General features: G+C 38.0%; 1 protein-coding gene and 1 long non-coding RNA gene across 2 annotated transcripts; one reads left to right on the top strand and one right to left on the bottom strand.

The window, feature by feature from the left end:
• Positions 1–43366: 43366 nt before the first annotated feature.
• Positions 43367–123396, bottom strand: TRPC6 (transient receptor potential cation channel subfamily C member 6). The gene is made up of 12 exons (XM_068181446.1): positions 122932–123396; positions 74191–74965; positions 66161–66346; positions 64104–64268; positions 62108–62321; positions 60112–60339; positions 58089–58353; positions 57071–57266; positions 55539–55742; positions 49457–49540; positions 46961–47036; positions 43367–46189 (listed from the first exon to the last, which is right to left on the bottom strand). The coding sequence occupies exons 1-12, from the start codon at positions 123072–123074 to the stop codon at positions 46038–46040; spliced, it is 2688 nt and encodes an 895-aa protein (XP_068037547.1). The 5' UTR covers positions 123075–123396; the 3' UTR covers positions 43367–46037.
• Positions 52816–62322, top strand: LOC137469075 (uncharacterized). Its single transcript, XR_010996332.1, has 2 exons — positions 52816–53040; positions 62201–62322. It is a non-coding gene; the product is annotated as an uncharacterized lncRNA (long non-coding RNA).
• Positions 123397–144179: the final 20783 nt, after the last annotated feature.

The following is a 144179-nucleotide window of genomic DNA, read 5'->3' as shown; positions in this document are numbered from 1 at the left end:
GGAGAAAAGTAACTCTGTGTTCAGTGTCAGAAGAAGAGAGAGGCACCTGGGGGAGGCTATCCAAGTTGTCCACTGCAGTGGACTTTCCTGGATGTGACTCTACCTGACACAAAATTTTGGCTGCTTCTTCATATTAGAATAGACCAACCAACCAAGCATTTGAATGCAACTGGGACAAAGAAACACTCAGGACAGAATACATGAGACTAAATAGGCAGAAGAAGAAGAAAAACTGAGTGATATTACAGTTTTCTCTTGTCTGTTTAAATTTCTTTTTTCTTTTTCATAAATATATGTTTTTCTTAAACATAAAAAATTTATCACAAATCAATTGTGCTCTGTTAATCTGATCTTCTTAGCATGGTGATAGTGAAAGAACCACTTTGTCCAAATTAATAATGATTGGGCAGAAAAAATCAGACTACTTCCTTCTAAATTAATCATTAAATTAGAGTTTAATAAATCATCACCTTCTTTTTAGAATAAATTCGCTTTTTATGTGACCCTTGTGTAGTCTGAGTTTGTATGGTAACCAAAAAGGAAAGTTTCATTTTATTTAGGCTATCGAGGCATTAATGTAATAAAATGAAAGAAATATAGTCAATGTTAAATGATTTTGACATATTTACATAGGAGTAAGAAAATACAAAGGTAGTGGGTACTAATACTGTACTACTTTGGGGATGATTCATCAGTGTAAATGTGTACTCACCTGCCTTGGTAGCAGTCAGAACCAATGGACGTAACACAGTTTTTATTTTCCAGCAATATAACCCTATATTTTAAAAGAGAATGCAGGAGATTTTAGCCAGTATACCAGCTTGTTCATTGTCAGTCAGTTTTTCTGTGCACAAGCAGTTCAACTATAACATGCAGCAAATTTCAAAAGCACAAAGGTTTTACTTTCAGCTGCTAGTTCCAGAGCCTAGCAAGGCTGTTTGTCAGGACTGCAGTGTGGTTGCAGCTTTGTGCAGCAGGATGATTGTGATCCTTCATTGAATCCTTAATTGGGTAGACCAGCTATATAGAGTATTGATTGCTGGTTACATGACTTCCAGCATTTTATGTGTGTATTGTAGGCTGCTGAGGTCTTAGCCAAATTAAATTACTTTCTGCCAAGTTGCCCTTATCCTAGTCAGAAATCTGGGGTTTTGCCATTCTCTCTTTGCAACAAAAAACAGTGAACTCGATCTGAATCTCTTCTAAACATTCACCTGAATCACAGACATGTTCCAGCAGTCTGCAGTGGCAGTATTTGCTACATCATCTACTGGGAATCATAATCCAAAACTAAACATTTATCTACACCATATATCAATGGTGCAGCTGATCTTCTACATACAAAACTCATACACACTACTGATTATTTTTGTTCTGCATGGCAGCAAAAACAATGAGATGTATAAATGGTTGCTCTTAACCAGTCACAAACACTTTTTTTCCCCTGTGATTTTTAATTGCATATCGTTTCTGCAGGAAATGGAATATTTTTGATTTCTTGGTGCAGGCGCAAACACAGGGATGGGGATCTTTGCTTCATGTTACTTCTAGGTAAAAAAGGATGAGTAAATCAGATACAATGAAAAATCTGAATTCTGAGCAAAATATAATTTATTTTTCATCAAAATTTTACATAATTCAGACACTTTCTGTTTGAGTTTTACAGGAGATATTTGATAACTGTGGACAAAAATGGTAGACTGCATGCTTGGTAGAAAAGATAGGAATCGGGCATGGTCTTCTGAAGTCATGAAATGTAAGTGCCTTCCTTGCTGCAGTCCACAACTGATCTCCATGCTGTACTGCCTGTTTCCTACCAACCCTACAACTTTGGAGAGGGTTTGACTTAAAATATTTTATAGGGGAGTCTGCAATTTAAAATACAAAGAAAATTGATGGCTCCAATCTTTCCTGGTCTGAGTCAAGGTAAAGGGAAAACTGATTACTTTTATTATTTTGAAATTTGATTATTCTATATCAGTCTATACAAGATTGAAGTCTATCTTCAAAGGCATTTTCACTTCAAAATTCGATTACTGCGATCCGAAGCCTGTCACCCAAATTTGAGTGAGGATTAGAAATTTAAATCAAGGTCTTTTTTTTACTCTTTTACTTAGCTCAGAGGAAATTAATAGCATATTATGTATATTTCCTATATGAAACACATCCTGAATTCCCAAATAATTTTACAAAATAACAACACTTTGATAATGATATTTAAATATATGTGTCAGTATGCCTCAGAAAAGAGGCATATTTTGACTATAAATCCAGCTCACTGCTGTCACCAGTAATCATCAGCAATACCAGACAGCCCATTTTTTTTGTTCAAACAATTACTGTAAGTAAAGAATATATTCTACAGAGGCAGACACAGGCCAAAGGGAAGAAAATATGTCTGTCTGTCTGTCTGTTCCAATGTACAACTGTAGCTTTAGTGGCCAAAAGTTGCTCAGGCCATCAGTCTTACAATTTCTCTCCTTATCTATTTCTCAGGCATTTAATTGTATTCTGGGATTAGATCACAAGCACAGGTTCCCTTTCCTCCCATCTCAAGCCCTTACTCATATCTCAGCATTACCAGGATTATTGCCTTTTAACAAAATTTTCTTCCTTAAAAGGCATTTAAAGCACTTTTTGTCATGTACTGCAGGTTTGTGAGATGAGCTCACTTTCCCTCACAGTGATGATGTGTGCAAAGAGGCAAACAATTCTGAAGACCATTTATTTTCTTCCTGTCCATTATAAGACTCTAAGATTCAGTCAGTATAAGTTTTGCTGGCAGATGTCTCTAGAAACTTTAGACCTATAGCCTCTCTTTTCTTTGATGGCATTTTCCAAGTACTGAAAATGTAAGATTAGGATTATTCATCAAAATTTTAAAAGTATTTTTGGAGGTAATTTTATAGACTTCACCACTATGTGCTAAAGACTCTACAAGGCAGAGAAAAAAGACAAATTCTGCTTCAAAGAGCTCAAGTGTACAAGTGTACAAGTCAGAGTGAAAAATCTCAAAAAAGCCTGGAAACCTCCTCATTTTTATTTTGTATGTTAACTGTCCAACCACAATGCCTTGGAAACCTGAAGTGAGGCTGGAGTTACCCTGCAAGCATATGTAGAGTTCACCTGCTCAGATTTGAATTGTAGGCAATTTTATCTGATCTGCTGAAACATAAGGTGAGTAATAACTACTTTTAGGGCACAACACTCCTAATACTCCTAATGATGAGAGGACTTGTCCTAATCTGAAACAGCATAACCAAATTACCCCCGAAGATGCCAACTTCTCTCCTTTGAGTATGGAGGGAGGCTGGGGGGCTGTTGCTCAGGTGTCAGCTTTTCCACTGGTGCCATTTGTAGTTAACTGAGATGAATCCCACCCCAAACTAAAAGCTGACCCTTCCACAGAAAGTGTGGGGAGGCACACAAAGGCATGGAAGAGTGAGGTTGGGGCCAAAGCCTGGTGGAAAACCAAGCTTTGCTGACCTTCTGTTTAACCCTCTGGTAAGCAGCCAATCTATTTATTTCTCATTACTTCCAAGTGCTTTTTAAGATGTAGTTGGTGATAGTGAATAAAGCCATTGAAACAGCTCATGATCACGATTCATTTCTTATTGTTCATATTGCACGGATTTTGACCTACCAATCTACAGACATATTATTTTTATTTTGATTTGTGATGTTTTAAGTAAGGAATTGTTTTAGAAAAACATTCTGTGAGGATATTAAATTATTTGTCCTAAACTAGCTTCTCTTTTTTGCTCATACAATACCCAGCAATGACTTCAACACCCATTTTTCATTTTCATCCTTATCAGATACTGTTAAAAGTATCTTTGTTCTGCCTTTTTTATTGGTTTGTCACTATCTAAAAGTAACGTAACACCTTAAAACTTACAGTCATACTCAGTTCTTTGAGAGAGGGAGATCACGATTTGGAGGAAGAGTACAAAGGTAAGAGAAGACAGGAATCATAACATCATAATATTATAGAATTATAGAGCAATTTGGTTTGGGAGCAGCCTTTAGAGGGGAACAGTCCTTGCCTGGTTTTGCTACTCTCAAAGGTTCCAGTGCATATTCCTCATCTGAGACAAAGCAAGATGGCCCAGCTATCAGCCACTGCAAACAGACAATGGAAAATATTTTTCTTTTTCTGCAGTCCTTTCTTATCTTGCCCCAGTGTGAGGAGCACTGAGGACTGCTCCGGCACTGGAGCCCATGGTAAGTTAGGAGTGGGTTTATGAGAGGTTTTCCCCATATTCCATCTATTTCTACAGGTAGGGGCTGATTTAATGGTGAGATGGGTTTTGTTCTGTACCACTCATCCAAAGAGATGTGACTTCCTCAGGGTGGTGACATGCATTGTCTCTTAGAGATGGAGCTCATGGGAAAGGAAAAATCTTCTGGGCAGAATATTCTTGCATTAGCTTACTGTCACAGGTGTCACATATAAAGTTCCATGGAGATGGGGAGGAAACATAATGATGTTGTGGAGCATTTCACAGGGGGATGAAACAGCTGGCAATGCCCAGTTCCACTGCTTTGCCAGCTGCTTGCTTTTACAGGCAGCTGCTTATATTACAGGCAGCCTGAGATGTAATTATATGCAAATAATTACTCATTTTCCAACCCTCGCACCACTTCCTGAAGGATATTAATATAATCCATTTCACTCTTGTCTATATTAATAATAGTCCGTAAATACAAATGGGAAAATTCAATTTTGAAAGGGCAACAGGTTTTTTCACACAGCCCATCTTTATAAGATTATTGTTCATCTCGAGTGGTCAATTTCACACTGCCATCAGCTTCAGAGCTCATAAACCTGCCAGAGCTATTGAATAATTATCTAAAAATGCACCATCCAGATTTTCTTCTTGTGTTCTGACACCTCCATACAGGCACAATCACTGCAGCTGCCTGAGCATCCCAGGCAGCTGGTCCAGGAGGGCACCTGAGATCGGAGGGGACCCTACCGGGTGTCCTGCTGCCTGGCGACAGCCACGCTGACTTCCTCATGGTTGTCATGGTGACACTTGCAACACAAAGTGTCACCTAATGAGGACTCTGAAACCATTTGCTCTTGAGAAACAAAGTTGTGGTAATGCTGCCCTCAAGAAATGGGTCATATTATTGCTGTCATCAAGGAACTGTGCTTTTTAGAGACAAACAAGCAGGCTGCGTTTCTTGGTTAGAAGTTGTAAGTTTTTTTAATAAATTCAGATCCAGGAGTATCTGTGCTCTGCCACAGTCCCTCAGGGATATCCTTGCCTGGCCTCTCTCATGGGTCAGCACAGGCAGAGCCCCCTGCCCCCTTGGCCTGTTTTGTGCCCAGAATTGTGTCTGCAGCCCTTCAAGACTGATCATTTCTCTCAAAGTCAGTGTGAGCTGGGGCACCATGTACATTTCTGATAAGCTGAAGTTCAGGATCTGGTGGATTTTGTTTGTGTAGGGTGCAGACCTGGCTGAAGCAACTCCTGACTGGCAACCTGGTGGACCAAGATTTCTCAACCCACATCAGAATGGCCACTCCTGTCTGCATTTTTCCATCTTTGCACATTACAAGTGCAGGGCTCTGTGTCCCTTCTCCTCCTAAGCCTATCACTAGGCCTTTACCTTGACCTTGGCTGAGCCTTCTCCATGTTCCCAACCATGAGAATCTTCAAGAAGTTCTCAGGGAAGATTTCATCTTGTAGTTCAACCCTTGGTCATCCCCTTTGCAATCTCACTTCAGCTGGAGCCATAGGATTTGTCAGTGACAACTGTGACCCTAACACTTATCCAAATCTGATTCTAACCCGAACATAAGTGCACAAAACTGCACAAGAAGAAGGTGGACTGTGAAAAGTCTCCTCCCATAAGAGCTAGTTAATGAGGGCTTTGGCTGGAGGATTGGTGCTAAGACTCTGCTGTTGTCAAACGTTAGGTTTACAAACAAGGTTCAGCAACAGAAGCTTCAAAGAGGCTGAAAAGGAAGGAGGGGTCTACAGCAAGGTCTCAGAAAATCTCCCTTGAGACCTCAGTCAAGAGGGTTATGACTAAGGATCAGCCCAGTCCAAGACCTAGGGTGATATTTATTGTCAGGTTTCTGAGAGAAAACATATGTCAGGCTCTAGGAGTGTCAGTGCAAAAGGGATGCTGGGCTGCAAAAGGGCAGTGAAAAAAAAACAAACAAACAACTCCCCTTAGAACTTTGTTAAACCAACAAATTCAAGGGGTCTTGTGCTAAACCTCAGCCCAGCCCAAGTTTGGGCTCATTTGTAGGGGGCTATGAATGGAGTAGGGCCTTAAAAGGCTGCCAGAGTAGAGGCTGGACTTCAAAAAGAAATCACTCTCAGAAATTTGACTGAGGGTCAGTCACTGACATTTCATAGATTAATGTTTAGGACTTAGGGTTTAGGTTAGGCATAGGATTTAGGTTAAGGTTATGTTTAGTACAGAGACAGAGCGCATAACTCTTGCTGGTGCAAGGTTGCAGCAGGCTTGCCAGAGAAAGGGGTGGGCTAAACACTTGCCTCTTGTTCAACTCTTGACCACCTTGAGTTAAAGATACAGCTAGCACCAAGAGGCCTCTGGTCTCAACTCTGCACTTCTCCATAACCCATTCTAAACTGATCTTGAAAAAGTTCCCAGAAATTATTCCCCTCCTCTGCCTTTGGCAACCTTACCCCCACTGAAGCCTCAGGCTCTGTCTCTTACTGGCTGTAACCTTAACTCATCCTTGGTTGGGCCTAGTCCAAAGATGCTCAGCCATGGCTCTGCTTAAGAAAGTTTTGGAGGATACTGCAATGCTGTGCCGGCAGTATTTCCATTTTCTAAAGACTGTATTCAGGGTATTTATGGTATTTTCATGGTGTATGTCTCGCCATGGTGAGTACAAATGAAGTGTGTCTGAACATGTCTGTGACCCCTGCATTCCAGTGGTTTTAAGATGTAGTTTTTGGTGAATTTTTGTCTAATTCAGAAATAAAATACATAACTAACTACAGAATAATACTAACTTCTAAATACTAACTACAGAAATAAAATGCATAACAAAACTGCCTTTCCATGGCAGTTGACAGCTTCACAGAGTGCCATAAAGTTAAATCAATGGATATCTCTTGTGCTAATTTTCCTTAATGAGATATATTTAAATGTTTAATCTTACCAGCACTTTCACCACCTGTGTGCTTATTTTGAAGAATGTGAGCAAAACTCAGCCATCCCTCTTGTATGCCAGTGCTCTCTTCAAGGTGCTGCTGCTGCTCTGAACACTCAATCTGCATGAATCTGTGGTGGCAGACAGAGTACACAGTATTAGCTGGACCAAGCCTAGGAAAATGAGAAGCAGTTGGAAGGGGAGGGAGAAAAATTCTTGGATGAAAGGAGCTTGAGAGTTTGCATGGGAGAGATCTGTGAATGTCATGGACTCTGAACTATTTCACTGAGCAGTCATATTAGATGTTTCTTGATTAGTATATAACATTCTTAAGAATTCAGTTAAATTTCTTTTTTTTTCATTCTTTTTTGTTTGCTTTCTGATTTCTTCAAATGAACAGTGAAATATTTCTCTATGTCTGCATGGTTCAGTAGTTTGCTTTGCCTTGAAAACAAATGATCACTTATGGGGGCAGTGTGCTCCTGTTCACACTTCTGGGGCTAATGCCTTACTTCTGCCATATATTTCAGAAAAATTGCCAGTGAAATATCTTCAAGAAGAATAGTCAAGGTGTAAACGAGTCTGCTGAGTTTAAAAAGTATATGAGCCAAGGCAGCAAAAGGAAAAAATAATAGTGAGGCAGAAAAACAAAGTGGTAAATGAACTAAAAGAAATGGTTTCATTCTCTGAAAAATGAAAAAAAAGAGAAGACGGGGAAAGAACAATGTGAAAAGTCAGAGGTGGAATAGAGAGTGACTAGGTAGTAAAGGAGTGGGTAGCAAGGCAGTAGGCAGGTGACAGAATAATCTAACTACACAGGATCAAGTAATGATTAAGAAATAGAAGAAATAGGGATAGGAATGGTGATGACATTGCCAGGAAGAAATTATTTAAGTGGAAAAAGAGATCAGAGAGAGAAGGTGGGTTGGTTATTATATTACCAAACACAATTTCCCTGGACTTGGACATTTGCTTCATCATCTTTGATATATTTCCATAAGAACTGGTCTTATTTTAACTTTTATGCACAGTTGGAAAACACAGTTCTTATGTGGAAGTCCTTATGCTAGATTTTTTTATATTTGTAGTGAAGTTATAAGAGAACTAGATGGACCCTCAAGAATCAATGCTTACAGCAGTCTATTGTTTATGTAAAGGATTTTAATTCCCAGGAGTACATACTGGCATATACTAGATACTACATAATGAATCTACATTTTATTTCTGGAAAGTGATTCATGAAACAAGAATATTCTTCACAGACATTGACTTCCTCTTCCATTTAAAATGATAGATAGAATAAAAAAATATAACACTTTCCATTTCAAAGGCCTTTCCTGAGAAATTATTGTTGCCCCTGTTTAGATCAGAGGCTGCCATTTTTAAGTACCTGTGCCCAGACCATGCAGATTTAAGTCAATGAAATACAAAAACACTAATAGTTCTGAAAATCTCATCATTTATTGAGGCTGCTAACCATAGTCAGTAAATTTAGAAACATAAATTTTATTATTTTTCTGTTTGTAATAATATTGTGTGCAATGCTGTGGCATTTCCCTGTGTAAAACTAATTTAAATTGAAGCAAATACTTGTACACTGATCTGTGTTTTGTCGAGGTTGCTGCATAACAAAATAATTGACACATATGTGCATACTGTATTTTAGAGACAGACAACAAACACATAATAATACTTATCATGTCTCAAACCAAATTAATTTTAAATTGAACTTACGAATTCGTCCTATTATAGAATTATTATTTTAATGAAACTGAATTCCTGTAGTTAGAATACTTTCTATTCTGATGATCAATATTCTCTCTTATGTCTTTCTATCAAGTCAAGCTCAAGCAGCAACTAAGCCCAATACATATTTCAAGTCCAATGGAAGATCTTAAGTTCCTGCGTGACTGTAGAAATTTTGTCATGAGCTATACCCACAACACTAGCTCTGCTTATCAAATTCTGCAAACCAGAGTTTTCAAAGTGTATGTAATGTTTGTCTCAAATACTTGTACATGGTTTGACATTTTCAGGAAGCAGTGAAGTGTTTTCTATTGGCTGTCGGGGACAATTCTGTCAGGCTTTCCACTGAGAACTACAAAGCTAAATCAAACTGTGCACAGTTCAGTGCTGCTGTAGCAAGAATGCTTCCAGTACATCAGCTGGTTTATTCAGAACTACCTCACACATCTCTGCTCTGCCCTGTGACCTGCAGGATTAGCACTTTCCTGATTTCATGTGGTAGAGGAAAAGAAAAGGAAACAGGGAATATGTGTAACTTCCTGATTATGTGACACTGTGGGCATTGAAAGCCTGGGAACAGTCCTAGCAGGGATGAGGTTTGAATTAATCTCTTCTGTTTTCTGTATATGATTTATTAACAAGTACGAATGAAAGTTAAAGAACAAATGTAAGGAAGTGAACTAGTTTGACTTCAACTTAACTTGTGGTCTGTGCTTTCAGGTTTGGAAAAGTGCTTGAGTTATTGTTTCTGGACAATTCCAAATTTGGCTTTTAATACGTGAAGTAGAGAAGAACCTGACATGCGCCATGAAACTGCAACAAAAATTTAGCGAAAATTATAAAGCAGCTGCAAATGTTGGCTTCAGTCCTGTGGAAACAGTAGAAATTGTTCCAGCAACAGATGGTTGAGGGGCCTCCATTTATTTGGGGACTATTGGTATGTACCTGCTCAGTTCTGTCTGCAGTCAAAGGATGTCACGAGGACACAAAAACAATTGTACTGGGTCAAAGATACATCCAGCCCTCTATTCTGTCTCTGACAATGGTCTATGCTATCTCAGAAGTAATGTAGAAAAAGCAGTTCCAGGGGAAAAATCTTTACTTAATAACCTTGCAATTTGCTCTGCCTGGTCCAGAAGTTTGCTTTAAATATATGCTGTCAGTTCACTCCACCATCTACATTAATCCAATTCTTAAAGCAGTCTTGTGTGGACAAGCATATAACATTTCAGTGGAAAGCAAAATTGGTCTGTACATTAACAGTTCTTCTACAGCAGTGGAGACAACAGTCCTAAATCCACCTGTGACCCCTGGGCTTTGCAAATGTCCACTTGGTAAAAACATGTGGATCTTTAGTTCTCAGGAAATGCTGTAAGTATTCTGGGATACTCTATCCATCTTAGCTATCACCCCAGCCAGCTTCCTGGGAAATGTGACTCTCACAAGCAAGGATTCAGATCTTACCAAGCCCATACATCTGCTCCTGAATTATACTCCGCTAAGGATGAGCCGACATCATTTTGGTTGGTCTGACCCTATAAGTATTACTCTGAAAGAATGAGAAATGGAGAATCAGATATGTAAGCTCCCATTTAGCTAAGCCTTTAGGTTATGTTGACTTACGTGAGAAATAAGTGTGGGTTTGAGAGTATTGCTGAACAATATATTTTGTTACCAGTAAGTCATATTCAGACTTTTCAGAGGTGACATCCATTGACCTGAATGGGAATAAGAGTATGGGTTGAGCCTACACAGAATAGATTTGATCACCACTCTGAAAAAGCATGAAGAATAATCTACTGTTCTTCAAAGTGATTTGTGTATCTCTACCATACTCAGTATCTCTCTACAGGGTTGTGTTTCATAATCATATGGCATCACTGGCCCCACTTTGGGCTTCTCCATGGGGGGTCCCCTGGCAGGGGAGACCTTCCTGGAGCAGTTCTGTGTCAGGAATGAGAGACACATTGGACTTTTTCAGTCTTCAGCTTCTGTTATCGAATCTTATTATCTAATCGAAACTTCAGCACACCATCTGCACCAGACTCTGCATGCAGAAAAATCAGCACAAAAATGGCCCCAGGTGTACAGTTTCAAAGTCTTTTAAGGCTGTACTAAAACTAAGCTACTCAATTAAGAAATGACACCTAGATTATTTTCCTTTTTAACCAAATAACTGGTCCCTCAAGGCCTGCAATGCGGACTTTGTCCAATTGCAAGATACCACCCAAACCCATGCAGAAAGAAGAAGGTGAAAAATAACAACTTTCCTCCACCCTAAAACCTCCATCTTGCTTCATATCCATTACTATAGTCTAAAAACCTAAACTCTAAGTTTTCCACCCTGTGATGTTACACACTTCTAACCAACTACATACCCATAATCCCAGTGCTATTAATCAATTTTGGAAGTCTTCTCCACAGCTTCAGGTAAAATGCAGTGTTCTCTTGTGGGTCTGTGCCTTTCAGCACAGAAAGTTTAAAATTCTCAGCATCCAGGATTCCAACATAATCATATGTATTGAAAAATTTTCAGCAGCTTTAACTGACGTTTTTAATTGACTATTTTTTTTTCTTTCAAATCACAAAAGTACTTGGCATGACACTATCCTGATATAGATTTAAGATTTTTCTTTAGATGACAATTATTTGCTGCCTTGCTAAATTGTAACCCAAAAAAACATTAGCACTTGAGCCACTGAGACTCCTGAGTCTGATGGCTGGCCATAGACCCATTACCAAAAAGACAATGTGTAGGCAATACTGAAAGATGCTCAAAATAAGATGTGTGTATGGCTTCAAAACCTGCTCATTATTTTAGACACAAATATAAGAAAATCTGCATAGCATCTAAGAAGTTTTCAAACAGGAGGAAATAAAGGAGTGAATTATAGATAAGAGTTCATTAAAACTACATTAAAGTCATCTCACTGTGTTGGCTCACATTGTTGTATCTCTGCAGAAAGCCCCATTCTTCTGACTGTGATAAATGTAAACATGTAGGGCTGATTCATTACATCCTTGATAAAATTAAAATTGTTGATTGCATCATTTATATTCAGTCTTATTAATATTATTAATTCTTTAGACCAGTTGGACAAGCTATTCTCTCCAATTCTTCCTAAAATCAATAGTTATAAAAATGACAAGGCGGGCAGATTAGGATCAGTGTTAAATAGTATAAGTGAACAAAGATTGCAGTTTAATTGCAACCATATCAAACCAACATTACATAATGGAGGATTTGATTGTTTTGCTTGACATATAATCCTTATTTGTTGGATTTTCAGCACAAAAGCATCCTGTGAAATGTTTTTAACAGAAGTCCTCCAAAAACTTGAAAGATGTTTCATTAAATTGAAGAAGAAAACCAGGAAAAACTTTTGTCATGTTTCAGCTCAAAGTGGGTGAACCAACGTATAAAAAGCCATGTTGCTTTGTGTTAGTGAGAGAATACCTGCACTCATAGACAGCAGCTGGAGAAAGGGAAAGGTTAGGAGCACTCAGGAGCTCAGCAAGTTTCAGAAGCCATGCCTTTCATGCAGGACAGGCAGGACAGCAGTCCACCTTCAGGGACTGAGAGTTACTGCACAGACAGAAGTGATGTAGACACCTCAGTTCACTCACAGGTGGGATGTTGGTGTTGTCAGAGAAACACCCTGGCAGCTTCTGGGGTTGCCTGCAACTTCTGCCCAGTGAGGTTCACTACATCAGCTGGGGAGATGCTGCCTGGAATTTAGGGACATCTTTTCTGCAACTCACAAGCCAAAGCTGTCCTGCTGATCCCATGTTCAGGCCATTAATTCTGTGTCTTCCTATCTGCTTTGTCTGAGGAGCAGGGCAAAGATCCCTTGATGGACTGTGGTTCAGCTGCAAAATATTTTAAATGCTGGGCAAAGTGCCATGTGTTTGTACTTAGCATTGAACAATCACCAGGAAAACACATAGTGAATTAGCACTAACAGCTATTCTCAGTGTGGGAGCTAAACAGAAGGAGAGCTTGGCAAGTGACTGAACATGTGAGCAAAGCTGGTAATTTATCATGCTGTACCAAGAGTCAAACACAGGGTAAAACCAATGGTCAAAAGACAAATTCCTATAAACTCAGAGCTATGTTGTCCAGGTGAGCTGTACTGGACACTGTACTGAATAATCTGGGCTAGTGTAGTAGACAGAGAAAAACTAAAGAGAACAGTTCTTGTCCCTGTGCTAATGAGATTTCTAAATTACTATGATGAGGATAACCCAAATGGTGATGTAATCCTCCCCCTGGTGTCAAGATGGTGAAAGAAAACAGAAATTATGGAGTTGTAAAAGGCTGAGACTGTGGAAAGCTAAGTGGCTTCTTAATTAAAATGTCCCTACATTATTATTACTATAGTATTAAAATCAGCAGGAGGTTTATTTGTCAGACTTCTTATTAGAGGAGCTGAGCAGCTCACAAACCAGCCTGAAACTGTCAGCTCTGTGCAGGGCCCAACTCAAACTGCTGGTACTGCTGAAGGTAGAATTTCATTTCTCTTCCTCCAGATGAATAGTCTACTCCCAGTTCAATCAATTCCAAACAGCTGCAGGATAGTGGTAACTGCTTATTTTTCCTTTGAATTATTGGAGCCTGACAGTTTAATACATTCACCAACTTGTTAATTCTTCCCTGTCCTTGCCTGAGTCACACCTTGTTCATCCTCTTTTACCCTTCAGAAACCTAATGGCATTAGACAACTTCTATCTTGTCTATTTAGCCAAACCTGTTTTGGTGCCTTTTCATGTTACAGGAAGATTGTTTCTGCTTTAACTGAGCTGCTTGGCTGTGGTTCATTCCACTCTCAAAATATCATGGTGTGGGTGTATGCAGGTAGATGGCTGCAGATGAATTAGGTGACTAAGCTCCCCAAAAAGGTGGTGATAGAGTTAAAAAGTCAGTGTAACATGGACAAAAATCAGTTTGCCAAAAATCTTGTACATTGGGTGTTTCTACAGTAGAGACATTTAGTCTGGGCAGATAACTCCTGTTCTCTCAGAAGAAAAAATTAGCAGAAAGTTAATCCATTAGTTAGGTATCATCCCTAGTTAATGCTAAGTCTGAATAGGACCATGACAGATTCTTAAACTTTCCTGTCTTTTTTTTTCAACAAGGATTATGTCAAGCACGTAATCACTCTGAGGGGGTTCTGTCAGCCTCATTTTGGACAGCGGTTTCAGTTACAGCACCATCCCCAGTTCCTGCTGGTGTTACATTGCTTCTCAGATCTTTGGTGTTTGCTGCATAACATGCTATTTCTGCCAGATGGGCTCAGCAGATTCAATGCTTAGATGATTCTAGACAAGGATATTTTTCCTGTGTTAATACGAAACTCTACAAGTGGAATGCTGAATGCTGTTTTCAGCCATACACAAATACTTTGTCTGTTTTAAAAGTGCTTTAAACAAATCACATCCTTTAGAATAAGAAAAGATTTAAAAAACTTTCTCATCTGTCCTATTATTTCTAGTTTATTCCTTTGTACTGAGAGCAAGGACTCTTGATTAGTGATTAGACAAGATTGTGAAGATGTTTGGGGAAATAATAATGTGCTGGGAGTAGATGATGCCTAAATGTGCTTTACTAGAGCCAGGGCACAATTACAAATACTATACTTTGAGGATAAGAAGTGGTCATTGATTATTTATACCTACTTATTTTAGGATATATCTTGTGTATGGGTATTGTTGGTTTCATAAATCTTCCTGTTCTTTTTCAAGGCAGCCCATTCAATGAAAATAGCAGCATGTGGTGGGGTCAGTACACCCTCATCTATTTTTGTATTTTCTCTTAATGTACATCAAATTAAAAATTTTTTTTTTCTGGTTTTCATTAACTACAAATGTCATGCTGCCCCTTAAAAATATGCCATAACCCATTTCTTAACCTTTTTACTCAAATCTACAAACTACTTGTTCAGTACAACACACAGAGACATTTCACTACACGCAGTTTACATCCGTGAGGGAGTACTGCCTCTTCTACTTTGACATGTACCATTGTAAGTCATTTGTTTTTGTACAAATATTCTTTTGCAAAGGCTTGCACATGGTAAAATTGCAGTCACTAGGATGTAGAATTGTGTGCTACTGGCATAGGGTGATCTGGGGACACCAGATAAACTCTGCCTGGCTCCTGACAGATGAAAAACAGAGGAAAACAAAAGTACCTCAATATCTCTCAGAGGAAGAAATTTTCCCAACCCTCAAACCTAAGAACTAATTTAAGTGTCATACTGATGACCAAGGCTTAAAAACATGTTTTTAACAAGAGTTTAATAGGCATCATTATACCTCAGGTAGTCTGTGCAGACACTTGTGTGGAAACATATTAGACACAGAATTTCCTTCAGAAGAAGAGTTTCCTAGGAAAATCTCATCTTATTTTAAAGGTTAAGTGGTGGTTAATTCATCAACCTGGACTTATTCTGTATTTCTAGACTGAATTTTCTATCTTTGACATCTAAAACTGGCTTTTCATTATGCTCTATTAATTACGTTGAAAAATCCTACATAATCCATGGAAAAATAATAATAGAGTAGGATCCAAACTATTTCTTGAATAGTTTTTGAATAGAATTTTTTGAATAGAATAGTTTGAATAGTTTCTTGAATAGAATTTGAAAAGTCAAATAGTATTATATTTTTCAGCCCCTACCCTGGTTTTATGGCCTTCCACTGAAGTCCCTAAAGCATGTGGACATTGTTTATATGATCTTCCTCAGTTTGAAAAGCTTTCCTGCACCTGCTAGAAAGTAAAAAAGATAAGAATTTATTTTCAAAACCTAATTTAGTGAAAACAAATCAAGGGTTACAGATAATCTATACACCTTATCTGTACAACTAGAGAATGGAGTTTCCACATGCACTCGGTTTGATCTGACAGTTAAGGGGGATTTTCAAACATTCTCCTATAATCGTTTGTGTAGTTTCTTGCATTCACAATAAAGCAATAATAGAAAAGTACAATTTAAACTTAGTTTGTTCTTTGAGTTTCTTAAGTAATTAGCTGTAAATAGTTTTCTTTTTTTTGTAATGTGAAATGTGTATTGCTTCGATTGGGAAGATAGAACAAGGTAGCTTATCTTATTTCTCTCCCTAAATCACCAAGTTTAAAAACTAAAAAGTGGACTTTAGAAATCTTCCTCCTCTTGCAGACTACTGACTAACTTAGACTAATTATAGCAAGACATACATACATCACATTACTCATGGCAGCTATCAGCAGCGTGTTTTGAGAAGAGTCAGACTTTAGCATGAAGCCCTGCTGTGAGACCTTCTAGTCTGATTGCAACATCATCTAGTGATGGTTTCACTGACACTACATACAGCTTTCCCCCAAAATTTCTGCCTTCCAAAACCAATTCTTTTAAATCTTGGAGATATATGTGGTTTTTTGCTAACATTTTATCCGACCTCTCACACTGAAATACAATTTTTTTGCATTGTAAACTGTAGACAGTGGCATAATAGTGTTAGCAGCTCTCTTGTGTAGTCATTCCCAGGCTATCAACCATTCTGACAGCTGCTGAGCAGATATCTAGTACAATAATATAATTATCGATTTCCTGTGTAGTTTCTCCTTTCAACATTTGGATATATCAATATGTGTGGCTGTTGTTGCGTATGCCTTGGTACATTTGCACAATGAATTTTTGGAGGTGGTAAATCTTATCCCTTTTCATATAAAGGGCTCCTTCATGAATCTCTAAAGCTGATCTCTATTGAGATGGGCCCAAAGTCTTGGATTCTGATGAGTTCAGAAGCCAGCAAGTGCTGAAGGATGACCATAGGGAAAGAGAATAGCCCAAGTAATTACAAAATACAAAAGCCTTGATGTTAAGAGCGGTAGAAGTCAAGAAAAAAATGTTTATTCACTTCTGAGGTACAACAGTCTACAAATCTAAATTACATTAAAGCACTGTCATCTTAGGTGTAGCTGTGATATCCCTCCTTAACTTCCCAATTTCCCCAGTAAGAGATAAGAGACCTGTATTGTCTCAGATTATGGTGGTGTATACAAAGCTGCTTCATTTGTGGAGAAGTGACTCACTGATTTTCCAATTGCTGAAACATCAAAATAAATACAAGCAGCAACTAAGGACAAAGTGATTTCAGAGACCTTCACTGTGTAGAGTGAACACAAACAGGATGTTTGTGCTTAAACTCAGTGTTGGTAATCTCAAAGATTTTTCAAGGATCTGCAAGAGACAATGAAAAGTATTAAAAAGGTAAACGATGAATGAATATTTTTCCTTTGTTGGAGGTTGCTTTATTCCTAATAAAAATTAAATTGGGCTATTTATCTATTCTGAAACTAATCTAGAAATAGAAAAAATATATAAAGAATCAGAAAACTAAGTTTCTCCTTCCAAATCTTTATAAATTTGTTTTTTTTTTTTTCATTTTTTACAAAGTTTTTAAATTCTCAAAAGTACTAAAAATTTAATACAAAATTGGAGGTTAGGTATTCCTCCTAGAGGAGAAATCCCTATGAATCCTGTGTTGCTGATACAGTTAACTACCCATGCAGTAGCATCTAATGAGCAGTCATTTAGAAATTAGATTTAGATCCCCTAAAGGTCATTAGCCTAGCAAATCTGATAGCTACATGAAAGGTAGTGAAGACACGAGTACATATCAGTAACCCAGGAGCTGATGAGTCAAGGCTGACATTAAGGTTTTACAGGGGAAACAAAAACTGTAATAGAAGTATGTAAGTAATATCCATTTAAAGTATATCAGCACTTAGATGAAAAGTTTTCAAAATGATGTGCTTTTCATAGATCATGTGGTTAGAAAGGCAGTAGGAAAGGGGACCAGGAATGGGTCTTAGCTCTCTGTGCAAACTGGCAGACTTCTGTCAAAATGCAAGCATTGCACTCTGCTTGTAACACATCAAAGTACTTGACTCTTTGGGCGTCCTGACTTTGCATTTACAACCACTTCTACTTTCACAGTATAGACGGTTATAGCTGTATAATTAAAAATAACACATTAAACCAATGAATTACAGTGGCAGCTCTGTTTTCAGAGACCATATAAATTAATCACTTTCTCATCCTTCTCTGACCTTGCTTCGGTAAGTAGGTAAAATAAATTCATTTGACATTTGCTCTTTGCCAACTTTACTTCCTGTACATCCTCTGCAAAGCAGGAGATTAATCCTTCAGGGTTAAAGCATGATGTACACAACACAGCTGTACCAGAGACCAAGAGGATGAGAAAATTCTCTGCAGATGCTCTACCAAAAAATTAGCAACTATATCCACATTAGTGATTATATTCTTCCTGCTGGACTTGATCATAAGGGAAAGGGATGGCAGCTGATTTCCATTTGGTCCCTGAGGTATCACGGCTTAACCAGTGGGTACACAACAACACTGCTGCTTTCCTCCTCCATGTTTGGGGGTGAGGACAGGATGGCAGGGGAGGGCAGTGCCCTTGAAGGGTTGCACAGTTATGCACAGGCAGTTGTGCAGTGCTTGCCCCAACTCCCGAAAAAACACATGCATGTGACCTGAACACAACTTTTAACAAGAAAAAAAAAAAAAAAGAAAAAGAGGATTAATAAAAACTGTTGTAAAATAAACAGCAATTGGGTGCCACTTCAAAATTGCTGAGACTTGTAATTTTTGTCTCTCTGTTATTGCTTGGGAAAAGAACTGCAAGAGGTAATAAAATACTATCAATACAGAGGTAACAAACAACACCCACTCTGTCTAATGTTTTGACATGAGAATCTACTGGCTACCAACACAAAGCTTTACAGGTCACTGTGTTCCATATTTCCTTGTGAAATGTACTGCACTTCAGTCAGTTGGGATTATGGCAAATCACCTGGATGTACAATTTAAAACTTCAAATAGATCATTGGCTTTAAGGCATAGCTACAGCATGTGCCAGAAAATATAGATGAACAAAGGGCAAATTTCATGGCTTGAAGGGGTTCCATTCAATTGAAGGGGTTACATTTTTGCAGGGTCCCTCACTTTTGACTCACCATGTTGATGTCACATGGCTCACTAGGCAGACACAATAATGAACTCTTGCTGGAAAATCAGTCATGTAAGCAACACTGGATTTGTTTTTCTGAGGGCAAGTCATTTTACAGCACCTGGACATGGCATCTTGTTCTGCTTGATTCCTTGAACAGGAATTCTTCAGGCCTTTTCTATTTCATGTTCACCATTTCAAGTTTCCTGGGTTAGAAGAATAATTTCATAAGTAGACTCTAAACTCTAACCATGTCAGGCTGAACAACTTGAGTCTTTTTAAAGTTATAATCCCCAGGAGATGTTTGTGTTGGCACTTTATGTGTGAGACTGAGCAAGCTTGTTTAGCAACAGCTCCTACAGGCATGAAGCATAGCACAGCTGAGTGAGAAGGCACAAGCGAATCCAGCACTGGTGACATCTTGCATTACATTTATGAGAGTGGTGCAATTCTTCTGGGTCTTCAAAAAAGGCATTTATCACAACTCATTGTGAGGTTGTGGGTCTCGCCTATGCACCATGTTTGGGCCCAATACTGTTTTTGTAGCTTGGGTTGCTCTTATTTGAAGGGAGGAAGGTGGGCACTGCTCTAAATGGCAAGGAATAATAGCAGGGACTTTCTAAATACCTTTAGAGCCTTGGGAGGTGGGAGTAAGAAGAACAACCAGCCAACTGTTTTAGGCAGTGATAATTTAAGTACTAATTCCTGTCTGGTTTTTTTGCATAGTCACCCAGAAGTGTGTTTGTGCTCCTTTTAGCTGCCTTCTCATTCCTAAGGCTTTTATGGACAGCTTTAAGGAAGACCAGGCTTATAGAGAGAGGTAATACTTGTACTAAGCAATTCTCACAGTCAGTAAATACAGACAAGCTGTCACTCAAGGACTCCATCTGGCCTGAAACAGAAGGGGTGACTTTGACACCAGCACAGTTTGGAAAAAGTTATTCTGACTTGAGATGAGTTACGGTAATTTCCTGAGTGCTTGGGCAGGCATCGTGATTTGCTGTAAAGTGGTAGGCAAAGGGGAGACAGTTTGCTGCCTTTATTCATCTCCATGGCACAGGAGAGAAAAATCATGGTGAAAGCAACCAATATCCACAAATATTTTTACAACATGCAAAGTGATGTCAGTAGCAGGAACTCCAGTCTGTGGATGCTTGCTCCTCCTCCTGACCCCACTTTTACAGTTTTGCTGGTCTATTTTTTTAGGAGGTAAATTTATTTACAAAACAGGTTTAGGGATCCTTCTTTCAGCCAAGTACAAAGGAAAAGGAGAACCCAGTTCATAAAATATAAGGACACAATAAAAATGTCATAATTGTTCTAAATTAGAAATTATGAAGGGGAACAAGACATCAGGTAGAAAAATGTGCTGGCTGAGCCGAGTACAACTTAAGATCATTTTTTAAATGTGTGAGGCACAGAAGAAATGATAAAGCTAATGTTTGACAGAAAAAGGCAGTAATGAATAATGATTAATGCCAAAAAGAGGAAACACTCAGTGATTAATCTTGCTGTGGTCCTGGGAAGAAGCAGATGTATGCCATTCTAGATGAAAAGGTACTTTCACTTAGTGAAGGTGATTCCAGACAATGTCTATTAAAATAGCATTCAGATCGTTAGGTGTGTATATTTTGTTGTCTCCACTACTCCAAATGGCAGGTTATTCCAGATTCACACTGGTCTCATGATCAGAAACCTTGTTTTAATTTGAAAACTTTTTTTTTTTTTTGTGAAGTCATACATATACATTCTTGTGTCAATATTGCCATTTAGCTTTGTTTGTTTCCAAACTATAAATGTAAAACACAATGACGTGTTCTCTCAGTCCTTATGTAATTGCATTAATAAATTAGTCCAAGTTCTGATCTGTGAAAGACTTTCCATTGTCTAAATAAACTTTGTGTTTTTTTCCAGTCAATAAAGATTCAATTTTCCTCAGCTATGACTTTTAGACTGGCGCACACATTTTAACAGATATTGACAATTTCAATTTTTCATATGTTCTAGAATACCCTTTGATTTCTATGTCAGCAAAGCACACTAATGTTTCAGTAAAATGAATATGCGTAATATTCTAAATTCCCTTCTATTTTACTCAACATATTCCCAATTTTCAGCAAATTTTTGTGTGCTTGACTTTTTCATGCCCAAGTTTGTATTTTTCTTCTGGTAAATTTTCTTCCTCTTCTCAGAGAATTTCTTCCTGTCCTTCATATATTTTTCTTCCTGTATATTAAAAAATAATTCAGGCTTTTGATAAAAAAGATCCTAAAATAACTCCTTCAAGGATTTAATCTTTAGCCCCTTCTAATCTTGCAATCAAACCATGATACTCAGTCCACAAAATCTCCACTTCAGTTAGTTCCTGATAATTTTATAACCAGTGATCTGATCTATATCTTTTCCAGAGTAGTCTGTCTTTGTGGCATATTATCATCTTGATTTTGAATAAAATCAGCAGGCTAGCAGATTTTGATGAAGAGAAGATTGCAACATTCTTCTCCTTTCCAGAATTTCCTTTTCAGTGATGGCAGAAATAATAAAAAACTTAAAGAGAGATGTAGTTGCAAATTTATTTTATTTAAGTCACTGTAAAACACTAACTTGTGCTCTTTTAGCCCATGAGGATTAATCAGTCAGGATTCCTCCAGAACAGAATGGGATCAGGAAATTTTGGAGAAATACAAACTAACAAAGCATGATTTGATAAGAAATGTATTGCATATACATGGTCATGGGCATAAGTTTACCCTCTCTCTGATGCTCATGTGTCCATATTTGTTTAATTAAACATAGGATGACACAGTGTGAAGTTATTTTTAAAAAAATTATAAATGAAACCATTTTTTTGAAAAGGGAACAGCACTAACTCACCTCCTTAGGGTAGTCATAGACATGTGCAGTATACTTTATTCAGTGACAGAAGATTACTTGAGAAATACTTTATCAATTGACTAAACTTCTGAGACAACCAGCTTCAACTGGTTTGCAGAACTTTTAAACGTGAAAGCCTACAAATTAAGAGAACCAGGAGGGACTGACTTTGAAGCATTTTTTAAAATAATATATCACACAAACTCTGCAGTCCACATACTTTCAGCCCATGATGAAATTGTTCCTTTTTGAGCACTTGAGCAGGCCAAGGTCAGAACAAACTCCCCGCCCAGCAGCAGGATATGTGGGGAATCCCACCCTTCTCTCCACGGGAGTCGGACTGAAGGTGTACGTGTGAACAGTGGGAAAGGGCCCAGGTTTAAGCGACTGCTCAGCTCAGTTTGCAGGAGCTGATGCTGGAAAGAGCCATCTGTGGCCACTGTTGGTCTGTGAGGTACCTGTGCTGCCCCAAAACAGCTGAGTTCAGGCTGCAGGGCAGGGATCGGCAAGTCAGGGTGACCCTGGTGAGTGGGGGCTGGAGGAAAGCTGGCCTCACACAGGGCAAAACTTAGAAAAGACTCATTTGCTTTTGCTCCTACTTCTTCAGCATGATGCAGGGCTAGCTGGGGGTCTGTCTCCAGCCATTCTTCTGTATCTGTTTGTTCCACATCTGCTGTGCAGAAATTATGATGTGGGTAGGCTCTGCTCTCACAACAAAACACAATGTCCCTTTGTGCTCCTATAAAACTATTCTCTCTTTAAGCCTAGAATCTTCAATTACAGATCCACATGGTCTTTAAAGTCCCTTTTATTAGGCAATAAAATAAAAAATTTATTAGGACTATGCCACTGAGGTAGGATTCCCAGAAGATATGTTGTAAGAAGCAGTTAATAACCAAAGCAATTCCAGCAGTTTCTGGAGGCCAGCAGGCTATCCTTTACCAAGAATTGCTCAAACTGGTACTGGCCTGCACACACTTGCAGCTGTGCTCACAAGGGTGCCTCTTGCAATTTCAGCAGGTAGGAACATGGCCAGCTGCACACAGGGACAAAGCCAGGATGCTGTGATAACAAACTTTCCAGTGAATTTTAGTTTGTCAGAGACATTCTCTTTGTTTCACCTCCAGAGGAAGCATATTTTGAAGGTTAAGAAAAAATGCTTGAAATCGTTATGAGACATAAGAGGGAGAACGTGGAAATCAAACTAGATTTGTGGCTCGTTAAATGCCACTGCCTTTAAAATGCACATGTTCCTCTCATTCTGAATTTTCTGCCTGACTGTGACTCTCTGCATCACTGTCAGCCAGAGAATGAGCTTTCTGAAGTATCCACTGGGCACTGTCTTTGATCACTTGGCAATAAGTTCAGAGATGATTGCCCAGCAAAAATTTATATTACTAAAAGAAAATAAGCTAAGAAGCAATGAATTACTTTCTTATAAGGTAGTTTTTCATTTTCCATTTGTATTCTCTGGTCAATTATGCATTTGGACAGCAAACATTTACCCTTAATTATGTTTGTCATCTTGAGCTGCCACAGGTTTATGAAATCCTAAAAATGCTGCAACGAAAGCTGAGAGGTACCTAAATTATCCTTATTTATACTCAACTTAATCCTTCTGCAGTGATGGAGACAGATATTGTTCAATGAAAGCCAGCAAGACATGGTTTATCACAGTCTATCACATTGAGGTACGTGTAATTTACACATCTGTGCTCTTTTTTTGCTTTTTCCTGCTTGTTTTCTGCTTGGAAATTATAAAATTATTATTTTTATATATAATATAAATATAAACTATATAAATTTATAAATTATAAAGCTCTGTCTTAGGTGACTAAACATATGTTTTGTTCTTTGGGTTCTCAGTGATCAAGACACCCTCTGGGACCCACGAGCCCCAGCTGCTACTTTGTGTTGTCTTCCTTGAGAGTGGGAAGTAAATAAAAAATTCTCAGGTGGAAGAAGGGCTGCATTAACCTGCTGGAGTCTTATCTCCCACTGTAGATTTAAGGCTTACAATCTGGACCCTTCACCCACATGCACAGAGAGGTGAAAACAGGAGGCATCTTTTCTAGAAGGCAAGTCTCCTGATCAGTCTCATCTGTGAGGAAATATTTATGGTTGGGAGGGATTATAGTGTCATGCCTGGGCCCAAACCAGTTAGTCTGTGGAGCAGATTTACTCTTCTGCATTTCGTCAAGGTCCTGTAACGACATGAGGAATGAAAATAGAGTCATTCCAATTTCCAGGGAATTTTTTAGAATGTTTTTAATCGGTCTCAGACACTGATCTCAAAGCAAGTAATATAAAGCTGGTTAATTTTTGTTACTTGGCTGTCTATTGCTCTAATGTCAAGAATGAAGTCACTTTTGGACCACTGTTTTGTAGATTCAGCTCTGTAAGGCACAAGATATGTCACATTTACCTTTACCTAAAGATACTTATAGCCTGAAGCTTAATTTTTTTAATCCTGTGCCTCTATTCAGAGACTCAGAAAAAGTTATATTTTTTCTGAGGCTGATCCATGCCAAAGTCACACTTTTGACACTTTTGTATTCATTAAAATCAGAAAACCTTTCAATTTTTTTCCTAGCATTATTTAAAACATTGCAGATTACTAACTGAAGTTTGCAGTCATGACAGGAGTAATGCTTCACAGTCCACTTCTGAGATTTCAAGCACCTTTCTGCTGTTTTTGTCAGTCTAACTTTCCTCTAAGTGCTTCTTTAGTAACTTTTATTGTAGCTGTTCAGTATGTATTTTTTTCTGGTTTCTAGAAGGCATGTCAAGCTAACCTGATCAGATATGAAACTGGATGCTCTGGAATAGTTAGGGAAGTGTGCTAGAATTTTCAGTAGGTATGGTTTCAGCCTCTTTTGCCCTCAGATAAACTAAAGTGCTTTTTAACATGTCCATGGTGCCCTGTGCCATTGGAGCAAATGGTTATGCAATATCTGCTGGTCTGTGCACTGTTATTATCTCTGTTATTACAATAGCTGAGCTCTTCGCAAGCATAGAAGAATCCATTGTTCCTCAGAACACCCTGGGGCTTTGAAGCAGGAAATCCATCATGTCTGTGGGGAATGAATGGTGAAGACAAATTAAGGGCTAAACCTCCTTAAAGGTCCTTCAGGCTTGCAACACTGAGAGGAACAACATTTAGAGGGAGACTGAGCCTGGGGTATTCTCATCTCCAGGTCAGCCAGCCCTGAGGAGTTACACACTCGTGCAATTGATCCTGAAAAATCCCTGAAGCCATCAAAGTCTTGATTTCAGATGGAGGAGATGCAATTTAAATGCTTCTGCAGGTTCCTGCTCTGGTGAGTACCGATGCTTGATGTGATGAAAATAAGTTATTGGACTGCATTCATCTCAAATACCTGAAAAGTTATTCTATACTTACAGCATAGGAGGGGGAAACCTGGGTTGAAAGCACTCAATTAGACAGAAGAGGGATCAAAACCAGGTTTCCTACATACCACACACATATCTACCCTAGCTACAAGAAGGCCCTTGTTCTCCCCCATGATTGTCTACTAGCTCTACTTCGTGTTATTTCTGGTTGTTTCTGAAGGCCCATAGCAGCTCATGGGCTGTAGGATTGCATCACTGCTCCTAGCACAGAATCTTAGATGCTCAGATACCTCAGGGGTTTGGGTGCTAACCAGTTCTTCCTCAGATCGTCTAACTCAGATCATGGCTCCTAACTGAACTGTTGCATAAAAAGAGGTAACAGGTGTCCCTTGTCTACAGGCACAAGGTCTTCTTAGTGTCACATTATTCTTTGACCTTATTCCTGAGCATTTACTACACACTAACTGTGCCAGTAGAGGTCATGAGAAGGAGAATACCATTTTGATTGAATTTGTGACTATCTTTCTCAGTATTTATTAGTGTGAACTGGTGGAGCCATGCTCTCCAGATGGGTCTTTCTTCATTAAAGCATGTGACAGAAATCTGAGAATAGTATTGATACCTCTGTAGAAGCCACATGTTTCTATGTGCTTCATAGCCTTAAACCAAAAATACTTTGTCCTAATAATGAAAGAAGATGACTTTAGAGACCTAGTTTTTAAAAAATAACCATTCATTTTCACCAATATCTTTGATATTGTGAATTATCTGCAAGTTATTCACAAGGCTTCTGGTGACATATTTACAGGTTTTCAGTATTCATGAAATTAATTCATTCTATGCAACTCAAGTCAAATTATTTCATATCCACTCAATGAAAGGATGGCTTCCATAGCAGTCTTTGCCTTACTAAACACTTCTGAACATATCATCCTTACCATGTCATATGCCCAAGAAAACAGTAGTAGAGAGAGACATTTTCAGTTTTCTCTTCCTGGTTAAAGTATCTCTAGATTGCTGTACTGGAGATAATCTGTTGACACTAAGAAATCTGAAGTAGATTATCTGGAGTAGAACTGTGTACAATCTAGTATCCAACTGGCCAAGAAGGAACAACAGCTGGAAGGGCTGTGGGTGCAGGCCTTTGCAACCTAATGGAATCCCATAGATTCCTAATGACTTGTTATTGTTCTGCCTTAGAGAAATCTGTTGTGTACTAGGAGACACTGCTAAACCTGGGCTCAGGGACCTTAAGCAGATAGAGTGATGGTAGGACTTAGTATTTCTCCCTAAGATGGCCAAGCTGATTCACTTCCACAGAATCATATATTCATATAAATAATTTAGGTAGGAAAAGACTTTTAAAATAATGACATCCAAACATCAACTCAGAACTGCCAAGTCCACTACTAAACCTTGTGCCCGAGCAACTTAACTATACATCTTTTAAATACCTTCAGGGATGGTGACTCAGCCACTTCCTTGGGCAATTTGTTCTAATGCTTCACAACTCTTCCCACAAATATTTTTTCCTAATGCCCTACCTAAATCTCCTCTGGCACAACTTGAGGCCATTACCTCTTGTCCTATCACTTGTTACCTGCAAGAAGCCACAAACCCCCACCTGGCCACGCTCTCCTATCAGGCAATTGTAGAGAGTGATAAGGTCCCTCTGACCCTCCTTTTCTCCAGGCTGAACACCCCCAGCTCCCTCAGCTGCTCCTCACAGGACTTGTGCTCCAGACCCTTCCCCAGCTCCGTTGCCCTTCTCTGGACACGCTCCAGCCCCTCAATGTCTTTCTTGCAGTGAGGGGCCCAGAACTGCACACAGGATTGGAGCTGTGGCCTCACCAGTGCTGAGTACAGGGGGATGGTCACTGCCCTGCTCCTGCTGGCCACACCAGTGCTGATCCAGGCCAGGATGCCATCGGCCTTCTTGGCCACCTGGGCACACCCTGGATCATGTTCAGCCACTGTCAATCAGCACAGGTCCTTTTCCACTAGTCAGTTTCCAGTTAGTGGGTACATGATTTCTAGGAGGTACTTGATATCACAATCAACATTCCAAGAGCAGAATTATGCTTTCTTTCACTGCACTTGTACAATTAGCTTTTTTCTAGTTTCTTTGAAGTCAGACAAGGTATAAACATGTAGAAACATAGACAGTTATGTCAGATTTCCTCTTCTTTAAGTAATAAAACTCTTACATGACAATAGACATTTACATCTGTGTACATGACATTTCACTTGATAGCTCTCAGGTATGTGGCTGAAGAGGAAACCATGAGAGTACCACCCTTCACATTTCAAGACAACTCCAAAATTATACTTCTCTCCTCTATAGTTTTACCTGGTGTCAGCAACAAACATTTTAACTGTCTGGTTTGTTTATAAGAAAATTAAACTAACCCTAAAACTCAAAGAGAAATATGATTTGTTGAAGCAATCAACCCCCTTGAACAAATAATTGATTAACAGTTAGGACTTGTTATACCCTGTCAAGAGTTATGGAAAATTTAGAAATAAGCTTGCAACAAGAACATTTCCCAAAGGCTTTGAAAACAGGGAGTCAGTTGAAGTTCAATTAGTTCTCATTCATAAAATTAAGTGGAGAAAACCTGTAGAATATGCAGAGCTCACATCTAACTAGCATACAACACCATGCAAAGCCTACACCAAAACCAACATACAGATCTGGTGAGAGACCCAGCCAAGTCAACCAACTAAAGCAGAAGGCCACAGAGGTCACATGGTATCCACACCAATAACATGGTCAGCTCCCAAAACAACAAAAGATGGAAGTCCTGAAATATTTCTGAGACACTGCTCTATGTTTCACTTGGATAAAGATAACTAATAAAACAGCATGCATCTATCACAGAATATCTGTGCAACCAGATAAGGGAAACTGTGAGCTATGGAAGTAGTTTTGCTCCTTTTATTTTCCCCACAAAACATGAGGGCTTATGCGAAAAACACTTCCCCAAGTCCTCAGAAAGATTATTAAAAAATTTAGCAAGAAATCAGTGCATGATGATTAGAGAAAGACAAAAAGACAATAGACCACAGTCTGCTGCCAAATTAAGAATCCTCAGTGCTGGGCTGTAGGGGACAAAATCACTGGATTTGCTGCAAAGATTATTTTTTCAAGACTTTGCTATATTTAGCTCTTCTTGAGTGATCTCATGCCTAAATTACATGTTATTTTCTGTGGCCCTACTTCTATAGTCTGTTCTGCCACGGAATTATCTGGATTTGTAAAAAGTTAACTGGGCTAGAGTTGTATCAGCTTAATAGGGCTATTGGCCTCAATTCGGCGAGCACAGAAGGGCAAAGCTATTGAAAAGTACTGGTAGAGACAAGTGTCTTGTGTTGGTTCCTTTCAGGTCAAGTTGAATGGAGAGCACAGGGAAAAAGTGTGGAACACAATGGAGTAATGACTCTAAATATAGCTTCAAGGAGAGGCTAGGCCATACTGCAGAAGATTACAAAATGTATTTGAAGGAAATAATCTGTACCAGTACCTGCAGGAATATTGAGAAAGACAACAAATGAAGTTAACTGGTGACATCAGTGCTAGGGAAATCTCCCGCAGTCCTTCTCATGGTCACCAATAGTGTCTGGGAGGAGGCTCAGTGGCAGCTGGTTTGGCTCCCACACTGTTTCTGCATCCTCATCTTCCTTATCACCCAAAGCAGAAGGCAAACACAGAAGATTGTCTGCACTTCACCACTAAATTTGTGGAGTGGAGACAGTCTTTCTTCTCTTTACCTGGGCAGAAAATACTCCAATCTAAACAGGAAACTCCATGAAATGCTTCACTGCTGTTACTGTCAAGTGTGAATTTCACAGGTATGCTCAGCTGCTGACAGAAAAGCAAAGTTGATCTGGTGATTTTAGGCACCTGGAGATCTCAAGCATTGGCTGAGCAAAGGTTTATAATAAGAGTTTGAGTTGTCTAAGAAGGAGACTTGTAGATCAGCAAATTCTTTCAGGAAGGGAATAGAGCTAGATCAGTTTTACAAATGAGAAAAGTTGACTTGGAGAGTTTTTATAATATGGTATTTATGTACATACAAAAAATTGTATCTAATCATAAATGTTGTAAGTTTACCCCTCCATTTCCACTGTGCTGCTGGAAATGTGAATTCAAGCTGCTTTTTAAAAAGAAGCCTTGAAAGATTTCAAAATTCATGATGCATTCCTCCAACGATGCAGCTAAAAAAACTCCACTTTGATTTTAGTGAAGTTATTCCATGTGTAGATAGCTACACCTCAATGATATAAGTGGTCCACAATCCTGCCCATGTCTTCAGTTGGGTTCCCCAGGAGCTGTTGAGCATTTCCAACACAGAAACAAAGGCAGGAGTACATTCCCTTTAAAGCCAGGCAGAAGTAGTGAGAGCCTCAAGCAGCAGGTGCCAGTGTTCACCACCGTGCAAAACCAGTATGTAAATGTGTGCAAACAGCTGCCATCCCTTTAACTTTGCACAAAACTTTGGACATCTCAGGTGCTGGAACAGGAGCATGGCCAGCAGCAGATCCTCCTTCAGGAAGCCAGAGCAGTATTAGATCACTGCAGCCTTGTAAGGGAATAGAGGAGTTCCTTGGGCAAGCTGGGCAGCAGCATGATCAGATCCCTCACAAAACCTGATTTATGTGCAGCAAGCTCCAAGCCTGACAACGTGAGGAACAGCAGGCCCCAGCTGAAGTTAATGGTCTTATACCAGGGAATAGATTTCCTTGGACTCAGGAATGTCCTCAGGCATCAATTCTGAAAAAGAGCAGAGTATTCATTTCAGGATAGTCCTCTGGCAGGCACAGCAGAGCCCCTGGAAGGCAAGCTAAATACAGAATCATATATGTACAAATTAGAGGAGTTGTCTGGGGAAAACTCCAAAGAGAATATAATTCAGTTACTTTGCGAACAGAAATCTACATTTGTCTGCAGAATACTTCTGGAAGCAACTGAATAGATAGGGATTCTGCCCAAAAAATTGTATCCAAGGGTTACAGTAGATCAGGAATGAAATGAATGCCACCTGTGACACTCTCACAAGAAAAAGATTAGCACAATCTAAAGGTGAGCTGGTAAGACAAAGTCATATTACAGCTCTGTTTTGTGTTGGAAGGGCCTTAGCTGTACAGCCACAACTACTATGAGACATAAAGCAATTCAGAAGAAATTATCTTAAATGAGAAGTGTCTAAAAAGCATAACTTTTGAGGAAAAGAAATGTGGTTCAGCTTGAAAGAATAGACTAAAATGACAGTTTTCCTCAAATGCATGGAGAGTGCAGCAAAGAGGAAGAGAATGATGTGCTCTGATCTCTGCTGGGACAGTATGGCCTGACAATGTAGCAAGAAAGTTTCAGATACCTTTACAGACTTCCAGTCTATGGGTTTTTAAAAGACCAGGCTGAATCCTGACTGCTTTTGTTGACTCATCAATGCTGACAATATTTTAAAATACTTTCAAGTTTTGTCTTTCCTAATACGCAGTTTTAAGACAAAGCTGATGAGCAACACATCACATAACAAATGTGTGGGAGTCTGACCCCACTGGAGCCAATTTTTAGTAGATATCAGAGATTTTTTCCAGTCATATTCCTGCTGAACTCTTCAGAAAATTGTGATTGTCCTTATAGATTTCAGAGAAAAAATAATGACTATATTCACCCAGAGAGAAACAAGAGCTGGTAAGGATTCTAGAGGAGGTCTGGAAACTGGAAATCAACATTTTATTTTAAATTCTTGCATTCACACCTCTTCCAATAAAGCCCAAAGGAAATACATTAACAGAAAACAAATTAGACAGAGGAAATATACCTCCCTCTTTCTGGCTTATGAATTCTCTAACCAGGTCTTGAGAGGGATTTCTGGTGTAGGTGCCAGCAATTCCCTCATCCTAGTCCGAGCAATTAGCTTTATTTTTAAGATAGTTTAGATATTTTAAGAAATTACAAGATTTGAACTTCAGATGAGAAGAAACATGCTCCCACTTGAATTTTCAGTTGCGACATATCTATCATATCAGTTATCAGATATCATATCAGTTCTTTTAGAGTGAGCTCAAAGTGTAACCTATTCACTACCCAGTCTGTTTTTGAATAGTTAACAACATTTTTTCTTACCATACCAATCATTTTATATCCTGTGGAATGTGTCATTTTATATCCCAGTCAGTTTTAATAAATCTCTAATCACAAAACAAAAAAGACCAAAAAAACCAAAAGAGGATTTAACAGTTGATTTATTTTGCTCCTGGAATTTGGACCTTCATTTCTGATTTATAGTGGAAAAAAGAGAACTGTTCCTGAGATTTAACCTATGTTAAAAGCACATCACCATTTCAAATGGTCTTTCTAGACCATTTCAAGTCTAGAAGACATATGTTTTGCCAAACCCTTTCCTCACAGAAGACTAAATTTATAGTTAATTTAGTTCACGTTATAGAGGACAAATGACTTCTTTTCCTGGTCTGGATTTACCACAAAGTGAAAATTCTGCTGTTTTAGCATTGAAAACAATTGAATTAAATCCAGCGGTTTTTAATCAGAGTATCATGCCCTAATATTTTGAGATCAGTAGGCATTTGATTACACTCAAAGGGTGTATTTGTACATACATGTGTGCAAGCATGTATACTTATATAGACTTGTATGTAAAATTGTTCTCATACAAATATAGATTCAGATACACATAAAGAAATTTCATTGTATAGATATATACAGAAAATATATGTGCTACATATTCACAATATACCATATATTTCTTGCAAATGCAAATTCTTAAATATACGAATGATGTAAGAAGATGAGGAGGAGGTTAAAAAGGAGGTTCGAAAAAAGTAAACTTTTCCCAGTTAGGAATTTGACATAATATAAAGTTTCTGACCCTTGCTATACAGAAGCAATAAGAAATAGAATTAGTCAAGAGGAGAAAAAATAAAAGTTTTCTACTGACATAAAGAGTGATAATAAACCTTCATTCTCCCATTTATGCCTATACTATTCATTTTCAGGGGAAAAAAAAAACATGCTCAGTGCTTCTAGACTACTGGCAGGTTGTTGCTCCAGACAGTCCTTTGCCATTTTGGTGCTTCCTGAGGCCAGACTCCAGCATCTGTCTTTAAAAGTGCAGTGAGTAATAATATGAATGAAAGCAATACTATTTTTTTTCTCATTAAAATATACTTTGTTTGGTCCTTATACCCAGTAAACAGATCCAGAACATGAAAGTTTGGTGTAGACCTTTAGACTGCTTGGGAGCAGCCCATAGAGGAAGCCCATAGCAATTGGAACTCTGGGCGGTCCTGGGTGGATTCCTGCAGGCAAAGACTGCTCTGGGGGGATCCTGTTGGGCCTAAGGACACACAGATCCCTTCCCAATGCACTCCTAATTCCACAGGGGCTCTTCAATGTTAGAAATCCAACAGCCATGAAAGCAGTAATGGTATAGGAGCTGGTGACAGCACCTTAGGCTACACTCCATGTAAACAGAGCTTACTATTGCCTTTAAGAGTAGGAAGATGGCTTTCTTCCCCAGCAGTGAAAGGCTTCTAATGCTCTTTATTTGGCTTATCACAAAGCATCAGCACCAATACACACAAGTCAGCTCTATCTCTTGGAGAAGAGTCTTGCTGTTTATAGCTGTGGGGAGTGATTTAGTGTTTCCTTACTTAGCAGTGGTGTCATGCAGAAAATACAGCAATGAGACATTTGTGCCTTGATTTCCCTGAAAGGAATTTTTTTTTTCCAAAAGTCCACCAGGCAAAATGATTTGGTCATTGTTTTCCAGTGGGAGGACAAGTCCTTTGTCATATACTTGCTCCATAGAACTCCCATCACTTAGGACTTGGAAAGCAAGTGTGCAGATCTTATTGTCTATGTGTCCTCCCAAAAACCTTCTAAAAACAAGAACATTTCCCAACCATAAATAGTGAAATGCACTTACTCTCTTCTTCTGAGTTCTCCTTATATCTCATATAATTTCCCAAACCTTCTTATCTGTAGTTAGATACAGAAATGCTGGAGAAAGATAAGTCACAAAATTTGCTCAATGGTCACCTCTTTGCTTGTTGTTTTCTGAGCCACAGTGTGAAGATTGCAGTGCTGGCTTTAGTAAAAATTAGTTATAAAACCAGAAGTGTATAGAGCAATAAATGGCTGTGGTTTTTCCAGGTAACTAGCAGTTTGAGCTCATCTTCTAACAGGCATAGAACACCTATGGTCAATTTACTCTCATCACTTCTCTGCCTGCCAAGGATTAAGAGCAAGGGAAGAAAATTATTAGACACAAGGCCATGTCATGTAATCATCACTTTTCTGCAGAATAAAATGCAGGCACTGGAGTAATTCAACCCTCATGACCTTGCTAGGACTGGAGATGTGCCAGTCCCAAGAGAAGAAATTAGATATAAGACAAATAAATGTAAGTCACAAGGACAGTGACCATTTAAATGAGATTTCATATGTATAAATGAGGCAGCAGCCAGTCAATTAGCAGGTGTGGGATGGTGAAGATGAGAAATACAAAAATAGAGCCTGAAAGAACTGCAGTTTTCTGGGTCCACTGCAATCAGTACGAAATACATGCAGTCCAAAACCATGCAACATGTTCAAACTGTGCCACTGCTTTGGATTTCTGTGATGCCTCATGGGTGGCTGGAATGTTTTATTTTCTGTGAGAAAATGAAGACAGCCTCTAGGCTATTTGGCAGTGAGAGCCATCTGTGAGCCAGTAAACATCTCAGTAAAGCCACAGAGAGGGTGGGGATGAGAAGCAGCAGCCATGGGGCATTTGCAGAGCTGAAAGGTGCACTGCTCCTGGTCCTCATGCCTTCCCCCATTGGGCCAGCACAGATTTACTGCCTGCAGGGGTCAGAGGCCAGGGCCCTGCCCGGTCCTTGAGCTGTGTTTGAGCTCTGGGGCTGCTGGATCAAATTCTCTGTTCAATTTCCAAATATTATATATGCCCAAAGAGGCCGTTTACTCATGGGCTTCTCTCAGAAACTTCTGCCTCCATCCTGAATAAGGAAAGTACAGCACAAGTCCTGTACAAAGCTACCATAGTGGCTGGCTACTGGATATGGGAAATATTTCCGTTAATGAAAAAATAATGAATGAAAACAGACACCATAGTAAAACATCTTCTTTAAAAAAAATAAGTCCAATACAAATCCAGGAATGAAGAAGGAATCAAAATACATTTCCTATTTACCTATAACCTAATAAAGTTGATCCATGGCATTTAAGATACAAAAAAATCCAACTCATTTGACCTTCTGCTGTAAATCCAGAGCAGGTTCTCTGCTTCTCTCTCTCTCGGCCCTCCTCTGTCAAAGTCTCACCTTCTAGCAGCTATTCCAAAATTAATATCAAGCATTGATGACCAAGGATTTATTTGGAAAAAAATGGTCCTAGGTAAGAAATGAGAGCAAATAATTTGGAGTTGTTTTTCTAGAAAGAAGATAATGTGAAAGTAGGTGAAGTAGTTTTCATGCTTGGAATCTTAGCCTGAGAAGTGACACCAGATATATTTTAAGACTGGGAAGTTCCTATGTTCAGGGATTTAAAATATTCATAAGTTTTATCTGAGGTGTGACTTTTTACAGACCTTCCTTTTGATGATGTAATATCTTTTTAAGGAATTGTTAAGACAATTTTCAAGGCAGCTTTCTAACACTGCTGCATCAGATTAGAATAATAATATTTTTTTGCTACATACAAATTTTATATTCTGCAAGACTTTTTAAGTAGGGATAGGCCCTGTTTGTTTGCCTATATTGCTTTGTCTTTTTGTGGCTTTTGCTTGGCTCATTGTTACTTGGTTGTTTTCCCTGGCTGGGAAAATAAACACATACTGTAAGTCTGCTGTGTTTAGATGAGAGGGAAGAGATTAATCATAGACATAGAAGACATGCATAAAAAAGAATACATTTCACGAATTCACCGAGGGAAAAGTGAAAGGGTGAAATCTGGGAAGATTTCTTGCATCCATTCTGGAACACAAACCAGAGGTTTTGTAAACATTGTCAGCCCATGATGTCAAATAGTTTGTTTGGTTAAATATAGGTAACACATTCAATTACTGAGGCTGGTAAATGTGTTTAAAGTTACCCATAATAATCAAAGACTTATAGAATTATAGAATATCTTAGTTTTGAAGGAAGTGCAATAGATCATCTGGACCAGCATCCTGGTCAAAATTGATCCAAACCCTGTTAAGCTGGCTCAAAACTTTGTCCACTCAGTTTTTTTAAAATTTGAAAAGATTAAGACTACACAGTGTCTGTGAGCAGCCTGTGCCGGTGTTTGAACATGTCCAGTGGGAAAATACTTTTCCTAATATCTGATCCAGCTTTACTGCCTTGCACCTTATGTCAATGGCCCCTTATTCTCATTGTGTGATCCAGATGTATAACTGTAAATCTGAAATGATTTCCGCAGTCTTTGAGCAAATTTACTGCCATCATAGTTTCACTTGACTGTCTCTTTTACAGGAAAGATTGTATGGGAATGCCCAATGCACTGTAAAAATCAGATAAGTTTGGTGTCTCTATGTCTAATAATATGTGCACATGTATTATATTATATATATGTATTTGTGTATGTGTAATACATAGGGACGTGTAGTATATACAAGCATACACATGAATATGTATGTCATGGGTGTACATTTACACGAACACACGTGGATCAGGACAGTGCAAAGCCTATGTGAGCCTTTAGCCAGCACTGCTCAGTGAGATGAGAGCACAGATTTGGCAGGACTGTGCACAGCCAGTCCATCACCTGCTTTTTAAGTAAACCCAGGGCATTACTGCCCCAGCGTGGTGGATCGTGCTCTTGCAAGTGCCTTGAAAATTGCAGGTCTAGAATTCACTGAATTTTTTCTCACTTTGATCCTTAAAGCTTTACCACATTGATACAAATTCAAACAGAGTTTTGTTTTAATTTTCACTTCAGTTTTCCCGAATCTCAAATAATAGGGGTGCTATTAGACTAGGCAGTTCCAAAAGAGACATAATGTGCTTTTTTTTAAGAAACCATACACAAAAAAATGCACCGTGAATTAATATAATCACTTCAACACAGATTGTTTAGAACATTTGTTGGAAGTGGTGCATTCATTGTGATTTCCTTTGGTTTGGTCGACCAGCTTGCTCATGCCTGGAGAGACCTTGTAGAGGCATTAGCTCCACTCACAATGCATTTTCCCATATAACCCAGAGCAAGTGCACTGAGAGGCTCTGGCCATCACTGCTGCCCTTAGATGGCTGCAATTCTTGCAGCAGTATAGCTGATAAGGCCTTACTGTATCTGATTTATAGGCTTTCAGAGCAATCTGACTGTCCCGAGTGGGCCATATGAAGTCAAATGACAGTACTGTGGGCACTACAGCAGTGACCTCAGGCCAGGAGAACATCGTATTCCTATGTCAGGTCCACATGCACTTTAGCTGGAATAATCTTGAACCAATTTTGAAGGTCAGTCAGCCTCTATGTCTGTTTTTTTCTTAACACTTGCATCCAACCCATCTCAGTGGGAGGCAGGTTTCAGCTGGCATTAAGGCCTGGTGTTCATGCTTGCCAGGCAGGTCACAGGCACAATGCCAGGGAGAGGGAGCTCATGACTGCAGAGGTAGAGAGAGCCACCAGACTACCAGGGGCTCATGAGTTTTATTCATTGTGATGCCCAGCCAGAATATCCCTTGCATTCAACTACTATTACAGCCTGAGGGTGCAGGTAAAATATGAACGGAGATGTAGGGCTGGAATTTTATAGGGCTGCAACCTGCTGAAGGGGATTTATCTATATTACAGTTGTTTACAGCCATTTCTAGTGCTGGAGATAACTTCTCCCAGCAGAAACTGGGCTTTTAGGGTCTGTTTGTAATACTCAAATCCTTGTATAATGTAAATAAGAAATGAGTGAATGTAAATAAGAAATGAGTGAAGACAGTGGTTCTGACTTACAGAATTTGGTTTGCTCAGACAAGTGCATTTCTTTTGTGTTTCTTCCTGGTTTTGTAGAAACATTTCTGAAAACCTGATGCACTAAATTCAATTAGTCATACCTTAATAAATATACTGCACAAAGATAGGTAGTTTATATTATAATCATTACTGAATCAATTCATCTATTTCCTAATTATTAATTCAAACTCTGGCCACAGTATAGAGTTTATGTTTGCCAAGGCACTGCTCTGGGACAGTGTTGTTTTCAAGCTCACTTTGGAAGTATTATTAAGAAAAAGAGTAGAAGGGATGTGGAAATACAGTTGGAAAATAAAATGTTGTTAAAATATTTGCTTTATTGGAAAGAGGATGATACTTCACATATTTACATAGCCAGTTAAGACATTTACAGGGGTGGACTTAGCAGATGGTAGAGTTTAATGGGACTACTGCAGACAGTGAGTGTGCAGCAAGAAGGAATGTAGTTCTCACAGACTGAAGAAAATGTGATTGATATACTTCTGGGCTATAGCAAACCTTCTCTTTGATCCAGACAGTAGTTGTATTTATTTTGTATAGCACTACCAAAAAAAAAAAAAAAAAAAAAAAAAAAAAAAAAAAAAATTCTTGCAACTCAGCTAAGTTGAAAGTTGCCAGTGTTTTATTTTCCTGTTGTCCACAGGGGGACACCCCCTACCATTAGGCAGCTTTTTGTCAAGGAAGTAATTATGTGTTTAACTCTCCTGACACATCTCACAGACCATAAACCTCAGGAGTTGCTAGAAGCTGTTTTTCAGACAGTCATTGCTACTTCAGTTCTATTGGAACTATTTTTAGATTTTGGTTTAGACTTTGTGGGCCTAGAAACTATCAATAGTCACTGAACTTTCTCATTTGAGATTCCAGGCTGGTTCTTGCTGGGCTCTGGGAGCCTACCCGCAGTCCTGCAGGGACTTCACTGTAACTCAATCCCCATTGTTACAGTTCCCTCTTGTTCCCCCTTTCCTACCAAGTCCCCTGAACTAAGAAACACCTGAGGTTTCATTTGAAGATTAACTTCCCCAGGATGTTTTCACCTTTGCTATTAGACAGAATTTACTTTAGACAAGCAACTACAGGTCTGTATCACACAGAAAAGGGCGCACACAGATATTTTTCAGTCCCATTATAAAGTTAATTAAAATTGTTTAGGTGTACAGCAAGGAAAATTCACTCTAAGTCACTGAAATGGATTAATTTGAGAGTCTGCAAAGTTTGGAGTAACAGCTCTTCTACAATGTATCCTGTAAATGCAAAAACAATTTACCTGTCAGAAATTCCAGGTTCTCTTTGCTATAGTCTGTTTAAAAAGATGAATGTCTAATACCATCTGTCATCTTCTGATCTGCATCCTGGGGTCTGCAGGTACACAGACAGCTTTACCTTTTGCTGCATCAACTGATGGCATTCATCGTGCATAGAGGAATTCCAGGATGACAAACTCTTGGCTAGGAGCTGTTGGCTATGCTAGAACACCACCATAAAATTTATAGACATTGAAAATGATGACTTGAAATATATTTATTTTAGTTAAAGTTGAATTCCTGCCTAAACCAACTATGTAAACCAATAAACCTAAAAATAAATGGGCAACCTTAATAATTTACTATTCAAAAGAAGTGTTAGATGAAAGGAAGAGATAAGTAAGCAGAAACAGTTTATTGGGAGGCATGTATATAGCAACCTTGCAGTTCCTAAGACTGCTGCCAAATTTTTCAAGTTTGTTTGGTTTTTTTTTTCCCAGAAGAACTAGAATTATTTGTACCAGAGCTACTGCAGTACACTGACCGCTGTTCTGCAGCTTGGGTACTCATCTCTGCATAAAATCAACCAAAAGAAACACATGCATTTGAAGTAATTTTAAGCAAGGCTGACAACAGGAGCATCTGTTAAACAAATTTCCATTCTTTTCAATTATGTATAACTTTATTGGCCTATCAAGCTCCTAAGGCCTATCAAGCTCCTAAGGTAACCCTTAAGGACTGTGGCATGCCACCATCCTATGAGATGATGTTCAAGCAGAGAGGTGAGGATACCTCACTGGGATAATCAACATGGATCGTGTTCCCAAAACAATCTCTTTCATATTAAATTTTGGCTGGTGATTAGAAAATTCACCTGCATTACATAAAAATATCTCAGTGTTTGCCTAATGAAACAGTTGAATTTGAGGTTTAATGAATAATAATTCTGCAAGCTGTTAAATCTACTGGAACTACTGGATTTTATAATGTAAAGACAAGTGTTATGGGGGTTAATTTGTAATATTCACAATTACCTAAAATCTGAGTCTTACAAAAGTACTCTGTTTGAAGCTGTGAAAACTTCTGCAGAGAAGAGCACTTGGCATATTTTTATGTGCAATTGCCAGCAATTCTTGTTAGCTCAACACTCCATGGAGACCTCATTGCTGACCCAATAAGGGATTTACACTTTCTCAAGATCCTGAACTACAGTAGCGTGGGCCAAGGTTGTGCCTCCATTTAAAGCAAATATATACCTCTGAAACAACATTCAGAATTTTCAGAGACTAGGAGGGGAGCCTAGATGTTTTACTGTAATGTGTGCTGTGGATATTTAATCAGAAGGGACAAAAATTGCAGACACATGGAACATTCATGAGTGAATACAGGCTAACTTGCAACATTAGAAGACCCATAGGCACTTTCGTAATGATTTTGTCTTTATTTCTTTCCAGACTGATACTGAGAAATATTTCTTGGTATAGCCTAAAAATGTTTTTTAACACGTTTGATGGCACTAGGTCAGTGGCCTCCTGTAGGGTAAGACAGAAGCCTCTGCTGAAGGATTACAGCCACTGATATTGTTGTACCAGGCAGTTTAGTTTCCTCAATTAAAGTGCGATGTCCGCTTCAGAGGGAAGTAACTCACAGAATTCTAAAATTATGCTGACAGACTGAAGCATGAAGTTATCTCTAGAAGAAACATTTTCTTTTCAGAAACAGAATCAACATGTCAGGAGAGACCATATGTGCTCTAGCACAGCCACATAAAGTAGTCTTGAATCTTTTACTGCCAACATGATTTGATAGCAACCTGATATTGTACCTCATCTTCAGTTCACCAGAAAGATTTGCCCATGCTGTATGTATTTTAAAAAATTCACTGTGTCAGTGATACTTCTCCATTCAAAAGTGAGGATGTTGTGACCCAGCTGCAGAGCCTCAGTTTACCATTAGGAGATGGGGGGACTGAATAAATTGGGCTACAGACAGGACAGACTCAGTGAATGTCTCAACTAGAACTTTTAGAACAGCAGTTCTAAAGAACAAACCCATAGCAGTGCCTTTTGCAGTGAAGACATTAACTCATGAAATCCCGTGGGCTTTCTCTATTGAAGTTGATTAATCATTGGAGTTCAGCTAAAGTTACACAAAATCTTCATTGAAAACAATAAAATACTCTCTTTGAGAAAGAACTGAAGTTTTCTCTTCATTACTTCATCAAATTACTTATTTGAGCATGTTGACATCAATTAGTGTAATTTTCTCCTGGCATAAATGAAGAAGCTGAAGAACAGAGACTTGAGCTGGTTTAACAAGGGTCATAGGAAAATACATTTATTTGTATTTGACAGTGAGTAGGTTTTGCCTACTAACAAAAAGTTTTTGGACTGTTTTTCACTTTATTTATGCCCTTTGCCCCTTGCAAACTTACTAGAATATGCTTGTTTATAAAGCACAATTAAATATCAGAATAGTATAAAAGTGTTCATATATAAAAGGGCATAAAAATATTGCAATTAACATTGACAATGATTTATCTGATGCATTTTACTTTGCATACAAAAGGAACTGATCTTCTTTAATTACTTTGATTGGAGTTCCATTGATTAAAGGAGCAAAGTGTAAATGTCAAGGAGCTAAATCACAGAATATTCAAAAGCTTTAAACAAAACCAAATACTACTAAAATAGTAATATTTTCTCCTTGGACAGAGAAAGCACTGAAAATTTGTACTTTTTCATCCCTACTGCACTGTCATATGGTGACAAGATGGTAACAAGAACAGAAAGAGGAACAGGAAACTTGGCTTTTTTGCAAAATTTGAAACAAGAGTATAAATGAAATATTTTGAGGTACTCATGGCAACCAGGGAACAAGAGAACAAATGAAATATTTTGAGGTTACTCATACACCAGGGAAGAATAGTGCAGGGGATTCCCTGACCTTCTAAGAGCATGGAGCTTAAGGAAACACCTCAGTCTTGATTAACTTCTCTTGATATGAGCTTCTGAAGCACAAGTAGTTTTCCAAGCAAAAACTTTGTGAATTCTATTTTCCACAGCCAAATTAAAATTTAAGCAGGAACATAAGTACTTAGATAGATTATTCACACCAGGCAGTTTCTAACAAATTTTAAAAAGCGTTAAATATTTACATGAAAAACTAGCAGTTTACACTATAAGGACAATTTCTTCTGTTCTGCAAATGAGTACAGTTTCAGATTATGTGGGTTTTAATGTATTAATTATAATGTTCAGATAGAAATTTCAAGCCTGAGGGAAATCTCTAAGAAGCAAATGCAAGATTTTGTTGTACTAAACTGCATTTTGGGACACAGAAGTAATGAGAACATGTTCTTAGTAAATTACAGGATACAGCTGCTATAGCTGAAGTACTGCCAGGATCAAGCTATGTATTTTAAGCTTTGAAAACATATTACTGAATGTATATGCTCACCCCAATGTACTAAAACATAAGATATAAACTTCCCTTTATCATAAAGGTCCTGGTTTGTCAACAAGAATTGAGTTGCCATGTGCTCTGTAACAGAGTTTTCCTCATGTTAGATAGATTTGGTTAATGTGTGCTCTTGTTTATGCTGACCCACAGCAACATTAATGAAGAAGGAAAAATGAAATATTGGTGCAGAGTAAAGAAGAACCTTACTCATCCATCATCCCTGGGGGATGGGCTAGATTCTTGGGAAGGCAAGTTAGATCCTGCCCCTCTCAGTGACTGTCCTCATCTGTTCAAGCCCTTCCAATGAGATGATCATTTGTGGTGGCTCATGGCTGCAGTGTTCATGAGCTGCAGTGCTGATTTCTGACAAGCTGGGACTTCTCACATTTCAATAGAAATGTTTCTAACAGCTACTGTGGCTTCTTCTGAGTAACAGGAGATAAATGGTCACTTCTACTATATGAATCATCTGGGATACTTGACTACCTTAAGACGACACAAAATCATGCCTTTGACCATTTCTATTCACTGAATACAAAGAAAGACTAGGCAAACTCAGTTGCATAAGTCTTCATGGCTGTCATGTAAAATCAGATGAATCTGTAGATGCCACTTCTAAAACCAGTAGCATTCATTGGCTTGGCCTGTCAGTGCTCTAAAATATAGTGTAATGCAGCAGATTTTTACCTGGAATGTCAGAACTTTCATTTGAAATCCTGTAGCTTGTTCTCAGCATCTGTCACTGTAAATCTTGGGTACCTTAGTCTTGCATTGCATGATTGGTCTCTAATAAAATTTCCAGTCCTCCATGATGTATAAAGCTTTTTCTCAATATTTAGATGTGAATCTGTTTCATCCAGAACAGTGTGAGAAAACCTTGGACAGACATTGATTTGGGGATTTTCTTACTTCATTGTCTTGTCTTCAGAAGTTCTCAAGTCCTTCCATACCTTTTAGTGAAATACATTTGGGTGAACAGAAAGGAGATTCTTCAAGGGATGATGAAGCCTACTGACAATATTTCATAATTCAAGTTTAAGAAATACTCAAGGGAAAAAACATATAGAAAGGCAATACTTCATAGTAGGTCTGGTTTAGATGTGGAAGCTGCTGCTACAGAAACAGAATTGCTGAGCTCAAGTAATTAACAAGGTTTAAAGAAAAAAATAAGTAGGTAGCATGACTATCTTGTTATCCTAATAATTCAACAAAAAATGTGGAAATGCTTCCTCATCAAATTATTGTTTTATTAGAAACCAAAAGGAGAACTACGTAAGGTGAAAATTATCTGTTACTGCAGATATCCAGAAACATCTAGCATCAGACACAGTCAGAGGAGACAAAATACTTGGCCTTGAGTCTAATTAAGTATGAAAAGACTTCTTTGAAATGTTTTTTTAATAATAGTGTTGTAAGGAAATGAAAGTTTTTTACCATATCAGTCTTCCAAGCAGGAGCAGTCAAAGGTTTCCAGTGAAATACCAAAATGTTCATACAATGGATCACAAAGGCATTTTTAGTCTGGTACATTTAATTTTTTTTTAATCAGGATAATATATTTGGTATTGTGCTCTTTTTAAATACTACATTGCTTGTCACACTACATTTGGCAATAGACCGCTTCAAATATATTTAACAAATTGTTCCATGAGTAATAACATATAAAATAGCTTCAATGATTAAAAAAATCCATATGTATTTTCGTCATGAAATACAATATATACATTACGATCTTATAGTTTTAAGGTACATCAAATTTTTGGGTTTAAACAAATTCACAGTGTACATTTCATCTCTGTAATAAAAATCTTCACTTTAAAAGTGCCTGGAGCTCAAACTGTGTATATGTATTTCATCTCTCTGGGTTTATGGAGAATGAGGGTTTACCATCAATGAGCACTACATCAGATCCAAATTGTGTATTCCAATGATCAAAAATTAAGACTTCTGATTACTGAAAGTGAACACTGACTGTGCCTGTTACCTTTGATCCTGATCAACAGATTTTCTGAAGAGCTTCTCTCTCTCAGATGGAAGATGTGCTTTGAGCAGCATGACCTCTAACACAGCCCTTCAGTGGAGCTGAATGAACTGCCCACTATTTCAGAAAACTAGGTCCAAAATAATCAGGTGGAACTTCAATTTAGAGGCCAGTCCTGGCCAAGTGAGATGGCCAGGAACCATCCAGGAGCCAAAACACAGTGAAGTTACCATCACACTGCCTTCCAGCCTAAGGTCACACCAGTTGCCTGTGCTCTACTACCTTTGAATCCTCACTTTCCTCCTTCTCCCTCAGAGGAAGAAGCCCTAGAAGTTTCTAAACCCTGAAGCTCTAAACCCTGAGTTTCTACACCTGAGGCTCACAGGACACACATTGTTCCCCATACTCCATTTGTGGCTAAACTTCCGTGTCAAGCACTTCCTCCAAAGCATGACAAACACTCACCAGGCAAGCTGACCTCAGTCCCCTACCTCCACCTGTCTCCAAGTGATTTCAAAACCCATTCTAATATATGGGGTTTTTTCCCTGAAAATACACAGTGATTCCATCAAGAATTTTTAAAAAAGAACTATCAATAAATCCATCTGGAAACTAATCTAGACCCAATAAAAAAATCTCCAGCCTAAAAGGGAAAGGCAGAAACATTCTAATACATTCCACAGTAAATAAGTTTCACAAAGCTAATTTTAAAGCAATTACTGGCAAGCCTTTTTAAGTCTTGTTTCATACAAGTCTTTTACAGGTGTGCCATACACCTTGATCCCATATTATAATTTTTCACAGCCCTTTCACAAATCTCAAAAAAGCTTAAAGAGAAGCAGAGATGCCCAATGTAATGTGTGTTTATAACACTTCCAGAATTAGTGACTGTCCAAAGAGAGAAACACAAATTACTGTATTTAGCAAGGGAAAAAATACATGGAATTTATCCTGTTTATATCTGGAAAGACAGAAACCAGCTGACTGTCTTGCATGGACACTGTTATACAACGAACAGCCAGACAGAGCATGGGATAGCTCATCTGCAGTTTAACAGAAAAAGGCTTTTAACTATTGCAGTGGGCAGGGTGAAAGTTTTGTTGGAGCTTTCCTTACCACATGGAGTGAAAATTCTTCATTAAAAGAGTCCTATAGTATACATCACAAGAGCTGAGCTGTGACCGGTGGAAAAAAGGAGGGATGCAAATCCACAGAAGATGAGATTTCATTATTTTCTGCACCCAGATTGTTTTTGTTCGCTATCCATATGTCTGAAGAAAATTTAATCATTTAAACAGGTTTAACATAGAGAAACATGGTCTCCCATGTATGACATTCCCAGAATTCAAAGAGAGTTTTGCACCACATTTTAGTATTTTACACCTCAAATAAAAATGTTTAATTCAGACCCCTAATCTGCAGTTTGAGAGGTTCAGTTCAAGATATAAAAGCTGGAGAACTTGAGAATCCTGAAACAGACTGGAACATCAAGGGTTAATTATGTTGGACTAAAGAAGGTTTTCTTCCAGCCTCAGAAATAGTTTTCCAGTAAACTTGGTGAAAAATATTTCTTTCTTAATGCACTGACTCCCACTGGAACCTAGGTATCTCGCAGGATAGTCCAGTGCTGACAGAGATCAGTATGGGAAAGTACAACACAGTGCTCTGAGTGTCCTGATATCTACCTCTATATGGAAATGTTCAGAAGTTTATTTTAATATCCTACACATTATTAAGAAAGGCAGTTAGCTTTTTTTTTGCTATTTGGGAATGCTGGAAAAAATTAAATAGCTTTTGATACATGTATGTATATACAAGCCTGGATTTTTCTCTTGTGCTTCACTAAAATATATGCAAGAATGCTTACAAAAGGAAATTTGCAAAAAATAAACAGTTAACATAGGAAAGTTTAGATCTATGCTTTCAATCTTTTGTGACTGAGCTTACCAAGATTCCACTGGAATTCTAGACAGTAAATTGAGTACTTAAATTATCTCAGATCAACTATTCTTCAGCAGGTAAAGAATAAATATCTTTACTGAAGTGATACAGCCTCCCTACTGTAGACCTAGAGGATTTGCCACTGTGTTTTTTCAATAAAGAATTGGAATGATTTAATTTCTGAATATTTTTAAGAAATGTGAGCTAGACTTGAGGAAAACAGAAATATGGCTATAAGTGAACTGTTAACATTCTGTTGCATATCTTATTTTGGTTATCTCTTGCTTTCTTCTTCCTTAGAGTCAAGTGACAGTTTTTCCCCAAGTTTCCTTATAAGTTCTGCCAGATCTTCAGAATTCTGGGATTTTTCCTCAAGGAGTTCATACCGGAGACTTGAGATGTCCTGTTTAATTTCCTTCAATTCACCTGTAACAGATTTTAAAAGATCACAATATTAAGAAACAAAAGAAAAAACAGCATATCCAAATATCTCACAATTATGTTTTTTTTCCTGTATTTCTTTGTTGAAACAGAAAAAGTAGATATTCTGCTGCCCACTGGTGAATCATAGGATTGTCTGAGTTGGAAGGGACCCACAATGACCATTGAGTCCAGCTTTAAGTGAATGGTCCACACAGGGATTAAACCCAAAACCTTGATGTTATTAGCATCATGCTCTGACCAGCTGACCTAACCTCAGTGGAATGGTGTCTTGGGGATAGGAATATGAAGATGCAGTTCAGGAATCAAACAAAACTGAAGGCAAAATTGTGAGAGACCACGAGTTCACAAAAGTCACGTATCAATTTGATGGAAGATGCTGTTCTGCTGCAAGAGAGATTACTTAATAATTTAGGTTGGAAAAGACCTCTAAAATCACTGAATCCAGTCATTAATCCAGCAGTCTCCAGCCCACCAGATCTTTAAGGAACTAGATGACCTTTAAGGGCCCTTCCAAACCAAATGATTCTATGATTCTATTATTACTAGATGTAGCAACATATTTTAATGCTTGTCAGATCAGTGATGATAGTTTCTGATGGGAGAGAAGAGACAGAAATCCCATCTCCTCTTCAATAGCATGTTAATTTTACCTCTTGCACTTGTAAACATGTGAAGTGGATTAAGTATTTTGGAAATATATAATCACTTTGTTTTGATTCTTTGATGAAACATACAATTCATCAACATACTCACCTTCGTTGACTTCATCACTTTCCTTATCTATCTGAGCTTTCAACACATATCTTTTAATAAGACGCTTCATTATTTTCTGCAGAGAAAAAAGAAAGAAAGGAAAAAGGAGTTTTCTTAGTTGGACTAGTATTGATATGACATTTCAAAGTAAGAGCTCTTGTCCTGATTTCAGCTGGGACAGAGTTCATTTTCCTCTTCATAGCTGGTACAGTGTGAGTTTTGGGTTTAGTATGAGAATAGCGTTGATAACACACTGGTGTTTTAGTTGTTGCTGAGCAGTGATTACCCAAAGGCAAGGACTTTTCAATGCCTCATGCTCTGCTGCTGAGCAGGTGCACAGGAAGCTGGGAGGGAGAATGGTTGGGAGAGCTGAACCCAGCTGGCCAGAGGAATATTTCATACTATAGAGTATCATGCTCAGTATAGAAGCTGGGGGAGGCTTGGCCTTGAGGGGTGATCACTGCTCCTCTATCTCTCCTTTCATTACTACTGCTACTACTATTTTTTTTTTTTTTTTTTTTTTTTTAGTTAGTGAAGTATTATTATCTCAACTCACAAGTTTTACCTTCTATGATTCTCCTCCTCATCCCATGCACTTGGAAGGGGCAGTGTGGGGGCGGTGAGTAAGCAACTGTGTGGTACTTAGTTGACAGATGGGGTTAAATTATGACACCTCTTTTTTTACCTTCTGTTGCATTCAGATACTACAGTGTAGAACTTGACAGGTAAAAGAAATTGAATGTAAAAATCTCTGCTTTCATTTACAGGTGATATTTAACCTTTATGATTCTGCATATACTTTAAAGTTAGAGAACTAAAGACAATCTTATGAATGGTATAATTCATAATCCTTTACCTACTACTGGAGCCTGTGAGAACTATTAATACAGTTGCATCTTTGACCTCCAAGTAGGTGAAGCCATCTGGCCTTTATTGCTACCCAAATATGATAATGACCCTGCTATGCAGTGCTAGTTGCTAAACCCTTTTGTTGTTAGTTTATTTGAACCTATTTTGATATATTTGCTAAGTTATGTTTTCCCAGTGTAGGGCTTGCATAGAGAAAATGGGATCCAAAATTCGAAGTCATTTAAGTGTCTCAGCTGGGACTCATCTAACCAAAGACTGATACTTTCTAAGGTAAATATACATATCTGTCATCTTTATTTCCTTCTATGGATACAATGAGCAAACCTGAGAGCACAGTTCATCTGAGACAACTAAAACTGATCAAATTGCTCATACCACGAGAATGACCAACCTCTCTGCTAATAATAAGGGGAATCTAGGCCAGCAAATTTATTGTAAATTTTACCTTTCCAGGAAAAAATGAATTCTGACCCTGATTCTCCCAACAGTTCAAAAATTACTTAAAAAAGAACAAGGTATCCAAGTATTTTTTAGGATTTTTATTTCTGCCTTTGGGATTAATATTTTCATAGGGTGTCGTTCATGACAACACAATACCTTTTCTTTTCCATTTTAAGATATGAAACATTCATGGATTTATATGTCTGCTTTTGTCTCCACAATAATAGAGCTGACCAGAGCTGGTTTTGAGGTGAGTCATCCCAGATTAGTGGTCCCAGGCCATCACTACAGTCACGCTTGCAAGGCCAGCAGCTGTACTGTTTATTATAACAATCCAAGAATGTTTCAAATACAAAGTCACACTACATGTTTATGGGGTAGATTATTAATCTTAGTACCTATCCCTGCATTATAATGAAATTGGCTGTGAAAAAGTGAGAGAGTTTTTGGAACAGACTCCTGTAGATACTGCATAACATAAAAATGGAGCGGAGCTACCCTGCCCAAGGGAAAATCTCTATTTCTGTCTTATGGTCAATAAAGTATACTCATTTTCTGTACTCTTTTTAATTCAATTTATCTTTTTATATTGCCCAGGCAGATCTTCCTTATTCCTTTCTACCCACTTTGTAGTATTACATGAAGGAAAGAAGCAGTCTCTGGACCAGAATAGCTGAGATGTATGTGGACTGTGCTGGGTCTCTTTATACTTAACTGCACAAAGGCTCATTGCAGTTGTTTAGGAGGCAAAGAAAAAACAGAGTTCATTGACAGGATTAAGGCTGACAGATACTTGTAGTGCTTGAGGCATTTGTATGTAGAGGTGTGCCACAGTAAGCTGATCTCCTTCAGCAAATGGAATGGAAAGATTTTGGGTTTATTTTTGGATTTCTCCATTCACATTGCGCAGTTGAGGACTCAACTCTAAAATTAAAAACAATTTTCTAAAGCACATAAATACATTGCACTATAAGGGTATCATTTAAGAAACAAAGAGGAGAGAAAAAAAACCCTCAAAATTGTACTGCAAATACCTAAGCCATTTCATTTTTTTCTGATATATACAAGGTCTGTGTATTTATTCTTGACTCCTGTTGCTTAGTATACGTTCAAAACTGCCCTCATGCCATCAGTCTGCTGGTTCTACTACTTCTTGATTTTATTTAAAAATAAACTGCTTTTTACCTGATATTGTCTTGGAGGATTGTTTAAACTGTTTAAGTGGATTTCATCTGAGCTTCTTATACTCGATTGCTTCCTCTGACCAAGCTGAAACAGAAACATTATTTATAGTACAAAATAAATAGAAGATCAATAGGTATATCTCATGTATATATCCTATGACAGAAAACCTAATGTTTTCAGCACAAAATGGTGAACTGGGACTCATGCTGAATGACTGGGCTGCAGTAAGAGTGAACAGAAACTGCAAAAACAAATGGTATTACTTTAGATAAAGAGTGGGGCCAGTTCAACAAGTAGCAGTGCAAGAAATATAAATAATGATGGATCTGGATGAGGAATAAGTGGGACTGTCACTAAAAATTCAGTTCTCTGAAATGATACCTGGTCTAACAAAAAAAATACTGTTTCAAAGGACAGAACTATCTGTGAATTGTCTCAGATCCTGTGGGATCATTCAGTACTTCCATTTAATCTCTCTATGTTGTGTCCTAATATATCGAACATCTAGTGATAAGCAGACTGGGGCACTTTGAAGCGTATTAAATACTCTGTGGGATATGCTGGGATATCATTTGCTGGGGGCAAAAAAGGGGCAGGATTCAATGCTTACATAGCTGTACACTGGGAATAATTTAAATACTATTAGATTTTGTTTAGTATTCAATGGAATCACAGAATGGTTTGTGTTGGAAGGGGCATCTAAAAACAGGTAGTGCAATGCCTGGAAGGGACACCTTCTATTAGATCAGGCTTGTATTTTGATACAAAAATTAATTATATCCATTGGTAAAAGATATTCATTAGTAATTGATATAAAGTGTACACTGAATTTGGGAATTTTTTTTGTTCTTTAGAAAGATTCACAAATCTATTTGCCCACACTTAAAAAAAACCAAATTGGTCAATTCAGACTATGTTTATTTGACAAAGCAAAAGTAATGATAAAAGAGCATAAAACATATAAAACAATTAATATTTCTCTTATCTATTAACCTACATGTGGATGGAAATGAATGCTGTATAAAAAGGACAAGTCACTATTTTTTTGTGCTTGAATAAAGCTACTTCAGATAGTTTAAATATATATTAGAAAATATAATATTATCAAAATGTTTTAACTTAAACTAGGTATCTGATTTATAATAAAAAATAATGGCTACTGAGTTACACAATCACTATGTAATCACTATGTTTTCCAGGATTTTAGAACTAATTATACTCTATCTTGGGCCTCATCTATAATACTAGGTTAAAAGAGGAAAACAATCTTCCTGATATATCAGCTCCTGGATTTCTCATGCACCATTTTTGGAAATAATACAGTAGAATAAGAGTAAGAGTACGCTTCCTCTGCAGCAGCAGAGGGAAGTTGCCTTGGGTATTTACTATGTAATTTATTACATATTTTAAAAGCAATGTGTCATTCTGGTTACCAGTTTCAAACTTATGTTCCATTGTTTCACCTCAAAAGTTAATCCACTGCTCAATTACTGTTTGATTTTCACTTGAAATAGCAAAATTGGTAATATGTGGCGAGATGAATTATGACACTGCAAACTTGTAAAACCAGGCTCACTGTAACACCTTTATCTTAATCTTCACCCTCCAGCACATTTTTTAAGATAAAAATGTAGTTTTAGTTAGCTACAGAGTGAACCTTGAAAGCTGGCAGGTAAATCATGTGTGTGTAACTTCATTAGATCTTCTTACGTGGAAGGACACAAGATCCACTGTAAATAGCTGAATGACCACTTGGTGGCAGAGACTGCCAAGATTTCATTATAATATCTAAAAACATTTTTAAACTCTCTTTAAGCTCTCTTTAAATTCTCTTTAAGCTTCCTGCCTATGGCTTTTTTCTTTCTCCAAAATTAGTACTAGAGTACACTCAGGCAGTCACATTGGTGACTGACCTAGAATCCGTATTTTTAAGCTAACATTTATTGAATATGAGTAACCAGAGGGGAAATTATGCAAACTGAATAAAACAATGATATAAATCCCAACCAAAATAACTCTTCTTCTAGAGTGTGGGGTGAAATATGAAATGCAGGATATATGGATCACTGCTGTTTGAAAACACTTTCATCTTTAAACTTGCCTCTCATTTCATTGTTATCTTATATCATTTAAAATACAATGCAATCAGAATAGTAATGAAATTATTGTAGCTGTTTTCTTTAGCACTTTATTGATGTCTTAAATCAGAAGCTGCTGTCAACCTGCAATTCCAAAAAATTGTGCTTGGATCAAAAAGGAGGGTTTCCAGAAAGTGACTCAGTTTGTGCTCCTAAAATCAGACGTCACTTGTGAAAATTTCAGAAATACTGTTTTACAATAGGGAAGTTAAAGTTAACATATTTTTCTTGTTTGAGTGAGGGCCTAAAGCTGCTTCAATAAATAGTTGTCCCTTACTTCTTTTCTGAAGGGCCATGTTTAATGAACAAAATTTAAATATATTATCTCTCACTACTGATTTTCAGCTCAGGAAGATGAACAAGTTCTATGACACTTGAACAATACATTTTCTCAATCCCAAGGCAATTTTAAAATTTAGAACAGTGGTCAAAGTAGGTTTTTTTTTAAAAAAAAACCTCTCCTTTTCCTTCATTTCTTTATTCCTTTTCATTGGTTTGAGTTTCTTACTCACTTGATGTTTAAAATGCCAGTTTTAGCCTGAAACAAGAAACCGATGGATTTTAATAAGCAGCCTGAAAGAAAACATCTTCACAGTCTTTAGTATTGTATTTATATATGTCTTAGGAAATTAATTTCTGGTGTACTATACTTTGAATGCAGCTATATAAATTACTTGCTGTTTAGCACTGACAGCATCTGGCTTTGTTTTCTGCTAGCAATAATCAGGGCAGAGCTGGATCTAGGAGTAGCATTTCCTTCCTTCTCACCCTAATGCTTGTCTTCCCACACACTCTAAAGCTGCTGCTGTTTTTGTACTGAGAAGATGCAGGCTCTGCAGCAGAACAACCCACAGGCTGGGACTGAATCAGTTAACTCCAGTGTGTGTTAACATTACTGGGCACTGCAATGCAATGCCCTCCATCAGTAAACTTTTACTGTCCCGCCAGGTAGGACTCACACCAGAACAACCTTCTATCTTCCTAGGCACAGTTTGGCAACTGGAATGGTTTGGAGACAAGAGGTTTCCTACTTTGTGAGGAAAACTACCTGAATAGGGGCAAGCCATTCCTGAATTGGCCTCAATATTCAGATAAGCTACCCATGTTATACTAGCACAAACACAGCCATCAAGTCTTGGGTATGGTCTTGCCAAATCTTTCCTTATCTTTCCACAGCTCATTTTATTTATAGTAGCTCCCTGCACAGGTAGCTCCTTGCTCAGCAGTCTTAGCAGCATCAACTTGCTCAGCACAAAGTGAATCAAAAGTCAAAATCCCAAAAGCCTGAGAGTGCCTTTGAAAAGATGCCATGAAAGCCTCAACAATAATGAATCATCAACAGTGGACCAAAAGGTAACACAAAACCACTTTAGCTATTTCTTGGAAGTGCACAGGATGACAATATCTCATAGATTCAGATAAATTCAGCATGTAGCAGCCCAAAAGGTAAGTAAAAATGTAATCGTCTGCCAGTATCTGCTGCAAAATCTGAGAAATTAATAAATATGACTCAGACACTTTATGTTTTTCAATGTAAAAGCTTTTTTTTTTTTCTTAATTTGATTAGCAGCTTTATAGCTGCTTTGGCTGGGGAGTAAGCACATTTCATTTAGGATTAGTTATACTAAAATCTGCACTGAGTGTAAAGCATTAATATTTGAAGACTTAAAATTACTTCAGGGTTAGGAAAAAATATGATAAACAATGTTTGCATTCCTACGGCTCTTTTTCAGAGGCACTGCTGTAAAAGCTGACAAGCCTGCTACTGTTTTATGTAGAACCGGTAATTATTACATTTTGCACCTTCCTAGAAACATGCTAGAAAACATGAATTGCTAGGTTTGAACAGAATGATGAAAATACATCTTCTTTCCTTAGTCTGTATAAATCTTATATACTTGTAAGTCGTATAAGTCTTATAAGCGTACCTGTTTTATGCGAACATAAATTTCATGCTAAAAAGTCATTAACACAAGCTTGTAACCTACTTATGTGCTTTTCAAATTCACAGAGTAAGTGAATTAGGAAAAGAACCATTTGTTGTTTTCCACCACCACTCAATTTTAAGTTTATATGCATCTCCTCAAATGCGCAATATTTTAGTGATGGCTTTATCACTCACAGAGGTTTTAAAATCAGGGTGCATGAGGCAGCTTGAAGAAAAGTTTTGCAAATGTCAGATTCATTAAAAACCTGAGCTAACGCATGTGTCATTTCTGTTAGGTCCTAAATATATTAGAATTAGATTTTCCAAATAAAATGAAGTGAGATCTGTGAAACACTAGAAAAATTACAGGTAATAGTGATCAGACACTTGAACTTAATAAAAATTTTGACTTTGATGACAATGTTTGTAATACCTATATTTGTTTTCATAAACTGTATAAACTTACCCAGAGGCACAAGATTTTTCCCTAAAAGTTAATTTTTTCCTTCTAGGATTATAAGAATTTTTTCTCTTTTACTCTTTTTCTCTTTTAATCTTCAACTATTAAGTGTGAAAAATGTGCTGGTCACATTGGTGACACAGAACCAACAGATGCATGTAAATTCTTTACTGTTCCCCAATCTAATGACTAATGGCTCTTGACTACAAATTCAAGAACTCTTAACCTTAAACAGGCCTCTGTTTAAGCCCATATCAATAAAGATCCTTCCACACTTAAATTTCCATTAAAAAAAATTTTTTTTAGCCACCATGAAAAATCCTTTCTTTTTTTTTTCCTGTATGTTAGCATATGCTCATCAGTCTACTCACTACATCTGATCAGCTGCCTTGCACGACTTTTCTTCCCTAACACGTTACAATAGTGCTAGAATAGTGCTAGTTTTTACATTTCAAATACCACCTAACATTCCATGTTTTTCTAAAGCAATTGAAATGATCTATACCAAGACAGTACAGGAAAAATATACTGACTACAAGCTAAGCAAGTCCAATGAATCAACTCAAGTGCTTTTTATTAAAGCTGTGTAAGTAAAGCAAGCAACAAACTATTTTACAATAAAAGCAAGGGGCATTTTCAGTGGAAGCAGAGACAGGCCACCAAGGGGGGACTTTGGAAACTGCCCAGGCATGTGAGGATGGTGTTAGGAAAGACAAAGTTTGCCTTAAACTGACATTTGCAAGGGCAGTAAGAACAATTGCTACAACAGCAATGTAAAGCAGAACAAGGAAAATGCAAGTCTATTGCTCAGTGGGGAAAGGGATTTAAGTGACAGCTGGATGAAGGTAAGAATGAGGGACTTGATGCTTTTTTACCCTCGGGCTTCATCAATCATCACTCAGGCCTCTGTGCTTAGTGAAGTAATTTGAGGAGACAAGAAGAACTTGACCCAGGCAAGTCCAGAGTACATCTGAGAGAGCAGATGCACCCCTTGTAAATATGCTATAATCTCTGAAAGACCACAGGTATTGGGAGAGTCCCCAAAAGCTGGAGAAAGGCAAATGTCAGATCCATCTTCAAAAAAGGTCAAAATTTTAATTCGAGAAACCCTGGGCCCCTCAACCTCCCTTCAGTAACTGACAAAATAATGGAATGAAAAATGAAACTTCTTGGAGCACATGTAAGAACAGATGATGACTGGAAAAAGCAGGTGTGTATTTATGAAAAGTAAAATCTGTCTGACCATCTAGATGGCATTCTGAGGTAATATGACTCACAAATAAGAGAAAAACAGGAGATGTCATTGGACCTGAACTACTTCAGCAGGAATTTTATCTATTCTATTCTATTCTATTCTATTCTATTCTATTCTATTCTATTCTATTCTATTCTATATTTCTATTCCATTCCATTCCATTCTCCCACATTAGTTACTGACTTCAGTATGAATTAAGTATGTTGGGAAAGTCATGAATAAAGCAGGGCAATAATAAAAATGAAGTTATAATTGGCTTTATCTTCTAAAATTATCAGTCAGCATATACAAGAAGAAATTACCTTATTCATCTCTGCATCTTCCTGAAAGCTTTTCTTTTGGCACAAAAATGGTTTAGAAATACATTTTTTAATTCTGATTAGGAGATACAGCAAAGATTTCGGGCTTGGCACTAAGTTGAAGGGTACTGGAAGTGTTCTCCCTTCTTCAAAGTAAGAAAACCAAAGTTTAGCCCTTGCAAATTTCCATTCTACATCAGCATCATCCTATAAAACAGAAACATAGCAGTTAAGACACTGTTAATACCACTTCAACTATTGAAGATGCTCTAGCTAACCTTTATGTGTGTTTTAAGTGTAATTGGATGAAGTAAATCTCAAACAGATCAAGATTTATCAAAACCAAAATTTCAATGAATGGAACCGTTCTTATTAATCCATTCAAAATAATGCAATTGCAGAAGAACAGAATGGATTTAATTTAAATATTGTTTATTCCAGAGTGAGTGCTAATAGTCTGCAATACAGGATCACAGTGACAGACTCTATTACTAGTCTATAGACTCTATTACTTTAAACATGGATTTAAAAAAGATGAGGTGATTCTTGCCTAATTCCTTCAATTTTCCAGAATATATGATTAAACCAGATATACTATCATCACCATAGTTTATGTTTATCATTTATGATCATCAAAACACTCACTTTATTTCCCCCTGTAAAGTTTAAGAGGGTGTTCTGCAGAAAGGACCGACATCAGGTCAAGGTCATGACTCAATATTGCTGTACCTCTTTTTAGAAGCTGTTTTGTCCAGTCCCTGTATTTTTAATGCTCCAAACCTGATAGATTTGCCCTGTGGCCACCTGATCCAGAAGAATGTTAGCATTCCTAGAGAATGTGTTGCTCTTGCTCTTGCTCTAGCTTGACAATGCCCCAGTCAGAGCCCAGAATGTGGGACCAAAGTGGAGTCAAACCTGAGTTTGATGCTTTGGTAAGAGCATCCTCTAGGAAAGTCTGGGATGGCCCAGCTCCTGGAGATCTGCTTACTTTTTTCCTAAACAGTGATAATGATTTAGCCCTCTGTTTTCCATGGAATGCAAAAGCTCATGCTGGATTTCAGTAGCCCTGCTGATTACTTTGCCAAGTAAAGTTTTGTTCACTGCAGAGGTCTAGAGCAACACTTGCTTCAGTGAAAGAACACAGGATGCTGGAGACCTGCCTGCAAGGTCAAGGCACGGATAAGAGAACATCCTTGCAGCAAGAAGAACACTTCTCAAGTAATTACAAATGAGGCAAATGAAAGATTCACAAAGTCACACCATGTAGCCCATACTCTTCAGAAACTTAACACAGTTCACCAGTAGTTTCTTATTCCAGTCTGGTTCTCACTACTGCAAGCACATGAAGCCAAGTAATTGCCAGGTATTTTATAATAAAAATTAACAGTGGAATTAATATTTTCTTCTAAAATATTCCAAAAGATTATGTGGTACTTGTCTTAAATCAGATGTCAACAATAAAATTTTCCAGGAGCCTGAGACAATTAGTTGAAACAGTAAATAGGGTGATATTTCATAATAAATGGACTTTTTACCTCAATTTCCTGGAATGAACTGTTGATCATTGCAATTAGCATGTTCAGTAAGACGATGACCATGGTAACATTGTAGACTCCATAAAGAACATAACCAATATTTTCAATAAATTTGTGTTTATAATTGATAACAACGGATTTAACTTCTGAGAGTCCAAATATAGCCCAGAACAATGTTTTGAAACTTTCTTCAACACTAAAAGGAGAAATTGGACACATGCAAATGTTATTGTAGAAAAGCTGTATATTCTTATTGTAGAAATTACCAGTTTTCATTTTATACAGTGTACAAACTTTTCCATTATGACAATGTTGAACTCCACCTCAATGCATAAAAGTAGACTGTCTAATTCCATGGGTACGTGGTGTTTCATAACACAGGATTGCTAACACTTAGGACTAACAATAAAATCATTTGATTCAGATCAGAGGTTTTAGGAATCATATATCCATCCTCAAAAGAATATTACAATGATTCACTTGTTAAATACTTTAATCTACATGCTACAAGCTTGCTGTTAATATGAAAATAAATTTTAAAAATAATTAACCTGTAAATACTTTATTTAAATTGCACCGTTAGTTCACTTACTGGGAACTATTCCATCATTAATATGACAGATATTCCAAAACTATGAAGAAGACAGGATATCTGATGGCAAATCATCGATTTCCAAAAAAATTAATCTTATGGACCATAATCTTCCAGCTGAGTTTTTACTACTCCACAATTCCAGGTAAAGTCATGGTGTAGAAATAGTGATTGTTTTTTTTCAGGTTAGTTAATTTAAATGCATGTATTTCCTCCTGATCAGTTTATAAATAAACATCAGTCCAAACCTCTGAGGTACTTTTTCCTATTTATCTCCATCTGTTTGAAGACTTGTTTTCTCTTGCTTTGATAAAGAGATCTCAGCTCCCCACATCCAAAAATATAGTAGCATTGCAAAGAACATTTAGTATTTTACCAAGTTATTGTTAAGAAAACAAAGGCTACAATTTGATCGGTTGTACTTACGTTGTGAACGCTTCATTTTGTTTTGCCCCCAGATAGTAGGAATAGAGATTAAACATGCCTATCATGAAAGCCACAAACACCATGATAAATATCACCATAAACTTGAAGATGTCTTTCACGGTTCTCCCAAGTGATATCTGCAGTGGTCCAAAGCTTTCATTAGCTGGTAAGATGTAGGCTATCCGCGAGAAACTTAACACCACTGCAATTGCATACAGCCCTTCAGAAATTATCTGAGGATCAGACGGATCCCAGTTTATTCTGGCTGAAAACAAAAGATGAGAATTCCTGTCAGTATAACTTGTGCTTATGTATAGGAGGTCTTTTTGGACCACCTGCTGCCAGTACTCTGCCTAATGTAGCCCAGGATACCACTGGCCTTCTTTGCTGCACAGGCCCATTGCTGGCTCATGTTCAACCTGCTGCCCATCACATTATGTTTGCTAACCTATGAAAAAACCTGGCATTAAATACTCACTATTAATATCATCCATACACAGATGCTCTTCAAGCAGACTTCAGTGTACATGCATACATGAAAAAATGCCTTAACTAGTTGCTTTTAGGACTCACGTGAAATTCATAACTTTCCAGGAAAATTCATAAGACCACAATTTAATGTGTTTCAGAATAGATACATTTTAATTGCTATGCTTTTCTGCTGTCTGGATAATGCAGAAATGCAATATTATCAGAAATAATATCTGAAGCACAGAATAGAGATAGAAACTGATGTAATTCAGTATCTAGATAAAAATATCTAATAATGGTAAGAGAGATGTGGTGATGTTGAGTGAACACAAGTCAACAGTGCTTTTCTTTTTTTTTTTTTTTTTTTTTTCCTCATTTGGGCAAAATACCTTCTAGGACTTCCCAAATATACCAAGCAAATTTCTTAATATTTTTATCTCTTACTGGTAAAGAAAGTGGATTGGAAAATATTAAAGAAATATAATAGAGTCTCTGAGCAATAAGATATAAAGGATACATTGGCTTTGCTGGCAAAGTAGGTTTAAGAACTTCCTTCATCTCATTGCGCAGCTCTCTCCCTGCAGTACAGTACATTCCATTCAAAGCTGCACCACCACAAACTGATTGCAGGACAGTATTGTGTAACTGAACAGACTAAAGTTATCTATAAAAAGGGTGGGTGACAGTGAATTTATTTTGATATTAGTTCATTTAAGTGACAACTAGAACAGTCTACAAGAGGATGTACAAACACAGCCAGGGGAAACTATTATCCAATAGTAGAATTATAGAATCTGCTGAGTCAGAAGGGACCCATGAGGATCATTGAGTCCAGCTTCTGGTCCTGCACAGCACTGTCCCCAGGAGTCACACCATGTGTCTGAGAGCTTTGTCCAAATGCTTCTTGAGCTCTGTCAGGCTGGTGCTGTGACCACTTCCCTGGGGAGCCTGTTCCAGTGCCCAACCACCCTCTGGGTAAAGAACCTTTTCCTGTTATCCAGCCTAAACCTCCCCTGACTCAGCTTCAGCCCATTCCCTCAGGTCCTGTCACTGGTCATCACAGAGCAGAGATCAGTGCCTGCCCCTCTTCTTCCCCTCACAAGGAAGCTGTAACTGCAGTGAGTTCTCCCCTCAGTTTACTCCCCTTCCAGGCTGAACACACCAAGTGACCTCAGCTGCTTCTCATATGACTTCCCCTCAAGGCCCTTCACCATAATCATTGCCCTCCTGTGGACACTCTCTAATATGTTAATGTCGTTTTTATATGGTGGCACCCAGAACTGCCCCCAGCACTGGAGGTGAGGCCACCCCAGTGCAGAGCAGAGCAGGACAATCCCCTCCCTTGCCCGGCCATGCTATGCCTGATGCCCCCCAGGACAGGGTTGGCCCTCCTGGCTGTCAGGGCACTGCTGGCTCATGTTCAACTTGCTATAAGGATAAGAAAGAGAAGCAGTGGGAATTTCTTCAGTACTACATTGTGAAATTATGGTATCGGAGACTTATTAAAAGAAAAACAGTCTGTTTTGGCCCAATAAGTGTGCAATCAACTCACCCAAGGTGTAGTATTTTATGTTGGGCTCCAGTGTTGGACTTGTCAGATCTTTCATATTTGCATCAACGATGTTCTGAGCTCTGGATGCATGCCAAAATGCCATAAACCTTGCTATAAATGATGCTGCAAAAATTGCTAACATTCCAAAATCAAGCATATTCCATAACTCAAACAGGTATTCCTTTGGACCTTGAGACCAAATTTCTTTACATTCAGACCATATCATACCTGTGTAAGACAGAACAGAGAAAACAGTGTGTTCTTTATTCTTCATGCTTGTTTTATATTTTTATTATCTATAGGACATGCTCTTTGTTGCAGTCAAACTCAAAACTATTTTGATCAGTGGGAGTTCAAACACAAAATGAAATCCTTGGACCTGCAAATTCATGTACATTCTGAGACTTCTTTCTCATCTGAGTAATAATAACAATCTTTCAGACTGGTTTTTCCTGTAAAACTACAAAAGCTTTCCAAGAGGGGAATGGGATGTGAGTGTTATCATCTGTTACAGACACAGGACAAGACGAGAAGAGCAGAAATGCTCTGACATGAACATATAGTGGTGGTAGAGCTAAAGCATAGCTCAGAATTTCTTATTTGCCATTACCCTGGGTACAGTCTCTCTTATATATGTGACAAATGCTCATGAAAGTAAGACTCAGACCTAATCCTTCTTCAATAGGACTAAGGTATCTGTTTGATTCCTAATTACTCTCCCTTAGTAATAAAATGAAAGTACATTATCAGCTTATGACAGCTTTTTTTATTGTGAAAATCCTTTTTTCTTTTCCAAGTAAAAATGATGTAATTATGAAGTACAATTCCAAAGAGTTAATAACTGAATGGAATAATGTCACTAATTTTTACACCTATCAAGTTGAAAGCACTTTTCAGGTAAGGACAATAATAATGTCAATTACAGTAGCTAAATTCAATGTCACATCTGTATGCATGAATCAATTTTTCATAAACTGTCATGCATGACACTGATACAAAAATAAATGAAATTAGCAAAGTAGAACTTCAAATTGAGAATTTATTATATACTTCTTTATTATCAGATGAAAATTTTTATGTTTATAGACTTTGGAAATCTAAGGGCTATATAATTCCTAAAATACAAAATTATAATAATTTATAAATAGCTTTACAATTAAATAAATAAATACTGCCAAGGTCTTTAAAAGCTAAAAGAATCAGTTGGTATACAAATTTCAATCACAGTCAGATCATAAAAGCAAAATACTTTATAGTACATAAGCTCTTGAATTGATAGCTTGAATTTAGCTCTCACTTTTTACTGACTTAACTAACAACCAGAACCCAGATCCTTGAAATATTTGGGCATCTAAACCGTACTGGACTAAAAGGAAGTAGACTTGTAAGTAAGAAACTGACTGCTAAAATATTTTGGAAGGTCTGCACTCAAGTTCTGATGCTGAAGAGTTCTACATCACCAAGCTGAATGGGTCAGCTCAGAGTACTGCTCATAGCACTCATTTCATTCCTGTTTTGGGATGAAAAAAATCTACCATCGAATCTTCAGGGACCTATATTCTTCTCTTTTGTCACTAATATTTTCAGTTAAACACTATTAGTTCTGCAGGAATGCTTGCAAAATAAGAGAATAAGAGACAATTGGACAAAAAATATTGGCTCATCATGTAAAAATCCTTCCTCTTGGAAGCTCACACTGGGACTCAACCATCCGAAAAACTGGTAGACACTTTGCGTTGATATTCGTAAAACTGAATTAATTAATATTAAGTTAATATAGATTTCACCTAAGTACTTAGTCTGCATGTTTGTGATCAACTAGACACATGAATCCTGCTGCCATCCAATAAAAAACACCATGCTCATGTGGGAATGCAGACAGCTGAATAAACTCCCTTCGTTGCAATTTTTACACAAAACATTAAAAGGAAAGGATTCAGTTGGGTTCAGCTTCACTTGTAATCATAGCAAGACAAATTGAAGCAAAAATTTTTACCTACTACCCAAGAAATAATAAGCATCTCCATCCACGAGAAACAGGATGTTTTCATCCTAAAAAGCTGTTTTACATTGTCTGTTGTTTCATTAGGTCGGAGTTTGGTGCCATCAAACCTGTCAGCTGCATTCATGACAAGCAGACCAAGAAAAATGGTGAAAGAGGCTGCATGGGCTACAAACTTCATAAATGGTCCACGCATTATCCTCCCCAGCTGCAACAGAGAGTAACAAACACAGGGATATAGCACTGACTGATTCAAAATAAAATGTATATAAAAAGAGCAGTAACACAGATAATCATATATTTCAATAATACAAAGAAACAAATATTTGAAAACATCTGTATACTATGATGCCCTGTTCAGAGTCATCTTTAAAAGTTTTTAATGATTTGCTGTTTTCAGAGGAATAATCATTCAGTTTCACTGTTAGGATATCAGCAATAGATTAACAGTGAAACTGAAATGAAAAGATATAAATTATACATTTTAACTCAGTGATTTGAAATAATACTTTAATTATTTTGTGGCATCCATGTCTATTCTAGATAATCAAGAGAAAAATCTATTAAAGTAGTTGAATTTCTTAATACTAGCCAGCTTCACTGTGAGGCAAGACAGAAAATAAGATTTTGATACAATTACTAAAAGCATTATCACTATGAGTGAATTATGAAGAAAAGAATCCCCTTTCCTGACTGATGTGATACTCAGTTTAGCACAGTTATTGTGCAGTTTCCCCAGCTTATTTTCTTTTTTAAAAAAGTCGTGACATCTCAAAAGGGTATATTTGTAGTTCTGTAGAGTCTTAATTTCCTCCTGACTTGTACAAAGGAAAAGTTCTCAGCTTTGTAATTACTATGAACAACTTAAAAAATGGTTTAGTGCAACACTTTAAAACCTGAGAGTTCCATACAAACTCACATGAGGTTGAACTTTTAGCAATTCTATATTTTTTAGAGTGCCTGTATTAATATTAATCTTAGCTTGTCCACCTAGTTGGCAACAGCAGAAAAGTACTTTTTAATTTTAGACTGATTGCATTTGTATATGACAAATAAATCACTGAAAAAAGAAAATAACAAGTAGGTAAGTCACTGCTACAGCAGAAAATCAATTACTAAAATGTGTTGTTTCTCAAGGCGTTTTAAGAGAAAACTAGTCATAATACCAAAAAAGTGAAAATAATGCAAGTATTTTTATTGTCTAGATTGAAAGACATGAAAAAATATGGAAAAATATAAAAGGCTACAGAGTTCGATCTGCTAGAGTTGTGGATCTCATACTGCAACATGCTGAACAATCCTTACAGGAGGCCATTTGTCCCTCTAACATACTTTCAAGGGAAATTTTCCATTAGTTCCACTTAAAAGGGATACTGGCCGACTGAAACAGTGATTCAACACAAAACTCAGTGAAGTCAGAAATTGCAACCCATCTTTATTGGAAAGGTTTTCCATACTACATATAAACCAAATAGGATATATTGGTAACACCTAATCCCAGACAGAGCATTGCAAGTGAATGCAGGGCAGGTTGTGTAACTGCTTTGAAGACCTCACAAAACATGATGAATACTAGCACTGTCTTGATTTTTATAGAGTTATTTTTGATAATGAAAATTTCCTTTGAGGCAATTGGAATCAACCCACAGCTTGAGCTTAGTTTACATCTGAATCAATGGAAAATGAGTATCCTTTGCTAAGGCAAGAACTAAATGAAAAACTGTTTGACTGGTTTATAAAGCAGAATTTCCTCAAGGCAACACTTGGTCAACCATTGTAATTAGTTTACTTCAAATTGCAATTAACAGAACAAATTTACCTGTCTTAATTACAATTGCCTGAACATGCAACCTTGCAGCCATTCCATTCTAACTTGGCTCTAAAAAAACATGTTTCTGAAGAATTATATAAGTGTATAAGTCTTTGTCATACAGGAATTTATGTGCTGGAGGATTTATTAGGAGGCCCTGACAAGGCTTCCCAGGCTGACCTTACTGCAAGGAGCAATCCAATAGGCCATGGAAAGGAATGGCAGTCCAACCGCAACTGCGAGGACAACCAGAAACTTCACTGCCATCGTCTGCTGCCGCAAACCCGACAAATTCTCGTACCAAATAGAGAGGAGTTGCTGCTGGCAGTTTGGATGTGCTACAAACTAATAAAAAAAAGAGAGCACATAAACGATACTGCTATCAGAATAACTTTGTTACAATACAGCTATAAGAAAAGCTGGAATATATAATAATATAAGAATGCTGGAATAGTGAAAATGCAGCTTAAATTCAAAGAAGCATTAAGAGGGGCATAAGAAAAACTATTTTGATAAGCCAAATCTCCCAGTAAACAGGCATGTTGCCATCAGCAATAAATACTTCAACTTAAAAGCTTATTTATTAACACTATGTTCCATCACAAACTATTAATTTCATCTAAGGCAAATTTATCTGGGCAAACTCTATATGTTTCTGACATTTATAGTTTTAATTTTACTGCTTCAGAAATTCCAATACTTTGAGTCTTTTGTTCTGCAAAAAATGCAACATAATCTTCATTTAGGAAAGAAAGAATATATCCTATTTGCACATGTTAACACAGAAAATACCATTTTTTCAGCTGTCTTGAGAAAACAGATGTCACATTTGCAGGAAATCAGATGAGTATTATTTTTAACTTGGTTCTGGAACCATTTGGACAAACTGCAAAACTGGGAAGTCTGTCCTATAAGGATCTTTGTGTCCTCTGGACAGTATAAGAAGCATCTTAGAAAGGTAGATGTTAAAAAAGAGTAGATTATTGTGCACTGTATATTTTAAAATCCACATCTATAAATAAAATAAAAATTTATTTGAATGTAGTACTTTTTTTCTAAATCCTTTCTCTATACTTAAAAGATGGCTGGCTGAAGGTATAAGAAATGTCTTTATTGAGATAAGAGAAAGTGTTGCAAGAAAGTTCATATTTGCAGAAGCAGTAAGACTCAAACAGTAAGAAGGACCAAGCTCAATGTAGCCTGTTGTTTTCAACAGCTGTTTCAGCTCTCTTTAGTGACTGTAGCTTGACAAGTGTTTTGAAGGTTTGTGTTCATATACTGGTTCAGCCAATTTTTTTTTCTTTTCTTCCCTTCATGAACACATAAATACACCTCATATATAAATATTTTGTGTGTCCTACAGAGATGTGAACTCAATTTCTGTAAAAATTTAGGGTAACATGTTTTTGAAATACACTTTTTATCTGTGTCTTCTTGATCTTTGGTCATACAAACTTCACTACACAAATCCTTTGTCCCTAGTTGACAAAAGTCACCTAGAATTTTACAACCTATATTATCCAAGACAAGTTTCCGGGGAAATTCCAATGTTTATGCAGCTACAAACTCAGCTGGTTTCACTGAGCACTATTCAGAAGGAGAGCAGAGTATTAAACTGTCAGTAGAAATGAAAGCAAGCCAAAGAAGGGCCAATAATTCCTGTAGTTGGCACTGCCTAAAGATTGCATTCTCCTGAACTAAGAACCACAGTACTGATATTCCTAGGTTGTGCCTCTGATCCTTCTTTACAGACACAAACACAGTTTCTGTAAGACATGCAATTTCTCCAGGTTTTCTCAAATTCCTGAGCAAGACACAACAGCTTGACAAAAATCTGTATCAATACTTATTATGTAGTGCACTGGGACTGACGTACTATCTTCTAGCTTTTAGTACATCTTACATTTTTCCAGGCTTCAGAAGTAGTGCAAAATTTTTCCATCTTTTTTCTTTAAAAAACAGATTTAAAATAAAAATATGTATCAAAAACTTTTGCACATAGCTACACATTGTTTTAGAGTCATTTGCTCTCATGCTCGTTGTGACCAGTATTCACCTTAAATATCTGATTCTTGTTTATATTGCAAGGGAGGATTCTTTAGATTGTAAAACCACTGTGCCCAAAGGGCCAAAACATTCATTCCAGTGTCGCAGGCTACCAAAACATAAAAATTTACCAATAGCATAATTTTATACCACCATCATGACATGCCTGTTTGATCAACAGAAATGCTTACTTTTTTAACTTCATATTTGATGGCAAGTTTTAAGCGGCTGAGGCTGGGTCGACCATGCTCTCCATTATTATGGCTCATCTCTACATCACCATTCAGAATAGCTTCCACTTCTTCTGTATTTCTGCACAAATCAAGCAGTCCGACTACAAAATCCTTACATTGCATAGAGAGTTTCTTGTAATCATTCTAGAAAACAGAATCAGAAAGAAAAAGTCTTGGTGTTTAGATCCAACATGAGAGAAGCAATTCTACATTCCAGCTACACCTCTGTGAACATGAATAGCTTCTTTGCATCTTGTTGTGCTTTTTTTATGCTTTTTTCATGCTTTTCCCCCAAATGTTCAAAGAATGGGATTCATCTCACCTTGGTCGTCTTGCAGATCTACATTATCAATTTTCACACCTGAGCCACTCCTCTAGACGTGCTTTAGAGGAAATTTAAAATTAAAAAAACAAAACCAAAACACTTTCAGAAACATCGTATGACACATTTTAATGACCAGTTCAAGATGAGATGTATAGCACACAGGAAATCTTTTCTATTCATTGTTGCAGAAGTCTAGAAAAGACGTAGAAAATTGCACTGCAGAGATTTCAATTGGCCAAGATGAGCATCCTACACAGAATACATCAAAAGAAATTCCCAACCTTCTTCAGAATTGCATAAATATACTAAAATTTCTAAGACCTGGAATTATTCTTGTAAACTTTGTCTTTCCCCTTTTCCAACATCTATACTAGCTTGCAAACACAAGGTTTGATTGCTGTTCTCCAGCAACACTGCTAGCAGTGGCACAGCTTGTGTGGTGATGGCACATCTCTGACTGCAGCTCTGCTCTAGCTCAAGAACCTCTCAAGAGACTTCAGCACATGGGCCAAAATATTGCTCTGCAACTGCACCTTCAGTTGCTCATTGCTGTAACTAAAAGTGTTCTCCTTAAGCACTGGTGTCCAAAAGACACAAGTCAAAACAGAAAATGGTATTTTCATCACTGCAATCTGCAGTTCCTTAACCACTCCTTACATGCAGCTGTGTTTGGGTCATAACAGTTGCATATAGCTGGGAATTAGGTATAGATGTGTATCTAAAGCTAAAAAAAAATCTCACAAGAGATTTAGTCACACATGTGTCAACAACTTCTGCTATTTTTGTGATTTCTGCTCATTTTAATGTCTTAAAAAGATGAAATTACTGTAGAATTTTTCCTAAACAAAACAATGGAAGAAACTTCCCACTACCTCACAGCACACAGGACTGCTCATGTAGTCTCTGTGGCATGTTTAAAGTAATTTTTTACAAATGCTTTTATTACACAGACACATTTTCCTCTCTTCCAGTCTGTTCTTCAGGGTATTTCCCCTTCTTCCACTCTTAGTCTCAAGTTAGCCCCTTCTCTTTAAATACTTCCTTCATACTAACTGCCATTTAATGCACCCAATACTTCATCCTAGAAGAGAATGACCATACAAGATACCCTAATTTCTTTGCTGAGGGTGTACTTCATGCATCTTTGTGCTTTATTACCCACAACACTACAATAACAGTTTATTACTTGGATATATTAAAGGATTGCATCCAAGTTTTACACTTCACTTTGCTTAGATGGATGCAAACATTCACAGACAAATATTTACAGACATCTACATAAAACTGCTAGTGATTTATTTTTTTAATACTATAACATAAACAAGGTAACTCAGATCTCTCATAAGAGTAAAAGACATTTATCTACAAAGACAACAGAAGCTAAATACTAAAACTAATAATTTCCTGTCATTCTTAATAATTTATTATTGCATTATTTGGGTTTTTTTTTTTCCATTCAGATGAATAACAGGAGAGGTTAACCAAAATCCTGACTTCTGGCACTACAGAAAACAGAAAAGACAGACATTTTTTGAGAGTAATATTTCACCTTCTGTTTGGTTTTCAATTTTGTGCAGAAGCTAAGATTCACTATTCAGTATTTTTAACACATGCATTTTCTCTTCCAAATGAAAGTAAAATTAGCCATTTTAAATTCACAGACAAAGGAGAAACATAGAGGCAAGTACCCACCCTGGTATGATTGAGTACTAACTCTTCCAAACTGATATTTTACCCGTGAATACCAATATAAAAAACCTTTCAATAAATAAAAGAACAATATCATTTGGCCTTCATAAGAACTTATGAAGCATTTTAATATATTAGTATATATATTTTTTCTGGTAGAAGACAGGTACATACATCCACACTCACACACACTCTTCATCTGTATTTTCCAGCTCAAGTGACTGACACCTGACATGGAGTTTCAAAACACTATATGAGGAGACCATTACTCTACAGGAGAATTATCCTTTCTGAATTTAGGTTTGTACACAGTACCACAGTATATATTAGCACCCCTTAAATTCGTCCATAAAATCCATCCGTTTATTTTCTCATTTGCAAATACAATAAAACATTTCCCCCTTCCATGAAATACTGCCACAGCTGTGACCAGTGGTGGTAGCCAAGATGAAAAGTTCTCAGCAGTCAGGTTATGGCAAATGAACTTTGGGAAATGGAGCATTTCCCATCACTTCCTCCACCTCAGCCATGGCACAGGTGAAGTCAGCTGAAGGCAGAACAAAAACGAAATGACAGCAAAAATGACCGATACACTCTTCAATGTCTCTCTGTCATACACACAAATAAAGTTCCCCCTCCCTGGGCCTCACATGTCTCCTACAGTTTATATAAGCCAAGGGAATGGGGCAATTTGTTTAACTTAACTTATTTTCAAAAATGGACAAAGGCATGGATAATGAGCTCTCCTTTACTGCTTGTTATAAACCTGGTGATTTAAAAAAAAAGAAAACATTTCTGAGAAACTTTAGATGGTAGTTAGAAATTAAATTACAGTTGGAGGCTTGTGACAACATTGGCTCAGGGTTCCTCAGCAGTTTAGGAAAAAACAAATTGTGCCAAATTTCACAAAACCAAGGATGAGGGAGCAGTACTAGCTGCTCCCACCTGCAGAAGGGAGGTGATGATTTGGGGTGAGCACTGTGGGGGATGAGGAACTAGGGGAACAATGCTGGTGGCAAAGAGGTGAGAGTGACAATTCTGAGAGGAGTCACCTGCCCTTAATGTGGCAGACTGTCTTGGGGTGCCAAGTAAGGGAGCAAGAAGGCTCTTGTCACTCTGAAAACCTCAGCTGACCATGGCCTGCTTTACCTCTGACCATGCACATGAGACCACAGCTAGGACACGAGGAGAGCAGCACTACAGCTGTATCTCCCAGAGAAAAGACTCTTGTCACACGGTCCCCTGTGACCAGTCACAGGTTCCTGCTGCCCCCTAGACTATGCTTGGGATGAGAACGCTCTCAGGAGGCAGGATGACACTGAACACCATGGATGAGATGGAGCAGTGCTCCAGACCATGTCCTGTCTCTGCTCAGTGAACTGTAGAGGACAAGATCAGAAATATGGATACTGCTATACTAGAACTTAGGATCTCAAAGTGGGATGTAATGTTGAATTTAGGTGTCACAGTAGGTAGCTAAATACATAATTTCCCTCTCAAAGGTGGCCCTTATGCCTTCAGTGCTTCACTCCTTCTCTAACAAATGATGTTACTTTTTCTTTAGGAAAGCTGACAACAGCTGTAGTGAAGATGGGGGTTCCATTTTGGTAATGGTGGTTGTATAAATAGAACAAACAAACAAACAAACAAAAAACCCCAGAAAATTAGATTTTTAGATAGTAAATTGAATTTTGCTTCTCATCAGAAAAGCAAATTCAGATGATCTTATAAGGGAGATTACTTCATAGCAAACAGTAATATATCTATGTTTAACTTGAAAACACATTTTCCATTTCATCCCTTTAAACAACAAACCAGTCAGCTGCCATTATAGTTGCAGTGGACTTTATTATAAATGCTAATCTTATTCATTTTGAACAGCACTGGGCCGCAACTGTCCCTCTCAAAACTTCAGGCCACATCTCTTCAGGACAATATTTGTCATATATCATCTACATCTTTATGTCTATAGTAAAGATAGTTAGCTCTTAGGTGGGCAAACCATTGAGATGAACACCATCTCCAAAAATAAAAATATTCTATATAATATCAAACTTTGTAAAGCTGCACACTAAGCCATGTCCTGCACATGCGCTGAGGCAATCCCAAGTGCAAGCACAGGCTGGGCAGAGAACGGATCAAGAAAAACCATGGGAAGTAGGACTGAGAGAGTTGTGGATAAAAAACTCAATATGAGCCAGCGATGTGAGGCTGCAACCTAAAGAGTCAACTGTGTCCTGGGCTGCACCCAAAGCAGTGTAGGCAGCAGGGCCAGGGAGGGGATTCTGCCCCTCTGCTCTTCTCTGCTGAGACCCCACCTGCAGGGCTGTGTCCGGCTCTGGAGTCCCCAACATAAGAAAGAGGTTGACTTGTTGGAGCAAGTCCAAAGTAGGCCAACAAAGACAATCAGAGGGCTGGAGCACCTCTCCCATGCAGACAGGCGTAGAGAGCTGGGGCTGCTCAGCCTGGAGAAGATGAGGCTCCAGCAAGACCTTATAGAACCTTCCAGTACCTATAGGGGCTCCAAGAGAGCTGGAAAGGGACTTCAGAAAAAGGCCTGGTGGGACAGGACCAGAGCCAATGTCCGTAAGCAGAAGGAGCATAGGCTTAGACTATATATTAGGAAAAAAATCTTTACTTTAAGAGTGGCAAGTCACTGGAATAGCTTGTCCTTAGAGGACCTTGTCCTTAGAGGACCATTCCATCCCTGGAGATGTTCAAGACCAGGTTAAATGGGGGTCTGAGTAACCTGGTCCAATGGAAGATTCCCTGCCCTGGCAGTGGGTTTGGAACTAAACGATCTTTAAGGTCACTTACAGCCTAAACCATTCTATGTCGTTTTTGGTTTTTTTTTTTTTTTTTACACAAAACTAAATTAAATGATCTTCAGAAAATCCTGAAGACTTCAGAATTACTTAGGAAGCTTGAATTAGCTATTTATTTGGTACAGAAATATTTCTACACTGTGCTTTACACATCTGTCCAGTTATTCTTTCTTCAGAAGTAATCTACTTTTTTCTGATTTTACTCCTAATAAAGTATTTTTCTCCAAAACACTCTTAAATACTACAACAGTTTTAATACCTGCAACAAAATGCAAAAGGCATGTAATGCTGGATGACACTACTGCATAGTTTCTAGAAAGAAAGGGGTTTATTCCAGAGAATAACTGTTTCCCCTGACTGTGGCATTTCCTATTTTGTATAAATCACAGATTCATGGCCAGTGTTCTCTCTAATATTAGAAGAGACAAGCAATTTACAGGACAGTCAGAAAACAACCAGCATCACAGTTTAGCACTGATCCTTCCTATTGCCTCTGAGGAAGACCTGGAAATTACCTGTGCCACTGGCTGCTGTAGGCAACCACTTGAAAGTTTCCCTGCTACAATACCATATCAGCACTATAAAATAGGTGACCTAAAATGGTGTGTTACCAGAAAGCTCAGTTTTAATTTAGGTAAGATTTGAAATACTTTAAATGGCTCAGGCTAACCCTAGGTGGAGCTAAAGATTTGCCATGTCCAGCTAACCTATGCGCTAAAAATATACTTGTTTTGATTACACTAACACATGTAAAGCATTTTTACCAAACCCACACATTTATGCAGTGACCACATTCTCCAAATAATTGTAGCAAACTCCTGAAATAAAGCCAGAGTAACAATTTTTTAGATTAATTGCTGCAAGCAGGGATATAAGCTTTCAGGAGTGTAAACAAGCCCAGACTCAGTAAAGCTGACAGCCTCCATTTCTTGTAACTTTTACACACTTGTACTGCCTCCACTGAACCTAAGGCAGGTATTTTGCAGTCAAGTCTCTGGCCTGTCTAGATATTGTAAATATCACTGCTTATCAATAGTGTAAATGTCAGCTCTCATAAATTCAGTTATAAATGTACTCCACAGTCTTTAATATTTATCCAGAACCACCACGTGGTTTTAGAACCTATAAAAACATCCCCGGAAGACCTTATGTTGCCAGTTGCCTACTCTCCAAATTACTGGAGAGTTAAATTTCCACGTCACCTTGTGCTTGTGCTGCTCAGTGCTCCTATTCCACTTCACTCTATCCAAAGAGTATGCATATTCCCAGCAGAGCCTGGATGATAAATGCCCAGCAGTATGGAGCTGCTTTGTCTCTCATCTCCTGTTTCTGCTGAGGGACAGTATCTAAAATTTGCTAAAATTCTCTGTACAACACTATACTAGAAGTGAAGCTCTAATTTTACAGAGAACTGAGACAAAAGAAGAACTGGAAAAACAGAAGTCACCAAAGAAGGGCCTCCTCATGGCACTTCAGATTTGGCTACAGAAGCTTGTTCTGTGACCCAGTCTACTTAGGTTCTCACCTGTGTGCTCCATTCCCTGCCTGGTGGTGCCAGGGAAGGTACTGTGCTCCCATTCATCTCACTGATTGTGTTCTGCAGCGTACATTTGAAGGGCACCTCTTGCTGGCTGCTTCAGATGATGAGTTTATTTATAATAATCTTAGCTTGTGCCACTCCAACTGTGGTAAAGGGATCTATACAGTTCCTACAAATCAGACATGCCATTTATCTCAATATAGCTGAGAACTTAACAGGCTGCACTTATGGTTTATGAAAAACGGTGTTTAGCTCTGTTCTAAATTTACTCGACTTTAAGTTAATCAAGTCCTTTTGTTGCCATCAGCAGCTGCTAAAGAGAAAGAAGTATGTGATTTCAATACTCTTCACCGAACTGTACATGAAATCAGTGGATGAAATCTCAGTCCACTGAGGTCCTAAAGGTTTCTGCCAGGGCCTTCATGGGGCAGACAATCATTCTCTGCAATAATCTCAAATGGTCCTCCCAGTATTTTGGGGTTTTTTTCCTTCCCTCCAATTTCAGCAGTTCAGCTGCTGTTTTTAAGATCACCTTGTACATTTTTCTTTCTTATTTTCCCTCTCCAATAAATATTCCAGCTTCTTATAATAGACTGGTGCCTCCTGTGAGCACAAGTCCAGGGGAATTCCTTCAGAACTGCAGCACCTCAGCTCAGGTTGGCTGAGTAGAGACAGGTTCACAGTTTTGTGAACTGTACTACTGCTAAGATTATTGTTAAATATTGATCATGATAACTTCAAACACTTGCTAACACAATGTTGGAAATTATTCTGTTACAGCTTTGGAAGGATGTTGATCTCCCGCTAGTGAAATCTATATATATTGCCCTGTCATAGGAGCATCTGCTTTCGACAGGGTTCCATGAGGCAGACCCACTCTAAGTGATTTTAACTAACCCAGGTCATAAATAACATTGGCAATGTTTGCACAAGGCCTGACTTTGCATTTAGTGACAGATAAAACCTTACATTCTTACAGCCTTAACTCATGCTTCAAGAGTCTATGGAGCCTGGGTCTCAGCTATTAATATTTTTTTCAAATACATGCATTTATGAAATACAAAAATTTCTATGTAACACTGGAAAAGCCTTTTAACTCTGCAGAGTTTACATATAACTAAGCACAAATAAGTAAGAAAGAGGAAGAAGTGAACAGAAATACCAGAAAAGCACATTAAAAAGGAGGACATTTATTTAGAATCCTCCTCACAAAGGAATGCAATACACTGTAAGTATGAAAGCTTCAAGTCCAAATACAAGAAACTAAAGAGAACGCACGAGGGTTTAATAGAATCATGCAACTTGTCTGTCATAAACGACTAAAATATACCACTTTAGTCTCCTCTTTCCCCTGCTCTAAACCAGCTTCAGCCATGGGTTTGAAGGGCCTCCTTCACTCTCTTGCCTGACATGAAGTAGAAAATTAGTTCATTGGCACATTCTACATAAACAGCATGAATTACAATTGGCACATGGCAATAAGATATTCACAAATATTTAAATCTTCTATTCAGTAATAAACTGTGTCTTTTCCCACATTATTTTGCTGATTTATGAAGGGTAAAGTTTTCAGTTCTGTATCTGCTAGAATCAGCATCCGTCTACTCACCTTGAACTCTTTTTCAATGTTGGCAAGCACAGCCAGCTCATTGCTGAGCTCTAAGGCCGTCATGACAGGGTCTTCACTAGACAAAGACAGGTAAGCAGGGCTGGCCAGACCTTTGTAGGCATTGATCCTGGACCTAGAATGGCTGAAAGAGTCATGCTTTTGTTTCTGATTGCATTCACTGCACTTGCAGAAGTAGTCATGTGGCCTATCGATCCGAGCTCCTTTCCGCAGCAGGGTGTGCACGATCTCGTACTCGTGGCAGTGAGCAGCCAGAATGATGGGCGTGACGTCATGGGAGAACCGCGTGCCATCTTCGTCGTACGCGTAGAAGTCATCGTGCTGCAGTTCCGACTGGCTGGGACTCAGAGCCAGCCTCTTGCCTTCAGCAAACGCGGAGTGGTTCAGGATGGCTTCCACTATCCGAACATAGCCCTTGCTAATGGCCAAAAGCAAGGCATCCCCCACCCGGGCCAGGTTCTCCTTCTTCAGCAGCAGCTCTGTGATCTCTAGGTGCTCATTGGCCACTGCCAGCTGCAAGGCGTTCTGTCCCATGTAGTCCACGCAGTTGACATTGAGCGAGGGACATTCTTCCAGCATTTTGCGAACCACCGGAATATTTCCATACTCGGCGGCATCCAGGAAGCGCTCCTCCTCCAGGGAAAGGCTCGTGGAGTGGTCATTGAACATGTAGGCGGGCCCCCGGCTGGCCTGCCTCCTGCCCTTCTCCCGCAGAATGGTCTGTCGCCGCAGGGCCAGTCTGTTCTCGTTGCCCCGGCTGTGTGCACACAGAGAAATCGTTAGTTCTTCTTTATGCAAGGGCATATCCATTTTGAATAATAATTAATAAAAATATTCTAGTCCTTTATCTGCTGTGTATTTTGAATGCAGCCAGAAACCCTGCTCTTGATGCATTTTATAACCACTGTTACTACAGAACCCAAGAATCTGTAGCCAGCTACATTTTATTTCAACAAGAAGGAAAAGCTGTCATCAATCATCATTTAAAACTACACTTTTTTTCCTTATTTTGTCCTCCCAGCTCAGAGTGAGAATAAGCCACAGTGTGAAAGGAGTCAGCAGTCACGGGATGAGAAATGAGAGATTTCTCAGGACAGCAGGGTACACAAAGATGGAAACTCTCTAAACTCCCTTCTGCTTCACAAAAGCAGTCAGGCTGACTTCACCTGCTCTTATTCGCTCTACTTCAACCACCATCTAACTTATATTTTGGCTCTGGTTTCTTCTCTTCACCCTGCCGATGTTTTTCTGACATCTATAATTGAATGTTCAGGCATTAACTGAATCTGGACAAGACAAAAGCACATCAAAAACATTTTATAACATCTCTTACATCCCATCTTCGCCATTCTTTTCATTATTGCAGTTCAAAATCTTGATATGCTATTTATTCCTTCACTCAGGGTCTTGCCAACAAATCCTGCTAATTCTTGATTCACGATAGCTCTGAAATGTTGTCCAGTCTGCTACTACTGAAATCCTCAGCCATTTCCAACCATAATTATTAAATTCCTTATTAATAATTATTTAGTCATTATTAGAAAGTGAACATATCAAACTTAAGTTTTCTGAGAAATGTTACAAAATATGCTACATTCTCTTTGAAAAGAAGAAATTCTAATTCCCTTATTCAATCTTATTTCAGCCAATTAAGATTCCAATCTTCAATAGAAATTAAATTGCAAATAATTTTCTCTTCTAGAATTACTCTGCTAAACTACTTAATATTCCTCAAAACTTCATCTTTTTTCTTTATTGAATAGTAGCTTAATTATTCTTTACATACAGATGCTCAAATACACTTCACTACATTCAGTATTTCCCACAAAAAATAACCATGAGCAATATTTTATTCATTAAATACTAATGAATATGAATTTAAACATCAGTAAGAAAAAACCAGTCTTTTGTGATTCAAAATTTCTTCACAAAAAGTAACATTACAAGGTATTATTTATTCTAGGTAGTTTAGATTTAACTTTAGTATAAATTTCCTTTCTACATCTTGCCTTCTCTGTTCTAGAGATACAGTCTTCTGCAGCATTAGAAATACTTGAAATTGACAAAGTCTTAAATATAAAAGGACCGTTTTTCTGCAAGACAATAATAGGTATAGAATGAGGAATATATCACAACTGACAACAGTAACTATTAATTATAACTATTAGTTTCATTATTTTATATTTTAACAAATAATTTTTCAGAATTGCTAGTAGGGAAGCACAAAATACTTAAATAAAGCAAAGAAATGTTTAGTTTTATGTTTAAATTCATTTCAAAAGTAAACTTTTTTCCTAGTGATAAATGTGAATCCTATGAACTGTGAAATGTAGCTCTGAAAAAAGCTATATGAGCTTTATTTTATATTTATCCTAGTTTTCCTGTGTATGTGTTGAATTTTTTAAGTTTGCTGTATTTTCACAATTCAGTGACATCACATTTGTAGAAAGTCTGAAAAGCAGTGCAAAGTTTTATATACTTTTTAAATTCATTTGTTCTTTTGTACCAGAGAAGGTCCTTAGCAGTGTGAGGTCTTACCTACATTTATGGTAGACTGACTTGGGCTTCAGTTTAACCAACCAGACACAGATTCCCCTGAGACCTGCCATCCAAGGGTGCAAAGGAAGAAATCATGGCAAGGTTGCTCTCTACCATCTTTTAAGTGCACCAGGTTTTCCAACTTTCTTAGCTCCACACTGGCTTCTCAGTTTTGAGTAAACTGATTATTTAACTGCAGTCGTTCCCTATCTATCTCATTCCCTAGCTATCTTGAACTGCTTCTTTCTTCTGTGCAGCAACCAATTCCTGTTAAACGCAATTTAAATAATTTATACTGAAATTATTTCACAGAAGGACAGAATCATATAGGTTGGAATAGACCTCCTAGATCATCAAGTCCAACCTCTGACTGATCACTACCTTGTCAGCCTGACCAAAGCACTAAGTATCAAGCACCAAGTAGCTGCACCACCTCCCTGGGCAGTCCTTTCCAATGCTTAACAAGCCTTTCCATGAAGAAATTCTTCCTGATGTCCAACTTGAACCTCCTCTGAACAGATTATAAACAGATAATAAATTCAACTCACAAAAAATTGGAACATATTTTTTAAACTTCTTCCAAATAATAAAGATGTGTTCAGTGTCGATTCAAATCTTAGTTAAATTGTCAATAGCAACATCATTGATATAAAGTATGTATCTTTATGTGTCCTGCAAAACCAACCTAGTATAAAATTATTTTGTTAGTATTTGATCCTTGAACAAGGAAACAAACCCTTCAACAGAATCCTGGTCATCACTTTTTCCTGAGACATATCAGCTTTAGCAGTCTGGGGTGATTAACTGACCCAGAATAATGCTGATGGGAACAGATAATACTGTTTAAAACTGAGGCAAAGGAAACATTGAGTACCTCAGCCTCACTTGGCGCTCTGTCACTGGGTCCCCCAGCATAATCAGTCTGAGGTGGTGAACTGACACAGACCATAGTTAAAAACTGCTGTTCATTAAACACTTCAAATTTCAAATAAGGGAATGAGATTCTATTTCTGTTCTAACAATACATTCAGAATGGTTTATCAAAGCAAAGGATAATCATTGCAGTGAAGAATACTTCGAATTAGCGTCTTTGTCTAGTACCACTTCCTCTTTCCTAGCCTGCATTTAGAAGAAAATCATTGCTTAAATGGGATATTAAATACATACATTCCTTATACAGTAGCTCATCAACTGAATTAGAACATATAGAATGAAAAGGAATATATTTTTATTGTTTGAAGGCCTGTATCACATGTCTGATGCAGACCTCCAGAATCTCAATGTAATCAATTTTTACCTACATCAATGCATTTCATATGTGTGAAATTAATGTCCTGGTTTGTCCATTTGCAACTATAGTTAATTAAATTTAAGCATCTGTCATTAAAACTGTCTCTTGCAGCACAAGACTACAAGTATGTTTAATTGCAACACAGAAAGCTGAATTTTCTGTTTTATTATTTCTGCTTAACTAGATAGAGAAGTAAACATTACTTCAGGAGTTTGTTTAGAAAAGTGTAAGACGCTTGATTACCTCCAAGCGCAGGGAAAGGAATTTGATGATCCAGAAGAGTATGTTCAGTCTTGTTTTATTCTGATGTTCTTACATTTATTTTACACTTACTATGGTCCTTCCAGTTCATTTTTTTAAATAGATGCCCATGTCACAGTACTGGCCACATAAATTTTAAGGCCACTTGAAACCTCATCCTTCTCAGACTATAACTGTTGGTTGCAAGACACTGTCAATGTACTTTGGGGAAATGCAGTCTAAAGTACCATACTCATTACTCCTTAGTACTAAAGAGCCAGTATGATCAAGGCTGGAATATTGTCATCATTTTGGAAATCATATTACAGGAAGGAGTTCTAGAAAATTAGAAATTAAATACAAGAGAGCAACAAAGGTCACACAGCCTCTACCATATGTTCCACTAGAAGCATTATAAGATTGAGTTTGTGAATTATACAGGATGGTACTCCATTCATCTCACTTCCACTCTAGGATCAGTAGAATTCAAGTATAAATTAGCCATTTTTATCTTCTCTGTAGATAAAGGAGAGACATTTCTCCTACCTACTTTATAAGTGGAGAACCTATATTTTTCCATTGTTTCAAAGAGAATCCCAGCAGATTAGGTGAGAGGCTTCCTTTAATGCACAGAATTTAACAGGAATATAGACCCAGATGGATGGTGAAGTCCCTTACAAGTACAGATATCACTTCAAACAATTCCCATTAAAATATCAGACTCTGTCTTGAAGGAAATTGCTGTCTTGCTGAAATTTTCTTGTCTGTCACTAATCACATAGAAAGACTACTCTTGAATTTGACTGTTCTAGTACTCAGAAACATTAACCTGATTTTCAGTCTAAATTTGAAAATCACCAGTTGAGATATATTTTACTCAAACTAAGTAGCACTTTCCCCTGACAGCAGTTACCTGCAAAACACGAACTCATAGCAATCATTTCTCCTCTCAGCCTTCATCTTGCTGAGTGAAATTAAGCTCCCCTCATTTCCTGCTACATCCATGCAGATAGATCTGCCACAGAACAAAACCATTCTTGAATACAGCTTCCTAAACTTAAAATACAGTAATCCCTTTTGTCAGTGTTTGTAGTAAAATGATTAGACACCTTTTTTTGGTGCAGTACATCTTTGGCTATCTCTCAGATGCATTTACATCCAAAAAATCACTTAGGCACTATGGATTCTCCTGTGAGGCAGAATTCTGCCTTTGCCTACTTTCCTTAATCAGGTCTCAGACAATGAATCTCAGATTTATGAACTGAAATAACTGTGCTGAAAGATCTGATTTTGACCCTCAACTCTCTTTGAGGACATGAACTGTCATTACAAAGAGTTGTGATGCTAGGAAAGTTTGGGCATGGGAAACAACTGTGAGTATCCACAGCATTAGAATCCATAGTAAAATGGTTTGTAGGAGATTCTGCAATATCTGCTAGAAGTTGAACAAGGTGATATAGTGACAGGTTAGAGTCCTCATCTTCCTTTACTCACTTAAAAGAGCTTATAATACTTTAAAGTTACCTTATAAGAGTAATCTGTTAATGCATTTAAACTTGAGGCTTGGCTTTCCTTCAAAAGTTTTTAACCTTTAGAAGAAGACTGGCATCTCAAGAAATCTGAACATATAAACTCAAAAAATCCAACTTTGCTACTATCTTCAGGACCATACTTTAGTAAGAGACTACAGTGAGGTCCCTGACCTGTATATTGGAATATAAAACCAGACAAAAAGCCTGCTGTTCTCATGAAAAGAAAATAAATGTGTACATATGTACACTGCCAGCAATGCAAATCTACAGGCTGGAAACGGCAAGGAAAAAAGGAGGCTGACACTATTGGCAGCATCCTAAAGAAAAAAAAAAAAAAAGACACACATGCTCTCAGAGCAAACTAAGTGGAGAAAGTTGTGTTGACACACTGGTTTAATCACAAACTCCTCAATCTTGTGAAGCTGAAGAATTTTGAAAATTGTCCAATCACTGTGACAACAGTATCCACTGTTTGTTCAAAGTCATGTACACAGCTGAAACAAGGTTGAAACCATCAGTAATCACTTCTGAACCAACTCTGTGGGGAAGCTTTCAGAAAACTTTGAAGGCCATGAGCTTATTTTTACAAACAGAAGTAAAAAGCTAAACTAAATCAATCATTTTCAAATTTAATTCTCTTATGCTATTGGTAAACTGTCAATAATAAGTAATTAGCTAGGAGATCAGATAGGAAGTAATATCAAACAAGATCATCAGCACCAAACACCCAATAATAAATTAGCTTGAAACTATCTAATTATTTGGATTTGGATGTTCTGTTCTTCTACTGCCCTTGATCATACTTCTATATAAAAAAAAATATATGCAGCATATAACATAATATTATCTATAATCTGCCAAACATTTTATAAAATTATATGTTGATATACATAAAATAATATCAGCATATATAAAATTAAATAATATAAACTCCATCTAACTAGAGATAGGATGGGAGCTTAGACAGACACATGGTGTGAACCTCTATACGATACCATGCTAAGGGACAGAAAATGACAGGCTGTAGAAAGTAAGATTAAATTGAAATTCTAAATGTAAAGACAGTAAACATCTTGAAACAAATATCTGAAATATCTGAAAAAGGATGGGTTCTCCATCCTTTGGCATGAAGATCCAAGGTTCCTCCATAACCCTTAGAAGGTTATGGTGAAGGTGGTGAATTATAAATGATCTGGGGCTGAAAAACACTGTACATAACAAGCCAAAACCATCTGTGGACATATGCAATAAAGATTACAAATAATCACTGACAGTAACTGTCTTAGAAGTAAGAAAACCCCATAATGAACAACCCTTAAGTATTTAATTTTGTAGTAGATGAAAGGTACAAGTAAGAGTATTTTCACTCTTGTGGGCTTTTTATCAGAAGATGTACATCTAACACACAGTATGAAATATATAATCTTCAAGACTTTTATTTGAAATTTTGGTGAAAACTGATGTGCCTTCTGCAACTGTCCCAGAGGTCTTTCTGAGACCTGGACTGTCAAAGCTTTCTTTACAGAATGCTGAGAAGTGTTTTCTCCAAGCTGATTGATTATGTTGTGCAAATGCTTTTGCACAGAAGCAGTTAAACACAATTATGTTTTAGAGCGTGTTTCATCAGTCACAGTTTGTGAACCTGGAAGGGTAATAGTCTGACAAACACTTTCTTCAGGAAATAACAAAAGGTTTTTCTCTGTCTCCTGAAAAGTAGTTTAGTGGCTATCTAATGGATGATGGAGAGAAAGCACTCAACATAAGGCAAACAACCATTTCCCAGGCTCCTTATGTCATTTGTCATTCATTAATTTTTACAGTGGCTTATTATTGATGAAGTAGTTTCCAACCACTGAAATGGGAATGACAAGTAAATAGAAGCATTTAAGGAAATGATTGGGAAAACAGTGTCTGAATAAAAATGGCCTAAGGAGAAAAAGTAACCTGGCAAACTGTAACTTAGTCAGCTTGCAGATTTCTCAGGAACAACACACAAAAGGTTATAGCACTCAGACTGCTTGAAGCTTTTAAAGAGGGGTGTGAGATTTAAATTCTTTCCCAAGAGAAAAAAAATATAGAGAAGAGAGTGCTTTACCAGCCCAGAGGCTTTTATACATCACAATTGCAAAGCAAAGCAAACAGATTCACTGAATATTCTGAATTGGAAGGGACCCACAAGGATTACTGAGTCCAGCTCTGATGTAAACAGCCCATATGAGAAATAAACGCACAACCTTGGTGTTACTAGCACCATGCTCTGATTCCCCAACTGAAATAACCTCAGGGTCAGCACTGGATGGTAAGGTAAAGCAGGTGACATGAAGAAATGGGTTGAGGCTGCTTAGTATGGAGTTCCAAAAGGTAGCATCATTTTCTTTGAGGATTACTATCATTTTAAACGTTAAAAGACTTCCATGGATCTGGATTTTGTAAGTCTGAAGATTGAGATGTACCTGAGCACATTCATAATTTAATTCTGGCTGCTGAAAACATTTGACAATAAACTTTAAATAAAAATTTTAAAGCCTAATTTTAGTATCATTACTGAAAAACTGAATTACAACTTTCTAGCAGTTGATCTTGCTCAGAATGGTGTCTAGTATTGTATGCAAAACTAGTTCCTCTCTATGTAACACCTGCTCAAACATTTTTCCTCAACTGTAAAAAAATGTTGAATGCATTCACCCTTTAAAATACAGTTTAATTAAAGTGTAATTTCCTATTTTCACAGCTTATTTGATCAATGTACAACCTCTGCTCTGAGGTTGTAGATAGGAAATATTTATTTTTCTGCACTGTTTCTTGCAGAAGGTGGCAAAGAATACTGGTGTGTGCCCACCAGATGGAACACTTTATTAAGCTTGGCACTTGATAACACCACTGAACTCCTCTATACCCTGCATCTAATAAAAAAATACAGGATTCCACATTCCTTACGTGTTTTTCAGGAAGTTCCTCTCAGTGTCTACTGTATAACTTAGTTACATCCTCTGCCCTTCTGAAGACAGACCATCCAAAATTCACTTGTTTAAGAATAGTAAAACAAAGATCAAAGAGTCTTAATAATTCAAATTAAAGCTAGTATTTTATCTTCTGGATTGGGGATAAAAAGGAAAATTAGAAGACATGAAATATAAAGTATGACTTTAGCATAGTTTTATCAGCTGGTTACTTTGCTAATTTGTGGGTTTTATATGAATACCTTAAGTACATCACAGTCTTCGCTGTCACGTGTTTATAGAGGTATTCCACTTGCATATGCCAAGGGATATGTTAAATTCTGTATTCCTACAGTCTTACACATCACCATTTTGAGATGAAGTAAATAATTCATTTCTGAATGTTTCTATATGGCTTTGTATTTGGGGCTTAAACAATTTATATAGGTCTGAGCTTGCATGTTTTGTAAAATGTAATGTCTTGTGCCTTGCTCACTCCCCAGTAACCTGGCAATGCCCAACTTTGTCACTGCTGCTGACGCTCCTTGTTGAGGTTCCTTCTCTTAGCACTGAAACCACCTCACCTTTCAGAAACTCCGTTTTCTGGTCAAGCGCTTTCTGCCCATTTCAAGCCATGCCTTTTGCAGAGCTATCAGTACTGTACAGTGCAGCTCCCTGCCAGCAGGCTGCTGTGCCCAGCAGCTCTGGTGAGTTATGGCTTTCATTACTCACCTCGCTGTGAGATGACTGTCAGGAAGACCATTATAGACAGCGAGTGCCAGGTGCCTGCTTGCCTCAAGCAAGCTCCTCCTCTCCACTAAGTATCACTGGCCTTTCTGTCCTAATAAGCCACTAAAGTTAGAAATTTAAGAATTCCAGGCCTGACTTCTCTGAGATGGCAATTTAAGAGCCATTTGTTTACCTAGATAGGAGCCCTCTGAAAAAGTACATCCAGTTCATATTAGAGTCACTGAAGTTTCCATAACTCTCTTCTCATTATTAGTATCATAAGACTACTCTTGATGATTTTTCGACTAAATCACAGAAGCTAACAGGTCATGGTTTTGTAAAATGAGGCTAAAACTTTGCTCAGTTAGGATCATAATCGATATAGTGGCTGTAACACAAACACGGCTGTCTGCCTATGACAAACATGCCTCTATAAACAGAACATTATTACATTAGCAGTGAAATAGCAGACATAAACACGATAGTCCTTGTTACTTTCACAGAGTTCCTTAGGAATGAAGTGACAAGAAATCAAATAAAAGCAAAATCCACTTCTCTTATATCTCATGGAACATTGTACTACCGTGTAGCACGTGCTTTAGTGCTGTGTCCCACTGGTTATAAATAAAAGCACTTTAAATAGAGTGTGGATACTTGTACCAATGCTAAAACTGGATACAAACAAAACAAACTTCTATGATATACAAACCACTTGATGTTGGCTCTCAACTGTTGGAAGTGCTGAGATTCTTGAAGAGAAAATATATTTTAAAAAATAAACTAAAGACACGGTTCAATGTTTTATTTCTCCAAATCTTGTTACATAAAATGTTGACCCCATAGAGATAGAGAGAAAAATTTTATTTCTTTTTTTTTTTAATTTCAAAAGGATAAAGCCTTATTTCTATTCAACTAAACAGGTTAATTCCTGTACTGTCATATTTTATACAGTGCAGCAGTTTTGCTAACTGTTTCATAAATTAGGTCAGGATGCTGTTTCATGAGCACTCTTGCAGAAACACTCCAAACCCTCTGCTCTGCTTTGGCTGCTCATGGGTACTGTTGTCTCATGTCATTTAGTGTCCTGACAGACATGCCGTGATATCTCCAGGCTGACCCCAAGAAAGGAGCTATCTAAATGAAAATTAACATTTCTGAAATAAGCAAACTCCTCTTCTCCCCACACACCTCCAGAAAAATGCTTACTCTATGCCCAGATCTCCAACCCAGATTATCACACAGATGCAGACCCTTGTGCTGTCTCCTGGTGGGAGGCAGTGTGAGGACACAAATCAGCAGCAGAAAGGGAGGACAGAATGAGATTTGATTCTAATACCAGTTTTTACCACAAAGACTACTGTCAACAGTAGTCACTTAGACACAGCTGTGTATTTTCCTTTGTATTTTCCTTTTGTTTAACCACTTACTGTTAGCTCTACTCAAAATAGGCTACAATGCAAAATAAAGGGGATTTTTTTAAACCAGCATTTTGTATTCACTCACTAAGTGATCTATCTATGATGATGACAGATTATTTAGAAGACAGGGGAAAAGCAGAATAGACATTTTCATGTGGATTTTCTCTATCAAGCTCTGGGTTGTTCTTTCCCATTTCACAACACATAAACAGAACCTGGGCATATTAATCATATTTAGACCAGTAATAGTGGTCCTTCAGCTGAAAAAAACTGGAAAATGCAAACCTGAAAGACACTGCATCGCTACTTTTAGGTTGAAACCTATGAGTCCAGAAGGGCCAGGTTATTTTCTAAGCATTTAATACTCCCCTGTCCACTCACTGTCTACAATTCACAAATAGGATGCCTGCAGCTGGCATCCTGCTCTGATTCCCTGCCCCAAGGACTGCTCATGCACAGCTCTCTTGCTTACATTTCTGAGTGATCACAAGGCCAGCAATGAAGAGCTACAGAGGATCCCAAAGACTGGCTGGGAGCTGATGAAGATCAGAGACCCATTTACACACACACACACCCCCTCTATCTAGAGAACATATTGCAATGCACTGACAGAGCAATACATTCAAACCTATCTGGAGACACAACATCACCCTTTTATAGTGTGCATTTTCCATCTGCCATGTCTTCTTCAATTTTGACCACAAATAGGCATGTTTTTAAGTAGCACTTGGAGGGAGAGCTGATCACTTATTCTGCCTGTCCTCCTTTCGTTTGTATTTATTTTTTTTCAGGAACAAGTACAAGCAGAGCCTGTAACTTATCCCTACAAAAGAAACTGAAGAAAAGGGAGCAGGAAGTAAATTAGCAGATTACTGATCCAAAGCAAGGCAAAGGAGGTGCTCTGTAATACTGTGCAGTTAGTATGTGCAACGTGTCATGCAATGCTACAGGTGATAAAAGCTAACAACAGGCTCAAGGGGCAACTAGACAAATACAGCCAACAAAAATCCACTGCTGGGATTGAATTGCCTCTTTTATATATATTTATATCTAGACACAGAATCATGTGCATACCAAATAATATATAATTGCATATAGTTGCCTACCTGAAAAGGTTTTCTTGAACCATCCCCATGTCAGTAGGTGTTTGCATAGCCTACAGCACATTCCAAAAGCTTCTGTTATAATCTATTTCAGTCTCAATAGTTTTAATATTTGTATCACATAGGTGTTGTAAAATTTTTATGGACATTTTGTTATTTAAATTTCAGTATGGATAAAGATTATTAAATTAGGCAACAGGAAGGTACATCTATATAAAAGAGACAAGATTACATTTGTGTTGCTCCTCTGAGTAAAGCCACAATTTATCAGACAGACATGGAATCTGATTTAATACAGTGGTTATTTAGAGTTAATAGATTCATGTTTATAAAAATCACTTCACGCCTAAGAGAAAAAAATAGACTCAAGAAGTTAATGTAAATAAATTTAAGGCATAGAGACTGTCCTGAGCTGTAGTCTTTTCTGAGAATTTGAAGAACTCAAGCATTCAGACAGCTGATCTTGATTTAAGTTCCTCTATAATAAATATCAATGTCTGAAATTAAACAACAGCTTTAAAAGACAGTAACATCTGTGTACAATGTACCAGAAAGTTGGGGGAATCAACCACTAATTGATTAGCTCTGTAGCAGCCCATTCTTCTCAGCCATTCCAGGGCTGAAATGTGAAAGTTCAATGGCACGAGCTCTCAATGCTGCTGCAAGAGCCTGGAAACTCTCCAGCAATACTGGTGGGTGTTCTGCCGGTGCCATATACCATCCTCTAAATCTCACTCCTATTGCCTTTGCAAAGTTGTATACAACTATGGCTCACAGCTAGAGAACAACACCGATGTTGTTCTGACGATCTGGTTCTGATGATCAGAACCAGATGGTTCTGATGATCGGCTTCTTCCTGCATGAATAATTAGCTGAAAAAAACACAGCCAAGGAAAACTTCCCCGTGTTCTCCCAACCTAGTTTGAACCTCAAGTTCTTTAAAGTACCTGACAGCACAGTCAGAACCTTTTTCCAATAGCTCCCCTCATCTGAATAATTCACACCATAATGTATGAAACATACTTTGCATAGCATCTCTTGACCTTTAGAGGGGAAAAAAACACAAGATGCAAGTACATGGGGTTTCAGTTTAATAGGATTTGTTTCCGTTTAATAGTGCTTCACTACTTGTAAAACTTAATACTGCTGGGACCAGGTGATTTTGGAATAAAGGCGGGAAACCTCAGATACCTAATTTAGGAGAAGTTAGCAGTTCATACTTCATGAAACTATGGTTTCAGGCTGTCTGCAGTGAGGGAAGTGACACTATCCACAGTCACTAGTTCATATTCCCAAGCAAAGAGTAATGGCTGGAGAGGTAGGGCCCTTAAGTACAGTTACACATTTAGGAGCTCCAGCAAAATCCCAGCTGTGGAACTGCGGGGGCTGTGACTCCAGATGGCCACAGCTGTACACTGTGGGTAAGTGCAGCATGTGAAAGACTGCATAAATCTGTGAAAAAAATGAGCAAACCTAACCTAGCAGCTTTTATTCTGTTCTGCTTGCTAGAATGGGCAGATCAGTAGAGACTTCACATAGGTACAAGAAAGATTCTGGTTGAATTTTGTTGAACAAAAAAGTAGAAAACAGAAAGAAAACTCAAGCAATACTGGGGAACGGTATATTTAACTCATGTCTCAGATATGAAGCGATGTCCTATTACAATCCTGAGGCATTAAACTTCTGATAGCAGTGGAGTTGCTATCAGAAGATGTTTAAAAATTAATTTCACTTCAGCTCATAATGTTGTCACATTCAGGAAGATATTTCAAAAACAGAGAAACTCCACACACTTGCTAGCTTTGCTATTCTTCAGTTTAACTGTGTTGTTTTACCACAGCCATTTCCATTCTGCTGGTTTTTTTAATAAACTGAATGCTGCTTACTGACATATGTGTTAATTAACCTCATTTGTGACATGTTCCTCCCCAAGCTCTTTAACACCTTCATTTATTTTTAAACCAACACTTATTGGAGACAATATTGTCATCTACTTTATCCATATTCAAAACCTGCCAGAGGATATTAATAAATTGCTTGTAAATAATAATATACTATGAAATTAATGTACTATAAAAAAACCTGTAAAACACAACAACATTCTTCTCAACACTTTGGGTTCTAGTTTCATGTGTAAAATTAAAGGTATTTAAGGCACTGATGGGCTACACATCACATGGTTTGAACCTAGAAAATAGCTGTTAATAACAATCAACTGAACCAGATCAGGCAGAAAAGGCATCCTACTTAGAAATTCTTCAGGGAATACATACAGTGAAAATGTTGCACAAACATTACAGGGAGATACACCAGATTCCAGCAGACAGATAATTACCTAGTCAGGTAATCAGGGCTCAAAATCCCTTGCCTTATATTTGTGAGAATAAATGTAGAGGTTTTACTCCTAAAATACAACAATCCAAAACAGATTAAATTTTCCAAAAAAATCAAAAGCTCATCCACCATTTCTATTTCTGATTCTTTAAAATTCAGAGGGCATGTTTACTTTCCCAGAAAACATGGTACAATTTTTGTTTTCAGGAGGTAGGACAGCATTTGTCTCTCCTGTCTGTGCTATTACCACTCTTCAACTTTCTTTCACCTCTGAGACATAAAGAAGCCCAGCAGTATAATAAAATCTGCCTTGTGACAGAAATAGGCTGCTGGATTACTCCAACCTTAGCTCCCTTCCATTAGGAAAAGATTCATCTATGGCTGTTTCTTGGTTACTGGAAGTTGGCCAATATTGTATTTCATCTTTCACTCAACACCATTTTACCACAGCTCATAATCTCCAGAAAGGAATCTTGTCAAGTGATTTTAGAAAACATACAGCATATCACTTATCTCATGCAACATTTTTATGGTGCTTAGAAGGACTTTGGAAAATTAACAAAGCATGCTCTCTTGTTTTCAAATCTTCCTGCTACTGATGGATAAATCATTTATTTTCAGGGATTGTCCAACTCCTTGAACCACAGAAACTTCAGAGGGTTCATATAACAAACAATTCATTAAATTAAAATATTATCGTTAAACATAGTGTAGATACCTGCTTTTCCACAAACCATTTTAGAACCCAGAAATAGAAGGGAAGAAAGTCACTGAAGTACAAGAATTGGAAATAACACAGGAAATAACACAGCTATATGTCCTGTCATACACAGCTTGGATTCACTTTCCACTTGCAAGAATGCTGAATTTCCATTCGCACATTTTACAGCAAACAGTGCTAAATCTGTACAAAGAGCAGGTAGTCTTCTAGGGCTCTTTTTTATTTTTTTTTTTTTTTGACTGAGCTTTCAGAGATCACTGATCAGGAGTCAGAGGAATCAGGAGGAATCAGAACATGACAAGTCCTGATGCAAATTCCTGATTTTATCCAGAATATACTTCACGAACATGCAACTGTTATTGATGTAGAGATGAAGCAGATATATGAAAACTGAAGGGAATGAGATTGAAATTGCCTCTGGGAAGAAAAGGAGTGCTGAAGTACTTCAGGCTGCGCAAACTTCAACTGTACTTGACAACTGTTGTCTATCTCCAGCTCTCTTCTGCTTAGGAGATTTGTCTTGCATCTCACAAAAAAAATCTCCCAATGCAAACAATGAATCTACTCAAAATCTATCTAAATCTTGATCTTCCAGGAATAAATAAAAACAGTGAACTTATGCTGTGGCCAGTTTTGAGGAAAATAAATTCTCAACTTCAGAAAAAAATGTACCAGACTAGGATGAAGTAAAGTAATTGTGTTCACACAAGCTGCCATCAAAACAGGGTTTCAAACATTTAGTAACTGTTAAGGAGGGGAGTTTGTGCAATGTTTTAATTCCCTCTGATAAAGAATATTAAGCAAATGTATTGGACTGTTTTAGAAGGTATCCAATCAACCTATTCACTGCTTTTTCAACATTAATCAAGCTGGTAAATAATCTAGGGTCACCCTGAACTGCTTTTTCTGCCAGTGAGCAGAGAAAGTGATGTATCTCAAAGTCTAGTCCTCAGTTCATTATGCCAATAATCAAGATCTCCTCACAGACAACCTGCACACTGCCCAAAGGAAACCCTTCCACAGAGACACCTGGTATTTCCATATATAGGACATGCAACAGAAAATTATCTCTACTCTGAAAACCAAAGTGAGAGCATTCCAGTGCTTAGTACTAAAGGCAAAACGATAATCAAATTATCTCATTTGCAGAAGCAGAAATAATTCTGATCACCTAAAAATGTGCAGAATTTAGCTCAAAGAAGTTTGTGTCCAGTGTAACTGTTACCCTTGCCTTACCCTTACCCTTGCCACAAGTTTCATTGCTGCTTGATTCTAGAGTGGTAGCTTTGGTTAGAAACACAGACAAAACTAAATTTCCTCATTCACATTTCATTTATATTCTATAAAATTTCCCACTTTCTTCTTTCTGTGTGACCTAAATAAAAATTCTTGTAAGTAAAGAATGAGCTTTTACTTTTTTTTTTCTAAAAATACTTTGCATTTTACCTATAAATAAGTAATAGTGATATGAAGCAAGTACACTGTAGAAAAATTAGGTCAGCTATCCAAAAAAGTGAACATATTCATTTTATGCTACCTCTAGTTTCAGAATGGATTAATTTCTTACTGAAGCACCTTTTGTGCCTCCTAAAAAGCCTGGCACTAGCAGATGTTTAAAATTCTATGAAAAATATAGTGGATTATCTCAGTCTTTCTTTTTGAGATTTGCATTTTTGATATTGTGTTTTCTGTTTCTTAGTCATGAAAAATACTAGTGGGAGAAAGGGACAGGCATTATGGGAGTCTGAGAAGAATTATGTAGAAGAGAACAGACTTCTCTTACCCATTACAAGAAAATTTAAACCAACAGTTAAAGAATTCAGAGCAAATTAAAAATAGCTTCAAAACTGAATAAAAGGAAAAGATGAAATAAAGTAGAAACAGTGGAAACAGATGTCAAGAGCTGACTATTCAATGTTCCTTATAAAAATCACTCAATTTTACCTATATCCTGATTAAAGCATTTTGTATATACGACAGTTCCCCAAATTACACACAAATACAAAACCTAAGGACTTGTTCTCCCTTTGTCTGCGTCATCAAATGTAACAGTCAGGGTCTAGCTCTTCAGTGCTCCTTTGCATAGCTTTTCATATGTAATGCAATTTCTAGAGCAATCACAACAGATTCAAAATACTGAACTGAGCAATACTGAGCAATAACAAACTTGTTGAAAGAATGCTAAATTTATCGCAAATTTATTAGAGAAGAAAAACAATGCCACAACAGAGAACACGTATTTCCTTTAAGTTTTGCTGATTCTGGGGCATTATTTTTCAAGTTTTTGACTAATTTCCATTAATAAAAGAAGATAAGCAAACATAAATTATTTTTAAATTTGTTAAAATCAGAAACAGGAAATCAAAATAAATATTATCAAATATCAAACAATAGCACTGAAACATCATCAACAATATGAATCTCAATGGTACATTTTTTTCTTAGAGAAAAGAAAACCTGAATGAAGTGTGAGAATCTCCTGAATAGGATTAGCTGAACTGGCTCACAAAAAATTGGTTGAAAGACCTAAAAGGGTTGTGTTATCATAACACAGCTCTATCAGGAAGCCCTGCTGACAAGAAAGAATATAATGCAAGAAACCTGATTCATAAACCTACTTCTCATGTTGGCACATGGGTTATTTAAGGCACTTTAAAAAAAGAAAATATGGCAAATATGGCAGTCAGTTGATCCAAAAGGGAAACAAATGTTCTTTAAATAGGAAACAGCATGAGAAAACTAAAGGAAAAGTTAACAACCAGGAATTCAGGTTGGGAAATTACTCAAGAACACAAACTCTGTTTCTTTTACACTATCTTGGACATTTCTCTGCAATACTAAAATCCATGGGTGTCAGAGGCAGCCTGAATTTGGATCATACACACTCCAGAAAAATGCGCTGCCCGCCCCTTTCTGGCTGCATGTTGCCTCTCCTTCTGCATCATAAAATCAGCAGATCCTAGTTGAGGCTTTAGTCTGGCATAAAAGGATTACATCAGTTCTACTCCCAGCTGTACTGCTACTATTCAGGGTCTGTGCAGCAGGGAAAAAAAACCAGAACCAACAAAAAATCAGAAAAACAAACCCAAACCTAAAAGCACTGAAATGGCACCTGGTAAAACATTTTGATTACTATTTTCACATGAAATTATGGACAGCATCAATAATGTATTAAGGAAACAGTCTGAACATGTTGCTGTCTTACACTGCCAAAATTCATGTTATCTAGTAGCCAGGAAAGGTTTCTTATTATAAATTCCACAGAAATACTGAAAACCTGCAAGTAGACCTCCCAACTGAGTTAATGTTTCAGGGGAAGTAAAAAGAAAGTAAATTCCAAGGAAGAAACTTGCAGATGTCACTACGTGGAACACTGGACATCCATAACCTACTTGGCTTTATATCTGCTGGCTGATTTTGTTTCCCTAAAAAAGGTAATAATTCAAGCCAAGTCCTCTTCCCTCAAAACAGCAGAAACTCAATTCCAAAACCTGATGACAACAAAGGAAAACATTTCCCTAGATGTTCATTCATTTGGAATAAGACCAAAGGATGAAGCAGCTTATTTTCTAGGGAAACTTGTTTTTCAGTTGTTCTGAAATTCATTAGTGAGGAAATGAAAGCTTTTAGTGACTTCAGGCATGGAGCAAATCCCAAATAATAACTTGGGATTCTCTGCAGGGCAATCAGTGCAAAGTTTAAAAGAGGTCTCAAGTGCTTTGCTTATTGTCAAAAGGACGTGTTTTAATCTTGATCTTCAAGGTCACAAGCTAATTGCTAAATTTTCATTTTTGTGCCTTTAAAGGAAAAACAACTGCTTATGTCTTATGCTTGGTGCCAGTGGCCCCGAGATGTAACCATTAATTTCTGTCTGCTTTTGCTTCTGGAAAGAATATAATTGTGTCACCAGATCCCTGAGCACTAAGGCTTTTTGCAAAAGCAAAACTACTAAAACCTGAATAATAAATATCATAAAATAGATCTGGAATAAAACACCACCTTTTACAGTAGCCATTGGAATGTCTAGGGTGTTTTTGTGTTGAATACTGTCAGAAACTAAATAATGCTCCCAAATAACCTGTTTTGCTAGGATTAAAGAAGTAAGTCCTAAATGCTGCCCTTGGTAAAGAACTAATAAATGTCCTGTGTTTTGTGAAACATCACTTTTTGTGTTCTATTTGCCAAGCTTTTGAAATTGCTTTTGTGACAAGGAGCCACAGCTCTTTGCATGAGTTACCCATATCTGGTTATGACTGTGTACATCAAAACAGCCTTTGAGACTATGCCAGAATAAAACCTCACATCTATTTCATGTGTCCAGAATTCAATGATGTGACAGGAGTTATTTGAAAATACTATGCAAAACTAAATAAATAGCACTCATCTCATGAGAAAGGTTTTGCCCTTATGATTGTTTACTGATGTAGCTCCCAATTCTTCTAATCCTTATTTTTCTGGCTACTCCACAGACACCCAGGAAGCCTCAGAAGAACTTAGAGGAATCTTGAGCTCTACCTTTATGAGGACCATCTGTCATAATAACATTTTTTCAAAGATGATAAACCGACAATCAAACACAGTAATTAACTATCACAGCTGTCTGTGTGTTCCCTATACATGCCCTGTCACCTCAATCAATTTTATGGCAGGGCTAAATATGTATGAAAATGTAGGATTCATATGGCCATTAATGACCTTGGCCCTCTGTAGGTTTCATTTGGAGAGGTTTCAGAGAACATTCTTTCATAACAATGTTTTGTCATCTCTATTTTCAAAGTAACAAGCCAATTTGTGGCTTAGCTCATAAAGGGACACTTTTAGATAGGTTAAATGAGCAAGGAAGGGATGTGTATGCATTTGTGGATAATAGGGTTTGAAGGAATCGGGATATAAAAACTAGTGTTTAAGGAACAAGTACTGTAATTGTTCCCAGTGCTGAAGTCCAGACACTGGGCAGTAATTTGTAAGAAATACCAAAATATGCCATCAAATTCAAGACATAGATTTAACAGAGCTTGGTATGGTTAAGTCTGTAACTTTATAAGTTTAATTTCTAAATCAGTGTTTCTATGTTTTACTTTGTTTTTAATCACAACTCAGAGAACAAGAAGTTCCTTTCCACCTCTTATTTTGACTTTTATTCCTAAATGCTTCTTTGACAGAGTTAGTAAACTAATCACTTTCCTTTAAATGGCTGCAGAATTTTTTGCAAGACTGCTTGAATGCCAGCAACTCTGTCTAGAAGCACCAAATCAGACTGATTCTCATACTGTTGCACAGAAGATTTCAACACACCTGAGCAGAATACCCCAGGCATTTCTAAATACTCCCTAAATATGACTCGGAACACTGACTCACTCACATTTCTACTGCTAATGAGATCTGGAGGAACTCTTCTGTCAGGCAGTCTCTCTCCTGCTGTGCACAGTTTACCTCACTACACAAGATCTTTCTGACTTTAGCCATACAAGTAACCCGCCAGTAAGAAACACAATGTATGTCAGAATGGTCGATTTTTCTCTTAAAAAATTTAAACATGAGTCACTCAGCACAGCAGAAAATAATCTGATGCTTTTAATGGGGTATACTCATGTTGACACCAGAACTGACTTGGGAAATGAGATAATGTCTAATCATATCCATTATGTGTGAGACAATCAGACACGATTGATTTGAATAAATATAGATGCACACAATGCAGACATCTGCAACTGAACTCGGCATCCCGAACCCTCCACACTGCTGATGGACAGAAATAAGCCTTTCCATAGCATGACTCACTGCCCCAAGTAAATGTCTAAACTAAACTGCACATTAGAAGTGCCTATTTATCTCCACTTTTTGTAAAAGCTAAGCATGGCTAGTTGAGATGTAGATACCTACATATACATCACTAAAATTATCTGAGACGATTATGATTTTTTCATGCTCTGAATCAGGTCTACACTAACTGGTCCAAGAAAAGTATTGCCTTCATCCCTAAACCTTATCTTGCCAACATCCTTAAGTCATTGTCTGTAAATTAAAGCATGCCATTTTTTTCAAACTCTGCCACTTTGTAAAGCAGAATGCAGGGAATTTAGCTAGAAGTTGCACCAGGAATTAAATTTAAAGCATAGATCTGAGAGATTTATGTAAGAACCTATGCCCTCTTGAAAACACACTTTTCTGATATTCAATCTAAGCTCTTGCAAAAGGTCAAATAATACTGTGAAAATTCCCCAGGCAGTTGCATTTTCACCATGGCAGCATAAGCTAGATAAAGCCAAACATCTCCTTGAATCTGATCCAAGTGTTACTGACTTGTGTGGGAAATGGTCTGGACCTTTAATGTTCAAAAAGGATCAGAAAAGTCCCGTAATGAGATGAAATAATGCTATCTGTTTGGAAGAGATGAATCATTATTAAAATATGTCACCATCTTACTTAGCACAATGTATGAGAACATCAGTCTTTGAAAAACTAAACAAGTGAACAAACATCCATGAAAAATGTACAGGGATAAAACTCTTACTTGATCAAAGACAATATAAAGCTCTGTTGCTCACTTTAATGAGGCTGGGATTTTACTGTATGACTTGGCTGTATGTCATGTATATCAAAATGAAAACTCTTTAAAAATGTATTCTGCTTTGCTGCAGTATGTAAAGTATTAGACTACCTATGTAAATACAGACAAATTTTGCATAACATACTTTCTGTGTGTACTTGAGTTGAACCCTGTAATTGAGATATAAATGTTCACATGTGGAATCCCAGCTAGAGAGGATGAAGCTCATTCATTTCCCTGGCTTTCAGCACACCACTCTGTTTTGTTCATTCACTCTTCTTGATCTCATATGCTAAGTGCCATGAGTTGTTGAATCACAGGAAAGGCTAATAAACTGCCTCTGGCACACTGGGTCTTCAAAGGTTTCAAATTCCTGCAATAGAAATAATTTCCCAAGAAAATATAGACTCTTCCCTTTAATGCAGGAAACTAGTCAAAATAATTGTTCTGTGCTCAGAACAGGACACATCATGTATGGTTATAGAGAAAGAGAGGTGCAGGTGCTTTCTGCTGCTTGCTCCATTGTCCTGGTCCTGTCCTTGTCCATACTGAGGACCTGTCTGGAGCATGCTATGTTTGCCTTTCAGCCAGCAGATTAATTTTCTTTCTTTGGAAGGCTCAAGACATGGGAAGGAAAGCTGAAGAAAATTATGAGTTAGCGTATATGTGGAACACACATATGCAAACTGGTGTATCTGCACCAAAAAGTGAACTGGTGCTGAACAGCCCCTGACCCTTTATTAATCCCTGTTATTTACAAAAATGCCGGTGGCAGCTTTCAGACTAGCTAATGGAAATTTTCCATGGCCTGGGTTAACTCTTGAGTGGTGCGTGGGAATATTTGGGAATGCTAGTTGGGTTATCCCAAAAACATACCAGGGACCATTCTAATAATTTAGCCATACAGAGTGAAATCTGCTACCCAGGAACATTCCCCGGCACTTACTCATTTACTAGTACAGACATAGCCTAGGGACTAGAAATTGAGCAGAAACCTGTTGTGTGAGATGCTGTCCAGACACATAAGAAAGCAGTACTTTTGTGACCAACAGGTTTACGAGTGGCAAAATTACAAGTTTTCAGTTCAGTTCCTAGTAGTTACTGATTCCATTTACAGGTGTTGTGTGAAATTGCTGGGCACATTCAAAAAGTTGGAAAAGGCACATTGGGTCCTGAAAGAAAAATGTGTAGAGAGCAGATGCCCAAGTATAACCCTAATAAAGCTCCTGTGTTTCCAAAACAAATAATAAACCTTGAATATCCCAGGAAACATGGCTAGCTGAATGACAAGATTTCCCTTCCCCCATCTATTTCCAAGGACAGAGAATGTAACAAAACAAAGAGAAGAAACTAATATAGTGTAGTTATTGACAAATTTAAGAGGAGAGGGAGGCAAAAAAGCCTGAGATCTTGCATCCATTACAAATGTATGACACTCTTAAAACCTAAAAAGCCCTTTGTACAAGAAGCAGCAGCTTTTCTTTCCAGTTTTCCTAACTCCTTTTTTTAATCGCTTCAGACATCGCTTTATGTCAATTAGAAAAAAAAATGAGCCATCTGTTTTCTCTGGACATGCTGTCTGCAATGTAAAAATGTAAATATGATTGTACAATTAGAAGACATTTGGGATGGATCTGCACTAATGCTTATGTGAATCTGAAACAGGAGGGAGTTTGAAGTATGGAAAACTAAAACAATTGAAAGAAACTGACATTTCAGCCCATGGTATCTCTAGGACTACAATTGTTTTATGCTACATCAAGATATTTTCTAGAAAATGAAGCAAAGTGAGGAAAAATAATTCAAAATTGATGGAATAGCAATTTCATTATATTTAATGGCCATATCAGGATCCTCTGGGTCTTTTGAATCCTTCTATGCGGATAACTTGCAATCTTTCACCTGTTTGTGAAGGTAAGTGCCGAGATAAGTGGAAAAATAGAGCAGTGGGAAGTAACAAAAACTTTCAAAAGTGTTCTGAAATATGAAATCAAAATAAAACTGAAATAAATATTTTAATGGCAACAAAAGATTGCAATCAATATGTTATTGATGAGCAACAGTGTAGTATCTTAATTACATTTAAGGCAATGGTAGAAGTAGAATAGATCATACACTTGTAATCACTTCAAGATTGTCCTTTTCCCTCATGCAGCAGAAAAGTCAAATAGAAGTTCCTGGGCAAATACACTAATGGGCATAAAAATTACACTCTGACATCTGAATAATCTCTGCCTGCAGGCAAGGGTTCATTCTGCTGACTTTCTAAGCCGGCCTGATGTGAACCTCCACCAAGAGCAAAGCTGAGTAATCACAGCTAAACCACAAGTTCAGCCTGAGCCATCTGCCTTCCCACTGCGCGCATAACCCAAATGCTGCACCGTACCAATGGCATTTACGAGCTAAGAGCAAGTTCAGGCCAAGCTGGCATCCCCCTGTGCAGGACTGTGAATACATATCCATGTAGAGGTTCCCCGTGGGAACAGCAAGCTATTTACATAACCTAAATGAAATGCCTGATTTTTTGGACAGCCAGAAACATCAGGTGCATATATGCTGATAGTATATGTGGAATTAAAATAAGCATGCCAAGTAATTTCCTATGAACACAGAGCAAGAGGCTACTATAATTTTGAAGTTAGATTCCTGAAGTTCAACTAAGTATGACATTTTTAGTTAGGCAAGGATCTTTCCTCCAGTTATAACAGCACAAAGTGGATTTGAATCTGTTATACAGAAGTATAAATCCTTGTATCCCGTCACCACAGAATCTCATTGGTGTTATGTAATCCAGGGAATGATTTTGAGAATTGCTCAAGAAATCTATCTTCACTTTTCAGATGAGAATTTATTGAAGGAGTAAAAGATTCCTAATTTTCTCATTGCCCTGTTTTTGCAATTTATTGGAATGCTGCTTGTTCTTAGGTTACCAAGAAACATCAGACACATTTACTCAAATACAGCCTCATGAAACAGAAATTTTTTATATGAAAAGAGAAAACTCAAACAACTGTCTGTTGGAAATTCTTTATACTTATCTGCTGAAATCAGAGTTCTAAGATAGTCAATCACAAATACCTATGAAAATTGTAAACTAAAACAAACTACTTTTGAAATCCGTGACTGGAGCTAAAGAAAACTCTTCAAAAATTGAATCAAAGTATTTCATAAAACATTTGAAAATCTCTTCTACAGGGTCTGAAAGAGGAATTTATGTGACTTCTCTGGAGGCAATATTGATAAAATGTGAGGAGCTTTTAAAGAAACCGTTATTCATCTAGTGAGTTTTTCTACTCTTCAGGATGAAACTTTAGGCTGATGAGTCTTTTTGCTGTAACTATTAGCAGACTTTTACAATGTCCTTTCTCCACCTGTTTTTAATATGGGGAAAGCACATATCAGACACAACAGTAAGAAAACAATCTATGTTTAACAACAAAAATTCCTGTAAGAAACTTTTGCATAGCACAAAGAAACATTTATCAAACTTATATGCATCTTGACCTGTGGCTGATACCTCTTTCAGTCATGAGTTGGCTCCTACTGAAATCCTCAGGAAATCTCATTCCATGATTACTGGCATATAAGCATTTTTATTTTTCACAAACCAATATTCCTACACAGTTTGTGCACCCAAACTCTTATTAGCAGTGTATCAGCACTCTGGGATTACAAAGATAATGAAGAAGCTGTGACAACATACACAGCGGGAGTGTGCTGCAGAGACAGAGCTATTAGAAAGTGTCCAAAGGAGGGACATGAGGATGGTGAAGGGGCTCGTGGTGAAACCATATGAGGAGCTGCTGAGGTCTGTTCAGCCTGGGGGAGACTGAGGCAAGACCTCATTGCTGTTAAATCTTCCTTGTGAGGGGAAGAGGAGGGACAGACACTGATCTCTGCTCTCTGGTGACCAGTGACAGCACCCAAGGCAATGGCCTGAATCTGTGTCAGGGGAGGTTTAGATTGAATATTAGGAATGGGTTCTTCACTTAGAGGGTGGCTGGGCACTGGAACAGGGTCCCCAGGGAAGTGGTGACAGCACCAGCCTGGCAGAGTTCAGAAAGTGTTTGGACAACGCTCTCAGGTACATGGTGTCACTCTTGGGGATGTCCTGTGCAGGGCCAGGAGCTGGAGTCAATTGTCCTTGTGGGGCCCTTCCAAGGCAGCATATTCTGTGATTCTGCACAAAACAGCCTACAGCTACCATGCTAGCAAGAAACTAAAGCTATTGAGTCCATAGGACTCCTGCAGTGTCCCATCACTCTGGGATTATGGGAAACAACTGACTGCAGCACTGGAGTAAACGTGGGCCAGCAGAGACACAACTTACAGTACCCAGGTACTACGTGTCTCCAGCAGCGTTGACTGATGGTGAGATTGGGATTCTGCAGGAGCCACATTTAACCTGTCCTGACTGAAGAGCTCCAGTTCAGTACAAGTGTCAGGACTTGTATGGATATCTCCATCCAGAAGGAGACACCCATCACTGCAGAATTACATCAATACACAGATTTAAATTCCACCACTACAAACGCAAAACCTTCATAATTAGTGTCAGTAAATTGATAAGAAGTACCATCTAGAGGAGTTAATGGAAGTAAAACATCCAGTAGAAACACTGCAAACAGTAAAAAAAAAAAAAATCAGAAAACATAAAAAACCCCATACACTGTGAATAACTTTTCAATTAAATACTATCATACAATAAATTCGTAAGTGTTGCTCTAGCCAATTTCTCCTTTTTGCTACAATGACACATTTTTATTTTATTAGAAATTTTTGAGAACACATTTACACCTCTATTGTATAACTATAAATATACTACCTTCCAGTGTATTGTCAGAGAAGATTCTTTTCAATGGTTACATTGTGGCTATAATATGCAGGTAGATTAAACTGTCATATAAGATTTATTTATTAGGATCAAGTCCAAACTCTGCTTTGAAAAAACTGCTGGGTTATACGGCTCCCTCCCAACCTGCATATGAGAGGCTCTTTAGTATAAAGCCAAATGGAGACAGGCTGGGGCATGGGGAAGATGGAAATTGGGAAAGGATACTGCGATTCCAGAAGCTTCCAGTTAGGTGTCAGGTGCAGGGCTTTGGAAGTGTGCACGGACAGGTTTAACCAAAGAGCATCAGCTAGATCAAGAGCTTCAGGCTTTCCTTCTAGAATCAGCAGGAAGTAGACTTTTAGAGGAAGGAAAACCAATATAGCAGGTGGGGTGCAGAGCGGGGGTCTTAAGAGACCACTTGTCTCTTACTATCAGTGAACTCTCTCTTTAAAATTTTCCCATGTCAGGGCTGGCTGAGTGTTTGGGGGAACACATACAGACACACACTCAAATTTCTCTATCATTTGTTCTGTATCTCTCCCCTTTTTAGAGCTAATGAAAGTCTTCTTTTACGGAACAAAGAAACGTGTTCTTTAAATTGGCACTAGCTGGTAGAGCATTTTTCACAAGTTTAGTCAACTGTTTGCATGGCACGCCTGTGAGGCTAATCCTCAGTGCTGGTTAAAATGAATGTTTCGCTATAGCCACTGTGCTCAGTTCCAGTAAACTCTCCCACTGTTGAGAACAGAGTGGCTGCATGAAAATGAACATTTGGAAACAGGTCCAGAAACACTTTCAATTCTTAAACTGTGAAGGGAATTGTTTACGACACTGTATATGGGTTAGGCAAAAAGCAGGACAGGGAAATTTCCAACTTGTTACTCACAAACTAAGAATTGGTATAAAATACAATGGTCATCAACAGCCTTGTAATCAGGAACTGTGAGGTTGTACAGCTCAAAACCCTGAAAGAAGGCAGCAAGACAAACAACAACAATTAAGAGTCTTGGTCTTCAGGAGAGCAAACATGACCTTGTTTAGAATTCTGCTCAGCAGCATCCTGTGGGAAGGCAAAAATTCAAGGAGGACTTGTTGGTTTTCAGGACACCTTACTCAAAAGTATGAAAACAGTCCTTTGTGATACAACAAAAAAGCATTGTAGGAGGCCAGTATGGATGAGCAACAATGTCCTGACTCAGCACAGGTGTAAAAAGGAAGCATAGGGATGGTGGAAAGAAGGCAGAAACTATTCAATCCAATACAAAGATACTGTCAAACCACATAGGGATGGAGCTAGGTAAACCAAAGTCTGGGCAAAGTTACAATTAGCAAAGGAAATGAAAAGCAACTCTAAAAGTTTCTAAAGAAACCAAATAGTAAAAAAGGACAGCTGAAGAGAAGATAGGTCTATTACTCAGTGCGGCAGTGAACCTAATGGAATGAGTAAGTCTGAAGAGCTTTGTTTTCTTTGCCTTGATGGGCAAAGTTTGTTAAGTCTGCAAGCCAAGTATCAGAGTGCAGGGGAGTAAAGCATTATTTTACCAGAAAATTAAATTGAACCAATTGGATATACATAAGTACAACTGATTACATCAGACACATGTGAAGTTGCTGAGGGACCTTGCCAATACCATTGCAAGATTGTCATCTACTATCTTTCAGAGGTTTTGGCAATTGAGAAAGGTTCCTGATTCTTGATATGCAGAAAAAGGGAAATGTTGCACCCATTTTCAAAAAAGGCTTTCCCCAGAGGTAATCTGTGCACAGCTGTGGGTGATTCAGCCCAATCTCAGTATCTCAGGAAGTCTGTGGTAAATTCTCCCAGAAGATATTTCCCACACATGAAGGATAACAAGGTAGAAAAGGCAGCATCAATTTACTAAACAGCAAATCACACCTGATAACTGGACTTCCTTCCATGACAAGATATTGGGCTCCCTGCACCAAGCTAGAGCTTTGGCATCACTGACTTTGACTTTAGCAAGGCCTTCATTATGACCCCACAGTAGGATAGACAAATTGACACAGTATGTATTGGCGAGGGACAGGATAATGTGAGCACAAAAATGTCAGGGCATTTGGGCTCAAGGGGTAGCAACAAGCACTACAAAGCCCAGCTACAGCTGGTTACGATTGCATCCCTCCTGGAATACACTAGTGTTTAATAGTGTTTAATGTGTGACATGGATGACAAGGTAGAGCACATCTTTGGGAAGATGGTGGGAGCATTGACACACTGGAAGGCAGGGCTGCTGTTCAAAGGGTAGACCACAGAAGTTGGCCAAATGTAACATAAATTTCAGCTTTAAAGTTCAGCATTTTTTTTTTTGGCAGCTTTAAAGTCTATGTCCAATTAAACCGATGCAGCAAGCTGGAGAACAACTGGAGAATATGCAGCATTCCACAAAAGATCTGGAGGTCCTCAAGGTAAAGAAGATTCAGCAATGTACCCCTCTGGCAAGGACAATCAACCCTGAACAGCGCTGTATCAGTAACAGCACTACCAGCAGGGAAGTCATCCTTACCCTTTACTGGGTACTGTTGAAATTCTGTTGGGTACATCTGGAGTACTGTATCCAGTTCTGGACTCACATAACAAAAGACATGGACATAACAGGGCAAGGCCAGCAAGTCCTCAAGGGTGCCGGAGCTCAAGAAATGAAAGAAGAGATTGAGGAAATTGTTCTTAGCCATCTTGAAGGAAAGAAAGCTGATGTAAAGATCTTACTGCTTTCTATAGAGACCTGCTGGAAGGATATAAAGATAACTGAGCCAGACTCATCTCAGTGGAAGGACAAGATGCAATAAGCAGAAGTTGCAACACAGGAAATTCAGATTTGGTTTAAAGAAAAAATGCTCCCCTGTGGCACAGACTGACAGAATAATTAGTGGAGTCTTCACTGCTGGAGACTGAAATTGTTCAGACTCAGCTGAACAATACCATGTGCAACATGAACTAGCTGATCCTTCTCTGAGCAGGGGTTTAGTCAAAATGGCCTTAACATGTTCTTTTCAGCCCACACTGTTCTGTGATTTGGTGACTCTATGATCAATTTAATACCATAGAAAACTGCATTCCAGCATCCACCATTATAAAGGTAGTCTCCCTTTACACACAGAAAATGAATAAATAAGTATATTTTGGAAGCAGAGAAACATAAGAAACAGGATCTGTTTCTGAGAGGCAATGTTACAACTGACTGAATATAGACCAAACCATCACCAGCAAGATGTGATACGGAGTAATATATTATTAAAAGTCAAGAAAAGAGCTCTTGAAAAAAAATGGAAGGAACTGGATTGCTTCTTCTTGATGTGGGAGGACCTCTACTATACAAAAAAAATTCCAGATACATAATGCTTCAAAGACAAAAGAAAAACTACTTTCTTGAACTAGGCAAGGAGTTACATCACGAAAAACTGTAGAAGTTAAACATTTGGAAACCAGAATTCAACCCCTAATTTCCTTCCACCAAAGCAATTTCTTCAATTACAACAATATTTCCTCACTTAACAATTCCTGTATGACATTATATCAAATGCATTATTGATTCCTGGTACATTAACTCTTATTGTCCTTCTTATTAATATACAATTAATCTTGCAGTAGCTGGCAGTGTGCTATGCTCCATTTTGTCTTATTATTCTTTTCTTCAATTTTCTGTCTAAAGCTTTATATTCTGTTCTTGAAATGGGGCTGATATATGTACCATTCATTAGTCACAAAATCTCACCCCTATCTGATAAAGCTATTAAAAACTGAAATGGCAAAGAAAAGATTGTTTGCCTTTGGAATGAAAAGCTTCTGATAGGCTTTGAAAAAAATTATTTTAATATTTTCTATATTCCTTTTATAACACATTTTGAATCAACTCTATAAACATGAAATTTCATTTTAAGAGACAGACTTCTAATTCTTTCTCTGAGCATCTATCTGACTGAAATGTAGCTTATTTTTTATCAATAATATTTCATACATTTCTAGCTACTGACCATATTTAGGATGCTCAAGCTTGTTTGAAGGTGAAAGGGCTTCTAAATTTTAAGGACTCCAGCTGGTGACCTACACAACCCTTTGACATTTCAATACCCACATGAGAATATGTCACAGAGTCTTTCTATTGTGAATTATTCTGTCAAGTATGATGATGCCTTCAGGTTCTAAATGGGAATTTTGGTCATTGAAATGTACATTTTAGAGTAAAGAAAGTGTAGATAATAATCTGCTTCACTAAACTCGCCCTAGGATATGGAAGTCACAGTATCCATTTGCCCTGAGTTGGAAACCTACACCTACTGCAGAAAAACAAATCATGTCCTCTATCTGTTCAGAAAGGCCAAAATCAAAATTTGATCAACTCACAGTATAGAAGTCCCTAATGAAAGCTCTTAGCCTGAAAGTGTACTATATATCTTGAGATGTAACTTTAAAATTGAGAATGTTTTAGTGTTTTTCAGGCTTGAAGGCCACCATTAACTTTCCTTGAAGTTATTACACTTGTAACTGGAAAAATACAGCTAAATTTGTATTGAGTTGCTGACAGACTAGTACTTTTTCAGCAGGATTAATTTTGAAAGAATGCACATAAAAAAATTCTGCCACAATCAACCACAGGCAACTTTATCAAACCTTGAAGCTCACATTAGTAAATTCATTTGAAAGTCACAAAATCACAGATCTTTTAAATCCAGTGTCAGATAAAAATAATCAAAGACATTTATTTTCACAGTAGTTAGCTGTCCATGCAGTAAGTTCCTCATTCTGTAAGTAGTGTTACAATATGAACATCATAATCAGAAAAATTAATCTGCATAATCTTAAAATAAATTTGCTATTTGGAGGACTTTGCATGCATGAAAAAAATGGCTTTTTAAAGTTCATCATAAGTTAGTCTTCAAATAAAATATATCTCAGTGTTGTCCATCTATATAAACTTTTAATAAACATGCTCCCTTCCCACAGTCAATGCCATAAATACGGGTGATATCAAGATGGTGCATGCTGTTACAAAACCGCTTCTCTTTTCCCAGTTATGCTGACATGCATGAATGCCCGTTATTCCCATTTTATTTATGTGTCTCAATTGTGTTTATGACATCATCTGTGCCATGATTCCAAAGAAATGTTTTTGTAAATGATAGGAACTCCAAAGATAAACATAAAGAGGCCTGAACTGTCATTAAAGAAAGTGGATGACAGTAAACTTATTTTTTGTAGATTTGCAAATTAGAAATCCTCCTGTCACCCACTTAACTACTAAAAATGCAAATTTTTAAGATTCTCAAATCAAAACACAACACCCCTCACAAGACACACACAAAAGGCAGTTTAATCAGTAAGAATGTAAGTCATCCAGGTAATTGAGAATCCACACAGCCCTTCAAGCCTGCAGAAGGAAAAGCCAACCAGTAAATATCTGGAGAAGTGCAGGAAACAGAGCACAATTTTTATAACTAGAAATGACAGTGTTAAATAAATCCAGCATCCAGCATCCCTAAATACAGTTCAACTTCAATAAACAAACTGCAGAGATGTGAGAGGGATAAACTAAGCTGAAACTTACAAGTTTCAAGGCTACTGCAGGAGAACTATACAACAACAGCACTTGTTCTCCCATGCTGACTGTCATCTGTAAGAATATCTGAAGTTCTGTCAGTAGATACTTCAAAAATTTGTCTAAAGCCAAGATACACTTTATCTTTTTAAAGACTTTCTCAGGTTTTAGTTTATAAGTACTGCAATTTGCTCTTTACAATTAATTCAGTGGCTGATTTTTTTCTCTGTAGTCAGCAGGCCTTATTCTCAATTTCTTGCTCTTCAATCAGACACAAAACATTGTGATTCTCTGCACTAACTCTACTGTGAGATAACACCACTACTCAGTGCTGACATGTTTAAATTATGTCAGGTAGCAAGAAGAAAGCATCAGTGTAAAATTAATTCTCATTCTAATACTTTACAGTCAATAAAACTCCTCAGGAGATAAAAGTCCTACTGCTCATCTATGCCAAATCATCTGCCAGTCTTCATTTATGCAAATCAATGTGTGTTTTTAACCCCTTTAAATCTGCAAAACTGACAAGAGCATTAATGCCTTATAACATGCTTTATAAAATTCACACACAGAAACAGATCAGCTCAATAAAATTATAATAGTTCCATGCCTACCCATCCTTCTATCAAATCATATAAACACTGTTAACTAATGTTAAATGCCAGAACTAAATTAATTTTTATGCCTTTCAAAATTTTTCACTCACATAATTATCAACTCGATTAAATGACTCATTAATATTCAATTAAATACTAGAGAAAATTTAATTTATTGCTTCCAAATGTAATAAAACATAAAAATAATTAAAAACATTTAGAAGCACAGAATGCCAGAATCATGTTTAGGAGTGTGATACAATACGCACACTAGGAAAACTAAATGAATTGGCTTATTCAAAGTTCAAAGTCTATTTTTTTTAAGGTCATTAAAATGAACATACTACATATGTGAAACTAGAAAAAATATTTTTGTAGAAGTAAAATAATAGTAAAATATTAAAGTGGATTTTTTCCACTTCCTTTGTAGGAAGGATGTAACTAAAGTCTAAGTTCATAAAAGTAGTTTGTTCTTTTCACTTTAGTTGCCTTAAAACCATTAAGACTTAATCACAGGGTAAGGTGCTCTCTGAATTGGAGGGGTCTTAAGGTTGAATACACATGGGTAGGCTTAGATAATTTACATGTTCATATTACTTCCACTGCTCCCTACATACCTTTTGTGTACAGATTAATTCAGAAGCTTAAGGAACTGCAATTTAAGCACAGAGAATCTCATTTGTCAAAACCAATTAATAGCTATCAAGTGCCTTGTAGTCCTCTCATTTTTAAGCTACTAACAATGTTTCTTTCATGCATTCCTGGTCATAAATTAATCACTGCTCTGCTTGAACAGAGCCCCTATAATCAGACACAGCCTCAGGAGAAGCAGCAGCTTCTGTAACACTGCTTGCCTGCTTCCCACATCCGGGATTTTACCTCCCTGGACACAAAACCAGATAATACAGTTCTGTGTGTAGTAGCCAGCAACCCCACAAGGCTGGCTACTTCAGCCACCTCTTTTATGTACCTATGGGACGGAGGCATGGTCCTGTCTTCTCCCTGACCCTCTCTGCATCTTTGGGTAAGCCTACTGAAGAATATAGCAAGCAGGGCCATGTATTGCCTTAGCTCAGAAGCTGCAAGACCCCTGAGGGGCCTTAATCCCATATGATAGGGAAGGAGAAGGAACTCCTGACTGCCTTTATGCAATTCATATCTTGTAGGGTCCAGAGACCATCCACTCACAGAACTTTCAGCAGAGTAGGATGAACACAACAATATAGTGACAGGATAAAAACACAAGCTTGTGCTGGCATTGTCAAGAGCTCTGCTGAGCTTCCTCTACTTTGATCATTTAATGACACAGGGTAATTTCCTTTAATTCCATTTAATGGTATTTCCAAAAAGGAGAAAAAGGGGAACCTATATGAGCATGTGCATATGTTATATATATATCTATAAAAGGAAAGAAAACAAACATTTATCACATAGTACAAGATAATACAGCTCATCCTAGACACTGAATGTATCTAAATCCAACTGCAATACAGCAATCCAGGAACCGCATTGGGTTTTCAAGCACAAGGTGAAACGCTGAAAAGAATTCAGACCAAACTCACAATGTCTTGTTTTATTCGTCTTCCTCTTCTAAAGGTATGAATTACTTCCAGACACAATTTTCACCATTAGCTTTAGCGCAGTTTACCTTACACTTGTAGTTCCAGGCAATAGGGTATGGTATCAGCAAAAAAGGTCAGAGAAACAAAAATCATCTTGAACAGGAGACCTGGAGAGTATTAGAAAAAGAATGATAAAAGTAATGTAAAATACCTTAAAAAGACAGCTCTGCAGGTAGCTGCTTCCTCTGCTACTTGGTCAGAGAAATGCTGCTGAAGGTAACAAGTCTAAATACATCACTTTGACTTTGTTTTAATAAAGCTTTATTAATTTTGGCTAGTCACATTTTTTTATTGCTTGTTCTAAACCAAGACTACTGAGCATCCTTTAAGAAAAATATGCACAAGAGCCTCGGTAGAATTGTTCTTATCCTCTGTAGTCTACTGTTTACAAAAAAAACCCATCAAGTTGCAAAGTACAAATCCTACACAGGAAACAATGTGGCAACTAAGATTACTCCAATATTTCCACATGTAATGAAAGCAAAGATAGAAACAAGTGGAACAAAATGAAAAAAAATTGTTAACTAAATGAGGGGAAACACACCTAGATGGTTTAAACATAAAGTCTACAGTGAATGACACAAAACAGTGCGTCTGTAACAGGGCAGATCAACATGCCCTCTAGTCAGTAATGAACCAGCACTACAACACAGGAATAAATTATGCTTTAATCAGATTAGTCAGCTTCTGAGTTGTAATCAAAAACTGAGTATTTCTTTTATCCTCAGAAGATCTATTCAGTCTCTATTTCCTTCTTGTAAATTTGACTATTAATATCAAATGTAGCTGAAATCTGAGGAAATCTGCAAGTATGAAATATAACAGCCCTGAGATCTCATCAAATTCCAAGGTAGAATCTCCACATGCAGAATTTTTTATTGTGAAATACTATTCAGTCTACTATTTTTTTATTTCAGATGCTATTCCTTTTTATAAATATAATCTCTTTCAATATATTCTCCTTTTTGTATCTTTCATTAATCTCAACCTGTCATGGGTGAGGCCTCTGAACTGAGGAAAACTGACAATAAAATAAGGATGGGAGAAAAATATGGATTTTAACATCATGGATTCTTCATGCTGAATATGTCTTATGATTGCAGGAGAAGAATTTATAAGTGCATGCAATTGTGGATAAAAGGGACTGGATATGAAATGAAAGTCATGTAAACAATTGATTTAGGAAAATGACAACCAGCAACCTCAGGACTACTGAGAGTACAGGAAAAAAGTACTAAAGATCTTTTAAATGTTTGAATAGAAAAGAGCAATAATACATCTATTGGAATTGGATGAGCCATTGGGGTTTAGTGACAGAGCTGCTTCCTTCTGCAGAAGCAGCATGTACGTTTTCTGCTTGGCACCTGAGGAAGAAGGAACAGTATGTTGTCTCTGCTTTGCAAAAAAAGCAGGAGAGTATAACTATACTAAAGAGACTAACTAACTTAGAGATAATTGTGTTTCAAATAACATAGATATGCAGTAATAGAGCAAATGCAATTGAGAAAAAGGTTATGATTAAGATTATTCCAGCATTCACATTTGACTTAAGCAAGAACTTAATATGTTTATCCATTTGTTCTTCCATTATATTCTGTATACAACAAAATGTCTCCATCACCTAATATGAATCTAGGTCTTAAAGCAGGGACTAATAAAAAAAAGGTGAGCTGGACTGGAACAAATGCAGATCCGAACCAATATGGCTAATCATACATTCTCCCTTTATTGTTTATAGACAGTAGTTTATATACACTTCCAGATAGTTTACAATCGTGAGCACACTCTCATTGGCAAGCAAACACTGTTCCTGTCTTAAGGTGGCTAAAGTTTTACACTGCAGACCTATACTAATTCACACCTGTCGGAACCCAGAATGTCCCTCAGCCACTCTTGGATGTTCCGGGCCCAGGTCAGAAGCATTTGAGACCCTGGAATGCAGCCACAGACCCCTCTGGCTTTGAACCTGATCCATGGAACAATTTACCAACCTTGCAGGAAGAACGAGAAATCACAAAAGTTTAGATATTTTAGTAGAAGTAGTCACAAAGTGAAAGGAAGAATTTTTGAGTGCTGTACAGGGGGGCTTTAGGCCTTTGTACAGAGGGGTCTGAGTTTTGTACATGGGGGTCAGAAGTTCTAAGATGGAGGGATTTGGGTGTGCCCTGTCCTCTTTCCTTCTTCTTCCTAACCTCCATGTTCTTGGTGATGTTGGCATTCACAGATCGGTTTAGAGTAGAAAGTCACCCTTCAATATAGGTGATGGGCATTAGGGAAAAACTGTAAACATCTAATACGTAATATATGATATAAAAGAGGGCACCAGCCCCCTGGGTGTGGGAGTGTGCCTTTGCCTGACTGCTGAACGGACCGCAGCAGCTCAGGGAGAAATCTTTTAGATAACATACAATAAACTACCTTGAGATCGGACGACTGAAGACTACTGACTCTTTCTTTGGAGACACGGGTTGGAGGAGAGACTTTTCCACCTTTCCGGCTCACCCCAACCAGGGGTGAGTTCCTACAACACCTAGATAGCTCAGTACACTGTGTTATACCTTAACATAATTTCTGACTGCACCACAAACTTATTTTTAACTGCGCCACAGGCTCCAAGGCCTCACTGAGGTCCACATCTCTGAGGCCTAGGCTGGGGTAGCTCAACCTTCACTCTAAGCATATAAATTGTGAACATACAGATCGTGACCTCTTTCTCTCAGAAATTCTTCTACAAGGTCTGACCTCACGTTTCTACAAAATTAAAATTTCACTGAGAAACTGCATTTGTAACTCAACCAATTATGAAAGGCTGACAATAATTTTAACAACTTCAGAGAGAACACTAGATCTAAGCAAACTTTTCCTGCCTAGATAAAATAAAGATTTGTAGAACTATACAATGTTCATGTCCAGGAGACCATTTTTTTAACAGCTCTGTTTGTGAGAAAATAATGAAATGTGCCTATCAATGCTCTTCCTGAATCTATGTTAGGAATAAGCCATTTTCATCATGTAAAAGTGATGTACTTCTAATTAAAGAATCCATGCAGTACCATGCAGGATGAAGAAGTGTTCCTGCAGAAGATCTTAGCATTTCAATATGTGCTTATATAAAAGGGAAAGCAATGCAAAAAAAAGGGAATTACTTTGGTTTACTTCTAATATTTGTAATTACTGTTATGCAAATTAATTACCTCATAAGAATAAAGAAACAATGATGATGTTTATTGTTCCCTGCTATATACAAATAAAGTACTTGGTATCATGACCTCAGTGACACTTTTAGAGAAAACAGAATTGGTGGCAAGTCACACATACAATTCCAGCAGGAAAAGATAATTTGGCTTTCTCAGATCTGAGATGTAATGGTGATTGCAGCAGAGAGCACAAGTTACAAAAGAGCTGTGATCAGATTTGATAGATCAAAGGCCTAGAATGAGACCTTTAACAGCTACCATTACTTCATAATTGCAGAATATTTTGCAGAATACGTGACATTTGCAAAAATTGTCACTCAGAAGAGATTAAAAGGTCCTGGCCTCCACTGAACACAATGTTGCCTTTGATCTCACAGAACAGAAAAAACCCATGAACTAGTTAGTCGCATGACAATGTTATTAGCTGTTGTTGCTCCCCAGTTCGGTAATAATAATAGAATAGTATAGGGAGGATTTTGCAATCATTTGACAAAGACTGTTATTATAGCTAAAATCAAGAAGTTTGCTTTCACAGGGGGAAGATAAAGTTTCAAAATATACAGAGAAAACTTTGAGACCTTTATCTTCAAGAAGAAAAACATAAGGAAGAGACACAAGAAGAGTTCTGTTTTGCTAATATTTTTCTGGTAGGTAGCTGCTGTGGATTGAGATTTCTGTTCTTCCTGAGTTGAAACTGGTCTTGCAACTTGGTCTTTGACACCCCACAAACCTACCTTACTGCTAAATAATTCACTACAGTGAAATATAGATATGATAAATTTTACTAAGAGGTATTTATTCAAAGCGACACATTGATTCAAACTGAAAGAATCTGCAGCACTGACCTGCGGGTACAATGGTAAATACCAATCAAAACCAGTTCTCACATGGTCCTACTTATTATCAAATTATACCGGATTTATAACATGCTCCAGAGAAGAACTGTAATTTAATTAAAACTTTCCTTAGTTAAATAGTGTTAAGTGATAAATAATGATGATTCTAACATCCAGAGAATACAGTGAATCAAAGCAGAATAACAATGTACAGCATTTTTTAGCATGAAATTGCATGGGCAGTAGCAGAGTTAAGACCCATACACTAGTAGTTTGTTGGCATGGAAGGAAACTCTCTTCCTGGAGAAATAAATTACACCAGGAGAAATAAGAATCAAAGTGGCCTTTTGATTTATTTGGTGCTGTATGCAGGTTCTGGAAAAAAAATTCATCAGGAATTCTTCTTGCTTGTCTAACTTTACTTGCCAGATTTTAACCAAATACATTAAAATTAAGGGGAGAAGGGAAGGCTATGTTATCTGAATCCAAACTTTTATATTGTACAGGAGGAGAAAGCATTTGTATGGCTGTTTTGTAACTGATCTTGAATGTACAGCTTTGCATCAGTTCCACAGCACAATTAGCTACATTTTCCTAGAAAGGGAGACAGAACTGTAGTTTTGGTCACAATAGCTTTGCCTGGGCTGGTCTCTTGAGAGAACATCATGAGCTGAACACCGACAAGCAGATACACCCTGAGTACTGCCCAGGGAGTCAAGTCACGTATGCAGAGCAGGAAAGAGTTTAACAGAGCTGAAACTGTGCCCTCTACAGCCATCCCAGAGGATGTTAAGCAGTTAATATTGGATCAACCCATGTATGATTTATGGTGGCTTCAACAAACCAAAAGCAAACATTCTTGTTTCAGCCATATTGAAACACTTTTGATCAAAAAGCCAATGGAGAGTACTTCTGAGAACAGCGCTGTCAAGACTTATTTGGAAAAAAAGAATGAAATTGATTTTTTAAAACATGGAAACAGATACAAAACCAATAAGATTCCACATAAACAGAAGTTTCAGATTTACTCAGCTTTCATTTTTAAATAGGACTTGGGAAAATGGGAACACAGCCTTCATCTATGTTGTCTGTTGGAAAAATGAAATTGTTCTTTTTTTGCCAGGCATAAAAGGTGACAACCCAGAAGAAGGGAAGGGGGAGGAAATAAATGCACAAGACAAAAGACACACTTTCAGAATTTTACTTAAAATTTTTATTTACTTAGGAATTGGATTTTTTTCCTCATGATCCTCCTGTAAGTGTTATGCTACGTACTCTCTGGAGCAGCAGTAAGTGCAGCAGCAGGTGCAAAAGTGTGAGGAACAGAGAGTCATGCTCTCATGCAGCAGTAATTTCTGGGATATAAAGTTAGTCTAGCTGACATATCATTTCTCTAGATGCTGCACATGAAAAGTGTCATGAAAAAAGTTTTACCATCCTTCTCCCCCAATCTGTAATGTCCCATTCCTGTGCATGAGAATATGCAGCAGCTTCATCTGTCTTTGCTGCTTTCTGGAAATTACCTTGAATTTTTAGCAAGATGCTAATTGATGACTGGAGACAGGTGGAAAAAAAAGGCAATCTTATTTTGTACATCCATAACTTTTTCAATTCCTTTTAAACATCCCCTCCAGTTACATAGTTTTTAGCACCTTGCCCTTTTTTTGTAAGGTATTTAGCAGTCATAATTTCATATTTACTGCTTCTTATATTCTCTGAGTACTTTCAAGAATATAGAAGAGTACTAGATGTTTTCTTGTTTTTTTCTGCCTTTTGTCTCAGTCTTGGGCTCAGGGGTTACCAAGCAGAGCGAGAGGTGAGGTGATCCTATCAATCACTGACTCTTCAGCCAAGACAGTGACACCTGTTAGTATATCTGAACATATTCCACTAATGACCCATTGCCTATACCCAGGACAAATGTTATGATTACAGAAACATGAGAACCAGCCCAAGGAGCGTAACAAAAAGCTGTGCTTACCTGAACAAACAGGCAGTATAACATGATCACACAGTTGGAATGATCTTGACTGCTTGCTATCATGACATAGCAGAGCAGTACAACCCCACAGGCACAGAGGCAAGATCCCAACCCTGCACCACCCACAAAAAGAGTCACCTCATGCCCCATACTAGCAGCAGCTTGCTGCTGAGTCTGGATGAGAGCTTGCACAGATGGGCACACTTCCATTTTCAGATGGCATTCGGAGCTACAAATCTTGTTCCATACTTCTTACAATAAAGAGCACTCAGCTGTACCGTGCCACTACTGAGGGGCTGTCTGGTTGGAAATTCATATTTGGGGCAACACTCCCCCTCTGCCAATATAATATTGATAGATTCAGAAGAATTATTCCAGACATAGAAATTATTCAGAAATTACATCTCACTCAACAAAATACATTTTTGTGGTTGAATCTGTCATGTAATTCTGATTCCCCAAAACTCTCCTCAGGTCTCTGAGTAGATACAGGAACTGGACCACATGCCCCTGCAGTGATCCTGTTTCCCCTCCTCCTCAGTGTCCACTTCCATGCTTTTTCTGACCCTCTGGAGAGATCAAGACCCGTACACAGTCAGAAGTCTTGTCACAGACGGAGTTTGAAAAAGGCACACAGACACCCAGCAATGCTGCTACCAGCACCTTCCTCACTGAGCCATGTCCTGCACAAAGCTAGTTAAGCCACAAAGGATATTCTTTCCCTCGGAGGCATTTTCAATGCTTTCACTAATAACTAGGGAAATTTCTGCTGGTTTTTAGATTTGATGTAAAAATCAACAAAACAGAAACCTCAGGTCATGAAAGATCCTCAGACAGCTTTGTAAAATGAGAGGCATTAGCCTTGCTGTCTGTGTAAATCCCTGCCTAGGTTATTTTTTTAAGTTTCTCTTTCTGTTATGCATTAAATGTTGTTCCTGTTTCTAGGACAGAAGTGGCGGTGGGGTAAGAAATCCCAGTGTATATTTTATATATCAACTTGTTAGGTAAGATCATTATTATTTTATCATACAAAGAAGTTCTGAAATTTCACTATCACATCACTTGCTGTTTACCTACAAATGTGCTCACATCAGATGTTGCTAAATGATTAAATAGCTTTCTGACTTAAACCTCTAAAATTCTTTTCTGAAGAGATGTAGGAAAAATTAACTTCAGCTTTGTAGCATATTCAGCATTCATTCTACAGACCTGGAGATACTGTTATTGCTGACTCTTGTGTTAGAAGTGCTCTACAAAATGTTTCAAGTAATCTAAACTGTATCTTCACAAACTTAAGTCCCTCTCCCCTCTTAATTTTTAGTAGTTTAACTTGTTGCATAAATGTCAGTTCAAGATATTGCTATTTTTGCTCCAACATATCTGCCATGTTGCTGCAACTCCTTAGTCTTCCCTGGGCAGCAAGAGGTTGTTACTGCCTCCCAGCCTCACTGACATCCAAGGGACTTGAACAGCCCAAGTTTTCTACAGCTTTTGATATTGTGTGGTTTAGTTTTTAAGATCCTGAGGTGAAAACATCTCCCAGTGAGAGGTCATACAAAATACCCAGTATGCTTGAAAAGTCTCATCCCATGCCTACTACTTGAAAATTAAGTCATATCAGCTAAGTTTTGTAAGTGCTACTGGGCTTCAACTATATTTTTATCAAGCATTGTTGCAGTTTTTAGCTCAGATTCCTCCATATAGAAGAGAGAAAACAAATTTGTGTCTTGTATGGGGAGAAGTACTATTCTAAGACTCACTTGAAACACACAACATTCACTCTAAGACTCACAAGAGCAGCAGTCTTCAAAAAACTGTCCCGAGTAATTAATAGGAAACTTGTTCTTAAAGGGAGAAAAATATAAAATCTACAGAGAGGAAGAGTCATTGCTGCCTTCCCACAGCCTGCCTTTTGCATCTGATTTGTCAAGATAACTAGGTAATCTACTCACCAGTAGAGCAAGATGATCCTTTGCAAAGCCTGAATGAACCCTGTGAGTAACCATCCTACTCTGTGCTCCTACAGGACAGAGGAAAGCAAAAGACAAGCAGTGAACATGGCACAGGCAGATCCTGGAGCATTCAGAATTCTCCTTCAGGGCTAAGAAAAGCTTGAGAGTTCTCAGAAGACAGGATTTCTCTTTGAATAAGCACCACTAGTATAGCACACATGTAACTTTCAGAAACTCTTCTCCCACATATCCCCCAATAAAGCTCTCTAACTATTCAATTACCATTTCAAAAGCTTTTTCTAGGTAATATACTTGGATCATCATTGTTTCACTGGAATTAACTGTAAATTAATAAATCCAGATGGAAAAAAATCCAAATAAACATAACTTCAACTCACAGACATCACAACAACCTTAGCAAATGAAGGTAAAAAAATTGAAATTCCTAGTGCATGCTTCTTTCAACAAAAAAAAATTATAAGACTTGAAAATTGAAAGTAATTTTAAGTTATCATATGGAAGAAAAGCATATAACTAAAGATTAACATAGTGGAATTAAAACTAGTACAGAAAATCAATTACTACATTGAAAAGCAGAAAGAAAAATTGGTTTATAATTTTCTATAATGAAAAACAGTTGCTTAGGAATAACTCTCATAGAATTTTACTGTGGGATATTACTACTTGGCAGGCCTAGGGCATGTACACAGAGTAGACTAACAAAGTTTATCAGTCTGGCCTGGCTAGCTGTTCCAAATAAGGAGGGAAATCATGACTAGAAAAGCTGAAACATATTGATGGCAGGCAAATATCTTACAGAGGAAAATGAAACACAAATCACCCCTCAAAGATAAGGGAATCTTCCCCTTTGAAAAGCTGCTAAGCAGTCAGTCATCAGTCCCAAAGTCAGACAATGTGCACAATAGGAGAAACCCAGGCTGGGCCAGGAGGAAAATCAGCAAAACCAAGTGTTCCTCTGAACTAACACCAGTGCTGACAGAAGATGACAGGAGGCAACAGACCAGCTCTGAATCCACCCCTTCAGTCTGCTGGGCACTCACCTAGCTGCTAGTTAAGCTGATGTGACACGTGCAGACAGGAACAGGACAAGAAGGAATGGCTTTAAACTAAAATAGGAGAGATTTTATTACTGGTGAGGAAGAAATTTCTTTACTCAGAGGGTACTGAGAGAACAGGAACAGGTTGCCCAGAGAGGTTGTGGATGCCCCATCCCTGGATGCTCCCAAGGCCAGGGTGGATGGAGCTCTGAGCAAGTTGATCTAATGGGTGGCATCCCTGCCCATAGCAGGGGTGTTGGGATTAGACAGTCTGTAAGGTCTCCCCCATACCAAACCCTTCTTTGATTTTGTAACACAGCACAAAGCTTTATGAAATTCTCCAGTCTGAATAGTCTGCAAAATTGTTAGTGCTGCAGCAGCACCAAGCCTTGTGATTTGTATTCTGTTGTCTACAGATCAACCACAATCCTTTGGTTTATGATCCTTCTTTCTACCTGCATGAAAGGCCTCAGATGTTAAATATATATCCTTAATTCTTTGTTCTCTTCACTGAGGTAAATACTGACATCAAACCCAGTGTTTCATCAGGTTCGAAGACCAAAATGAACTCCAGTCATGCTCTTCTGAGCTGGCATCATCTGAGCTTACAGCCACAATATTGATATTTTATTCATATGAGTAATTTTTTTTTTTAACAAAAGGGAATTACATTCAACTCTTCAGAAAACAAGTTATCTATTTCCCACACAGCTTTGAGAAAGCACCTAAAAATGACAATACTTGATATGCCATTATTTCACTTACTCAGGGTTCTTGTAGTAAACCTCACATTTTATCCTTAATGCCAAAGCTTGCCTTTTGGGCTTTTTTTTTTCAATATTGACAAAAATTTATTCAAACATATCAGACTAGGGGTTACAATAGAGCTGTGCTGACAAATGCACTATTGGCAGGAAAAAGTGTAGTTGGACAGAAATAGATATAGAAAATAAGCCCAGACCTTAGTCATCCTCACATTATATTCCATACATTTTATTTCACTAAAAATAGTATACTTGATTGTGTATGTCAGTGCTAAACAAATAATAACCTTTCTACTTCAAGACAAAAATGTTAATCCATTCCAGAGAACACTGCCTGTCATTTAATTACCATTAAGCTTTTTGTCCACATTTAATTATCAAAACTTATATTTAAATGCTGCTGTCAACACAAATCCTTTAAGCCGCCCGTTGAGTAGACTCAACAGGAGTGTGCAAGTGGCTACACCCACAAGTAAGTGCACAAACCTGTATATAAGGCTCACTGTACCCACTTCAAGTTTAAGACCTTCTGCTGAGGCATTGCTTGCACTGCACAACAGCCTGAGATATGACACCAAGTTACAAAGAATTTGATGAACACAGTTTAACTGCCAAACTCTTCTTCTGTTCATGTTTGCAGAGCTGGAAAATCTAACACAGCCTGATGACGCAGACCCACCACGCCAAACCGCCTTTATCGGGGGATACCAATACTGGCAGGACTTCTTCAAGTAGCCAGTTATTATAACCTTCAGCTTCTGTGGTGGCAAATGCTGCTGGGAGAATGTTTGACAAACAGCATGCTGGTTATTAACATTTACATTGAAAAGTATGCCATACACATCCCACACATTTCTGAATCACTGTTCCACCTTCCTCATGCAAATTTAACAAATTACTTATATTTTCATGGAAATCTTACAGTTTTATGAAATTATGTCCCCCAGGGAGGTGACTTTCATTTGTTTGGTGACTAAATGAGAGTTAGGGTACAAATAAACTTGCAGATACATTGCAATGGCTCAAGAAAAATTATTATGAAATATTAGCATAGGAAACTGGGTATTGTAGCTAAACAAAGAAGTTCACAGTTAAATTAGTGAGTGTAAACAGCGAACACAATAGTGCCTAAAAATTAAACCCAAGAAATCCCACAAGCCTTCACCAAAAATGAACACATGTAGGGAAAAAAGCCTACCTAACATGAAATAAATAAGGATATGTGTGATGTTGAAAATTAAGCATTCTCTTCTACCTATTTGCAGGATACACAGAGTGAACTAAAAGCTGGGGGGCTTGACAAGAATGTTGCTGTCTTTTTACTCAAGACCTTAGGGACTACACTTAGTCACCCAGAATATGAAAGAATCAGACATGATTTTTTTTTCCAGTGCCCAGTATGAAGTAGATCCATTGCAGTAGATCTATTGCAACATATTTTCAGAAGACAAAGCATCTCATCAAAGAAGATGACAATCTGAAACACAGCTGCCACATTGTACAGTACTCCCTGAAGAGATAATGTCTAATGAAGAGTCTGGAAAATAATTTTACAGGTCATTTCAAACAAGACAATTGAGACTAGAGATAAAAATTACGTTATGTTAATGGCATAAACTGTTATATTGCAGGCAGGAAAGAAATCATTAAACATGTTGTTTAACAAAGAATAGGTTTTTAAATATGGGCTATGTTTGGTAGTTTTGAGAAACACTTAGCTGGAAAACCACAAAAGTTGAGGAATAGTCTATGTCTTAAGGCAGTTATGCACATCAGAACCCTTTTTCCCCCCTGTTTTCATTTGATAATTTGTGTACCTCATTTACTTTACAACTGACATTTTAATACACAATTATCCCTCCTCACATCTATAAGAAAACATTTACTTTTCACAATGCAAAATATTGCAAAGTATAAATAAGCAGTATAACCAGATGTCTGACTGAATTAGTGTCTTCTCACTAGTTTTGTACACTGACAACCTATCTGTCCTTCACTAACATTTTTTTTCAGCAGGGAAGTTTACACACAAGTGCTATCACTTCCAAATCCTACTGTACATCAGCGCTCAGACTTGGGGTTAGTCATTAAAATGCACTTTCCATCCTGTTTCCATCAAAACTGGGCTATTTGCCAATGAAATACTTGCACAGGAGGGACAAATCCCAACATATACACGTTTTTGCATTCCAGGAGTCATCTTCTGACATGTATATTGCAGTGTATTTCTTGATACATAAGGGGCAGGACTCAATGATCAGATGGAAGAACACTACTAGAAAGAAAATGTTTACTTACATATAATTTCTAACACATCTTAGAAGTCTTAAGTCTTAAAAAGTAAGACTTCAGAGTAAGTATGTAAGTCATCTTTTGGAAATAATTTATTTACAAATTTTACAGATTGCCCAACTTTTGGATTTCCTGCTTAAGGTTCTGAATTCAAAAGAAAAGCAGGATTTTTTCAGCACCAAATTCCATTTTAATTTTGTTTTGCATCATACCACATATAAAGGTAAAAGCCTTCCATCCACTGCCAAAAGACTGTGTGACTCTACTTGGCACAGTTGATGAGCTCAAGGTACCTTCTTTAAATTTTTTTGCAGTAAAGGTACCTGGGATATAATAAAGCTGTTCTCCAGAAAGAGGAGCTAAAATACAGGAAATAGATCTCTGTAAATGGTTTGGGTTTTTTATTATCATCCAGAAACTACAGCACTTAACAGCAGTTACGGAACAACACATGAAAAGCATGTTCTACAAACAATGTGCACACTAACATCAGCATCAGCACTAAACCACCACTTAAGAAAAATTATTCCTTAGTATCAAGCTACTTTTCAAGCAACAGTCACATGCCATATTATACCAGTGTTACCCTCTCAGTACTGTTTAAAAGAAGGTAAAACTCAGCTTTTTTTGGACATCAGCTGTACTCTGCATTATTGATCTCCATTTATCACCATAATAACATCAGGAAATACCACAAATTTGAGGATTAAAAAAAAAAAAGTAGAGAAAAGTATTCTTACTCCATGATAAAGAGTATAAGATCATATCCTACACATGGCCCAGCTCATTATTTATTAAATTCTTGGCCATATGAAGGCCTCTAGCAAAACTAATGACTTTTGATTGAAGAGGCATATCTACAAAATGTACCTGAAATGTGATATAGCTGGAAGTTAGGCAGAAAAATTCAAAAACTTGCTTGGTAATCACTGTACCCTGGAGGAGCCTATTCACTCACTGCATTCATTCCTGCCAGCCAAAGAAGTCCTGGCAGTGGCCACAGGTAGGCATTGCCTAAGGATCTCTGTGAAGTGATTCTTTTCCACATCCAGAGAAACCCCAAAGAACAACTTATCCATGTCTCACATGCATGCCAAAAACAAGCCCTTGAAAACTTCCTGTGCTTAGTGCTACCCTTGTCCTACAAAGCAACGAATTAGGATGCAGGCTTTCCTCATGGCCACTGTGAGGTGATGAGAGGCAGTCTCCACATTGAGGGAGTGCTGGGCCAAGAGCTGCTAGCACAGGCACTTCATTCTTGAAGGGAAATTATCAGCACCCCACAGACTTGCAGACTTTGTTTGAAGAGATGATTTGAAACACTTACACAAGCTCTATCCTCTCCCATCTGCATAACCACTCTGAGTGGATGGCAAAAGAACTCCAGAATTGCCATATTAGTTCAAAGCTTTAGTCCACTAGTAAGAACCAGTCTGAACTGAACATCACAAGGCTTTTTTTTCTGAAAGGATTCATTGGATAGATGCATTCATATATCTTGAGACAGGGTTTAAGTCCAATGTGCAGTAATATATGCTGTTACAGCTACATGAGCATGCTGAATTAGTAATCCACAAAGACACTGAAGAATAGCAATACAGCAGTAAATTTTGAAAACTCTGGTTGTTCTTAGCTGAGTTGATAAATATTCAAACACTCTAAGTGTTCCCAGTTTCATTGTTGTTATTCCTTTCCTATATCCAGGTAGCTGTCAAGTGGCTGGTAGGTGGCTCACAGATAAAACAGCAAATATTAGGAGAGCCTGATAACTGTAATTTACCATTTAAGCAATACAATATAATTTGGAAAAAGGAAAGTACACATCTTCTGGCAATCATCTGAGATTTTAGGATTCATCTTGCATTGCTTAATACCCATTTCCCACTCTGTTGGGTAGCTTCTCCTCAGAAGCATTAACAAGTGGTAATTACAGTAGTCATGCTGGCAGCACATAACCAAAGGGACACTGCCAACACCGAACGCCAATCGACGTGGATGTTAAGTTGTGGTTCCTGGAACCTTTGTAATTTATGTTTACATAATTCACCTATTATTGCATATGTTCTTACACTCTGCTTTAAATGATAACTACCTGCCAAAACTCACATAATGAAATTACACAATGCTACATGGCTTTGACAAAAATAATGATAGGAGGATGGGTTTTTTTGCAATTATTTTACGATAATGAAAGGAGGACGGTTTTATGCACACACCTGCAATGTGCGCTCTCTCGGTGGGAGCAACCGATCACAGGACTTAAAATTTCTGCAATTACATTAAACCCGCTAGACACCATCAGTTCTATGTACACCCGACGTCTCTTCCCCTGCTCTACACAGCTGAGCCCAAGCCACCCTTCGCCTCCTTGCCAGCGGGAAGGCACCACGGTGGGCTCAGAGGAGACCTGCCAGTCCGGGCACGGCAGTGCCAGCGCTGCTCTTCCACCTTTCCCAACACAGCTACCCCGCTCCTGCCCCGGAGAGGGCGAGGGAAGCTGGCAGGTCCCCACGCGGCTGCCCACGAGCGGTCCCGGCCCCTCGCCCTGACCCCCGCCCGCTGTCCCTGACCCGCCACCGCCTCCCCCGCGCCCGCGCAGGGACGGAGCGACCCCCGGCCCGGCCGGCGGGTCTCTACTCACGCGGGGTAGAAGGCGTAGGGCGGCAGGGCGCTCTCCTCGCACAGCTCCGCGTCCAGCAGCAGGTAGTCCTGGCTGTCGTTCCGCCGGGCCCCCGGCGCCGGGGAGCTGCCCTTCCGCGGGGCGTAGGGCTGCGCCTGGCTCATGCTGTCCCGCGGCCGAGGTGCGGGGCGGCGCAGCGGCTCCCTCGGGGCGCGCCGGCAGCGGCGCGGAGGCGCCGGCGCTCGGCACCGCGCTGGGCTCTCCCCCGGCAGCGCCGCGGCCCCGCTCGCTCCGCGCCCCGGCAGCGAGGGGCTCCCGGCAGCCGGAGCCGCCGCCCGCCGCGCCGCGGGCGAGGCGCAGCTCGGAGCGGGGGCAGCAAAGTTTGCGGCGCGTCAGCCGGCGCGGCTGTCCCCGGCCGGAGGGAAGGGGCGGGAGGTGGGAGGGCGGCGGGCTCCGCTCGCCTCCCCTGGGGCTTCGGTGCCCCCTGCGCACCTCCCCCGCCGGCGCCGCCGCCCGCAGCGCCCCGAACCCGCGGAGCTGCGGTCCGCGGCACAGTCCCCGCTGCGCTGGCGGGGCCCCGCAGCTCTGCCCCGGGCAGGGGCCATGTCCCACTGACCGCCTCGCCGGGACCGTGCCCGCATCCCGCCGCTTCTCCCAGGGCACGGCCCGCGGTGGTCTGAAATGAATGCCGCCGAACGCTCAAGTGGGAATTCGGCAGGACCGGCGGCGCGGCTGGCGGTGGCTGCCCGCGGCTGGGGAACAGAACTCTTGCTGGGATTTACTCTTTGGCTTGGTATGACGGCCTGCGCTGCACTTGTGCCCTCGTCTAAGCGGCCGAGGAAGAGCATCAGTGAAAACGAATGTTAATCCAGTACACCCAGAAAATCTACAACGTTGAGTCTTCCCCATGAAGTGGAAAATTTCCTTGGAAATTCTACATCCTTTTCAGGCTCTTCGCCTCTTTCATCTCTGAAACATCCTCTTACAAACGCTGTTTAGCTATTTCAGAGAAGAGCCAGTTTTTAATCACCTCTAATAACTTCAGTTAAGAGCAGAGGCAAAATATCAAATATCATAGTAAAAAAAAAAACCCAAAACAAAACAACACAATATTGTGGATGTGACAGCCTGGTCAGAGAGCGAGAAAACGAGATAAGTTTTCTCACAGTGGACTTGTGAGATTTCGGGGAGTTGTAGAGGAAAGGTGATAGCTTATTATTGTAAACACCTGAAAGTGGTGTTTTTCTACTCTTTGTTTTTCTGTTCTTTTCAAGGATTGTTTGTGAGAAAAATGTTTTTGTTAATTAGCCAATCAGGTAGAATGTGTCGAGTCAGTCTAGAAAGAGGAGAGTTTTTCTCATTAAAGTTGCTGTTGTGCAAACCAGCCTTCTTGGAGTCCGTGCCACTTTCTTACTCAACAGCGACACAATATTTTTGCAGTAATAACACTTGAGCAAAACTCAGTCCATTTATATTTCTCAGTTCTGTTTCACTGGTAGCATTTTGTTTGATAATACTTTGCAAATAAGTAATTACAGACTTTTCTAGAAGAAATGTATGGCACTGAAGAATTAATATCTGACTTTAGGTATCTTCCACGTTATACATAGTGCTTACTATTTCATAAGGGGATATTTAGAATTAAATGTTGTAAGTGTATAATTAAAACATTTGTGTATCCAAATAAAATCACTCCTTCATTCCTGGCCATGTTCACATATTGAATTTTGTTTGTGTTGGAATAGCACACAGCCCTGTACTCCCTAGGCATGCACACCTTCTGCTGATTTAGTGATGTGCTGAGAAAATAACTAGGCAAGCCCCAGGACAGTCGTTTGCAAAGCAGGCTGGCACTGCCCGGGCTCTCCAGCAGCCCTAGCCAGCCCGTGGTTTCAGTGGCTGCCTGGGCCACTGGGACTCGTCTCACCTACTGAAAGTGCCAGAGGAAGAGTTGTGTAAAGAGACCTGCAGCTCATTTACGTGGTCTTTAGAGGAGGTGCAGAAATACCTGCAGTCAAATTTCTGAAATTTCTTTTGTCCTCTTAGTTATGGCTCTCAAAATTACACTCTAATGAGTTTTAGAATTTTTCCCCTCTTTGCAAACCATTTTTTTTCTGTTAAAGGACATTTTATTTTAAATAGGAATTTTTGTACCAATGACAACATGTGTATTTTATAATTCTCAGGCTGCTTCTTCTTTCACATTACTATAAAAACAGATAATACAAAATTATGTGCAGGCTTTGCATTTGAGAAATATGTTGTTGATAATATCTCACATTTTTATTGAAAGAAAATTGTTTTCTAGAATTCTTTGTGATGGAATTTTGATGTGTTCCACTGCTCTTGTGCGTAACCATTTAATTTCATTTGTTCTACTCTGTGATGAAGAGACAGTACTTCTCCACTTAGTGCTTTTTGCATATTCTCCAAATGTTTGCAGTTACTTTTTATTTCAAGTAGTCTATTTGATATTAGGCTGCTGTTTTAAATGTTTTCTTCCAAGTACCTTCTTTTTCCCTTCCCTTCCCTCTGTTCTTATTTTTTCCTCCCCTCTGGTATATTTTCTTCTTTCTTAAAGTGAATACCTTCCTGCTTTGTTGATGGGCTATCAGATCCTTTGATTTCAGAGCCTGCACAGCCACTTTCTCTATTTCATTCTGCTGCTTCCTTCAGTCTTGTGCTTACTGATTGAATGCCCCTAGATTATTTCCCATCTTCCACGTGATACCAGTGCATCTCTCTCAGCTTCCAGGTGACATTTCTCATTTTCTCAGTTGCTGCCCTTCCTAGATACCAACTTTCCTTGGTCTTCTTTCCTATTTCAGCCTCATAAGTTCTGGTATTCCCCAAGGCACTCTTGCTTGCTCACCAATCCCAACCCTTTCACAAATCCTGAAGCCACACTCAATAGGTGTTATTGATGATACAATGATGACACAGCTGTGTGATTTTCCAGAAACATTGGGCAGATAAATTATAGAAACAAAAAATGTTCAATGCCCTTGAAAGGAAAAAAAGGTGCTGAGTTGAAATTCTGAATTTTTTCAGCCTGATTTATATTTTAAAAAGACGTCTTTCAACATACTGTAGCAACTGCCTTGTCTCCATTGCCTGGTTACTGGGTGAAAACATGCAGTACTATGGGAATGGGTCATACTTCTACTAGAGGTCAGATAAGCACAGATGTTCTGAAATCTGTGGGTTTTCCAAGAGTCACAATATGATGGCAACGCTGGCTAAAGGTGGTGTGTCCTTTTGATGCATTTATGTTGGAATGGTTCAGGATATGGGAGTGGACTTGCAATTTTTTCTTTTTTTTAGGCCAGGGATGATAATCCATTCTGTATCAGAAAGCTAGGTTAAAGAGAATTACTTTGGATGCCAAAATGCTGGAATGAAGAAGCGAGGTGTGGTCCTTTCCTTCTGTGAGAGAGAAGAAAATAAATTCTTAGCAGAGAGTATAATTTTAACTATTCATTTCCCTTTGTGCAAGTCTTTTCAACATCAAATGAAATTTATATATTATTCTGGCTTTCCTAATGACTTGGTATTTCTGTTACAAAGATGAACATACGCTATTTTTTTATGACTTAGCCATTATTGATATTTATGCAGTCCTCTATTAGACATTTAAATTGCAAATTGAATTACAATAAAATTGCTGTTCTGGAGAAAGTTATTAGAGCTTCACTCTAGTATTTCCCGTAAATATGTGTCTATCTATATGTAAAATCAGAGTGAATACTGAACTAGAAAAACCAGCAGTTTTTCCTGAGTCTTTATGGGTTTTATGTGGCATGGTTTTGGTAATGGGAGGCCTACAGGGGTAAGTTCTGTGAGAAGCTGCCAGAAGCTTCTCCCATGTCAGATGATGTCAGTGCCAGACAGCTCGAAGACAGACCCACTGCTGGCCAAGGCTGAGCCATCAGCAATGGTGGGAGCACCTCTGTGACAAGGGATTTAAGAATGGGGGAAAATTTCTGCACAAGAACATTTGCAGCCAGAGAATGAGTGAGTATGTGAGAGAAACAGCCCTGCAGACCCCAGGGTCAGTGCAGAAGGAGGGGCAGAAGGTGCTCCAGGCACTGAAGCAGAGATTCCCCTGCAGCCCATGGTACAGCCCATGGTGAGGCAGCTGTGCCCCTGCAGCCCATGGAGGTTCATGGTGGAGCAGAGATCCACCTGCAGCCCATGGAGGAGCCCATGCTGGAGCAGAGGAATAACCAAAGGAGGGTGTGACCCCATGGGAAGCCTGTGCTGGAGCAGTTTGACAGGACTTGTGGTCCCCTGGAGAGAAGAGCCCATCCTGGAGCAGCTTTGCTGGCAGGACGTATGAGCATCTGGGGACTTATGCTGGAACAGCCTATCCCTGAAGGACTGCACCTCTGGAAGTGACCCACATTGCAGCAAGGGAGTGTAAAGAGTCCTCCCCTTGAGGAGGAAGGAACACTACAACATGACTGCTATTTCCATTACCTGTCCCCCCATGCCACTGAGGGAAAGATGTTTTAGGATTCCGATGTTATTTCTCATTATCCTATTTTGATTTGATTGGTAAAAAAATTAAATTGATTTTGCCCAATTTGAGACTGTTTTGCCTGTGACAGTAATTGGTGAGTGATATTTCCTTGTTCGTCTCTTGACCCTTTGACCCTCTTGACCCTTTCTCTTGAGCCTTTCCTTATATTGTCCTTTCTGTGTCCAGTCGAGGAAGGGAGTGATAAAACAACTTTGGTGGGCATCCAGCCAGGGTTAAACCACCCCTGAGATTTTATCTGACTTGTAAACATATTAAGCTTTCATTCTTTAGAAGTAAAAATTATCTAACCTTGACTGCAAAAAAATTTGCAGCATTTACATGCTTAATATCTCTCTTGTGCCTTTTTTCATACATAATCAGAAAATACATCTGTCCTCTCAGCTAAAAAGAACTGATGCATTAATGTGAAGTGCAAGTGTAGCTTAGAGTTGGTTTAATTGGTTTTATTACAGACAGCAAGTTACAAACTATTCCATCATCATTCACTCAATCAAGTCTAGTGACTGAGATATTTCACTCACAAAGATGAAAAACAAAAGCTGAAAGCTCCCGTTCCTTGTACAAGGGAAAGAATGAGAGATGGAGTGAGCTTGCCTAATGAGTGACAGGCACATTGCTTAATGCACTTAGAAGTCACTTGGGTGCCATGGCAATGAAAGCTGCAAAAGATGCCATGGAGATCAGCACAGTACCATGATTCAGCCTCACTGCATAACTTACAAAAAGGTTATGTAGTGGAATGTATATAGGTGCAATTGTATTGCTAACTTGTAGACTAATCTAAACCTCTTCAGGAACAAGAGAAAGTGGCAAAATCAACCTGTACTTCCAAGGAAATTTTCAAGGATTCATACAGTGATGTTTAATTGCTCACATTTAACCAAAGTCTTGTTGTGTAAGCTGGTTGGAATGCATTAAGGGTACTCCAGCACATGCCACAGTCAGTTTCCTGGCTTTCTGTTCTGCCATGGGAATACTCTCAAAACCACAGTTGAATAAACCAGGATATGTGCAAGTCAGTTTAACTGTGCAATGGCTAAGCAGTGTCACTGCTGTGGGTGTGAGTATCACTTGGAAAGAACAGAAGAATGCTATACAGCCTGGAGGTGTGAAGGATATGTAACCTGCCTGATGGAATTCTTTTCTGCTCTAGAGTGCAGAACTCAGGACTTGCTTTTAGAAATCCTGAAAATGGAACCATCACTACTTAGTAATTTTGTTCGTTCTCTGCATAAGATAAATGGAATATTCATTGTCAATTACTGATTCTAATCCCAGCTGCCTTCTGCCTTTGTTTAAATGTGAATGAGGGCAGAATCATGTTGTGCCAACCATAAACTCTTCCCCATTTCTAAAATTCTTCCTTTATATAGTCTCTTCTGGCCACAATCCAACCTGTTCTTTCACATTCAATTAGATATTAGAAAGAAATTCTTCACTATGAGGATGGCGAGGCCCTGGAATAGGTTGTCCAGAGAAGCTGTGAGTTCCCTATCCCTGGAGGTGTTCAAGGCCAGACAGGATCTGACCTTGAGCAACCTGGTCTAGTGCAAGGTGTCCCTGCCCATGCAGGGGGATTGGAACAACATGATCTTTAAGGTCCTTTTCAATCCAAACTGTTTTATGATTCTGTGGCTTGGCTCTCATCCCTTTTGTTCACACGGAATGCTGCCTGGATGTATGTATGAAACTGAAGTGCACATTTTAATCACTCAGTCAGAAATTACAGATGAACCTTTTTTCTTCAAAGGAGAAGTTGATGAGGAGTTAGGCTTAGCTGGCCAGTGAGCCAGATGAGAGCAGTAAGACTGGATCACAGAAACACATTCAAAAGCTGTTCAAATTTTCTTGGCTAAGAACACTCTTGGATGTTCATGGGCCAGAGATACTGAAGGATTTTTGAACTGCAAGAGAGCAGTAGGGAGAGAAGTAGGGTCTGCAATGAGAAAGAATTAATTGAAGGATGTGTTCCTACCTGGACATTTATACTCAGGACTTAAGTTTGTGGGGACACAGAGATTTGTGGGATCATCATTATTGCTGGACTGCTAGGGATGATCCTACTCCTATCACTTAAACATGTGTACACACACACTGCCCCCTCCCTTACAAGATCCCACTTAGCCTTTATCTTTTTCAGAAACATACAGTTCTTCTCTATGTGCTTTAACACAAGGTCTGTTAGGCTACATTTGTCTTGGTTTACATGGTGTAATTAATTATTGTCAAATAATTCTAAAATTTTGAAACGTACCAACAAACATCACTTGTCCTAAATCTACGCTGTGAAAGTCAGTCCAATTTAAATACTGTCACTAAGCCCATTGCAGTTTCATTGCATATAATTTTGTGGGTTTTGAATAAATACTGTGTTTCCAACCCAGAAGTCTGAGGTACATTGCTCAGAGATAAAGAACTCTACTAATCATCGAGCCCCTATTCCCATTACAGATAATAAGATACTCTTTCTCTATTTTAAGTGAGTAGGAGGATATTTGAAGTCAAAACTAGATAGAATTAACTAGAAAATGTATTTTTATTTTCCAAGGAAGTGGAAATGTTTTTAACCTTCTAATCAAGGTTTATATGGTAAGAGAATTTGGACCAGAGATCATGTATGTCATGAAATGCAAGACTAATTTGACAGAAATCAATAGACTTACAGGATAAGTGAGATCAAGATTACAATTTTTCCCTTTTATACCTTCTTTCATTACAGAAAGACATAAAATATTTTCAATTTGTCATTTTAATGACTAACCTAAGTGCTTTTCAACGTCCATTCTATGTTCATGCAAGGCACTATATTGACTTTTGTGTCCTGCCTGAGTGGTTCAAAGCATCTCTACTTGTCATCTAAATTTGTCACAACAGCAAGAATGTGATACATTGAAGCCTTCTGTGTACATACTTTACAGAATCATGTGGTTCTTATCTTGGAGATTTAATATTTAGACCTGCAAATGTGTAAAGAGTAAACAATTGTCATAAAGAGTGACAAATAAATCAGAGCTCCAACAAAAATAGGTTGTTAAACATTCAAACAACTATTCCTGGTATTTAACTTTTGCCTGCAAAGTGTGCTTGAATAACAAGTGGTTTAGCTTGACGTGATCATATATAGGCACAGCAATAATAATTTGAAAAAAAAATTCTATTTGCTTTTTATTTTAAGTTCTTTACAAGTTGAGGGTGTGCAGATTCTACTAATGAGAAGATAATCATTTTTTGGTTTGTTTCTTTTTCTGGTGCATACTAGAAATCTCAAGTTAGCATTGTCAACAGTAAGGTTTGTTACTGTGTCATATTAAGAGATGACATCAGTGTTTACTTTAGTTCCAAATCAGTTGTGCTTATTGATGATACTTGTATAAATTTATCAGTTATCTGCCCAGCATAACACTAGGAATTTTCTACATCCTTTAAGAAACATACAAAACTGCAAAAAGTGTGAAAAATATGTTGAAAGGTGACCAACAGATCTTTTAAATTGAAAGCAGAGTAACTGCAGTGAGTACCTCCTGAACATCTCACTGCTATGTCAGCTTTGCCATTTAAGGAACCTAAATGACATGATGGATATTAGTGCCACCAATCTACCTTCAACGCGAAACTTATAATTATTGATATGCCACTGATTTCATCTTTCTGTATTTAAAATGATTAATCACAACAGTTTATCTGTCAAAAATATCTTTTCTAAGTTATGCACAAATTATATCTTATTTATTTTTTTCTCTGAATTACATATGTGCATCCTATTCCTTTATAGTAAATCAGTTTCTACCCTAAGTTTATTTTTAACAAAACTCTAAGTAATAAAATAATATTATTATCTGGATTTATATTCTATTTATTTTGCTACATGTATATGCTACACCATCTAATTCAGTGACCTTAGTAGTAGAGAGCTTTAATACTTCTCAGCATTCATATCTTGAAGGGTTCCCTCCTTTTAAAGCATAAGATTTTTTTCCCCTTGTAATTCTAAGGTCTGAAAGCATCAATCTTACAGAAAAACCATGATGTGGTATTGATTGGCATCAATACTGCTCTTTGAACTCAGATATGTTATTTTATTTGTTTGTTGCTGCTATACCTCTGACAGCTATCACAGAGATTTCCCTGCTGGCTCCTGCAGGCAGGCCTGTGGTAAACTCTGTAGCTCTGCCACTCTGACTTCCCTGTGTTCTTGCTGCAGGCCTGAGTTGTTTTGTTTGGAAATTGGAAAAAGAATATTATGTTGCATGAAGGGTTGCAAGTGACCTCGCAAACAGCTCCATTATGTGGTGCATGACAGCCCTCCCCTCTGAGTGATTCTCTGGTTTCTCTACATTCATGCCTACCACCATTTGTCATTCATATATTTTTAGATTAGTAATTGTTTGAATAACTGTTTTAAGAAAAAAGTCCTATCTGTGATCACACATCAACAACTATATGTGACCAAGATTGTTCAAGAAAAGAGTCACTATCTTTTACTTATTGTTACTATTTTCCCTTTTTTTTTTTTTTTTTGAAGCTGCACCAAGCATTCATTAAGAGAAAATAATACAATAAAATGGGGACAATTATTTGCTTATTGTAACTTTATAGAAAACACATACACAGATTTCTGGATGAAGTTGTTCATATACATTAATTGTTGAATTCTGTGAACTAAATTGCAAGATATAATCTATAATACATATCATATATAACACAAGTATACATATATCTTGAGAAAGAAAACAGGGCTGATTCATAAAATGTACGACAACTCAGTCTGCTACATAGTGAGTTTGTTACAAACAATTTGACAAGCTCTACCCAGCATTCTTGGCAAAATGAAGTTTTTATAAATGTATCCTCCATGTATATGTCCTCTATTCTACAGTTTGACCTATGATGGCATCTTTCAGGACGTGCTTTGATAATCAGTTCTACCCATTGCGACTTCAGACCTGAATAAGCAGTCACTCTGTGTCCCTGCCACCAGACGGGACAGTTGGGTATTAATGACATGAAAATCTTCTATGCTCCATATTGCAGATCACACACTGACACCAAATGCAATTTCAGTTTCATAAACTACAGTAAAGGAGGTTAATTGCTATCATACATTGCAAGATGTTTATTCATTGTGTCTGGCTATGCCATCACAGTGTCAAAAAATACTTCTTGCTGTTGTTGATTTATTAATTCACAGGCGCCCCATGGTTGGCTACACCAGATTGCATAACATTTGCCTGCCCCTTTTACCTCATGGCACTTCAGGAATGATGGTCACTGCTTACACAGTTTGTGAAATTTCTTTGATCCAGACTATTCTGATAGCATGGAAGGATTTAGCTAACACCATCAAAAACAAACAAGAACACAAAAACAGTCCATGGAAACCTGCAAGTAATATATTCATTAAACACAGCATCATGTAAGTTGAATCAATTTCAATCTAGAAAAGTTAAACTATGAAACACGCCCACCTTTCTTTAGTTTCTCTAAAGAAAACTTTCCTTCTGATGGACTTCACAAAATGCACTGCAATGTTCATCTGCCTAATTTGCTACCAAATTGTTTTGCAGAAAAAGCAAAGTGATAGTGTCTGGGAATAAAAGAGGGAAGGTACGTTTGGAGGCAGAGATATATCATCCTTGGGCTTTTAAGAATACCATACGGAGTGGAAACAATTTTCACTTATCTTTAGATGCTTACAACACAGGCATAGAGCTATTCAGACTTCTTCTTTGGCTAATTGTCTATCCAATTTTTCCCTAGTGACCTTCAGGGAAGCCTAGATAATCACCCCAGTAGATGTTCTTACGTTGCAAATGTGCAAAAGCCAAGCAAAATTAATTGCACTCCACAGTTCAGCATTCACCTGTTACCTTTTAGGCTCCCCCACAATAGTCAACACATCAAATTTAAACCATGTTGTAGTAATAGGTGCATGAGCATCCCATGAAATCATAAGAAACAAAACTGTGAAAAATATTAAACAGGAATATGTTTCCAGACTCCTGTTTTGCAAATGGCCACAATGAGATAGTATCTGCATTTCATGCCATGAGCACTTAACCCTCCAAAGAAAAGAAAAAGACAATTCTAGGATTTCGTAGAGACCTTTTAATGTAAAGTTAGTCCACCAAAGGAGTGGGATGAGGTTGTGGCATGGGGACAGACAGAATAGCTCTAAGGAATATTATTTTACACTTCTGATTAAAAATATTTATTAAAAATTGGAGAAAATCTACATCTTTAGAAAGATTTGGTTGGGTTTTTTTTTTATTATCATATGACAACTGTTATGTTGTAGGAAATATTTCCAAAATACTCATCTCTTACATTTGGTAGCAGTAAATTGAAGTCTGGTTCTTACTTTTTTTCAGGCCTTGTAAAGTATCTGCATGGCTGGTGTATTTGTAAATAATGCTAGCAAAGAAATCAAATTTGATAATGAAAACATTGAATCTTTATGCTCATATCCTTTTCAGTAAATATGCAGGTTCTTCTTTTATCCCCTGAGAGCAGATATACCACGTGGAATGAGATTTGGCAAAGTATCAATATGCACAAATACCTCAAAAGGAAACTAGGTATGCAATTCATTCCCGGGAAGTAGGATTAATGAGGAATGAATAAATATGAATGTAAAAAGCAAGACTTTATTGCAAATTAAGTCTTATGGACATGGTCTATGTTTAAAGATTACTGATGATCAATACATTGGAGAAATTCTCCCAGAGTAAATTTGTCAGAGGAAAAAATTAAAGACTTTGTATATATTTTTGAAGTGTATGGAATAATTTTGAATAAAGCAGGCCTATTGAGAGTTGAGCTAGAATTATTTACTCGGTACTTCCAGGTAAATTTGAACAGATTTTTGATTGTTTAGTCAGCAGGTCTCTGTTTTCTTCACCAAGCTGAAGTTGCTAAATAACTTGCAGTTGCAAAACATCCTTGTCTCAGACTTCACAGTTCTCAGATTCTCACCAGTCTGCTGATTCCTCAGAGCTTAAGAAAACAGACTGCAAAAAATACCTTAACTATATGCAAACGACAGCAGTGATCTACTGCACACATGAGTCATGTGGAGCAGTTTGTTCTGTGCAGTTCATCTTGATTCTGAGATGGTTTTTTACAAAATTAAATGTTACTGAGATTTTGCTCCAAAGGAAGTATATCTGCAGTAAAAACTATGCAAATGTCCTGCACTCATTCTGTTGTAGTCCATGCACCTATATGGATCCAGAATTGTATGATGTATTTTTAATCTTGTTTGAGTCCTCTAAACTACATCATGGATGAATCTCCTCATAGAAAAATCCTCCTCATTGATATAAAGAGATAAACCACTGTAGTTTTAACTCTTCATGGCATCTTTGAAAATATGGCTAAAAGAACATTCTGCTGGGCTCTACAGGATCCTTCTGGTAGATCACATTTATGTGACAAAAAATGTGTAACAAGGACAGAGCAAAAACTTACCCGAAACACAGAGTATCCACAAAACTATCCATGTTGTGTCACATAGGTCACACCCTTAGTTTTATTTATTATTATATTGATTAATTAAAAAAATAGATTAATACAAAAAGGGATTCATTTTATTCTCTCAAAGCAATTTGTGTCTTTAGGAATCAATTCAAAGGAAAAGTCAAAAAGAAAGGATAGTGAAGACTTTAAAAATGTGTAAATGTTGAATCTTACCCAAGATACACGAGCTAACCTGCATAATGTTAATTATATTCTGATTTGATACATTTCTCAGACAAAACTCTTCTCTGCAATATTCAGCAGATGCAGTGTCCACAAAATCATCAGTTATTACTTGACAGGGTTTTTTGTCTCTTGGAAAGAAATTAAATCCCCAAATGATAAACAGTCATTCTTTGTCACTTCAAAATGTATCCCCTTGATTTTTTTTTTTGTGATTACTTTATTTTGATTTTAGCAATTACATTTGAAAACCTAAAACCAGAATTAAGTACTTTAAACACTCTCAGAGTTAAATTATTCAGGAAGCCAAATAAATTGGTTTTTCTCCATTAATTAAGGAACAATTTCATCTTCCCAGACAGTTGACAATTAGTACAAACTGTTTGAGTTACTGACAAAGAAAAAAATTATTGGTGTCAGCCTCCTCAGTAGATATTCTACAGAAAAGTAACTATTGAGATGAAATTCTGATCCTACTGGAATCCATGGAAGTCATGTCATCAATGGACTACAACAAAACTAAGAGTTTATCCTGCATATTAGGAGGCTTGGTACAAGCTTTAAGCAAATCCCAGCTGTATGGATGAACTAGATAAGCACCCTTGTATCATTAATATTTAGTAATAATGCCAAAAACTCTCCCAGAACCAAGAGCCAGCCCAATGGAATTCCATATTATTATTTTGGCCTTGCTTAAAGAGAATTGTTGAAAATCACCTTAAAAATTATCATTGCATGAATTATGTTATCTGTGCTTGCAATTTAATAGTCATGAATGTTTGATGAATGCTTTTAGAATCATCAGTTATAGATCCAGTCACCAAATTCAGAAGAACTAATGGGTTGCTGTACCATGGTACTTTACAACTAGTAAATTCTGAAATCCTGCAGGATTTTTTAGGCCTCTTGTAGGTGTTGGGGTTTAGGAATGGTATACTCAAATTTAGTGCCCCCACTGAGACCACTCCAAACCATGCACTGCTCATTCACTCCCTCCCACCCCATCCCTTCCCTGTGGTGGGCTGGAGAGGAGAATTGGAGGCAAAAAAGGCACAGATCATGGGCTGAGACAAGAACAATTTTATGGAAACAGCAATGAGATAAGAAAAACAACAGTAACAGCAACAATATCAATGAGAGAAGGAACAAGAGAGGGTAAAAAATTCATAAGAAAACCCCCAGAGAATACCTGGCTGCGCCCTCTGCCATTCTCCTACACTGACCCATAAGGGAGCTCTTATCTCATGCCTGGAAAATGGAAATGGAAAATATATTATTATCACATAACTTCTGGGTCCTGGCCATGTCCCTCCTGCCTGCTGCCAGAATTATCCACATCTCGTCTGTAACCAGGACAGTGGGCATCCTTGTCCTCTATGTACATTTTTGGAGATAAATACATGATCTTTGCAGGACTGAAGTTTTTTTTGAATTGCTCTTCAAATCCCATAATAATCTTTAGTATCCACTTTCTGTGCTTAGGTACCTGCAGTGGACAAATATTCATAAGTTACTGTGGCTACAAGACTTTTTCTGAAAGTGTATGTTGTTCCACTGGAAAGGAATATGTAAGCTGTGAGACTGGAGGTAAGATATCTGCAAAAATGAATCCTCAGTTTCTGTCCTCTTCATTGTGTCTTTTCTGAAACACTGGTATTTCTAAGAAGTGTTAAGGTTTCCAAGGCCACAGTAGCATTCTAAAGAGCATTTTTCAGGCAACAGCTTACTTCAGAAGGCATTTTATTGAGAAAATAACTTATTGTGACATAACTGATTTATTTAATAAGTTCTTGGATGAAACTCCCATGGAACTGTTTCAGAACTACAAGACTGCTGTTATTCATCTCTAAGTGTTGTATATTGTAAATAGCTCTTTGGAATCTTGAGTAAAAGAGTCTGCTCGCCTTCTTCACTTATCAGCTCTTGGGACCATGTTACTTGCATGAGGGTTCTCAGTGAAAAAGGCTTCTAGTACTCTGAGTTGCAAAAACAGAAGTGGAAATAATAATACACTTCACATTCCTTTTGGGAATAATGCTTAAAATAATTCTCAGTCTTTAATGTTAAAATTAATCTTGACTTCAAGAAGAATAGGAATTGTTTCCAATTAAAAGGGGGAGGAGAAAGCAGTAGACCCCCAGCTTAGACACAGTACCTCTGGGAAGTTCCCTGTGCCTGTATCCTCTTATTATCCACTTGAGCAGCAATGAAAGGGCCTTTCCAAACCCTTTCAACAGGACTGTGAAAGAAGCTCTTTTTTTTTCAGGTTGGTTAAAATTAGCACCGAATTCCACTCAGTTATGAAGTATAGTGTTCAAAATGAGAATACTTCTTCAAAATAATTTCTTGCAACTGAGAGGAGCTGAGATTCTCTTTTGTCAGATTTAAATCAGAAGAGCTGAATCTCCATTTGTGGAATTGAGAAGTCTTAAACTTGGCCTTTTGGTAATCAGTCATAATAGATTTGGAAAGTCTATATAGTTTATCTGTAATTAACACAATTATACAGTTTTGTTTAAAATCATATTTTAAGCAACATCCAATACTGTCCTAGTGAGAACAGGCAGCACCTACTCAAGGACAGAAGTATAAATTTCAAAACACAGAGATATTGCTACATTGCATAGGATGCAAGAGGGAAATAAAAGAATACTACACAATGTAATATATATCTCTGACAACTGGGTAGTCATCAATTCATTGGTTCCAAAATCTACTTTTAACAAAACTAGTAAATATTTCTTTTCCTAAACTATTGACTTTCATTCTGATTAAAACAAAACTGTAATAACTTAGTCCAGAACTACTTTCTGGGGAACTGAGGGTGCAGCAATCTCTTAGATTAACACTTGCTGGTATCATCAGTGCTCTTGTGCCACAGCTGTGATGCTGCCCAGCTAACCCCAACCTACCAGCTTAGGGCAGTAGAGGACCTGATTTAATGGTGAAATGTAGTGGTGGTGCTGAACCTCCAGCTTGGTTGGGCTTGATCTCAAAGGTCTTTTTCAAACTTAACCATTCTGTGATTCTAAACCTAGAGTTGCTGTGATCCCGTAACTCCACTGTGGTACATACGTACTTCAGCAAGGTGTTGTGTGGAGTCACCTTTCCCTGATTTGTTTTCTCTATATTTTAAACTTAATCCTACTGCCACTGTAGTCACTGTTCCTTTCCTAGTCTCCTGCTGCTCCTTACTTATGCTACTCCCTACTTTACGCTGCAGATTTTGCTGTAATACGTTTTTACTAGGCTTTTGGATGTTACTACTGGTATAGAGACAGAACCCATCCAACAGTCCATGATATATTGAATTTAAATAAGGCAATCTAAGTACTTGATTAATTATCCATTAGCAGTAACTCACTACTATGCAATCTGTTTCTGAAGATATCACAGAGTATTAAGCAGTTATTATGCCTTCCTTCTTTATGAGTCTGTTCCCATGGTTTTTTCACAGTGACTGAGTGCTGCATCACAGTTTACACAAGCAAATTAAAGCTGCCATATTAAACCCTTAATTCTTAATTGCCATTAGGGTATTAGAAGAATGGCCTGACTACACTTTCATTCCCCAGCCAAATCCTTAGATCTGGGAAGTTTTTAAAAACTTTTTTCTTCTCTCCTAATCATCAAGCCCCAAGGAGAAGATGTTGATTTTCACCTGAATCATCTTCAGCTACTGCAAAATCCTCACAGAATGCTCCAACGTGACCCTCACTCAACAAAGTTTCCACTAGTTTCCACTAGAAGTTTCCTGTAAGAGTCTGGGCAGGACAAAAGCTGAGCAAAGATCTTTGAGTTTGTCTCAGAAGATTTAGAACCTCCTGTGTAACACACAAATTTTATTGTGCATGGCTTTGCATTTTTAAACCTGCATAATTCTACCTGTGTTAAATAATTAATTTGGGGGAATTAGCATTTCAGAGATCCCTTGTATTAAAAAAGTCAAATCTAGTGTGCTGCTATGTTTAAGTTATATCATGTACAATTGCTCACTTGATTTTATATCCATGTTTTTATATTTTACAGTCTCATTCTCAGACAGTATAAATAATAAAACTAGCCACGGCCCTACACTTGTTATTTTGATATCTGATAAAATGCACTACCACTGGACTCCCTCCATAGTTTCTATAATGTTCAATATGTATTTTTTCTATCATGTCATGTCAACACTTACACATTACTTTAGCTAAGGACTTTGAATTTTACATGAACCTCAGTTAATTAATGAAACTTTGAAGCAACTTTGAGAGACAAGAATGAATTATGGGTAAATGAAGACACAGGGGATTTTTGATTTGCTAAATTTCAATACAGGTGAGAAGAAGAAGAGAAGAATGAAGAACAGAACTGCAGCCCATGGAGGACGCCATGCCAGAGCAGGTTGATGCTCAAAGAAGGTTGTGACCCTGCCTGAAAATTGTATTTAATTACCCCTTCAAAGCCATTCAGACTGTTACACACAAGCACTTTGCTGGTGCCATGCAGTCCAGTCCATATGTGTGCATTTAAGTCCTTCTTTAGGCAAGCAATTAAAATATCAGAATAAAACTGCTTGCTTCAATTAAAACAGCTGAATTCAGGAGACCTACTCTTGTTAGCAATTAATTTCTGTGTGTTTTCCAACTAAAATCAAATGCTCTTAAAACAAAACTAAATAATCAGACCAAAGCCATTCAAAATTAACTCATTTACCAATCAACTAATCAGCATCTCTTTCATATTCTTGGTGTTGAAGAATAGCACAAATTTAGCTTTGGGAAATGAGACTCTAAGCATATTAGACCCATATTTGTCAGAATTGATCCAACTAAAATGGTGAAATATTGAATCCGATTCTGTGGTTCATATTCTGCTTTATTTCACTATCAGATCACTGTGCAGCAGGAATCCCCTATACGAATAAGGTCTGAAAGAAAGAAGGAATAACAAGCCAACATTTTTATCTTTGCTTAATTTTGACCTCTACATACACCTGTGGGGACATCCAGGTCCACCACGAATCCTGGGCTCTGGGTATTTTGAAGTTGTTAATCTACAGAGAGCTTAGAGACGATTCCTCATTCTTGCTCACAGAATCAGAACCAAAAAGCTCAGAAAAGTTGAGCTACTACTCTCCCTCCATCTTAGTCCAGAGATGGAGGGAAAACCTGTAGAAAATTCATCTCAACAAAATTGTATATTTCATTTGTTCCTCTTCTATGTCCCTACCTAGGAGTGAATAGCAGAAACACATGAGACTTAGACTACTACTCTTTCAAAATTTTCTCACAGATAGGTATCAGTGTATTCAGTAGCCCGCTTTTTTAAAACAGAAACATGGCTCATCTGATATTTTCTGTGTGATTTGCACTAACCAAACATCTGATTTAGAGAAAAGATAACTTTTCCAGTTGGGCTGTTTGATATTACAAGTTGAATGGTTTATAAAATTCCCATAGCATTTCACAATAATACTGTGTAATTAGAATTCTAAAATCTTATCTTTCTAAAGGTTGTTTCTAAAGGCACATAGACTCTTTCAAATTTATCCTTGGGATTATGAAGTCTTGCTACTACTAACCCTTCACCCTGAGTCTAATATGTTAACAAAAATCATAGAATGGTTTAAGAACTCTATGGAACCTTCTTCTCTCCAAGCTGAACAACCCCCACTCTCTCAGCCTTTCCTCATAGCAGAGGTGTTCCATCCCTCTGATAATTTTTGTGGCCCTTATTTGGACTACTTCAACAGGTCCCTGTCCTCCCTGTGCTAGGACCCCAGAGCTGATGCAGCCCTGCAGGTGGGGCCTGAGCAGAGCAGAGGGGCAGAATCCCCTCCCTGGCCCTGCTGCCCACGCTGCTTTGGATGCCTCCCAGGGTACAGCTGGATTTTCTGAAGCTGAATTATGTTTAAATGCAGCACAATGAGCAGCAGTCAGCACCAATGGATGGAGTTTTGAGGGGGCTGAAATGGTTTTAAAAGTCCTAGGTCAGTCTCCTACAAGTAATAGAAGGTAATAGACTTTAGAAATCCGTATGTGCAGGGTGCTGCTGAGCATGCCTAAGACATTTGTTGTTCAGAACATAGATGTCACCAAAATCTTTCAGATGCCTGTACAGAGGTTGACTTGAAATTGATTCAAGTCTCCAATCTAGAAATTCAAATTTCTCTACAGTCCATCTCAAGCAGGATAGTAAGCAATTTCAATGTGGACTAGATTCTCACATCAACTGAACAATCCCGATTCACGACATCCATTTTTAAATATATATAAATTAGCTAATCTATCTGGTGAAAGGAGAATAAACCAGCAGTTAACATCAATGTTTTGGATAAAATATAATTTTATTTGAGGTGTAACGCTGCAGGCACTACTTTTTTTTGCTTCACTCATATATGGTGGGGGTTGGTGCTGAAATACCTCACAGTGTATGTTCTGGTTGTTCTATTTCAAGTATTCATACTATAATTGGATAATACTAACAGTGTGTTGTGGGTTTGGCTGTTAATGGTGGACTTAATTTTTTTCCTATCAGCCTGAATGATGCTGTGTTTTGGATTTGTGATTAAAACACTGTTGATAGCACACCAGTGCTTTGGCTATTGCTGGGCAATGCTTGCACAGCAACAAGACTTCCTTTTTTTTCCCATTCTGCTGCAACAGCTAGTGGGCTGGAGGTGGGCAAGAAGCTGGAAGGGGAGACAGCTGGGACAACGGAGTGCAGTTGCCCAAATGCATATTCCAGGCTATGTAACATGTTCAGCAATAAACCTGAGGGAAGGGGGCTTCATGGGAGGTAGCCGTTGCTTGGAGACTCATGGGTCATTGCTCTGCTACTGGTCATCTTGATGCTTACATCACTCAGGTTTTGTTTGTTTGCCTTTTCATCTTTCCATCACTCACTAAACTGTCACTGTCTTGACCCATGAGGTTTTTTTGCTTTTGCTCTTCCTACTCTCTCTCCTCTCCAGTTAAATGTGAAGACTCATTGAGAAGCTGGGTAGGGCTTAGCTGTGGCCAGAGTGAGTCCACCACACACCAGTACATTATCAGAATCTCACAATGCTGCAGACAGAAGAAACTGATTTCTGAAGATAAAAGATAGGAAAGAAATAATAGCAATACAGTGATCTATCAGATTGTCAACCCGTCTTATCTGTGTAATCAGAAGGTGTGAGTTTCTGTGAATGGGATTTGAAAAACATAAAACCACGTATAAAGATTAAATAAGACCAGACCAATAGGGAAACTAATAACACATAGGTCATAATATCAGTCATAATAGGAGAAAAGATTGGTGCTTTTTCTCAAGAAGTATTCCATTATCTTCTGAAAGAAAAGTAAATATGACAATTGTCTTGTGTAAAGTGTGACAATTGACTTGTAGTCAGTAAACTAGGAAGCTGCAGATTGCAAATATGCTGTTTTCTTGAAGCAATGATGCAACGTCTGCACACATTCTTCTCCCTCATCCTGCTTTCTTCAGAAGAGTGTAGGAGTCTCTACTAGAACAGATGAAGCAATGAGCACTTTGCAGAAAACAATGTGCAGTGGGACTTAGTTGCAAAGTCCAAAATCTTAGTGTAAGAGCTTCTTCAATAAAATCTACAGCAATATCCCTCTCAGGAGAGGTGACCGCCTTAGTCTGAATGACACATTTTTTTATCTTTTTGTAGTCTTCAAAACTGCAGTAGGTGTCATTAAAAATAAATTCAAACTCAAGAGCAGAGATCTGATCTCATTACAGTTTCTCAAGTCCATAATGCCTTTACTGACTGGATGAGGTGGTTTTCTTGAGAAGGACTCTCCTATTCCAAGTGCACATAAAACACTGCCATCTCTAAAATACTTCTAGATCATTGCTTTTTTTAAAGCAACAAGCATGTTGAGAAAGTTCTTCTGTACAGCAATGTCCTTTCCCTGTCACACAGAAGGCAATTTGAATGCTGTGCTCTGGGTGCTCTGTACACTTAGCAGCACTGAAAACAGGTCTTCAAACACAAGATACTTCAGAGATTTCTCAGTTCTGAGTGTGAAGAGATGGAAGGGAGACTCTGAGCTTTGTCCATGTGTTTATATGAGGACGTTTGCAGACTTAGCTAACCACTACCAATTCCTTGGTAGGAATTTGTAGGACACTGTACATTTGTTTATGTTTTATTAAAGGAATTTTAAATGCTCCTGTTACTAAGAAAGAGCCTCCCAATAGTGCATATTAAAACTTCAATAAAGTGTTTATGCCTTCTCCTTTGGACGTCCTAGGAGCAGCAGTCAGTTGTTACAACTGCACTGTTCCAGTGCTTTTTTATGGCTCTTTTCCTCACCTGTCGATTCTGTTGTTGACACTCAGCAACTTGCACAAATCAGATAGTTGAAGCTGCATGAAGTGAATCCCAACAAAAGACAGATAATAGCAATCTTTCCCTGGCTGGATATCCACTACTGGGTGTAAAACAACCTTTTAAAAGGGGAATTAAAGAAGGAGTCATTTGTCTTCTAATGGTATATACCTTAATGCTTCCTTACCATCTCCCCCACACCAGCCTCTGGCAAGAAGGGCTGCACAGGGTTTCTACAGGAGCAGAAACAGAGAACTCCCTTACTTGGCTGAGGCAGCAGCTCTGACCTGGTTTTTCAGCACACAGACTTGTGAATGATGCACCAACACAACTCCATCAATCCAAGCACTGAGTGATAAGAACATATTTGTTGCCACTGATTTTATGCAACAATTCAGCTTTCTGATGACAAGATTATACAAAAGTCTGATTTAACTAACTATTCGTTATCATTCCTTATTTTTCCAATTGATGAAGCATTCAGTGCCTCAGAACACTTTTCAGCAGATTTCTTGAAACTCTTTCATGCTCTGAGCATTTTTGCAGATCTGCTACATTTGTAATGTTTATAGTTCTGCGATGTGGGTTAGCATTTTTGATGTTCTGAAAACCTTTTATTGAGGGAAAAAAAGTCAGAAATTTACTCTTCATAATTGGTTACAAATTTTAATATTATTTTACAGAAGAAAGCCATCCTTCAGG

This window comes from Anomalospiza imberbis, chromosome 2 (assembly GCF_031753505.1).
Source record: "Anomalospiza imberbis isolate Cuckoo-Finch-1a 21T00152 chromosome 2, ASM3175350v1, whole genome shotgun sequence".
In the NCBI taxonomy this organism is placed as follows: Eukaryota; Metazoa; Chordata; class Aves; order Passeriformes; family Viduidae; genus Anomalospiza; species Anomalospiza imberbis.
This window is presented reverse-complemented; position numbering and strand designations above follow the sequence as displayed.

Bases quoted from the DNA above. Each gene is read 5' to 3' on its own strand.
- TRPC6 (XM_068181446.1), bottom strand. From the start codon at position 123,074: ATGAGCCAGGCGCAGCCCTACGCCCCGCGGAAGGGCAGCTCCCCGGCG. The intron at 74,966-122,931 runs GTGAGTAGAGAC...GTGTGCACACAG, and splicing joins CCCTACGCCTTCTACCCCGC to CCGGGGCAACGAGAACAGAC. The intron at 60,340-62,107 runs GTAAAAATTTTT...TGTCTTACACAG, and splicing joins TATTATTTCTTGGGTAGTAG to GTATGATATGGTCTGAATGT.